Source organism: Leiobunum rupestre, chromosome 2, assembly GCF_980474605.1.
Source record: "Leiobunum rupestre chromosome 2, qqLeiRupe1.1.hap1, whole genome shotgun sequence".
NCBI classification, from domain to species: Eukaryota; Metazoa; Arthropoda; class Arachnida; order Opiliones; family Sclerosomatidae; genus Leiobunum; species Leiobunum rupestre.
In genome coordinates, this window is record NC_143385.1 from 75,838,477 (window position 1) to 75,960,372 (window position 121,896).

Here is a 121,896-nt window from a genome sequence, read left to right on the forward strand (position 1 = left end):
ATCAGACCACTGCTCTCTTATGCTGCAGTGGTCTGGTGGCCAAGAGTCCGAATTAAGACTGTGCAGAGCGATCTGCGCACCCTACAAAGGCTGGCTTGTGTCAGTATCATAGGAGCTATGAGAACAGCCCCAAGTGCTTCTCTAGAAATTCTCCTGAACATTCTTCCTCTTCATCTTTTTATAGAGGAAGCTGCTGTTATGGGAGCCTATAGGCTCAACCAGAATGGTTGGTGGAAGGCGAATACTTGGGATAATAGCCACACCAAGATCTTTCGGGAAATTTCATGTCAGTTACCTGTATATCTCATGGGTTCTGATTTGGTGACTACGAAGCTGCATTTTAGTAAGTCCTTCAATACTTATTTTCCAAGCCGTACAGACTGGGCCAATCATAGTACCCTCGGGGCCAGAGGAGAAATCGTCTGGTTTACCGATGGGTCTAAGACCCGCTCTGGCTCAGGTTCGGGGATGTATTGTCTTACTAGCAATCTCGGCTTCTTTGAAAGCCTTGGTGTCTATGCTAGTGTTTTCCAGGCGGAAATTGCCGCTATCTGCTTCTGTGTTGATTTTTGTCTTAAGAAGAAGCTTCATGGCAAGGTTATCCAAATTTATTCGGATAGTCAAGCAGCCCTCAAGGCTCTCAACCAGTTTCAGGTCTCTTCAAAACTGGTTTACAGCTGTTTGAACCTCCTCTCGGAGCTAGGCACCAATAATAAAGTTCAGCTCTATTGGGTTCCTGGCCATCGGGGGTACTATGGTAATGAGAGGGCTGATGTCTTAGCCAAGAAGGAGGCAGAGGCTGGGTTCTTTGGTCCTGAACCTGCCGTTCCTATCCCCTCTAGCATAGTTCGCGGCCTTATCTCTAACTCCATGACTGACCGTCAACTCAAGCTTTGGCTTGAGATGGATGGCCAAAGGCAGGCTAAAGAGTTTATCTCGGGCCCCTCTAGGCAGAGAGCTAAGGAGCTGCTCTCGCTTTCCAAATCTAATATCAGGTTGGTCATTGGCCTACTAACAGGTCACTGTCTCCTTAACAGACATCTTCACCTGATTGGAATCAGTGATGATCCAATCTGTAGGGCATGTCAGGCTGAGGAAGAAACCGCCTCTCATGTGCTTTGTAGGTGCGATTACTACGCGGCCCAAAGATTCGAGCATCTTGGTATGCATCAACTGGAAACTTCTGATTTCTATAATATGCCGGCCAAGAGGATTCTCCGTTTTGTGTCAGATATTGGACTTTTTAAGTCTTAAGGTTCGGGTTTTGCACAATGGACCTCTGGTCGACGTGCGCGAACGGGCATTTCCAAAGCCCTTCACCCCTTCATCAATAATAATAATAATAATAAAACCTCTTTAGGTTTACTTTTCATATCAGGAGGCATACTGATTAAGTTTCTGTCAAATATGGTTTCTATAAGTGTTTTTGGATAATCTGATTCAATTAACTGATTTTTAATTTTTAATTTATCCGCAATTGGGTTATCAGATATGGATTCAATATGGTGTTTTAAACCTTTTACGACTGATGTTTTTACAAGGTTGTAAAAACATCAGTAACCCAATTGCGGATAAATTAAAAATTAAAAATCAGTTAATTGAATCAGATTATCCAAAAACACTTATAGAAACCATATTTGACAGAAACTTAATCAGTATGCCTCCTGATATGAAAAGTAAACCTAAAGAGGAGGTTTTAGTTTTACCCTATATACCTAAAACCACAGAGAAACTTAAACGTATTTTGAAAATCTATAAAATAAACTTAGTATCAAAAAACAATAATATACTAAAAAATCAAATTTCTCATTTAAAACCTAAAATAGAGGATTCCGCCATTCGAGGCGTTATTTATGAAATCCCTTGCTCATGTGGAAAAACGTATATTGGTGAAACAAAACGTTCCATTTTAGACGGGTTTCGTGAACATAAATCCTGCGTGGCTAAGGGCGATATGAATAACGGAATTTCAAAACATATTTGGTCTACGTTAAACCACTCTATTAAATGGGATGATTACAAAATTTTAAAATGTGAAACCAATTGGTACAAAAGAAAATTCTATGAAGGATTGTATATTCGTAAACTAGGTAATTTAAATTTAGATAAAGGATGTCAGGAAATAACTAATTGGGGTAATATTGTGATTATTTTATATTTACACTGACTTACATATACTTTGGATTTATCGGTTACATTGATTTTATTACACACGTAAATTGTTAAAATCAGAAAAACTTTTGTTTATTTTTAACACATAGACCTTCTGCTCGCGTGATATTAGAACTTGAATATGGCGCGTGGTAAAATTTTAAATCAAATTAAAACTAACGAACGACTGAAGAAGAGCCTCGGCTCGAAACGTCTTGTATAAAATAAGATTTATCTTCTAATACCATGCCGTTTTCTCTTGAATTAAACATAATTTCTAGAAATATTTCATCTTACCAATTTAGTATGTGTAGTCTTTGCCATTTTTGATCAGTTTCTGCTTTTTATGGGTGTATAAAAAAAGCAACTTTAAATTTAGTTAAGTCTAAAAAGTAGATAGGAAAAGTTAACCGTAAACATTAAATTTTTTCAAGAAATAGGCAAGAAAAACGTCTGAATTGAAATCTGCGCTAAACATTTATTCTACTGGTTCAAATTGGGATGGGCTTATGCATAAAATAATACTTTCTCAATACTGTCATCTTCAAGAAATATCTTTAAATTTTTTGTGCTACGTTAAATGCCAAAGTAACTCTTAGAGATAACACCAGTTTATTGCTGTAAACTTTGTTTAACACTGCTCATTGAAATCATTGACTGGATGAGTTAATTTAATAATAATAATCAGCAAGGCTTATACCCAAGGCACCACCTTAGGCCTAAGTCATCCAGCGACTTTTAAAGCCATTAATTCAGGTGTCCGGGTTACAATGCGTACGAGGGTGGTGGCAAGCCCTACCCAGGTAGCAAAGCAACGTTGCAATTTGGTTAAATTTTGGTTATCTGGTTGAAATATCGTTATGAGTTATTTTTTCAACGTTCTACTAACGTTGAATTGTAGTTTATAAATTTAACTGTTTCGAACCAAATTTTACAATAAACTTCTTAACGTTAAAATAACGTTGTTTTTAATAAATTTCGTCTCAGTTTATTTTTAGACGAAAATATAACGTTTCTTTTTAGTTTTGTTAAAAACTATTTTTTCATTAAGGATAAATAACCGCTTTAGTCCCATTCGACCGAAGGCGGTTTTTGAGGTGTCCCATTCGACAGAATTCCGCCGAAACGTGCGGGTTTTATGAGTCCCATTCGACCGAACGCTGCTATATAAATTGGCTTTTTCTATGTTTTCAATTTAGTTACTGAAGTCGTTTGCAATGGAGGAGGGTATTTATACATCAATAATAATTATTTATTCCGTCTTAATAAAAAGAAACTGAAATAGTAAACTTAACCAACTCTAACCTAACCTAACCTAACCTAACCTAAACATGGATCTTCGTTAGTACATACCTTATAAATAAAATACCAAATCACCCCGCCAATTGAGCTACATTTTAAAATTCTTTCGGTCGAATGGGAATAAACGTAAATAACCATATAAACGTTCTTATAGAGTAATTCAACGATTAAGTTTCAAATTTAACTTAATACTTTAGTATATCGTTGTTAAAAATACTACAGCAAAACCTCTAAAACTTATTTTTATTCTTACAATTTGTCATTTACCATATTTTCACCCGAATTAAGTTGCCTATGCTCAAGCATAGCTCAAGTGATGTGTTATAATAATTAATTTTATTGTCGGGTATAGAAAGTGATTGAACACTTTTGTACCCCGAAACGGGATTCTAGATGCTACAATTGTAATGCGCGTAGGAGTGTGGTGCCAAGCCCTTCATGCCACGCGCACGTGGACTAACAACTCCCTATACATGCGACCAATCGAAGTCGGCTGTGGCTCTGCCCAGGTAGAGATTATCTAAAGTGAAAGTAAAAGCAGTACCTACGCATTTGTATTATAGGCAGTGCTGCAGTGGTAAAAGTATCGCGCCATTAGGCATGCCATTAGCACGGTCGGTTTTAAACAATCACTAGATAGTGCTGTAATTTGAATGAATATGGTAATTATAAGTATTAAATATATTATCAAGTTAATGATAAGCTTATAAAACATTAATAGATATTTACTAAATGTCATTTGACATGATCGCTTGGTATTTAATAATTGATTATCATGACCCAGCAGTTAAGCCTTTGTATCACTTTCCAAAGTCTCATTTGCATTAACAAACTTTTTTTAAAAACTATGATTTTATGAATTTATTCAAGCTATAAATCGGTTCACATTGTGTGCAATAAATTAAGTTAGGTTCAATTTGTTTCCAATAAGTTTAAAATTTAGAAATGATACTTTTTATTTGAATGTTGAGTATTGAAATTGAGAAAAACTACATTTTTCTAAATCTTAAAAATGAATTATTATTACCAGGGCTATATTTACTGCTAATCTTGAAAAATATAGGCCATCACAAATTCATATTATTAATTAAAAAGTTTAGCAATAGACAGTTGTGACAAAAAATTCAAATATTTAGCTCTGATTACATGATTCTTGGTATGAGCGGGTGAGCAAAATACCAGTGTATTTAATGTGAAAATTTTAAATTCTGGGAGAAAATATAATTCAATTCCCAAATTGATGTCTCTACATTAGTTCACAATGTTTGCATTAAGTGATTTTAGGAAAAAAAATTAGAAATAATGCTTTTTAATTCAATGTTGAGAGTTGAAATTTTTAAAAATTCTAAATTTTTCTTAACCTTAAAATATGGGATTATTTTCATTAGAGCTATATTTACTGCTTATCTTTAATACTATAGGTCACCAGAAATTCATATTATTAATTTAAAAGTTTAGCAGTAGAGAGTTGATAAAAAATTCAAATATTTAGCTCTGATTACATGATTCTTAGTATGCGATACAGCGGGTGAGCAAAATACCGCAGTCTGCATTTAAAGTAAAAATTTCAAAATCTGGGGGAAAATATAATTCCATTCTCAAATTGATGTCTCTAAATTAGTTCACCATGTTTGCATTCAGTTATTTTAGGTAAAAAAATTAGAAATAATGCTTTTTAATTCAATGTTGAGAGTTGAAATTTGGAAACATTCTACATTTTTCTTAACCCTAAAATATGGGATTATTTTCATTAGGGCTATATTTACTGCTAATCTTAAATACTATAGGCCATCACAAATTCACAATGAAAAAGTTTTGTAATAGTCAGCTGTGATAAATAAAAATCAATCTTCATCTGCAGTTTCTGTTTATATTGATAGACAAATTTATATTGCTTAGTTAGTACTAAATAATTTTGAGGAATGTCATTATTGTTATATTTAGAATTTTGTTTTCTGTTGTCATTGAGTTAAGGTGATTTGTGTACCTTCAATAATGAAATAGATTTTGTAGTACCATATGTTTATGCTTTTCAAAATAGGGATTAATTTGAAAAAGACTTAAATATTTAGGAAGTAACGACAAGTAAGAATAAACTTTTTTAAGATGTTTGACCAAACTGATGGAGATTTTAGATTAAGTATTGCAATAAATAGCGTGTATATTTTCCGCCAAAAGCAATTTGTGATATTTTAGAAACAAGTGAGATATTATATTCGCTGTATACATCGAAATTAATATTTAAAATTCGTTAATTAAATGTTTAGTTTCAAATATTCTCGATTATTGGAAATACGATTCAAGTATTTTTAAATAACGTATATTCAAGTTTTAAGTAGATCCAATTTTTTATTGTCCAAAAAAGTTATTTGTGTTGATCTAATTAACTGATATGTTTTAGTAGTTCATATTGTATTGTAAACCAAAAATTTTATAAAAAGGACAGTTCTTTCTTTTCTTAACTTAAATTTTTTCCAGTGTCTGTTTATATTTTTATGGCTATCAATAAATTTTTATGTGAGAGATACATTAAATAAAAATTGAGCTATTTCAGGGATCACGCCTGCTTTAATTAGTATGTAAAAGGCATACATTCTAATATAAGAACGACGTTATTTTAACGCCTAAAATATGTTGATTTACAGTTGGTTTCAATTAGAGCACTAACGTTAGAAAAACGTTTTATGGTAGTTTATTGAACGTTTAATAAACAGTTTTTTGTATAACGTTTTATTTACGTTGCACAAGTAACGTTTCTATTAGAAAAATTCTAACGTAAACTAAACGTATTTCTAACGGTTTTTTTATAGTATAAATCACCGGACATGATCTACGTTATTATAACGTTTGATTTCCTACTATTTATCAACGGTTTTAAAACGGTTTTTTAACCACATTTTGCTACCTGGGTACATACCACGCGAGCCAAATTTACACACATTTTGATCTATATTCAAGACTTAACATTTCTGAATTGTGAAATACAACGTTATAATGCGTTACTAAAGATGCCCCACCTTGACATAGTTAAATAAGATTTACCATTTTACAAATAGATGCAAATTTGGTTTCTAAGATATATTAGGGTACAGAATCCAGAGTTTTTCCCCACTATTTGTCAAAAATCCGGGTTTCCACTTTAACCATAAATTGAAATGTGTGGATGTAACATTTTTAGCACTGTAAAGTGAGGTTATAAAATGAAATGCTCAAATTGTTTGTCACCATCAGCAGGTTCATAAAATAGGTTTTATATTTCTAGTATTACCAAATGTTTGGCGTATTTGATTTTTCATCATTTGAGAGACACAATACTAATTTTTTAAAATTTACGAATCGTGTAATGAAAAATATTCTAACTTGAAAATTTAATTGACAAAGATTAACCCCCTTAATATATTTTTCTTTATACATGTTTTAATCAATTACAAATACATTTCTTTCAATTATCTACCTCTAGAACCAGTGCACACTAAGGATAAGATTTCAACTATTCTTTTTTGTACATCATAGCCACATACTGTTCAATCGAGATGTCTTGAAAGGAAACTAAATTTAAATTCTAGAACAAAATTATTAAATTGGAGGAACCGCACTGTAAACCAGTCATTGACTTAAAGGGATATCCCATTAAGTCGATGACTTTTTTACAATGCGGTTCATCTAGCCTAAATTATTGAAATTCAACTATCATCTAAGCTAGAGGTCCATTGTGCTAGCCCAGCCATTTAGACCTGAAAAAGCCCCGTCTCAGAAACGAAGAGCAAGATCTGCTTCGTCGAGATATTGGAAAGATCTCTCATTTCCAAATTATGCACATAGGATTCCCACTGATGCCTATTAAGCTGGCAATGACCTAAGAGAAGGCTTGTTACCAGTCTGATATTGCTCTTGGAGAGCTCTCCTTGGCCGGCCTCTAATAATAATAACATCATCTTTATTGAGGATATCATTTTTAGCTACATCTATTTTTCTCATGGTCCTCAGTCTAAATTTAAATTACATACAATAAAATAAATATAAATAAATTTGAATAAATCAAGCTTCTAATATGTTTCATTTTTTATCATATAAAAAACGCTTAGCTTAGCCTTAAACGTGTTAAAATCATTTGAGATACATATATCACTCGGCAAATTGTTCCATAGGTGAGCTCCTCGATAGGAGATTTGTTTCTTTGAAGTAATCGAAATCTGTGAATTAATAAAGCAGTTTGTAGTTACCCCTCTAGTATTATAAGAATGAATTTCGGACGGTTGTTGAAATAGTTCTTAGATATATAATGGAAGAAGTCGTTTTCGAGATTTAAATACCACTGAGGCTAAATGGATTTTCCTTTTAGACTCCAATGAAAGCCATGAGAGTTTTATGTGGACCACGTCTGTTGAGGTTCTACTATTTACGAATACAATTTAAACGGAGGAAACACATGGATTTTCAGAACAAAAGTTTATTTAAAAACAGTCGTGAGCTTTCGACCCGTGGGTCTTTGTCAAACTATTTACACCTAATATTATTTTGCCCATTGTATTTTGAAGTTGTTTTAAAAGGGAATTCGCTCCAGTTGAGTATAGTACATCCCCGTAATCAAATATCGGAGCTATAGCGGTTTTATACCATAGATTTAAAATAGGCATTGGTACATACGACCGAACATGGCGCAATATAAATATACAAGACTTTATTTTCCTTATGTTTTCAATATGTGGTTTCCAAGTCAATTTTTCATTCGATATTGGCAGCTCTGTTAGGTCAGTAACCTTCCGTAACTTCAGCTCTGGGCCAAATAGTATAAATTCAGATTTACTTGGATTTATTTTCATATCTATTCCCTGAAACCATTTTAGGCAATTTTCATATTCTTTGTCCAAATCTTGTATTACTTTCATGGTGTCTTCATCTGATGTCATCATTGCAGTATCGTCCGCAAATTGAGATGGCTCTGTATGTTCTAGGGCTTTCGGGAAGTCATTTACGCTGCCCTGTAGGAATCCAGTTTGATTACAGTTTTCGATAGATTTAACTCCTTCAAATTCAACATATTGTGAACGATTTGTTAGATAGGACTTGAACCAACTAGTTGCTGATTTTGCACACCCAATTTTTGTAGTATTTTGCAGTGATTTACTGTGTCAAATGCCTTTGACAAATCTATCAACAATACTCCTGTTACACGTCTAAGATTTGTATTTTCTAGTATTCGCTCAATAAGATTGATTGTGAGCAGAATAGTTGAATATGGCCTTTTCGGAGAGCCTGCTTGTTTCGAATGGATTATTTCATTTCCTTCTAGATAGTTTACAAGTTGATTATTAACTATGGTTTCAAGAGGCTTCGACATGGCAGTTAACACCGATATCTGCCTATAATTGTAAGGGTTTTTCTCATCACCTTTTATAACAAGGAAACAAAAATAAATTTTTGTAATATGAATCGTGTACCCGTGTATAGGTGCTGGTTTGCTCAGATTGTTTATTGTTAGTAGTTATTTTAGTTTAAAAAGTGTAATTTAATATTTGTAATAATATTTTTGGAAATACTACTGAAATTAAATACTATTATAAATAATTATAATAGGTGTTTCTATAAAATACGTTAGGTCACGTGTAAATGTTTTTACCACGTCAATAGCTAAAGTTATTGAAGATAGAGAACGCGCGCTTGAGTCGATAAATATTTTGGTATTTGAAGTCGACGTGCGAAACGCGCTTGCCAATAAAGCACGAAAAAGCTTAAGCTCGTGACGCGGGGAAAAACATTTCATACATTTAATTTTTTTATTGATTTATTTTATAGAAACACCTATTGAAAAATACAGCAATTCCAAAATTCTTAGTTTTTTTTTGTAACGAGATGGCGTTGGGAGCCCAAAATGAATTAAAATGACAAGTGAATGAATTCGAGGAATTTATGTAATATTATTCGAGGAATTTCAGTAATATAAATTATTTGATATAAAAAGCAGATAAAATGTTCAAACTGAAAGTAAAATTAAAATGAAAAAAATCTATTCAAAATAGATTAGCGGAAGCGGGGCTCTAACACACGCCCGTTCGCTTCATAGCGCGCATCCTTAACCATTGCACTTGCCTTTCCGTTGCAATTTATGTTTGAAAAGCAAAATACGTATATATACAAATGGATCCAAGTCTTAACGATGAATTGAGAACGAAATAGCCAGAAATAATTAAATTACAATTACATACAGGTCAAATCGCTAATTATTTTATTGCAAAAACTATATTTTGTATTATTTATGACTTATCTTTAAATTTGACTAGAAATTAAACCCATTTTGCCTGAATGCTCGTATTTTCTCAACGTCGTTCGGCCATATTTTTATATTTATTGTCTATGTTTCTAGCCAGGAAGCCGAAACGAATATATACTTCAACCAGTGTTGCCAGGTCAATTTTCCGTTGTATAGCGCTTTTGATTATCTACACAACGCAGACTAAGAGGAATTTTGCCAGCTTGGCTACGTTTTTTCACGTTCCCAGTCATACCCGATCACACACACACACACACATGGACGATACCAGCCTATAATGACTTGTTTACTAAAGTACATGATTCATAAAAATTGGTATAACTTTGGCGATTTTCCTTAGATCAGGAAAGGTTGATGTATTTATTGATATGTTTATTATAGGAGTTAAAGGCAGAGCAACCTCATCTTGTAATATTTTTAGAATGGATGTTGGAATTCCATCTTGTCCTACAGCCTTTGTGCCTCGAAGCACCTTAATAGATTGTTTTACATCTTTCATTCGTGGTTGTAGCATGATGGTGCGATGACCCCTGCAAAGGTATTTGTCCAGAAGCAAAGTGACCACTAAAACACTTTACTATATCTCCAGAATCTCTCAATAAATTCCCATCTTTCATTAGTATAATTTTATTTTGATTTTTCGGTTTTTTTTAAACATTTGTCTTTGAGCTTTCAGGTATCAGATATATTTTTTTGCTATAGAAAACTTTTCAGCAAAGAAGTTCTTTTTTTGTCTTTCATTTATAACCTGGTTTCTGTATGATTTAAATTGGGTTGCGTGGTAAGTTGAATTGTAACCAGTACGCTTCCTGGAATGGAGATTTCGAAGAGGTATAATATTCTTTATATTAGGTGTTAGTCATTGAGGTAGATTCGCATGTACTCTTCTGTACACTCAGCGCATGGTGATCAAGTTATGATTTTATTACGTCAGTTAACTGTTGACATGTAATGTTGACATCAGAATTCAGATGGCTTCTACACTCTGTTATCAGTCCAGAAGAGATTATGGCTCGAGCAACATGTGATTTTAAGTATTCACTATTAAAATTGTGATAGTTTCGCGTAAATACAAAATGGGTTGGATTAACTGGACATTTACGTTTATATAGACACAAAATTAGGTTATCAGAAAAGCCACAATTTTCATTTGTAATGTTTGTAGTAAATGGCGGATCAGAGGCATAGAGATGATGAATAAGACTACTTGTATTTATAGTAATCCGAGTTGGAGACTTAATTAACTGGTCCAGAGTTGTTACTATATTTTTTAACAGTTTGGTTTTCTTCGATAAAGGCTTAGCCAACAGATCACGATTGAAATCTCCCATGAGAATCATTTTATGTTGGCCTTCCAAAATTGGTTGTAAATCTCAAATTGTATCTACGCCACTATATGGACTTCTGTAATAACAGCTAACATAGAGCTTTGGAGAATTTTTATAAATGATTTCAATCCAAATAGAATTATTATCAGAGGTTTCATATATTGTAACTGGCAACACTTTGAGATAATATATCATAATTCCACCACCACATGTTTTATTTATATTTATATTTAATCAATCCTTACGATAAAAACTAAGCCTGAATCTCTAGCTAAGACTGAGTCGGGAATAGATTGATCAAGAAATATCTCAGTTATGCATAAAATATCAATATTTTGATTTCAGATAGTTAAAGGGAATATAACCTCAGGTATTTGGTGTGGAACACCAACGTTTGCAGATCTTCAATCCCTTATGAGTTTTAGCTGGCTGACCATCCATCTCAAGACAAAGCTTGACCTGACTCTCATCCAAGAAGCCATGCAAATGGCTGTGAAATGGGTCGTTTGGTATAAAAATGATACATTTACATAAACTTGTAAACTAACTTTTGTAGAACAATTCCAATATGCATTAAGTTTGAAATCCAACTTGTAGTGACAAAGGTTTAAGAGGATTTTGCAATTTTTGTACAGTGGCTCTGTCACCGAAGTAGTTTAATTATCATTAGGTTTTAACTGATGAAACAGTATATAATAATATTTTTCAATTAATAATAAACTTTTGGTGTTTAAAAAAGTAGTTATTTTAAAATGAAACAAAAAAACAGTATTTTGTCTGTCAAATGTGGAAAATTCAGAGAAGCATCTTTTTAGCAACCCCAATTTGTTAACTTTCTAATGATGGTTGTCAATTTATTTCATTTGGGCATTACCAATGTCACAGCCATTTGACAAAAACTAGTAAACACTTGAAATTTTTTTGGTTAGTAGTGAATTTAATTAAAAATAATAATAATGAGTATTAAATTTGGTTTTGGCAAAGCAATTTATCAGGTGGGTCCATATTGGAGGTGATAGTAGAACAGTGAAAACAACTGGTAGGTAGGTAATTCGTACAACACAATTATGTTTGCATGGTCCTGGGCCACCAACAGAACTGCACTTTTAATTTGTAATCTTACTTGATTGGTTTCATCATGGGAAGGTTGTAGATTCTGTTCTGGCCTAACAAAGTAATTATTAATTACTTGGTTTCACCACCCTTGTAAAATTAAGAATGTGAATCCCATATCTGGATTGAGCATGGGACTATGGAATTTTTAATTTTGGCTAATTAATATAATTCCCACATGTTTTTACAAGCAAAATAAGTGATTTTGTATTTCCCATGATAAAATAAATTTCTGAACTGTTGATTACCTATTTAACATAACTTTTATTAATAGCGCCATCCATTTTCATTCAACAAATATTACTTACAAAGTATTTATTTCTATGACTTGAATTATTTTAAGCAATAAATTTAATAAAACAAACCTTCGAATATCATTTGTGATTAACTATAATGGTTAGATAAAAAGTTATAAAACTTTATCAAGGTGGTATACTTCATACGTCACAATGTTCCTAGATTTTTTTTTTTTAAGAAATTGTAGTCGCTAGTGTTACTGAATACAGCCTTATTAATAGACCAAGTTGGATTGCATACTTTTTATATTGGTGGGAGTGGGTTTGGTTTATATCTTAAATTTTAGTCAAGTGTTGTTGCCTACTGGGTGAGATTTAAATTAAATTTAGTAAAGTCAACTGGTTAATAAAACCCTGGCCTGTACAACAGTGGTGAAGGTGTTTTGAACTTGGTTACCCTAAGTTCACAAGATTTATTTTGAACGCTGAAGAGTAGTAAATGGAGCATAAGTCGTGTGCTATTTTTGTTCAGTTGTTTTCATAACACTACAACAGATGGCAATCCATTTTGTACCTTGGAGGACTAGTGTTAGATGATAGACAAAATGGTGTAACACCATTATCACTTTTTGCTTGAATGATTTTAAGAGATTAAGATGTGAAAGCTGTAATTCGACAAGTTTTAAAAATACATCCTCAACTATGAAACTATGTTAAGAAATATTAACTTAATAAATTTGAAAAGCAGAAATAGTTTACTAGTTTTATAATGTTTTAAAACATAACACCATTTATTGATGAAAAAATACATTGCATATCTCTGTAATAAATAGAAATTAGAACTATACAAATTCGCTTAAATATATTTTACCCTTGACATTGGAAATAATAAAAATGGTAAGGAAATTATTTAGCTTTCACATCCCTTCACTCTGAAGATTTTAAGTTTTGAGAGGCCTAAGGCAACACCACGGCTTAGTTATACTCGTATACTAATTACCAAATTTAGGTGATACCAGCTTAAACTTTACTTGAGGAAGTAAGAAAAGAAAGATGAGGCCAAAATAGCGTTAATCAATATTAAGCATCATAATTTTTTTTCCTGTTTCACATTATACGCAAAAAATACACTAAAACTGTTTCATTCCTGATCCCCATACCAAAATGGTAAACTTATTTTAGTGTTTAATAACATTCAAATAAAGATCAAGTATTTTTAAGCATTATTGTGCAAAAATGATTGTTTACTAGCTATCATTGTTATAGTAGCATATAAGGACAACTTAGGTCAACAAATTTTCTATTAGTTTATTTCAAACTGAATACCATTATTAAACTGCCACTAAAAGTATTAAAAAAATTGTATTAAAAACATCACTTAAATTCTAAAATAATCTTTTACAAAACTGGACCCTTAAAAAATTAAGAAAAACACTTCTTTTGACTTAAATGTACATTTTATTTATACAAATTTGTTGTATGAAACATTTCTGGTTATGTATCTTTATTCTTAACTTAATTTTTACCTTAAGAGAAGCGCAAAAACTTAACAGCAAAAAAAAATTTACATTTCATTGAAACTCAAAGCATAGCAACAATTTTTGGGGTTAAATGTGAATGCTCCTTGAACAAAGCATTAACTACTTTTTTAGCCGATGCATTAGATACATCACCAGAGTCAACTAATTTGTGTGATAATTTCTTACAGACCAACTTAAATGAGTCTTTGTCAAGCCTTTTCTCTCTATACATGGGATCTAAATGTCGTCTTAAATAATCTGCGGCTGTCTTCAAATCACACGGTCCTCTATCGAAAGAAGCCTGTGATTTGTAAGTAACAGTATTAGAGTTTAATGGAGGCACAGATGATCGAATGCTTGAAGAATTTGAAGAAATAGATCTATTATCAAACTTCATTCGTTTAGTATCTTGAGGGATTGTGAGGGGAGAATTTTTGGAATGTACCAGTACTTTTCCAGTTTTACTCGTGGATCCCCCTTTCAAATTTTCATACACACACGTCTCTTCAGGAGGAATTGTATTGTGGCTAATACTTGACTGCGTTGATTCATCAGTACTAGTATTTTTCGTTTCTTCAGAAACAGATTCCAAGCTTTCAAAAAAGTACTGAATCATTGGTTTTGATTTTAAAAGAGCATCAACCTTAATGTCTTTTCCATCACTGGTGCTGCCATCTGGTGAATCGCAACTCATCCACGTTGTACTCCTGTCTTGTTGCCATTCTAGAGGTATAGCGGGGCATGAAAGTAAGTTTCTCTTTGCCGCTTCCCATTTCTCTGACATTGCATCATCTTCGGCTGTTGTTTCTATCTGTTGCTTGACGTAGGGATCAGATTCGAGGGGTGCTGCTATTTCATCATTCTTAGATTTATTAACAAAGTCTAATAGGGTGCAGAGTTTTTGTTTCGGTTGAACTTTTCTGCAATCCATACTTTCTTTAACCTCTAGAGGATCATATTTAGAAAATAAAGGATGAATTTCAAGGCGTCTAGTAGCATCTCTGAGAGATCTGAATAGATCTGCAAATTCTTTACGGTACATGTGAATGTTTCTCCGTATCTTATAAACCTCCAATTCTTTTTCTGATGCGTACATTTTAATGTCCCGATTTGTAAGGTTCTTTTTATGTTCACAAGAATTGTAATGATTGAGCATTTCTTGTTCTAGCATTTTAGTGTATTTATCCCTTAATGTTAGTGTTACTTCTGGAATAGAATTATTTTTTGGTTCTAAGACATTACTTTTGGAAGAGGAATTGTCTTTATGTTTATGGTTAGACTGACCACTAGTTTTCCTCTTCTGGAATTCTTTTTTAATAAGACTTTGTAATTCATTTGAGGCTTTTTTCTCAAACGACACTCCCTTATCACTATCATCATTATCACTATCCCTTGACCAGGCTCTCTTAGTTCCTAACCTACCACCTTCGTATAATTCACAATCAACTGCATTAGACTGATATTGAATAGTAGTACGTTTTATTTGGATAGTGCTCTGAAATTCCCTAACCCTTTGCTCAGCTAATTTGGGTTTAGCACAAACATCACAACACCTTTTGCAGTTTTTAAATTCGTCACCAAATTCCTTGGCAAAAATTGAGTGCCTACAGTTAGTTTGTTCACAGTACTTGATCATAGATTCAAATTTAGAAACGGCTTCTTTTGCTTTTAAAACTTCTCTTTCATTTTTTGCAGATTGACACTCTCTTTGTAAAATGAATGATATTGCGTCTCTATCACGCTTTGAATAGTATATTCTGCAATAAGCTCTTTTACCATCTCTTCCAGCCCTCCCTGACTCTTGGTAGTAACCAGATACGGACTGTGCAACTGACCAATGAGCCACAAATCTAACGGAGGCTTTATCAACACCCATTCCGAAACTTACAGTGGCTGCTATAACTGGAACATTACCCACCATCCAATCATTTTGTGTAGAAGTTCTAACATCAGGTTTTAACCCTGCGTGATATGGTTTGGTCAGTAAACCAAGTTTCGTTAACTGTACAGACACATCTTCACACGCCTCACGCGTTCGGCAGTAAACTATCCCACATCCCCTAGTTTTAACATCTTCATTATCCCATTCAAACCCCAGAGAATTTACAGCAAATGTACGCAAATTGTCAAAACTATTTTCTTCTGTATCTTTAAAAACAACATCATAAAATAAATTTGAACGAAAGCAACCTGTCTTGAAAATCGATATTGGTTGTTTCAAATGCAAGAGACTAAAAATATCCTCCATAACCTTACAAGAAGCAGTTGCTGTTAAAGCAATCCACTGAACGCTTGTATGGCGTTTTCTTAAATCTCCCAGTCTTAAAAAATCTGGCCGAAAATCATGACCCCACTGGGAAACACAATGAGCTTCATCAACAGCTACATAGCGAACATTCTGATGTTTCACCATTACATCATAAACATCCTTAAATGTTTTAGTGGCACCTTGCTCCGGTGTTACATAGAGCAATTTGACTTTAGGTTCTTTTGACTGTAAATCTTTCAACAAGTTGACCCGCTCCATTTTGGAGAGTGTTGAGTTAAGAGTTTTAGCTTGGACTCCCATCCCTTGTAAATAAGCAAGTTGGTTGGTAATCAGGGCAATCAATGGCGAAAACACTAGGGCAATGCCTTTCCCATTCTTTAATAACACTGGTAGCTGATAACACATTGATTTTCCAGCTCCAGTTGGAAATGAAATATACACATCCTTGTTTCCCTCAGCTACAGTTTCAGTTGCTCTTTCTTGCAAGGATGACTTGAAATTTTTATGTCCATAAACACTAAAGAGTACGCTATGAATTTCCTCCGATAGTTCTTTCTTGTTTTGCATGATGTTGTATCTGTTTAAAAATGGTTGATATTAGAACAAATAAAACAATAAATCTGTAAAACTAGTGTTTTAATGAAGTACCATATAATTTCAATATAATATCCTCATTAAAATTTTATGCAACATAAACAGTATCAATGCATAAATCCCCATACCATGTTTAAGAAACTTTTTAAGGACTAAACACTTATCAAACCTCCAAACCTACATGGTATTCTTCTTTAATGGCTTTCATAGTCAATAATCAAGGAAAATGATGCTCGGTTTAACCAGTTTGCAAATTTGAAAATACCAATATTTTCTTTTCCCCCTTTTTAACTACTTGATCAGAAAAAAAATTGTGCTAGTTGATTTGCTATACGAATTAAATTATTTAGTTCCGGATTTTTTTTTAAATAGGATTTCTATTGTTTTTTTTTGTTTCATTAACATTTTATGCCTCTTTTTATTAATTTGAGTTCAGCCATAACATAAATTGAAATTAATATTAATATTAGTTAAATAATTACTGATTTAAAAGTAAATTTCTTTAGTTTGCTCTAAATTGACATTGCAAGTAAACCTAATTTTGCACATTTAATAAATACATTGAAGTAGCTTATTTAAATCAGATAACCCTGCTTAGTGAAACGATAAGTGGGTACTACTGTCTAAATTTACCCCATCACAAGGTGGAAAAGAACAATTTTATCTGGAAGGGAAGTCTTATGGAACCAATATTGGGCCAATTTGGTTGACATTTCGGTCTATGAGCATATACTGACAGACCAAGAGGTGTATTGAGAGAAACACTAAAAATCATCTTACAATGATCATTCTAGAATTTATTTATACTTAGGGAGTTAACTATGTTGATTCATGAAATTTGTTGATGTTAATGTGAATAGAAGGTTATTCATACACATCAATCAACATGGAATGTACCTTAGTACAATGCTGTCATAGAGGCAGGACTTAGGTTATTAATTTTTAAGACGCTCTAAATGCCACCCTCCAATTGGCCCAAGAAATCGGTCTAGGTACGGCATCATCACTGCTCTATTCCCACAGCTTGACCCATTTCTAATTAGCTATTCTAAGGCTCCAGTGTTTAATTTATGTTCTGCAATAGTGACAAGGCCGTGGGGTGGAGTTTTAAGAAATGCTGATGTCGTGAAGGGTAGAGGTAGACTAATATAAATGAATTCATGGTACCTAAAATGTCTGTCCATACAATATAAAAAAATTTAAGTAAATTTTCCCATTTGGATGACAAACACTAATGATTTATAAAAACATTATCTAACTATTAGATAAATTATTTTTAGTAGTCCTGATTACATTAAGTTTGTTGAACTCATAGATCTTGATTAGTTACGAATTCTTCAGTCAATGGGTAGAAAAAGTAATAAAAAGGGGTACAAAATTTAAAGGGGTACATCTTTAAGATATACTAACATGTCCCACAAATCATATAATGAATGAATTTCATACCGAAAAATGCAGAAATGAAACACCATTTGATATTGTTTAACGACTGATAAATATTGTTTGACGTAGTTTTGTCTACATTATAAAGAATTGGTAACTTTTTAGGATGAAAATATGTATATTTTCGGAGTTTTGAATATTTCTTATATGTTTCCGCTCACTAATCCAAAAGTTTGCCTTTAGAAGTTCCCGCTGAGAAAAATAGAAATAAACGCGACCACATTCAGCAACACCACCTATCAATGTGTCGAACAACCAACCAAACAAGGGCGCCTAGTATGAAAACAGCTATTGGCATTCACTTGATCAGGGATCATTCAATAAGTATCGTCTAAAAGACGACGGACTTCTTCGGAAGGAGCGGACTAGTTAAACATATCAAGTGTTGCGAAAGTCGGGTCCGCCTCTGGAAGAAGGTGGTGTGCGAGAAAGTGAAGCTGAAAAGCACGCAGTAATAAGTGCGGTAATTGTGCGCAGAAACAGTCAAAGCGAACTTAAAGTATTTTTGGTAACTGTATGAAATCTCTGTTTTGTTATTTTTATTCAAGTGTATTAGTATGTTAAGACCACATAGTTTGATTATCTGCTAGTATTAACTTGTCCCCTAACTGCTATGCAACTTAAACTTACTCCTAGTTCTCTAAAACCTGTCACTAAATTGTACCCTTTTAGGCCACGAAATGGAAGCGTCGTTATAACATGCTCAAGCTAGCACTTAAAGCTTGCCACTTCACCCTTAAGCTTATACAATAATCCATTCATCCTTTCCAGTGCATTGTCTTAGCTATGTAGTGCATTTCATTTCAAATCTAGAGGAGTGGTATTCCTCAGCATTTCAGCTTCGTGTTAAATATTATTTATGCTTAGTAAACTAAAATGTTTTATAGATTATTTATGTTTATACTATTTGCTTTAGTTAAGTCAAGAGTCACAAATATACCCTGAATGAATCTCCAGAATGAAATAGAATACGCTATGGTGATTGTGTAATAGATTTAAGTGCAAGAATAAAATAAGTAGACGCTTCCATGAAATCTTCATCAAAGTTAAATAGAGTTTGCATTACTGCAACTGAATGTAACTGGTTTCTTTTTATAATGCAAAAAGTGAGATATTTAAGCTTATAGGCAGGCAAGAGAGAATTAAATTAAAATGTAATTTTTTTTTTGCTCCAGGGTATTGAAGAGCTAGGGCTATGTAGCTTTAACAGCTCTTGAGATTGGTTGTTAGACAATCAGTTAATATATCAATAGATAATCATAATAAATGGAAACTCACGTACATCATTTGAGTAATAAAAATAGATATCCCACACGGAAATTACGTTATTTAATAAATTATTTAGTCAATGTAGAAGACTGGGAGTCAAGAAGAGATTAGGAAAGGAACATAAATTTAAAGGCCTAGATATTTCTTTAACTAGCATTTAAACTGAGAAATGGACCAACGGGATACCATATTTTCAGGAAAAGCATTCCAATGTTAAATGACACTTCAGAAAAAGGACAAGCCCATCATATAATTATAATTACTTAGTTTTCCTTGCATAGAATCACAGAAAGATAACAAAAATACTCCATGGCAAGTCCTTTGACAGTGGGTGGAATGAAAAATCAAACCAAAATGTCTCAATGCTTCAATAAGGCTTTACCTATAACACTGTACTGTTTAACAATTTTTGTGGACAAAATGAGGCTTAGTTCTCACAATTAAAATAACACTTACTCTAAGCTCAAGTTTCTAAATCATTCCAAATAAAACTTGTGCAAAGATAAAAGAAAATGTATACAAATCATTGAAAAAAATAGGATAAAATTTGTCATATTAAACATTAAACCCGGTTTGGTATAGTATTTTTCAGCTACTTAAGCAGTTACAATATTTTATTAATTATTATTTCATAGGAAATAAAGCTGGTCATCCACAGATGGCAGCCATACTTTTTTTTTTGAGATACACAAACATCGGTGTCGACCAGAGGCCTTAGACACCAGCACACACACAATAACTGATTAATCAGGGTGAGATATGTGTAACGGCCACGCCAACGGGGGGATACGTGGGGACGGGTCGACCTCACAACGCCGAATTCTCCTTTCTCCGAATTCCCATATCACCGAATTCTCTTTTCTCCGAATTGATATAATTCCGGATTGCTTTTACTCCGAAAGTTCATATCTCCGAAGTTCCATTTCTCCGAAATGTATTTAGTGACCTCACATCTCCGAATTCTCGTTTCTCCGAATTCCCGTTTCTCCGAATTCCCATTTCTCCGAATTCCCATTCCTCCGAATTCCTATATCACCGAATTCCCATATCACCGAATTCCCATATCACCGAATTCCCTTTTCACCGAATTGACATATTCTTGCTTTTACTCCGAAAGCTCATATCACCGAAGTCCCATTTCTCCGAAATGTATTTAGTTACACTATGCAGAGTTAAACCTCCTACGTGTCACGCCCGCTTGTGGCTAAAGCAAGATTATTGAAATTAAATAATCTTGACTGAAGTTTTCCCTTTATTTTAATTTTTGGTCGTAATTAAATATGATGTTTTATTACAGTATAAGAAAATTGTTTGGTAGCATATTTTATTGTTACAATACAAATTCTATAATGTAGATGTCATTGTGTTTTACGTCCTCTGTCAGAAGGGGACAGAAGAATGAATTTTTAATATAAAAACGCATATTAAGCTTTCAATATCCATGTCAGCTACAGTACACAATTAAATAAAAGCAGGAGCCGCGGAATTGGGGGGCAGGTAGGGCCAAATGCACCCCCATTTTGCATGGTAATGTAGGGTTATTTATGCTTTAGTCGTAGGAGCCTAGGAGGAGCTAGTCATGGAGTACTTCCGCGGTTACTGAATAAAACAGCTTTCAAAAAAAAAATTCTTACAAAAAATGTCAACGTTTTGTAAGTAGAATATGTTACTTAAGACAATATAAATTGCGGTAGATAAATAATTTTAAATAAAAAACACCAATATCAAGACCCTAAAAACTACGACTTTTTAAAATCGCGCGGGCAGACTGCCGTGGCTTCTGACAATCGTACCTTTATAGTACAGGCAAACCGGAAGGTGGGAAACATGCATTGAAACAGGGTCAATCGATAAATTTCTTGAAATCCAAAATTCCACATACTATAATTAAATAATTTGTTAAAATTTCACTGTTTAAATAGTATGAAGTGCTCTTCTACGAATTATTGTCTATCACACGTTTAAAGAAAAGAAAAAAATCGCCATTTTTTTAAATGGCAACCTAAATTATGAAAAAGTCGAGCGAAAAAAGCTACATTTTAACATAACGAGTAATACTTTAGAACGTATAGTATAGTTATCTACCATATTATTATTGAGAATTATATTAGCCTTAAAAAAACGTAACATAATTTTAGTTTATAATTATAATTGCAATTTTATATTAATACATAATAACTATAAGTATGACACGTCCTATTCTCCCAATGCTACGTTAGTTAATGATAGTTTGTCTCGGCAATTACCATTCATCCTATGGACGAACAGATTTTTGCAAATTAAATCGGGACAAATTTTAAACATTACCCTGGTGTTTGAAGGAAGTGCTTTGGCTGGTACATAATACGTAGGTGTCATTTTTTCGACGAGTTTGCAGTTTCTAATCCACCGATTACGCAATCACCCCGCGACAGATCATCATTAATATCATTAACCGACGTAGTTCAGTGATACTTATGATTATTATGTTAATTATGATATTATATTAAATCATATATTTTTTTCAGTTGAGTGGTAATCAGCTTATTTTAATAACAAGTTTTTAACAATAAAAATATTTTGGTACAAGCTAGAGCAGTACAATTAGAATAATTACGTGGCGAATTGAACTAGCGACGAAATAGAACTTAATCGGCGATGATTAGGTTCCATGTCGCCACTAGTTCATTCCCCACCTAAGTAATTATCCCAATATAAGAGGCTCTAATAAGGGTACAAACTGGGCACTTACAAGGAGAGTCCCCGATGTGTTAATTGCCGATTTTGTTCAAAGTCGGGCGTATATAATCAAAGATAATTTAAACTCGTACCCTAGATTCGAAATCACTCTCTCGCGCGTGTACGATAGCGTTTACCCACTTCCCGCTGGAACTCAGAAAAAATTCGCTCCATGGTTTGCGCCTTACCGCAACCGATGGAGCCCGATTTTTCTGAAGTCACATGCCGGAAAAGGGTAGACGCTTCGTAACAAAACCGTCAATGGGAAAGCTCTTAGTATTCGAATCTAGGGTACGAGTGAAGAATTTCGGTTTATTTCTTCTCGTAACAATTTTAATTTTAGGAGAGCGTTTGATTTTAGCAATCGGACTGAAACAATCCACTAAACTATCGTTTGATCGAATTGGTGAAATAACTAGTGAAACAAAGTATATTTAAAACCGAGAAAAATAGCTTTATTTTTGAGGACTTTTATTTTTTACAAGGTGAACGCTTTGGCGTCCGAAAAGCCAAAGATACCGTTTAAACCCCGCCCGTCTGCTTTCCGCTCCCCCCAAGAGATGACACTTAACACGTGTCTTGGGCCTTCTAGAAAAGGAGCATCCGCGAACAATGCGGGGGTCCCGGGTCTCATCTGGCAGCCATTACAAGGGCTTGTCGAACTTGAAAACGTGTACGAATACATCATTAACGACAGAAAGACAAGTTTAAAAATACAAAATACTTTTTAAGAAAACCTTTAATTTTTATCTTTTTGACATTTAGTTTTGAAACTTTTAATTCTTAATTTTAACATTCCACATAGTTTTAAACAGTTTCTTAACAACGAGTTTAAATTATCTTTGATATAATGTAGACCTATCTGAGATATGAAATTTCCCAAAAGGAGACGTTGCACTTCCCTTTCGATTTGCCATGGAAGCTGAAAATGTTTTGACCACTTTAAACAAAAAATCTCAATTTTAAAAAGCATGGAATGTTTTCGGTTTTACCTACGAAAATTAAAAAAAAAATTAAAATCACGAAATAGGTAATTTCGACCACGTTTAGGTAAATTGGAACATTTTTGGGTAAATTGGAACATTTTTGGGTAAATTTTAACATTTTTGGGTTAAAGTTGTAAATATTTTTGGGTAAAATAAGGAAAAAATCTTATTTTGGTTGTAAGTGGTCAAAAACATTTTCGGTTGCCATGGCAAATCGAATGGGTAGTGCAACGTCTCCTTTTGGGAAATTTCATATCTCATATAGGTCTACATTACGGCCGAATTTGAACTAAATCGGCAATAAACACCTCGGGTACTCTCCTTGTAAGGGCTGAATCGAATGAGACCAACAGCAGCGCCTTGGAATGAATAGATAAAGAGTGATGACGGAATTTACATTAGATAATTGACATTTAATCCTCAAACAGGTTCTGAAAATGTTTTTTTCTTTTTTTAATTTATTTATAATTTATTTTTAAACATCATTGTATTCGATTAATGTTTACTACCAAAAGCATATGTGACGTTGCAAGACGTCATATTGATATTCTTTAGTCGCGCCATCTTCGTTTTAAACGTTTCTACTTGAATTTTTTACTGCCCCAAAAAATGCCATAGAAATTTCAGATATATTATTTATTATTATTATTATTCATTCATTCTATTTAGTTGTATTGCCTGATGCAAATGTCAACTAAGTAAAAATGTGTTCGATTGTACCTGTTTTTAAACATATCTTCATCATTTCTTGTAGCATTAAGTGGTCAAAAACATTTTCGGTTGCCATGGCAAAACCAATGGATAGTGCACCGTTTCATTTTGGTAAATTTCAATTTTCATATTGGTCTACATTAAGCCCGACTTTGAACCAAATCAGAAAAAACACTCGGGTACTCTCCTTGTTAGTATCCGTACCATGGTTTATGAAAATTAAATCTGGGGATCTAAATGGCGGAACTAACTTTCGTAAGTTATTATATTGTTTTCAAGAAATTGCAGTCCATTTTCACTTGAAAGGGGGCGTTAGTAGTTTAGATTATTTATTACTGTGTTAAAGTATTTCAAGCAGAAATACAGAAAATGGGAAATAGAGTAGTATCAGTGTGACGTCTCCCATACTTTTCACACGTTCCTAAAATTCTATAACATTCTGAGATTATGTACGTTAGGTTAGGTAGAATCCGACTCCTTGAAAATAAGAGCTGGCCTGTAGTCGTTTATTCACTTCATTGCATCGAGTCTTAATTTTTTTAAACATTTCTGCTCATTTTGTTCTTTGAAATCGAATTTGGAATTTTTTGGATACAATTTAGCTTTACCGAAGCACGTCAACAAAAAATAAAAGCAGACGAGGAATCGGAACTTTTTGCAGGTAAGCTAGACGGCGAAATGAAATGCGCCCAACGGGGCCAAACCCGAGGCCAAACCGAAGGGCAGTTCACTCCTTCTTAGAGTGCAGAAGTAATCAAGGTTAAAAATTTAATTGGATTTAATTTAATACAGCCAAAGCTACAGACATAAAATTTAATCGGATTAAATTCAATACAGCCAAAGCTACAGACATCAAATTTAATCAGATTTAATCAACCAAGAGTGCAGATTTAATCATGGGAGTGAACTGCCCCTCGGGCCAAACCTAAAAACTACGAATTTTCAACGGAGCCTTTTTTCTAAATTATGACAAATTTTGGGGCTTTCCTAATCGAAGAGCGATGCTATTCATTTTACAGAAAGAGAACAATTGTAAAATACGCTAAAATCCCCTGATACTACATAAACACTCTTTGCTTTAAGGGCGTACCAAAATATTTAACATAATAACCATTATTATGAAACTGAAAGACGTCGGTTAATGATATTAATGATGGTCTGTCGTGGGAGGATTCCTAACCGGAAATTCCTCTAAAGATTATTTTTACGGCTGTATATACGAGCCAAAGCACGTTTGGGCAAGGTTTGGGTCTCAAATTCGAACAAAACTACCTTCAGAAACAAAAATAAAGTTTAAAATATGTTCCGATTTAACTCGCGTAGATTAGGATGTAAGTGACCTTCTTGGTTTCTTACACGAGACTCTTCCACCGCACGATGTTTTCATCTTAATGGGAGATTTTAACCTACATGTTGACTGGTCGAATCCGTCCCTTTGTACAGCCCAGGAGCAAATTTTTTGCGATACTGTGTTTGGCCTTGGACTTCAACAGACAGTATAACAAATCCCACACGCGGAAATAACTTCCTTGACTTGGTTTTCATAAATGACGAACGTTTCCTCACTGAGATTCACACTAGAGACAGCCTACCAGGTTGTGATCACTTTGCGGTTGCTGGAAGCCTGAACTTACCTCGGTATTTTGTTCAGAGAATTCATCGAACTATTCTCAATTACAAAGATCGGTCTAAAAATGATCTTGCAGGCACTTTGTACTACGCTCCTTGGGACATTGTTTTTTCTTCAAGTGATATTGATGTGACTTGGGAACTTTGGCTTGATCTCTTTTGAGCATGAGTTAGGGACAATGTTCCGAGTATAACCATTCATGGAAAGAAGCGTCCGCCTTGGATTACGGCTGGTCTTGTTCACGCGAGCCACGTGAAGAATTCTCTTTTTAGGAAGGCCAAATGGTTGGGAAGAGATTTTGATTGGAAGAAGTATCGGGATTTTAACAACACTTTGAGAACTAAGACTAGAGGTGCACATGATATATTTGTGTCAAATTTGCATGATACCATTGCTACTTATCCTACGCGGTTTTGGAGTTTCGTCCGCTCAAAGTCCCAACTCCCTCCACCGTCTTCGTTTAAAGTAAAGAATGGGCAAATATCATGTCCTTTGGCCATAGCTAAGGCCTTTGGTGAATTCTTCTACCGAAGCTTTAGCATGTCAGACACTACCTTAACTCTACCATCCGTTTCGACACCAGAAAAAACGCCTTGAAACGTTTGAAGAATGGATCGGCCTGTGGGCCGGATGGTATTACATCCTAAGCTTCTTAAATTGATGTCTCCTGCCATAATTGACCCGATGGTGAAAATGTTTAAGTTATCACTATCGATGTCTTCTCTGCCTTCTGGTTGGAAGCTTGCTAATGTTATGCCGGTGTTCAAAGGGTCGGGCAAGCGCAACGATCTTTCAAATTATCGACCTATATCACTCACGTCTGTCGTTGGAAAATTACTGGAATCGATTGATTACGAGAAGCTGAATAAGTTCTTGGAAGACAGTTCCTTAATACCTACCTCGCAGTATGGATTTCGAAGGGTCGCTCTTGCACGCACCAGCTTCTGAAGTCTTTCCACGAGTGGTCTTCCTTTCTCGATGAGCGTAACCCAACTGACATTCACGTGGTGTCGTTTGACTGGTCAAAAGCTTTGGCTCCGTTTGCCACAAGCGGCTTATTTTTAAACTTCCAAGAATCGGGATCACTGGTGAGGTATTGCTTTGGCTTCGGGATTTTTTATCCAATCGCTTTCAACGAGTGACCTATCGTGGTGAATTCAGCACGTACCTTCCAGTGCGTTCTGGAGTGCCTCAAGGCTCGATTTTGGGACCATTACTTTTCAACGTCTTTGTGTCTGATCTGCCATCTGTGTTGACTTCAAAATGTTATCTATATCAGTATGCGGATGACAGCTATATATCTCTCGCAATTAGATCTTCCACGGATCTTTTGAACTTGCAAGATAACATCACTAGTATTTTCAATTGGGGTGTGGCCAACAACATTTCCCTCAATATTAAAAAATGCAACGTCATGGTAATTACAAGGAGGAAGTCCCATGATGATGTCACCTATAATATTAATGGCGTTCCACTTAACCGTGTGTACTCTATGAAGATTCTCGGTGTCGTCGTTTCAAGAGATCTAAAGTGGACCTCCCACATTAATTACGCTAGCAATCGAGCCACTCTCCGTTCGTAGAAGTGTTTCGGATGTGGTCACACTCTTGAAAATTGTCAAGTCACCGACCTTTAATACAGATGAAAAAATGACATTATGCACCCGGAAGACCTGCCCTACGTATAATCTAAAGTTTGCTAGATGCTTGGCTTTAGAAAATTCCTTCTTCTTCAGAAGTGCACGGACTTGGAATCTTTTGCCAACTGACATCCGGTAGAATGCCACTTCTCTTTCAATTCAACATTTTCGGTCTTTGGTCTCGGAGTTCTTCTTTTTGGATTGGCTTCTGCAAAATTCTTAATTTATTTATAATTTCATTTATATCTGGTATAATTTATGTTGTGTATTTGTTTTTAAATTATTTATTTTAATTGTTTGTACTGTTTTGGTAACCACCCTGTATAGGCTTTGCCTCTGTGGTTGCCTGCAAACTTTGTGTTGCGAAATAAATATTACTATTATTATTATTATTAATGATTTATATGGTCATTGCCGAGACAGACTATCATTAAGAAATTTATCATTAGGATAATAGGAAGTGTCATACTTACAGTATTATGTTACTTATGGTATTACTTAGTATGTGAATATGTAGCTTTTTTATAACTTTGGTCGTCATTTTCCAAAATGGTGAATTTTTTACTCTTCTTTAAACGCATGATAGAAGAGCGCTTCGTACTATTAGTAATAGATTTATTCACTTTAAGCACTTAAACAAAGTTACATAGAATGTTTATGGTGAACCAAAATAAAATAAAAGAAATTAGCACAAGGTTGCCAGGTAATCGGCGAGCGAAGCACCAGGGGGGAACGAGTTAAGAACTGATGCTGCGTTCCCTCTTTGAACCGCAATAGCAATTCTTTGCGTGAGAAATTCCACCGAATTCGACGCCCGATTTAAACATCGCAATTTTACAATATGTAATATGTGGAAACAATATCGATTTACCCGGTTTCAATGCATGTTTGACAGCTTCCGGTTTGCTGTATTACGCAAAGGGGCGGACTTAGAGTTCCTGGATCAGGGGGCCCCGAAAGATCCCACGTCAATACGCTAGTTCGAAAAAACATTAAGCTTATTTAAATTGAATAACAGTTTTACCCCATGCTTTTTCAAAATGAAAACAACCAATAATTTTGAAACTATATTGATTCTATTTTTCATATTTATAGTATAAACGAAATATGAAATACTCTTTCGACAAACACTAAAAAACGAATTCGAGTAAGTCGAAATACGGTACCGCGTAGCCTCTATTTCGTTTTACGGTGATCTATTGAGGTAAAACCGTACCAAACCTTGTAACCTTACATAACCAATCTCTTATCCACTCTGTGACTACGTGTCAGGCGCTCAGCAGAGTGGTAGTAGCCCCACCCTTTTCCCAGCATTAAACAAATTTGAATAGTCGAACTATAATTTGGATAATCATGGTCCAGTTGTTTCTTCCTTTAAGTGGGTGCTATGGCATTTCTTTTTTTGGTTTTAGTTACGTTGTGACTTGTCACGTATGGAAATCAGGAACGTATGTAATTAAGTGCTTCGTCTTAGACGAGGGGTAAGACACTCTGCGAACTCGGTGTACACTGCCGTACCTTTGACAGTGCTAAATGGAACTCGCGAACTCTTGAAAATATGTACCTTTAACAGTGCTAAATGCACGAACTCAGTGTACCGATTATATGAGACTGTCTTACCCCTCGGTCTTAGAGGGGTAGGGTGAAAAGTTAGGTTTTTGCCTAGTCAAATAGAAAAAGGTTCGTTTTTGGGTTCAAACAGAGTTCAAATAGAGAGGAGCATGCAGTGGTATAGCCAGATGGGTGGGCCAAGGGGCAAGTCCACCTCCCCCGAAACGTATGGCTTTTTTTGATTCCCATTGTGTGCTCCCTCCGAAATCAAATCCTGGTTACGGTGCTGGGCTGGAATCAGGGAGAATGTCACTCAGAATTCAATTCCGCTATTTCGTTCTTGCGTATCGGAATTCTTTTTTGGCATTTGGTTTCCGCAAAATTATTAATTTCTTATGTTAAATTTAATTTTTTTTAATTTGGTTTTATCTATTTAAACCTTTCTTGTAGAGCTTTCAAATCTTTAATCTAATTTTTAATGGAATCTAACCACCACGTATAGGCCTCTGTGGTTGCCCGCAGAGTTTTATTTTGCGAAATATTATTATTATTAAATCAACAAACCTTTCTAGCTTGAATATTTTTTAGATATAGACGCGTCATCAGTCATGATATTTTAAAACTACTGTGCAATAACACATTAATTGGTATAAACTAGATAGTAACAAATTTGCAAATAGCATTTTTTTGAATGAAGGTCTATTAATTAATTAAGCAAAAACATATTAAATGGTTTTTACCTCTCCGAGGGTACTTTGTACCCTGGAGTTGTATTACAATCACCGTGTCTGTCTGTGGGTCTGTCTGTATGTCTGTGGGTCTGTCCGGGCTTATTTATTTAATAATAATAATAATAATAATAATAATCAGCTAGGCTAATACCCAAGACACCACCTTAGTGGGCATCAAGCAACTTTTATAGTCATTAAATAGCATTTAACAATTGGATATTCGTTATTAAAAGCTTCAAAACCCGTTATGTTTTCGTGAAATGAAATTTAAGCAGATGAATTTTATATATAAGCAAGATTACTCCCTCTAGACCTCCTTTCGAGGAGGAGTAAAAAGTGTAACGTTTGAGCTCTGGAACAAGCGAACAAAATTCGGAACAGGGTAAATCTTACCCCGAGAACAGGCGAATAAAACATTTTAGGGTAAAAAGTTTACACTTTTTGTCCTGGGACAGGCGAAAAAAAACCACCTATTAAGTAAACCGCAGTTAGTTATTTCTGAACAGCCTCTATCTAAATTTAAAGTACACTTTTTTCGAATAAATATGCCTTCTGAGAATTTTCCCAAATATGCTTCGCAATACCATTTGTCAAATCACAGTTCTTTCTACAAATTTTATGTTCTTTAATTCTATCGGTAATTGAACGTTTGGGTTCTCCAATGTATACATTAGAACACGAGCAGGGAATTTCATAAATTACACCTCGTAAATTTTCTTCGGAAATTTTTGGTTTTAATTTTGAAAGTTGTTTTCCTAATGTGATAGTGGTTTTCGAAACTAGATTAATAAAAAAAGGTTTTACAATACGTTTTAATTTTTCCGTCGTGTTCTTCATGTATGGGAGAACCAATGTTTTTAATTTTTCAGAATCAACTGGTTTTAAATTTTGAACTATATTTTGGTTCAGAATAGAAGTCACCAAACTTTTAAGATAGTCCGAGCTTGCTCATTGATTAGTTATAATTTGTTTATCTAAAATGGGATTATCAGATATTTTCTCAATGTGGCTTTTTAGACCCTTTATCACTGATGTTTTCACCTGGTGAGGATGATTGGAATTGAAATTTAGAAACGTTTTTGGATGAGTTGGTTTTTGGTACATCGTGAAACATAAGCCATTTTGTTTTTTCTAAATATTAATATCTAAAAACGATAATCAACCAGAGTTTTCTAATTCTAAAGTAAATTTAATTTTCTAATTAATATTATTAATAGATTGGTGAAAAGCGTCGAAATTTTGTCTATTGCCTGACCACACAAAGAAAATATCGTCCATAAAACGTCTTCCAAATTCTCAACAAATAAATTGGCAATGATCGGGGTTGATTATCGGGGTGATTATTAGATTGAGTTGATATGGGACACAGGGCCGTGCAGACAAGGGGAAAGTGGGGGGGGGGGGGGGGCAAAATCCGCATTGTCCCGTTGAAAAGGGCCCATGAGGGACTGTTAGGGGGCCCGCAAGCTGAAGGTGCCCACGGGAAAAGTTCAAGGGAGGGGGGGGAGTGCAAATCGAAGCCCCACGAAAGCTCGGCACGGCCCTGATGTGACAAGATTTAATCTTAAATTACAAATAATCATTAATTATAATTTTCAAGTATAGGTAATTTATCAGTTGAACTCGGGTGATGTTATTTCACCAGTACATATTTACATAAGTTTATAATATTTTACATAAGTCTGTCACTTCCTTTTACATGCAAAACTTTTACTGAGAGCTAGATACGAGAGACTTTATAATGGACTTCGGTGACGTTTTGCGTCTGCTCCTTATCGTGTCTAGCCGGGCGATTTTCGTACCATGATGACGTCACTCTGTGATTAGCTCTTACGAGACGTTAGTAAAATATTTTCCAAAGTGATATACTTATTGAATAATATTATAGATGTATGATATTTATAATACCTGAGTTTCAAATATATAACTAGATATAGCCATAGGTGCCATAACTACAATAAGTAGGACACTTTCTATTGCTTTAATTCTAATTTCCTTACAGAACCTTTTTGCGACAAAGATACTCTCTTGAAGTTACCGTCCTTGGTGAATAATTTTCTTTAAGAATATAATAAAAAAAAAACGGAGAGCCCGTTCTGGAGTCGTGAGGAACTTTGCCTTTGTTTTGAAGCCCGCGTGCGAATCACGCGTGCCAAAAAACATATTTCATTTGGGCTCGTGCCGCCGAATTTTATTTTTTATTTTATCAATTAAGTGTAATATTCCGCCGATCTATCGGAAACCAGATATTTTGGCTTAGGCGGAAGTCTCGCGTGTTTTAGACACTAGGGGGCTCTGTGCTGATAAAACATCTGGATTGCGCAATAGCTATGAAGATCAGTTCCGTTGTAAATCTCGTTAATTGTCATACTTACTGTTATTATGTTACTTATGATATGGCCTATTGAATCTTTCCATTATTTCCGTTAATTATAGTCCTTTTTTCATCATTTATTTGAAATCAACACGCTTTCTCCTATTCACTTCCGCAAGAGAGCTTTACAACGAAAACAAACTTCACCATTGAGTTGAGAATAATAATTAGCATTTCCGTACCCAAAAAACTACTATTCGAAGTTATGGGATTTCGAAGTTATGGGAATTCGAAGTTATGGGAATTCGAAGTTATGGGAATTCGAAGTTATGGGAATTCGAAGTTATGGGAATTCGAAGTTATGGGAATTCGAAGTTATGGGAATTCGAAGTTATGGGAATTCAAAGTTATGGGAATTCGAAGTTATGGGAATTCGAAGTTATGGGAATGCGAAGTTATGGGAATGCGAAGTTATGGGAATTTTGTATTCGGGGTTTTGGTTCGAAGATATGAGAATTCTACGTAATGGGAATTCGGAGTTATGGGAATTCGGAGAAATGGGAATTCGGAGAAATGGGAATTCGGCGATATGGGAATTTTGTATTTGGAGTTGTGATTTCCGAAATTATGAGTCGTTCCCGTGGGGACAGGGGTGGGGGGATACGTGGGGACAGGGGTGGGGACACCCGTGGCGGAAGTATCCCGACCACCCGTTGGGAGATTGGTAGTCGTCCTCAGACGGCCTTCCACAAACTCTGCCTCCCGGACGCCTGGGATTACAGGAGTGAGCCACTACTCCCGGCAAACCGAGCCAGTTTATAAATTTCAATAAAGCTACATTGTTCTGACTAAAATTCCGACGCAAAAAATTCCTTCTCAATTTAGAGGTTTTCTATTGGCTTAAATAAATATGCTAGTAGCCAATAGTGTGACTCCCAAAATTACTAGGATGAATAAAAAGGTTAAAAACTAATGTAGTCCACCTTTTTACTGGTTCGTGGTGAAACAAACCGTTAGTGAAGATTTTTGAATTGAATAAAGGTACAGTGGCATACTTATGAGTAATCATATGGTATAATTATCATTTGTCTCCTCCTTTTTTCTGTTATACTCTAGTCCCTATCGGGCATTGTCTGTAAATAATTTTTTTTATATATTCTTTCCTTTTTCTCACTCATATGATCTCAATGTGGTGCATTATATTCTGGATACACATTACTTTTGTATCTAATTCTCAGTCTGTATATAAGTCGGCAACGGCTTCACAGATGTTTACTGTTCAATAAATAAATAAATGAGTCAACACTTTGACGTATCGACCAACATGCTTAATGCTTTTGTTCGTGTATATTTTTGGTGTATAAAGGCTCAAGCTAACACCATTTTGTCCTCTTGAATCAAGAAAATAATTCTTGATAGGCCCTCTGTTAGGCCTTGTTTGCTATCAGGGCTAACTATTGAATTAAAGTTTTTACGGTAGCTTTGTAGTTATTATGCCTTTAGTTATTTAATGTAGTTTCACTACTGTATCTTTCATAGATACTAATAATTTATTTTGGTATCAAAGTGCGTTTATTTGGATAGCAAATGTAAATTAATGGCTTAGATGGGTATGAGATGGTCGTCAAGCCTTTCAGATGGTCGGAAAGGTCTTTCTACTTTTAAACCCTTCAACATTAGTTTTCTTATACGAAGTTCTAATTGGATATAGGACAATAATTTTAAATCACGCGTAGGCCGTACTAACGGGCTGAACTCTGTCAACATGATAGGCCAAGTCACTTTCAAAAACATGGGTTTTGATTCTAGGCCTTGCCTTATATGCAACTGTCAAATTTCAAGTTTAGGCCTGGGTTAATTAGTTTATTATATATCTTCTACTAAGGAATGTTGTTTGATTTGTTTTAACGCTTTTGAAGAATAAAATGAATGATGTCAGCCAATGGTTAAGAATGTTCAGTGCTGTGGCTTTTTCGTGTAATATCTGTGTTTATTATATCAATACGGATATGTTGAGAGCTATCTCGGAATAAATATACTGAAATTTGATATCAACAGTCTACTATACCAATAACTTGTGTCATTCGCCATGTTCTGAAGTATTCTCAGACTTCTGCTGTTAGAACAAGTACTTCAAATTACAATGGCTGATTTAGAAGCTGTGTTAGCCGACGTAAGCTACTTGATGGCTATGGAGAAGAGCAAATCTACTCCAGCAGCAAGGGCCAGCAAGAAAATAATTTTACCAGATCCTAGGTAAAGTAGCACTTCACTTGACCTTTTTTTTTAGTTAGCCTATGTGAAATGTAGCTAAAACCACTTATGTTATACATTTTGTTGAAGTTTTGTTTTTTCACAATTAACAAAGGTGTTTCACCCAATCACAATGTATTGGTTTTTATTTATTATTGTTTTTTTTTGTTCTGTGTATTGTTTTGTTAACATTGAATCCAGAATTATACCAAGTAATGGAATTTTTTAAGTAAAACCTGAAAAATCCCCAACTAAGGCTCTTTTTGTTAAATTATATATTGCATATTTGGCCAAACAATATCTGGTTATTGAAATTATATATCACTGTGACCATTGTGCTATAGATTAGGCCAAGAAATTTGGAAAATTATGGCTTTTCTGTGTGTACAATATATCCAACCGTAATAACAGGTTGGGTTAGACTAGTTTTCGAATGGGCATCAGATCCATGAACAACAGGGATCCTATACTTTTGTAGCTAATTATGACCTCAGTACTTAAGATAAAAATAGTTTGGATGTAATCGGGATTGGAAATTTGGTGTTAGTTTTTTTTGGTTGATTGAAGTTTAATGACTTTTTATAAGTAACTCATTGCATATAAATCGCATAAAGTGTTTCAGGGGAGGTTTATAAAGTCCATTTTAATGCAGAGCAAATCTGGGTGAATTAAATTATTATATAGTTATTAAATTAGGTTTAATTATAAAACTGATAAAAGCTAACTACTTATCAATAAGACTGGAAAATATAAATTAATTGTTTATATGTTAATCAATTTAATACATTAATAACCCAATTTAAATAAAAGAAAAGATAAGTTTAAAAAAAAACCTTAAAATGCCAACCCTTTTTATCAATTGCTTGGACACAACTTAATTTGCATCAAATAGTGAAAGCAAGGCACTTATAAATTGGAACTGAGACTGCGAACCTAATAGGCTTATAGAAAATTAATGTTCGAGGTCATGAAATTGAATTATCCAATTTCTTACACAAGGAAAGTGCCCTGAAAATTTCAACTTCATAGCTCAACTAGTTTTTGACTTTTTATCTCTTCATAATCCCTTCTTGGACATGGTTCTTTTTATGTTGTTGATTAAACATTTCACGTGTTGGCTTTTTACTGCTAAAATTTGGTTGGGTGTATAATGTCAAAGTAAACATTTTTTAAGTTAAACCAAATCGTTAAACCTATCGGTTCGTGAGATAATTATGGACCTTGAGGACCTGGTTCCTAGTCATGAATTTTCATCATCCAAAGACCTCCTACATGAAATTTGCGATTTGAATGATTAACCATGCATAGCTTTTAATACTCTTAAAAAAATGGGTAGGACCCCAACAATTTGCGGTAGAAATGTAAATTTTAAATATAGGTTGTTATAGGCTAAAAACATTTTGCTAGAAGTTATTGCCTCTAGGATTACATTTTAAAATATGGCCACTGTTTTGTGGAAATTTGTTAACAGTTAAATTTTTTCAACTGTAGTCCCTGAAATAAATATTTCAATGGTAATTTCATCCTATTAATGAAATCTGAAATATATATTTTCTTATGCTTAAGCAATTGCTTCGATGCCATTTTCCAATATGGGGATTTTTCTTGAATTTGTTTTTAAATTACATCTTTTCAATTATTAATGAATTTACAAGAAAAATTATTGGTGTCATTGCCATTTTTCAAAATAATCTAAATATTCTCATAATTAATTTTGCCACTGTTTAATAATAATAATAATAGTAATTTCTCAGTATTTGGTTTTTTCAACTCTATTTACGTCTACCAAGCCTAATTTAATAATAATCCCAAATAAATTTTTTTAATGAAGGTTATAAAAATAACATAAATGTATTCTTTTTTTGCATTCAGACTCCTCTCTTTGAGGTCTGTAGTAATTGTTAAGGTATCGACTAGGTTATTTATTTTCTTGTCTGATCCAAGAAGTGAGTTTTCTGAAGATTTTAGACATAGTAAGGGCCCCAATTTGCGCCTCTTTGGGACACCTGAAACAATGTCACATACTTAAAACACAGCGCCATTTACATTGACATTAAACTCCCAGATAAGAGCTTTATACAGGTGTTACGCAATCTAGAAACACTATACCAACAAAGAAGAATAATCATTTAGAATTATTTTTTATCCAAATTAGAATTCATATAATGGAATTAGATACCTTATAATAATATTGCGAATCAAAATGACAAATTAATCTTCCGTGTTATTTTTTAATTTTGATTAAAAATATTCCTAAATCATTAAAGCGAGGGGTGGCAAGGAGTTAGTTTAGTTAGGGGGTATAACCTTTTTCCTTAACCTTATCAAACTAACTCCTTGCCGCCCCTCGCTAGGAAGGCTTGTGGAAGCTACTCGGTATAGTCTAAGCCCACCCTACCAAACAAGAGGGGTTAAACTCCCTTTAAGCTTGCAGAAGTTTTAAAGCCATAGCTAGTGTAGGGACTGTATCAATGTTTAAAGTGCCTCAGGCCTGTTGCAATGCAGTTAATAAATATAGCTTATTATTATTGTTACTCAATTAGTATTTATTTATTGGTCAAATCTAGAAATATCATAAAAATTAGAACTTAATTTGTAAAAAATTGATCCACTTCTAAACAAAAAAAACTTACTTTAAAATTTTTCCTGGATGAAAGTTTTTTTTTTAAGTTTCATATTTTTCTCCATATGATTGTTTTGTCCCTCTCATGGTATTTTAAAGTGCTCTTGGAAATATTTTTCAACAAGAACATTTAAGAGAGTTGTGGTATCTTCGTATCCTGATTTATTTTTCGCCATAATTATTATTTTTTTTGATAGCTATAAAGCAGTTGATCAGAATGACAAAGAAGTTTCATAAATTTGTGTGAAATGGTGAACATCTTGGAAATATCAACAACCCAATGGTCTATTTAAATTTGGGATCTTTTAGTTTATATTTTGTTATGTTAAACCCCTTCTACGTTCCAAATTTTACTTTATATCTCAACACTAAAGTTTATTATATTATATTACCTGATATTATTATTCCTTGCTTCACATTTCATAATTCCGGAGTTTTTTTATTTCTTATAGTGTCCGAAGTGTGATGCACAAGCATTTAGAGAAACTTGGAGAGGTTGCATTTGACAAAATTTTCAATCAGAAATTAGGCTATCTACTATTCAAAGAATTTTGCGAAACTCTTAGTGATGAACCTGTGCCACAGCTCAAGTTTTATGAAGAAGTTTGTATTGTTTGTATTTTATTTGCGTGTTAGTTGTATTTTACTAAGTCAATATTTGAAATGTATGTATTTTTTTGAGGTGTACCTGTGTAATTTTTTCTACTGGTGTATTCAGAAATTGTTTAAAGGCATCACTTATCCAAAAGATACTGGAAATTTATGGAACAGGGGAAAATTCAACCAATCCTGTTTTACCTTCCTAGCTAGCGTCCAGTTTTGAATTAGTAGTGACTGATGGAAATAGACTATAATTCCACGAAAATTTACTCCACGTGTATTATAATTGTACTACATTTTGTTTTGGTAGTAGGTCCATAATGTAAGTGGGCTGGTTACCATTATGAATTTTAAACAATCTGTAAGTGTGTGAGTAGAGTTTGTCTAAGCACAACCAAATCAGGGTGTCAAGGACCTTATTGGATGACTTTTTTTTTTCAATTAAACTGAAGATACAGGATGCTAGTTGCTTTTGAGCACTTTTCGTTGTTAAATTTTCCCAGGTTAAAATTGAGCCATTTACAAACAGCACAGCCATTGAAATATAGATAATTTCCAATATGGTCTATTTCACTAATACAACCTCTTTATTAATTATTAAACTGTTGTTAAAATTACGAAATAACTAACTTTAATTTTATAGATAAAATCATATGAAAAGCTAGAAACTGTGGAAGAAAGGAGGCAATCTGCCCGAGAAATTTATGATAATTTTATCATGAAAGAGCTTCTATCACACACTCATGTGAGTTGAGGATTTTACAATTTAATACGGCTTTTCTCTATAAAGGAATTAATGAATGCTAGAGAGGTTAAGCAGAGCGCTCTAGAATTTTGAATGACAATGCCGAGAGTCGTGTGATCATTCTCCACGATTTTCTTTTCACGTTTATACTTCAGAGTCTGGAACCTTTTACAACTTGAAGATCACGTCATGTTTATGTGTAGCTTATGTGATATGTGGTATAATATCTATAGCGTTTAAATAAAAATACTTAATATTACATTTTCCTGCTAAAAACAGGGTTGACAAGTTTCAAACAAAATGTTTAAAACACATGTTTTAAACCAACCTTTTAAACAATTAACTTTTAAACATAATTATTTTCAAAGATTTTAAATACTTTTAGAAATTTTTTTAGGTAATGAGGTAAATTAGAGAAAAAAATTGTTCGATTGATGCATTGCTATTGCGACAAGTAAGGATCTGATAATAAAGAGTTTGATTCAAAGGTGTTCTATGAAATTAGCTCTCGTTTAAAGCCTATATTTATTGTTTTATTGATCCTGGTTTTTGTTAAGAGTAAAATTCATGAAGTCTTTCGTAGCCTTGTGAAGTAATATATTTTTCTGAACGCCACATGTCTTTGCATTTCAATAGTCACATTGTGTATAATATTAATGACAAAAATGGCCTCCTCGTGCCAAACAACTGTCTTCGTAGTACTTAAATATACCTACAAACCTTACCGATTTTCTTAATAATTTGATTGGCGGTTAAAAGTTAATGCATTTGGATAGCCCAAGCCATTATTTACGCTGTTAGTTCCGGCCAGGTAAACACGCCAAAGCATATTCTACTTCCATGGGTCATGAAAACTTTAACAGGAAATGTTGAGTTGCTAAAAATTATCAATCTCCTTGGCCATTCTTGTTCCTATTCAAGGCTAGAAGAAATAGATACATCATTATGTATCGAAAAGCTAGATAATGTTGAAAGAGAATTAGTAACGCTTTCCTACAAAAAATACCCAAATGTTTCTACAGTATTAGCATTTGATAACATTGATCGTCAGGAAGAAGTTTTGAGCGGAGCCGGTACTTCCCACCAAGTAAATGGGATAATTGTTCAACGTCAATCTCTAACGTGCAATCCTCCGTTGCCAATAACCAATGTAAGTAAGAAAGACAAGAAACTTACTATTTCATTCTACGAGAAGCCTCTTGAAGCTTACGTAGTTTCTAAAAGGAAAGGCCCTCCTCCTATAGTCCCGAACGATCATTCTGAGCGCACGATTGTCGCATCTAATCAAGCTTACTATCGAGATTTAATTTGGGTTATCTCGAGAAATTCCTATTTGCCAGATCAAAAGCTAAGCTCTTGGACTGGATTTAATATTTTAGTTAAAAAATCAATGTCAGTGACGGCTGTTTCAGTAGGCTACTTGCCCACCATCAACGCCCCCGCAACAGATATGTCGACAGTTAGAGAAATCTTGCGCTACTGTCTTCTTATTTAATCTACTTTGAATCTGAAGAGCATAGCCATGGTCTGCGACCAAGGGCTGTATGTGAAAGTGGCGGAAATAGTTTGGATAAACGAAGAAATGTTTAAAGATGTAACTTTGATGATGGGGAAACTTTCATTCAATATGTCTGTGATTGGCAAAATGTACGGTGACGCCAGACTACGTGATCTGGCCGTGGAATCTGGAGTTATAGCTAAAGGCTCCATTACTAAGGTACTGGAAGGCAAACATTACAACAGCGTTAATGAGACTAGCTTGGAAAGCTTTCGTTGTGTGGTTTGAAAATGAATGTCAGCAACCTGATAAAATGAAAGAAGCCACGAATGTACTCCAAGAACTTCAGATGGACCCATCTCCAAATACCCACGAGTCTATAGTAGTAAACGAGTCCTGCGAATTAATTATTAATAAATTCATTGAATTTATTAGTATCTTGCGAAACGAGAGAGGCACTTTAGCAAAATTCTGGATGACCTACGTAGATATGGTTGCAATTTTACTACCACTCCTTTGGGCTGACAGAGAAGGTAATTGGCGTCTGCATCTATCCGCAATCTGATAAATCATTCCATGGATATTTGCCATGGATAAACCTAACTATTCTAGATATTTACATGTCTATTACTGCTAAATGACTCAGCTCACTAAAATCTTTCCAGAATTGTTTGAACGTTTTTACCACACTGGATTTTCAGTTCAGCTTAGGCCAAACAACCCGTTTGCTGGAATCGTTAGTGACCAGGCTACCGAAGAGACAGTAAATAAAGATACTCAAACTGCTGGTGGAACTCGAGGTTTCACTCTCAAACCAGGAACCGTTTCCCGTTATTACCTCACTGCCGAATTCAGAGCAGATGCGTTGAGACAGTTGAGAGAACAAATCTCTACAAGAACCAGGAAAATCTCACCCAGATTTGGAAAAAAGTCGATTAAAAAGGGATGAAGACGATTCTTCTATCGTCGAGTTACTAGTAAGTAACTGGACCAATCCTTTTGGCAGCGTTGCATCTGATATCGTAAGTCTTTCTACTGGTGCGGCAGCAACGAGTGAGTTTTCTAAAGACCTTTCCGCTGTGAGAAAAGGCGAAGAAGCTTACCAATTATTTTGGGAAAATCGATTGAAAACCAGAACCGGTTTTCACGACCCCATCAAAAAGCTAAATTTAAAAACATTCAGCTCGATGAAAAATAACATTTTTAAGGGGAAAAATAAAGACATGGTTCTGAAATCTGACCATAGACTTTTCGCAAATATGGTTTTAATAGATGGTAACCAAAAACTTAATGTGCAAGAAGTTTTTAGTCATCTAGCAAATCCGTATGGCACTCTCAAAAAGACCAACGAAGCTGCTCTGGGGAAGTATCTAGAAGACAAAAGTAGCTCCAGCTGAAGTAATACCTTCAATGAATGCTTCAATAATTCATGCAATGGCCCTTATCCAGTAACTTAAAGGGGAGAACCATACGTTCGAAGAGCTATCCAACCACATTTTCAAACAGATTCTCCACGTTGCTAAAAACAGCAAACCGATAGACGTAGTATTCGACGTGTATAGAGAGCGTTCTATTAAGAACGCGGAGAGAGTAAATAGAGGATCTGGGGAGAGTTTGTCCTTTAGCCAAATTCGACCTAGTTACAAAATTAAAACTGGAGGCACCTTTTGTTATGTACCGAAACCAAAAACAATTTAATAAAATTTTTAACGGAAAGCTGGACAGATAAAAATCAAAGAGAATTGCTCAGAGACGTAGTTATGTACGTCACATGCTTAGACAAATGCCTTAAAATAACAAAACACAATATAAAAGAGATCGGTAAACTGGGATGTAGTCACGAGGAAACTGATACACGCCTACTTTTACACGCTCAACACTTCCAAAAATTCTTCAACTTTAATATGCATTTCCGATGATACCGACGTTCTGGTTTTATTTCTCACTTTCACCTCTGAGATAAAATCAAATGTTTTTATCAGAAGAGGAACTCAGGCTCACGTGAGAATGGTGGATATTGAAATGAACTTTGTGAAGCTCTACTAATTGGTTTAAATTGCTTTTACTGGATGTGATACCGTAAGTTCAATGGCTGGTCAGGGGAAATTATTTCCAAAAATGAGAAGCTAAGGTCCGTCGTTACTGGTCTTGGAGACAACTGGAACATTTCTGAAGAAACAATAGCGGGAATAGAAGAGTCAAGTGTATTGTAGTAACACAAAATAAAAAAAGTCAATACACTTCGATATCAAATCTTCAAAGCTAAAAAGGGTAACTTGGAATCGGGACAGCTGCCACCTTGTCTGGATACGTTACAGTAACACACTCGTTGAGCAAATTATCAAGCTGGTAGTTGAAAACGAAGCCTTGAAAATTATCCTGATATTCCTAACCCGACAAATATGTGACGAAGAAGGAAATCTAGAAATAAATTGGATGACAGGTTTACCAGCCCCAGAGACGTTTAAGTCTTATGGCTTGCAAATGCTCTAGATTATGTAAACCAACGGAATGTACATGCATTTTAAACTAACTCAAGTGTACATCAGCGTGTAAATTGGCAAACTGCCCGAACGTGCTGGATGATGTTGAAGTCATTTTGATAGTTCATGAAGACAGTGACTCATGCAACAGCGATGAGGACTAATTAGATTGTATTTAAATTATTTTATACTGTATATTCATAAATTTTAAATATATAATATATTTAAAATTTCGTTCCTAAAATGGGTGTATTTTTTATTTTTCACGTTTCAATAGAGCGACATTCTGCCATCCCCCTTTGACTTTTCTTATCTTAGCACCACTAATAAGTACTCTAGCGACTAGTGAAACACCTTAAAATAACGATAATTAGATAAAGAATACATTGCGTTTGTTAATAAAAATGTAGGTGGCGCTGTTTAGTACTGGGGAAGCCAAACGTAGATGTATTACGGAGTAAAAATGTGGTTTTTTGAATTTAACAGACAAACTAATCTATTAACAATAAATATGTACAAAACATAAATTGAAGAACAGATTAATGTCTTTAATTTAAGGTACTGCACATTGAGCTTCGATATTAGGCGACGTAGATACGACCATTTGAAGATATGTTTACGACGCCATCTTTAATGGGGCGCCATTTTTAACAGCTCTAGCCGGCAAACGGTTCCTGACTCCTGATACACTACTGTATACAGTAATTATATTTTCGTTTGGTCAGAAAATTTATTGTCAAATTTTCACCTGGCCCACGGACTAATGGCGATGTTAGGGGCTTTCAAATCTATTACTAGTCTAGCTGCCCTAAAATACTACTATATCTAAAAATGTATCATTCTGTTGTATTAAACAACGTTTATTAAAGGTTTTTTAGTTGAAATTAAAAGCAGTTTAAAACATCGAATTTTGTTTTAAACAATAAAAAAGTCTTTGTGCTTTTTGAAAAAAAAAAAAAGATTTGACCAACCCTGCTAAAAAATTAAGAGATAATTATGGTAGGTTGTTCCTTTTCTAGCAAATGGAGCTTAGCAACTAAATACTGGTTTAAATTAAAATGCGCTGAGCCTTATAAAACTTAATCGGAGACACATTTATAGTAAACCAGGGTACAGGAAAACAAAGGTTTGCATTGGTTATGCATACTTTTCATTTTCGTCATGAGCCAGGCTTAAGCAAATATTTCAATGTGTTAGCAGTCCAAGTGAAAGCCAGCTTCACCAATTTTAAAGTATTTAATTTCGCCAGTGTCTAGATGTTCTTGACATTTTCGTTCAACTACTAGAGCTTCCTGCTTAACCTCTCTAATGACTGAGATTGTATTTATTTGGAAGAAGTACATTAAAATAGCCTAATTGAATATTGTGGGACGCTGCACAATTTTACTAGCAGGGAATTCAGGGAATATAACAATAGGTATAAAAAGGCTAGGAAAGGTCAAGGAATTTTAAGAATTTGTAAAAACGTCAGGAAATTCAAACCTTTTGGAAGACAATTTTACTATAGTTAAAAGTTTCTTAATAGTTAGGTTCATGTTTTAAGTGTTGAAATAAAAAGTTATTTTTGTTAAATCTACCTTTATGCTAAAAAATAAGTGGAAGTAAATTTATGAAAATGAAATATAAAGTAAAATGTTTTCGCATTGGAGCTAAAAAGATCATGGAAAATCTCTAAATTAACTGTCAAGGAAAGCGGGGAATTTCAATCTTAAAAATGTGTATCTTAAATCTAAAATTAAGAAAAATACAATCTTTGAGTACCCTTAAATATCAACTAAACATTCAGGGTGAAGTGTACTACAGCGGCCTCATCGAATTTGATATTTGATTTTGGTTGCGCCTGATAGACCTAATCACGTAGATGTCGAGGGTATTTTTTATTTTAGCCGCAAATGATTAATTGTTTAACTTAATTTTTTTAATTTTAAAAATTATCATTTTCATTGAATTTTATATTAATTTTGGTTGCGCCTGATAGACCTTGTCACGTAGATGCCGAGGGCATTTTTTAATTTGGCCGCAAATGAGTATTTAATTGTTTAATTTAATTTTTTTAATTTAAAAAATTTCTCATTTTCATTGAATTTTATATTAATTTTGGTTGCGCCTGATAGACCTTGTCACGTAGATGCCGAGGGTAATTTTTATTTTGGCCGCAAATGATTATTTAAATTTTTAATGTAATTTTAAATTTCTAATTTTTGGGCATTTTCACGTGTTTCGTTGTACTTATTTCCGTCGTGTGTTCGCCGACACCACAGTTTCGGTGTCCTAATGAATTCCACGTGATATTCCCTTTTTGTATAAAATCAATTACAGTTGTTGTTCTTTTCTCGGTGTTTTGTATTTTTGGGCCACAAAGTGATATTCCCGTACTTTAATCAAATCTTTTACAGTTTTTGATCATTTTCTAGGTGTTTTCTATTTTTGGGCCACTTTGTTTCTGGTTGAGATTAAAAGTATATACTTGATGCCTCAGGCTTGGTACTGTCCTCTAGGACGCGTTATAGACTTATTTCCGTCGTGTGTTCGCCGACACCACAGTTTCGGTGTCCTAATGAATTCCACGTGATATTCCCTTTTTGTATAAAATCAATTACAGTTTTTGTTCATTTTCTCGGTGTTTTGTATTTTTGGGCCACTTTGTTTCCAGTAGCGGCGCTAAGGTTTTTTCACAGGTGGGCTAATTATTTTGTGGCGCCTAAGAATTTTGTGGCCCTTAGCGGGAACCTTGGATTGACCATATTTCGCAAAAGTGGTGAAATCGAAAAATCCCAAAATTTTCTAGGAAGCGAGAAGAGCAAGGTCGTTTTATTGTTGAGGGTCTCGTCGCGAATTTTTGGACCCCCTACTGACCTTGTATCTGACCTGGAGGGGACACGTGCATGCCTGGGATATTTCCGTAAATTCCCATAAGTCCCTTTCTTTTCAACTTTCTCTCAATTTCCGCTACCTTCCTCCCGAATCTATATGTTTATGGTTTACTACCTTTTTGAGTAAACAAATTGATTTTGAAAGATTTTTTTCCAGAAAAACGTTTCTTCGCAATAAAACAAATTTCTAGAGATAATGAAAATTCATAAATTAAGATATGTGGCCTCTTAATTATGAATATATGGCCCTTTTAATATCAATATGTGGCCCCTCTCAGAAATGCAGGGGGGCTAAAGCCCACTTCAGCCCACCCTTAGCGCCGCTACTGTTTATTTCTGGTTGAGATTAAAAGTATATACTTGATGCGTAAGGCTTGGTACTGTCCTCTAGGTCACGTTATAGATGGCCCATCGCTTTTTTTAGTATGGGGTTGGGGAGTCGCTGCGCGTCCCCAGCGCTTGAGCGAAGTGAGTGCGCGGCGCCGTCAAGCGCCAATACGGGGAATCTCAAAGTGCGTCAGGCGCCAATACGGGGAGTTTAGTAACGTCTTTTACGTGTTTTGGAAGTAATCACACGGAAATTCCCTAAAATTTCTAAATTTTAAAAATTAAGTTAATTAATTAAATTATCATTTGCGGCCGAAAAATAATAAATACGTAATCTACGCGTCAAGTGCTACATTCTCCACCACAAAAAAATACAAAAACACGGTAATTCCCTAAAATTACTAAATTTTTAAGTTAATTAATTTAATTATCATTTGCGGCCCAAAAAAATAGTTTCGTAATCTACGCGTCAAGTGCTACATTCTCCGCCACAAAAAAAATACAAAAACACGGTAATTCCCTAAAATTACTAAATTTTTAAAATTAAGTTAATTAATTTAATTATCATTTGCGGCCCAAAAAAAAGTTTCGTAATCTACGCGTCAAGTGCTACATTCTCCACCAAAAAAAACACGAAATTACATGAGGCCGCTGTAGTGCAATTTTGCCAATGTTCATTGGCATTTAATTTTCTTTGAGTACCCTTAAATATCAAATAATGTTTAGAATACAATTGTTTAATTAAATCAGAATTAAGTGGTTTAACCTGTATATAGTAGGAGCCTACTCTACTCAATTAAGTAAAACTTTTTTTTTCCTGTAAAGCACTATTCCAAGGAAGCTGTTAGTCATGTTCAAAAATTTCTCATGAGAAACGAAGTACCTGTCACTCTTTTTCAGGTAAATTGATATTGCTACGTGTATATTGCTTGTTTTACTAATATATTCCACATAAATACACAATTTCCTGAATGGAAGATTTTAATTAATATTAAAAATTATCTCTTAGCCTTACATTGAAGAAATCTATAGCCATCTTCGAGGAGACATTTTCACGAAATTCATTGAAAGGTTGCTATTTCTTTAAAGATATTATATTTCTTCAATATGCCTCATATTTATTTTATCACAAATTCAAACAAACAAATAGTAATACTGAATCAGCTTATAACTTATCAATCCTTTTCTAGGCTGATTTTGCAGTATTTAATAATGAAACTTTAATAGATTAAAGCAATAATTTATGAATATGAATGGAAAATTTGAATGCGCCTCTCAAATTTCCGCAGCTAAAGATTGAAGACACACCGCTCCCCTAGTAGCCGCAGGCTCTACCCTTACCAAAAAATAAGTTGTCTAGGAACTACTTAAAGGTTGTTTTAAGTTTGTATTTGAGACAAATACCAACTAAATATTAACTAAAAACCTACTTAAAAACAACTTTACACCAACTAGACTAGACTTAAAACAAACTCAAAAAATAATATGTAATGACCACTAAAAACCAACTAATTACCAACTTAATAACAACTTATTACCCTTTAACTTGTTTATTGAAATATGCTGGCAACTTGAGCCTACTTAAGAACAACTTAATATCAACTAAGGGCCTGGTGCACAGACGTTTTGCGATTCCTGTTAATTTTAACAGGATCGCAATTTTACGATTCAGATTTAGCGAGCTGTTTATTTTGCGATCCTCGCAATCGAAACCCAGGTGCAGAGACGTTTTAGCGATTCCTGTTAATCGGCAACGCTGTTATTTCTCCGGATTTTTTTACCTAAGTCACGGACCAATAGGAGAGCTCGATTTTTGACGCAAAAAGCTATCACGTGGTTATGGTTGGCTTGCATTTTGACGATGAAATCATGGCTCTTCTAATTAATAATTTTCTTACGCTAATTATATTAGGTTTTATAATTTTATAGTTAAAACCGTTATTTTAATAAAATACAGGGTGTCCACTAAAAAATGAACCAAGGCGAATATCTCAAAATCTGTTTTAGGTACGAATTTGAAATTTGCATGTCGCATAGAGTGTGCAGGGGGAACCCTACTTCGAAAATGTCGATGACCTTGAACCATGTCTTCAAGGTCATCCAAAAACTAACTCGAGAACCGTAAGTGTTACAAAGTTGGTTCCAATTAGAAAGGTGTACCACGTGACGTGTTATGTACAAATAGCTTTGAGTTGATCGGATTTGACCAATAGGAAGCCGAGAAATGCTAGATGAAAAACAAGAAGGTCGTTAAGTTGATAACATGTGGAAAGCGAGGTTCGGGAGCTGATAACTCTAAAGATACTCGTGTTAGAGTACTGAAATTTGCTACACATCCTCATCAGGATTGAGGGTCTTTAGTTTAAAAATTTCAATGACTTTGAACCATGTCTTCAAGGTCATCCAAAAAACAAACGCGAGAACTGTAAGTGTTGTGACGGTTACTCATCCCTGTTTAAAGGATTTTTCGGGAAAAAAATGTAAACAAAGAAATTTATCGGTTAATATTTCAGAAATGATTAAAAAACATGTATTATTCGTAAAATTTCAGCTTTTTATCGAAAAAAACGTCGTTTTTAAGATTAGTCTTACAAATTTATCAAAAAATTAATCGGATAATACAGAAATATAAATTACTTGATCAAAACATTTTACGAATAATTTTGAGAGCTTTACCTATTGAATAAAAGTTAACCATCCCCGACCTCTAGAAAGTTGGTTCCAATTAGAAAAGTGTTCCACGTCTTTAAGGTCATTCAATTTTACAAACTTGAAAAACTCCCACCATAATAATTTTGTCTAGCAAATTTCGATGTAACACGAATTGGTTTCGAGTTATGTGCGTTTTCTTTCAATTTTCTTTTTAACGACCTTTGTGATTTTGAAAAACAGTTCCTCGACTTCCTATTGGTTAAATTCGATCGAATCAAAGCTAATTAGACGTGCAATGTGACGTGAAACACTTTTCTAATTGGAACCAACTTTCTAACACTTACGGTTCTCGCGTTAGTTTTTGGATGATCTTGAAGACATGGTTCAAGGTCATGGAAATTTTTAAACTTAAGACCCTTAATCCTGATGAGGATGTGTAACAAATTTCAGTACTCTAACACGAGTATCTTTAGAGTTATCAGCTCCCGAACCTCGCTTTCGATACGTTATCAACTTAACGACCTTCTTGTTTTTCATCTAGCATTTCTCGGCTTCCTATTGGTCAAATCCGATCAAGTCAAAGCTATTTGTACTTAAAAAGTCACGTGGAACACCTTTTTAATTTTAACCAACTTTATAACACTTACGGTTCTCGAGTTAGTTTTTGGATGACCTTGAAGACATGGTCCAAGGTCATCGACATTTTCGCAGTAGGTTTCCCCCTACATCTTGTAAACGACTTGAAAATATCAAAATCGTACCTAAAACAGATTTTGAGATATTCGCCCTGGTTCATTTTTTAGTGGACACCCTGTATATTTATATAATATAGCCACGAAGGGAAACCAAATCAGTTTCTGAAGAATGAGAGGTTATCCAAATTTTTTTTAAAGCTATAAAATAGTGCATGAAAATTGGTTCCTTCTAATTATATAATTTTCTTACTCTTATTATTTATTAGATTGGTTGCATTTACTACACAGTTTAATGGTTTTGGCATTTTAAAAATATATTTTATAATGTGGTTGGTACACCAATAAAATAACGAATGAAAAATGAGATTAATTACTATTATAAGCCAAATGATTCTGTTAGAAAATGAGCCGTATCATTTGGTTTTTACGAAAATATTTATTTCAAAATTTAGCTGATAGCAATTAAAATAAATCTTGTTATAACATACATCAATAAATAAAATAAAACAATTTCACGAGTGTACAAAAATTGGTAATTGTCTAAAGCAATTTCTAGCGAAATATCCTATATTGATCACACGTAAAACAATGGTCCTGCTTTTAGATAAAGGTGTTGTTCTATTTAATTACCTGGCATTTACATAGCCTAGTCCAGGTATAAATTGTAACAAATGATATAAGCGTGTAGAATTAACTGACAAACACTTTTAAGGTAATACCGAGGGGTCTGCCATTTACCAAAATTCCGTAGTTTGTCTACAATCGCAAAATCTTTTAACTCTCTCTATGGTAAATTAACATTGAAATCCCAAAATCACTTCAAAATTTAATGATAAAATCGCCAAAATCTCTACAAAATTACTGTACAAAATAGAGAGCTGCAGAGTAGCGAAAATACCACACCGTTTCCACTCCGTTTTGTTTCCCGTTATGGTACATATATCCGTTTCCGGTCCGCTTTGTTTCTCGTCCGTTGTTTCCGTCCGTTTCCGGTCCGTTTAGTTTCTCGCCTATTATTTCCGTCCGTTTCCGGTCCGCTTTGTTTATCGTCCGTTATTTCCGTCCGTTTCCGCTCCGGTTTATTTCTAGCCCAATATCTCCGTCCGTTTCCGCTACGGTTTATTTCAAGCTTATTTTTTCCGTCCGTTTCCGCACCGTTTTGTTTGTCGCCTATCATTTCGGTCCGTTTCCGCTCCGTTTCATTTATCGTCAATATTTTCCGTCCGTTTCCGCTCCGTTTGTTTCTCCGATATTATTTCCGTTCGTGTTCCGCTCCGTTTCATTAATCGTCTATAAAGACCCATTTTCATGCTCGCTGGTAGCGGGTAAAAATCGACAAAATCCGTTTCAGCTATACACTTTATCACTTTCCGCGTCGATCTGTTTCAAACAGATATTTTAGCTTTATTTTCACGCTTGCGAGTGGCGGAAGCAAATTTTGACGAGTTTTATCCACTACCAGCGAGCATGAAAATGGGGCTTATTACTTAATGCTCAGTTTCCGCTCCCGTTTAATATTTTGCTTTCCCTCAGTATACACTCTTTTTAGAAACGTATACTGGGCGCCGCCATTATCGTACAGACAACCAACGAGCCAACCCTCTACTGCAGAAATTTCATCCCCCAAAACCGGTTTTCTCATCACCCTCCCCGTAGACTGTAAGGTAATGGCGGTCGATTGGGAAGGCGCGTTTAAGAGTCTATAGTCTTGAAAAATGAGGAAAAATTATTTTATTTACCTGAATACAGAAATTTACAGAAACAATTATTATTTATATAGAATTGAATGTAAAACTAAAACTTTACGGCAAGCTGGGTCACCCCGCCAATTTATTCCCCCTTTTCGCTAAACGGCCTTTGTACCTTTTGCGATTCTTCGCATTGATGTACGCAACGTTGTCGTAGAGAAAAAGGCTTCAGTTGCAGTTATGTTTCCCACGAGCCGTTGAAGAAGGAGGATTATGATCTCACTGTCTGGAAAAGTGGGAGACCCAATCAGCGGCCAAGAGAGAAATGAAAACAGTGTCCATGCTTCATTATCTGACGTTTTTTTTTGGAATTTTGCTCCGATCCCGTTCTATTACAAAGGTTTTGGAAAATTTTACTCCGATCCCGTTCCGCTAAAATGATTTTTCGGAAATTTGCTCCGATCCCGTTCCGTTACAAAGATTTTTCGGAAATTTGCTCCGATCCTGTTCCGTTACAATGATTTTTCTTAATTTTGCTCCGATTCCGTTCCGATAAAACAAATTTTCGGAAATTTGCTCCGATTCCATTCCGTTCCTCTACTTTCTTATAAATTAGCTCCGATTCCGTTCCAGCGCCGCGGAACGGAACCGAGTTCGCGAAACGGAATAATTTCCGCTCCGTTGCAGCTCTCTAGTACAAAATAATGGCAAGTGTCCGACCCAGGGCCATCTTTAGCTTTCAGGCGCCCCTGGGCTAATTATATTAGGCGCCCTTTTATATATTTTTTATAGTATTTTTAAAAATTAAGGGCCAGACGGCTTAGCCCTACCTAGCCCAATGGTAGAGAGGGGCCTGGTCCGACCCCTCGGGTAGTACATCAAATTGGCTAGGTAAGCTCTTGATGCATGCCAATTTAATTTGAATATTCCAATACATCTTTTATCGCAACTCCTAGTCTACCTGAGGAGAGGTTTCTTCTCGGTAGATGAATTGGTATAAACGCTGGTTGATAGCTGAATATCTTTGATACACTGAACAAATTCACCATGTCATTACTGACTCATTAGTTAAAACCCACTGCATACACTACCAGCAAATACGGATCTATAAATAAACCAAGGCTTAGAATACACCCAAAGTAGTAATGTATTAAATTCCCTATTATAATTTATTCTTACCTGTAAAATTGCTAAGAGTGGCTCGCTTATTTTTGTTTCGTAAATCATGATTGTGGTTAGGCCTTGGCTCTGACAATAATTTGACAAAAACCTTTTTCGGAAAGCGATAATGAGCTAGAAACTCAAATTTTGTTGAAAATAGTAATTTCTTAATTGATTAATCATTCCTTTGCTATGACCTCAATCATTAACCCTAGGGTGGCGCCATCTAGTGGCGACATTCACATTAAAGATGACTAATGTTTATTATTACTAATGAGTTAGTTGTCAAGGAGAACTTGAGCTGACAGGGTGTGATGAATTAGCTTCCCCAAATACATTAACTAGAACATAGGCCTTTGTGGTCTTGTAAATATGTATAGTAATTTTAACTTTAACCTTAACGAAATACAATAATAAATCAGTTTATGTAAATCAGGTGTGATTTATTCACCTACTTTCCAACATGGTAGCAGAGCGTGGTTTAAAAGGCAAAGAAGATTAAAGGAAAGTAGATGGAATATTTTTGTTTTTGGAATTTTGCCACTAAGGCCAAGGCTTAAAAAAATAGACGAAAAATCCAATATGGCGGAGGGCAGACATGAGTCATCTTTGGCAACTAGTTTCACTTTTGACAAGCTTAATGATGAGAATTATAGTCAATGGAAGGCTGATATGAAGATGGTGTTATGTGAATATAGTCTATGGGGAATTATAGATGGATCAGACATTGAACCAACTGGTGAAGGTGTTAAACCAGAAGAGAAGGCAAGATACATAGATAGGAAACAGAGAGCCCTTTCTAGAATTTATTTAGCTGTTGATAATCAACATAAGAAAATTATTGGCAATTGTGATACTGCCAAAGAAGCTTGGGATATCTTATCTGATACCCACGAACCCAAGTCAAGGGCACGCATTGCGGCGTTGCGGTCAGAATTTCTTAGTTTGAAATATAGCCCTCCAGAATCAATGTTTGCCTACATAGCCAGAGTCATTAGTACTGCCGACCAACTGGAAAAGGCTGGAAAGAAATTAGGCAATGATGAAATTGCATATCAACTAATTCACAGGTTACCACCCCAGTACGAAAATACTGTAGTATGAGCATATGCATTGGACGATAAAGAATTCACACCAAAGAATGTTAAGATACTATTAATCTCAGAATATGAGAGACAGAAACAGGTCGCTTTGGAAGAGTCTGTTGAGTTACATAATCATTCTAGTTTCACATCAAGAGCAAGATCTAATAGAAGAAATTTTAAAAGAGGTCCATCCCAACAGAGGGGACCTGAATGTTTTACTTGTCATAGAATGGGTCATGTTTCTCGTGAATGCCCAGTTAACCGTGAGGGAATAACTTGCTCAAATTGTAACGGACGGGGACATAAGGCACAAGATTGCCGATTTTATCAAAGAAGTAATGCTAACCGTAGAGTTTATACCCAACAGACACGAGGTCGTGATACCCGGAATAGAAGAAGCGTAGCCCAATCTTTTTATGCATCTGCAACATGTATGGTGGCAATCAGCGAGAGAGACACCTTTGCATATGATTCCGCAGCAACGCACCATTTCTGCAACAGGAAAGAATGGTTCTATAACTATACGGAAATGGATTCACCAATTGACATTGCGCAGGGAACTGCAAAGGCTGTCGGAACGGGAGATATTGCAATAATGGTGAAATGTCCCGGCACTGAGAATTTAGTTTACCTGAGGAATGTTATATATGTACCAAAGTATACCAGAAATCTACTGTCTGCAAGGAAAGTAGATGAGTTGGGTTTTTCAGCAGTCATTGAGAAAAAGCGTATAACCGTATATGATAAACAAGATAAAGAATATATGACAGCACACTTATCAGATAGTAACCTGTATATCCTGGATGGCTACGTGGTAACTGACCTGGAAGAAATCCCACCACTGGAAGAAAAGCGAAGTTTTATAAGTAATGCAGGTGAGACAGAGTTGTGGCATCAGCGCCTTGGACATCCGAACATCCAAAGAATCAAAGAATTAGAACATCATCATATGGTAGAAGGACTTCCTACTATCAATAAGGACATGGAGCAATGCATACCATGCAGATTATCAAAAGCTACCAAAGCAACATCAAAAGAAGTAGCTGAGATAACAACTAGCCAAACCTTACATTATTATCTTGGCCAGAAATTTAACCACAATGGAGGAAATAATACAGATGTTAAGTACCAATTTTGAAATAAACCGATTTAGGAGAACTAAGGTATTTCCTTGGTATCGAATTTGACTGGCTTAAGGATGGAAAAATGAAAATACACCAAGGAGCATACATTAAGAAAATTGCCAAAGAATACAACATAGAATCAGATCTGAATATGAAAATTCCATTATCACCAGGTGTATCATTGACAAAAAGAGACTGTACACCAGGCGGTAATCTTGAAACTCCTTATCGAAAGATTATTAGCATATTGTCGTACATATCTCAACGTACACGACCAGATATTGCATTCATTGTTGGAACTTTAGCCAGGTTTTCATCAGCACCTGGACAGAAGCACTATAGCTACGCCATGCGCGTATTGCAGTATGTCTGCTCCACCATGGATTATGGACTTAATTATCACGCCGTAAATAACGATTGCTGTCAACTTGAAGCTCACTCTGATGCTTCATTCGCATCTGATGAAGATGACCGGAAATCCACCAGCGGCCTACTAATTCATATACTGGGTAATCCAGTGTGCTGGAGGTCAGCGAAACAAGAGACTGTTGCGTTGGCCAGCATGGAATCTGAATATATTGCACTTGCGGAAACCGCAAAGGAACTTATATGGTTACAGAACATTTTATGTGAGATTAACCCACTGTTTAATCATACTAAAGATTTTCAGAACCCATTGTTAAAGTGCGATAATCAATCTGCGATATGTTTCTCTGAAAATCGCATTGAAAATAATAGAACTAAACACATTGATATTAAACACCATTTTGTAAGAGATAGTTTAGAAAAGAATTTATTTAATTTAGAGTTTGTACCCACTAACGATAACCTTGCCGATATGTTTACGAAATTATTACCCCGAAGAAAGGTCATTGATATTTGTATGAAAATTAGATTAATTTAAACCTGTATTGAATTAACAAATTACGGGGGAGTGTTGAAAATAGTAATTTCTTAATTGATTAATCATTCCTTTGCTATGACCTCACAATCATTAACCCTAGGGTGGCGCCATCTAGTGGCGACATTATCACATTAAAGATGACTAATGTTTATTATTACTAATGAGTTAGTTGTCAAGGAGAACTTGAGCTGACAGGGTGTGATGAATTAGCTTCCCCAAATACATTAACTAGAACATAGGCCTTTGTGGTCTTGTAAATATGTATAGTAATTTTAACTTTAACCTTAACGAAATACAATAATAAATCAGTTTATGTAAATCAGGTGTGATTTATTCACCTACTTTCCAACAAATTTTAATAATTTAAAGATTCTGACCTACCATGTTGTATTATTTATCTTATATATTTCCCGAGCTCTTTGCGTACCACAATCCGCCATTGTTTTAGCGAGCTTTTCGGCGGCTAGCGACTGCCGTATTCAGAACGTATTCCTGTTTATTTTGCGATTGCGATGTCTCTGCACACCAATTTGGCGTAAAGCTCGCGATTTTCCGAAACCACGCCTCCTTTCTGTTAATTTGGCGAGGAATCGCTATTTTGCGATTCTTAAAAACGTCTCTGCACCGCGCCCTAAAATGTGTATACCAACTAAATGCAAACTAAAATCCAACTTATTTTTAGGTAAGGGTAGCACTCTCCATGTAGGCTAAAACTAACATCGTCAGATCACGAAAGCAGAGGCCATAGTTACGAGTATTCTCAGTTAATTTGAATTCCTTCTTATTTGAATGTGTGATATATCATATAAAACATGGAAAAATAAAAATGGCTAAAACGGGAAACTACTACTCATCAGTTTCCCACAAAAACATTTAGTTATAAATTTTTACTTTGTGTTCTATATATACATTCTATATATATACATTCTATATATATATATATATATATATATTTTTTTTTTTACTTTGTGTTCTATATATACATTATATATATATATATATATATATATATATATATATATATATATATGTCTATTATCCCTTACCAAAAAATAAGGTGGATTTTAGTTGGTATTTAGTTGGTATACACATTTTCGTTGTTGTTAAGTTGGTTTTAAATAGGCTCAAGTGGTCAGAATATTTCAATAAACTAGTTAAAGGGGTAATAAGTTGTTATTAAGTTGATGGAAAAATACTTTTTTCTTTAAGTTGGTAATTAGTTGGTTTTTAGTGGTCAGAAAATTACATATTATTTGTAATTTGGTTTTAAGTAGGTTTTAAGTTGGCATTTAGTTATTTTTAAGTTGGTATTTGGAACAAATACCAACTTAAAGTATTTCCTAGACCACTTATTTTTTGGTAAGGGAAGTTTTAACTAATATTTAATCCACCCCTATCTTTTTGTGTGTGCATGCTTTTGGAAACGTGTTACTCATTGAATATTCTTCTATTTCTTTTAGTGAAAAATACACCAGATTTTGTCAATGGAAAAACCTAGAGCTAAATATACAGGTATTAGTTATTAGTCTTTGTAATTGCACTAACAAGGACACATCCCTAGGTGTTTCTCCCTAATTTTTTTCAAACTCGGGGGTTGAGTAGACCTTCATGTACCTTGAAAGCTCCTAAAGGGAAAAATTTCAATGGCCATTTGTTTTGCCATGGCAACCAAAAGTGTTTTTCACAACTCAAATATAAAATAGCATGGGGCCCCCAAACGTTTATGATTGAAATCAGTGCTAATTAAAAGGGCTCTGAGTCGTTTCTCGAGTGGGGGGGGGGGGGGGGGGGCAAGGAGTTCCTAGTTACGCTGCAAATTACCAAGGAAAAAAGAATATATCTTGTCCCAACCCAATATAAAAATAACTATATTTGGTGTACCCTACTATAACCCAAACGGAAAATGGGGTTAGAAAACGCGAGTTTTTAAAAATGGGGAACCTGAATATAAAGTAAAAGGAAAAACACACTGTTATTATAAAAGTTATCTAACCTAATAGAAATCAGCACTCATGGTTTTTGAATGTAGTTGACTGGGTTTGACATGAGTATGAATTGCAGTTGAGGCCGGTTAACTGTAATAGCTAGTGTAGGGAGCTGTTGACTCACATGGAATGAAGGGCTTGCTCCCACCCTCCTACGCATTGTAACGCAACCACCTGAATTAATGGCTTTATAAGTCTCTTGATGACTTAGGCCTAAGGTGGTGCCTTGGGTTTTAGCCTAGCTGATTATTATTATTATCTTTGGCTAGACGGACAAACCTTATAACATTATCTACAATGATCCTGTTTTTTTTGAGGCGGGTTAAGAGATCAAGAGTTTTATTAAAGAGGGTATTATGTACACAGTTATAAACCCGTGTGCTGATTACGCCTCTTATGTAAAGTGCATTTCTCCAGGATATAACTTGCACATTTTTTGCCCATGAAAGATTAATGTTTGTGCATAAGTTGTAACTGTCAAAAGTAGTTTCCTCACCTGAAGGGTCTATTGACCTTAACTAAAGATATGTTTTAATTAAGCATAATTTTTCTTGACAAATTGATTAATAATGTGAGTTGAGCGGTATCGTAAGATAAATTTTTAAAATTAATGAATTAAATTTTATTACTAATTAAAACTTTGAATTGAGAGCCTACTTTTGTAATTTTTTATGAATTCATTGATTTAAATAAGACAACCCTGTAATGACATAATAGTAAGAATTTGCTGTACAGGAAATACAAACTTTATGCATTGATTAAACAGATTGTCATGTGCAATAATCAAATATAATTAAAAACAAAGTTAAGAATTGCATGGAAATTCTTTAAATAAACTCCTTAACAAATATGAGAAAATTTAGATAAACAATCAAATTTCAGTAATGTCATTCAAATATCAACATGTGAGAAACTTATAGCAATTTAATGTAAATTTTAAAAACCACCGTATTCAATAGTTCTTATATGTGTACGGATGAGCTTTAAAGCTACTGATTGCTGAATTAGCTGTAATATTAGAGGTTAAAAAGCTCCACTCATTAACAATTCTATTTGTGAAAAACTGTTGTCAAGGTCAGTGATGTAGAGAATACCTGATTAGATCGTTAATAATATCATTTGTACCAATTAAAATTAGTCCCTATGTTGTTGATACACAATATACAGGGTGTTTCAAAAGGTTATTCAAAACTTTTAAGGAGTTGTAGGGGGTGAGTTGAGAAGTATGCCCGTTTTTTACCCATTTTCCTACGATGAGTTAAAAGAGCGCCAGAGAGCTTCAAAGTGTGGCCTACTACCCCTGGAAGTAGACTGCAACAAGCGCAAAACCAAGCAGCAGTGAAATGCGAACATTAAGGTTTGGGTTTGTGTGATAGTTACGCAGCGTAAAAAAGTAAACTTAAACAGTATTTAAAGGCATGATGGATTGCGATCTCTCATCACATTCCAACTGCAAAAATGGAGTTCACTTCGGGAGAACTGTCGGATATTCATTTCTGGTATGACTGCTTAACATCTTGTACAAAATCCACATTTTCCTACTTTGTTCTTCTGTGTTTAATTAAACTCATTGCACATTTCTTATATACTCATTTGTTTTTTGTTATTTATCTCAATTCCCATGCATCCACAAGTTGTTCGTACCCCTGAAATCGCATTTCCCTGCTGCATGGTTTTATATGCATGTTGCAGCCTACTTCCAGGGGCTAGTAGGCCACACTTTGAAGGTCTCTGGAGCTCTTTTATCGCATCGTAGGAAAATGGGGAAAAAACAGGCATACTTCTCAACTCACCCCCTACAACTCATAAAAATTTTTGCATAACCTTTTGAAACACCCTGTATACCCAAATATGTACGGTAGAAACGAATTACTTCTAACAAAAAAAACTTACAAAAGTTTCATCAAAGCCGGTAAAATTACATAAAATTAAATTTTAGATGTGGATTTTGTATTTTCTAAAAACTAATATTTCCATACACTTCTTTTTCAGTTAACTATGAATGACTTTAGTGTTCATAGGATCATTGGCAGAGGAGGTTTTGGAGAAGTCTATGGATGTCGCAAAGCAGACACTGGAAAAATGTATGCAATTTTATCAATTTTACACAAAATAATATTTAAAATACATATCTTTCAAAAATTCGATAGTTTTTGTCGCAATCTGAAGCTTAATAGAATGAAAGCCATTTTATTTTCAAAGTAACCTCCAGTGAAAGGACAGATAAAACAAGGGTACATAGAACCATGCAATGTTTAATTCTCCTTACTTCTTAACTGCAACTTAGTTTATTCAGTCTAACTATAACCAGCTAATTGAAATACTTTTAGATTTCAATCTCGTTATTGTTGAGATATATAGAAGGTCTCTTCAGCTATGCTCCTCCCAGCAAGTTGTCGGTGTTCCTTACATTTTGAAACCGTTTAGTTAATTCAGTTTATTTTCCAATTTCTTAATAATTTTTTGGTTATGTTTACTACCTTTTTTTTCTGTAATTTATTCCTAACCAGTGGTTGTCTTCTTTATAGTTGATTTGTAAGTAGCTTGAATGGGTGAAATTAGAGATAATTCTACTTAAATTTAAGATAGTCTTAACGCTTTTCTCGCTCAGGGAGAATTTGTCATTAACAAAGTCTATTTCGTTTTGTCTAGTTTTTGAGAGTACTATTTTAAAATATACTGTAGTATAATTTCGAGCAGTTTTATATTTAACTGCACGGAGGAACATCAGCAGGTGTATCTTATATCTGGCTTGTAGTGGTTTCATTTCGCATTTATCTCTAGCTTCTGTTGCTGATGAGCATTTGCTGGTTTTGGTCGCAAATTTTGCACCTGGATTCTGGCATTTCTGTAGGGAGTCTAGAAGTTTTTTCTTGCCATTACTGTAGAAAATGTCGCCTTAGTCAAATAATGGGGAAATTATAGCATAATATAATTTGACTAATGTCTTTGTGTTTAGAAATGGTTGTAGTGGTTTTAATAGTCATAAGCGTTGTTTGGTTTTTGATATTATAGATTTTATATGTGTAGACTACTGTAGTGAGTCCTCATCCATATCCCTAGGTATTTATACACTGTTCCTTGAGGGACACCATTTGAATGTTAGAGTATATGCCATCATTACAGACTAGTTGCGATCTATCAGTAAAATATGATTTAAACCATTTTAGTGCAGTTTCTCTTATTCCCATATCTTCCAGGTCATGTAATAGTATTTGGTTGTTGACATTATTGAATGCTGTGCTTACTTCAATAAATGTCACGCAAACGTAATATCCTTCCTCTAATCTGTTTAAAATTGTTTTATATAGATTGAAGATTAATGTTGTTGTAGAATGTGAAAGTCTAAATCCTGATTTCAGTTGGTATAATAATTTATGTTCATTTACAAAGCTATATATTTGTTTGTTAACAACTTTTTCGGCAATGTTGGATAAGAATACAGATAAGGATAGGGGTCGGTAATTTTGCCGATTTTCGGCATCACCATTTTTATACACAGGGATGACTTTTGCTATTTTCCAGCGATCTGGGAAAATGCCCTTAGTTAATGAGAGGTTTATTAATTGTCATGGTTAACAATGGTGCTATTATGCCAGCCAAGTTCTTCATTGCTTGATTACCATTGGCAATAAACTCTACTTATATTTTATTATTATCTTATGTATAAACCAAAAGATTAAAAATATGATGAATATCAGGAACATTTATAAATGAAGATCAAACCTCAGCCAGAATTATCAACACTAAGAAGAACTATGTATGGGACAGCGAATTCTAGTGAACAGAGAAATTCTAAATTCTTTATAGTAAATTGATGGAGGCTAAAAAAATAAATAATAAAGCAGAAGTATTGTGGACAACTATTAAACCATGTACTAAGACAAAATAATAAAACTAGCTGCGTAAGAAATGGAAACAATAATTACACCAAGCCAATTGAAATTGCTGAAGTGTTTAACACTCATTTCATCAACTTAGCAGAAACACTAATTGACGAGGAGAATTTAAATAATCAGCATAATAACAACGCCGAGAATGATGACATTAGCGCCCAAGACGAAGAAACACAGGGGAAAGGGATAGATGAACACGAAAAGTTCTCCAAATTTGAGGATGTTACTGATGATGAAATAATGAAATTATTGAAGAAAACAAGAATCAGCAGAAGGAGATGTTGAAATACCAGAGGGTAATCATAAGAAACTTAGCAGAATGACAAACTTTTATTTATAATTGGAAAATTGCGAGAGTCGTTCCAGAATTTAAAGAAGGTGATAATAAGGATCCAAACAAATACAGTATACGGACAATCCTGAGCAGCGCATGCGAGAAAGTAGCTAATAATCGAACACACAACTTCTTAAACTGCACTAATAAATGATATAAATATCATTAAGGTTTTTGACCTGGATATTTGACCAACGACATTTATCAATGTCTACGAAGATATAATGAAAAGAACGGAACTAGGATAAATAGTAATAGTTGTGTTCATAGATCTCTCAAAGGCATTTGACACAGTTAGACATGATAAATTGATAGGTGAACTAGAAGCTTGTAGAATACAAGATATGGCGCTAAACTAGTACAAGTCTTAGCCGCTCGCAGTATGTAATCTACAATCAAAATGAATCCAGTTGTAAAATTATAAATTATGGAGTACCTCGAGGAGAGTGTACTAGGTCGCCTTCTCTTATACAAGAAATAAGCTAACAATTATGCGGATGATGGAGCCACAATAAACTCAAATCAAGCCCTACCAAAAGTAATAGAAGAAACAAATGAGGATTTCACCATATTAGAGGAAAACCTGCCAAAAAAGGGTCTAATAGTCAATAAAAATAAAACCAAATTTATGATCTTCACTCCGTCCAGAGAAAAGAAACAGAAATATCTAGATATCCAAAATGCTAAAAATTGATAGTTATAAATTTTAAGCATCTGGGCATCTGGCTAGATGAAGACCTGAGATGGACTAAATCAGAAATCCATACCTCTACTTGGAATGCTTATCGTGGCAGATTTTCGTCTTGATGTGACTGATGGTTTTTTTGACCTCACTATGTTAACTTAACAAACAACTACGTGAGAGGGGAGCACGCGCAGAGGGGATTTTTTCTCGCGTATGCAGGGTGATCTTATCATACGAGGTATGGCAGGATAAGCATTCCAAGTAGAGGTATATGGATTACGGACTAAACATACACCTACATAGTAAAATAAGACAAAGGGTTTGGTTATTGCAACCCCCTCCGAAGTTCACTAAATTATGAAAATCAAAAGATCCAAGTCCATGGTCTAATTAATCCCTAATTTGACTCGTCCATGGTCTAATTAATCCCTAATTTGACTATGGTAATATTTTTATAACCATGCAAATGTGAGACATAAAACAAATTATAGATACTGCAGAACTATGTAGCCAAACTTATCACAAAAGCCACAAAGAGATAATCTGCAAGACAAGCAGGGATGAATACACTAGAAGAAATATTTAAGCAAACCCTAACCATCTTTATGCATAAAGTCAAAATCAATAATGCACCACAATATATCATAGACTGGTTCCACCAAGATACTTGGGAAACCCTTCATAAAACCAGAGGTTGCGAAGTAGACTTTAAGCTCCATAAAAGTGAAGGTATCTACACGAAGAGAAGTGATCTTCATAGTGGTTTAAGAATTTGGGACTGCGTACCATTTGAAATTTAATCACAAGAGAACGCTGAGACTTTTAAAAATAATATTTTAAAACATTCTTTTAGAGTATAAAATTTTAAATATTTTTATCTTTAAAATATCATACGCCCTATTGAGTAAATCGAATTTAATTTAATGCCACTAATGGACCTAACTGAAAATCAGTCCTTTTCTGTACTGAGCAACTGAAAATCAGTCATTTTCTGTACTGAGCTGGTGCCTCCAATAAAAGCTATTTATTATTATTTACTTTTTTAATTTCAACCCTAATTTTATCAATCTTATTCTCAAAGTTTGAATTTCATCGTTTGATTTCAGGTATGCGATGAAATGTTTGGACAAAAAGAGAATAAAAATGAAACAAGGGGAAACGTTAGCTCTCAATGAACGTATCATGCTGTCACTAGTCAGTACTGGGGTAAGTTGATAAATTTGCCATAACTAATGAAACCATAAATATAGAATTGGTGTTAATTTATTAATAAAGTAGTGCCAAAAAATAAGTTGGTTTTTAGTTGATATTAAGTTGGCACATTTTAGTTGATATTAAGTTGGCACATTTTAGTTGATATTAAGTTGGCACATTTTAGTTGATATTAAGTTGGTTTCAAGTTGCCTCTAAGTTGTCTTTAAATTGCCTCCATTAAGCAAAATCAGAGTTGGTTTTAAGTTGGCTTTAAGTTAGTATTTAGTTGGTATTAGTCTCAAATACCAACTTAAACCAAGTTTAAGTAGTTTTTAGACAACTTATTTTGTGGTAAGGGATTACTAGTTAAAACAAAATTTCTATAATGTTATTATTTTGTATTATTTTCTAGGAGGATTGCCCATTTATTGTTTGTATGACGTATGCTTTTCAAACTCCCGATAAACTTTGTTTTATACTGGACCTTATGAATGGTAAGTTTAATGACGTTATAATGGTTTAGTCGTTTTAGCTATAGCTCAGAATTATCAAAAAAGGTTTATCGTTAATATTGAACCTTTTTTTGTTTTTCGATTTTATTTTCTATTCATGAACCTCACAACCTACAATAAAAGAAAACAGCTCTTTCCTTTCTATGAATCTTTGACACTCCCAATCCCTTATGGGGCCTATATCAGATCTGAATGCACCCAACTTCATTTAGGCCTTATTGCTTATATTTAACAAAACATAGGTCATAACTATACGTAACATAATAAAACTAACAAGGAGACGACCCCTAGGTGATTTTTCACTGATTATGTTTAAATTTGGGAATTAAGTAGACCTCTATCTAACTTGAAATTTCTCAAAAGGAACAGTTTCAATGGGCTTTAGTTTTGCCATGGCAACCAAAAATGTTTTTGATTTTCTCCATGTTAATTTCCATAGTGAAAAGTAGGTTTTTTAACCTACTTTTCCCTATGGAAATTAACACGGAGAAATGGCAGATTTTAATGGTCTCCCCTTTGAAAAATTTATAATATTAAAAAAATAGTGTTTATCAAATTGTACATTAGGTAAATTCAGGTTAATCTGGGTAAATGAGTGTAAATTTGGGAAAAATAAGCAAATTGGTAAATGGGTCTAAACGCCACCCCCTCCAATTTTAGTGAAACTCTCACCAAATTTAATTCCTACCTGTTTAGTAAGAAATCCAAAATTTCAGCTCTGTATTCAATATAGCTCTAGAGATACTGGTTTTGAAATTTACCCCTGGACCCGCTCGAAATTTCAAACCTTAAAAAAATCACGTTTTTAACGAATTATATTTCAGGAACGGCTTCACTCTCCAGAATGATTTTTTTTGTTTTGATTAATCAGTTGCTAGAGTCCATAAATAAGGAGTCATAATTAAAAATAAATGAGTATTTTATTTTATTAATTTTTTCAAAGATGCGTGATAAATCGCGGTTTTTGTTCGACATATTTATTTAAACAATTTCCCAATTCCGAACAGTAGATATTATTTTGTTAGTTATGACTTGTAGTAGGTAAAAATAGGGTCGAGAAACACGAAAATATTACCAAAATTGATTAATGACATCACGGTGTGGAGATAAAACACTTTAATTATTGCCTTTTTTTGAAAATTGCAAAATCGAAGCCATCTTTGGTTACGATTTCGGGTTGGTGAGAAACTAAAATTGCTAAAAACTGTAATACCACTGCAAAGATAAGGGTTCCATATACAACATATCAAAAATTCATTTTGTGTTTACAACTCCTTGATACTTTAAATAACTTCTCAAATAGCGGTAAAAATCTATATTTATGTGATAAGTGTCAGCCCTAGAATCGCTTTGGAAACAAGCCACTCAATTCACAACTAAAATCAGGCGCCCTATTGATTAGCTTTTGGTGAATGTGGCGGTAACGTAAATTACGGTTACCTTTAATCAGTATGTGCATAAGTTACATAATAAACACAAGTATGACACTGAATGATATCGGTTAATGACAGTCTCTCACAAAGTGGTTGCGTAAGCAGTGTAATCTGAGGATTTGTAAAACGAAATTCGACACTGCCTATTCAAAATGAATGCATATAATACGTTCCGATTAAGCTATTGAAAAGTTCAGTCCTTAGCCTGTAATGATGTATATGGTCATTGACGAAACAGATTAATCATTGTAGGGGTATGTGGGACCAAGGTTTGGTCACTGAGTCTCTTGTTAGTCCAACCGAATTAAAACCACAATACCAAATAATTATCTTTAAAAAACTATTTATTCAACCAGCCGATTAATTAATACATAGACTCATCGAATTCTAGAGGTAGGTCGATAGTTGATCGGTCCCCAGATTCGTAATGACCCGCGGCCTCACCAGCATGTTCTTTAAATAGCATCTGAAAGAGCCCGCCGCCGCTGACCGTTGAACCCCGGTGGCGCCACCTCTCCACTCAAGGATGTACTGCATATGTAAACAAACCCACCGAGGCTTCAGGATACAGCTCCCCGTTACATCTTCCCCCTCCCCAAAAAAGGGAAGCCTCGGGAAAAACATACCAGAGGGGAAAAACCACACAAACAAAGAAACAACGGGAAAAACCAATTTTATTTGAAAAAAAAACCTCCACCCTTCGCCATAGTTCGCGACTAATGGACCCCTGCAACCAAGGCCCAAAAAAAACCCTGAATCTTCATAGCATTCCACCCAGGATTCCAGAACGGTAAAAAGCAAGACAAAGAGAAACAAAGTCATACATCGTCGGGGAATCGAGATCGAGACACAATACCAGTAAGTGAACTACCAGCGGGATAAATAACCTCAGCCCTGCTCCTTGGACTCCCTGATTGCTTCGAAGGCCTTCAGCCCGATGTTCCCCCGGCATCAGCTAAACCCCCAGTTTGAGGTTGCCCACTAAGATGTCACGCCGCTGTCCGAACCGCTTCGACCAATCAGTTCCGTCCCCAAGATCGGCGGGTACCCATTCCAAGTGCCCAAGATTTCCCATTCCAGACGACAACAACCCCGCAAACTCCGTTCCACTAAGCCACCGCCAAAGACCCCTCCATGCAAAGCCATAAAGAAGTTTCGGACCTCGCTTCGTCCTGCCAACCAGGCCGCCACGGGAAACCACCCTCTGCACTCGAACCCGAGCCCTCTTAGAGCGACGGCCCCGAACTATCCCGATCTCTTCTCGCAAACCCAAAGGAAACCATTCCCTTCCAAAGCCTGAACAGAGACCCGGATTTCCAGCTAAACCCGGTTCAGCCCAGGAGCCATTCCAATAAAAAATAAAAATGTCCAAAAAAACGCCTCCCCTATCTGCTCTCGTAGAAATAGGCCAAAAAACCCCACCCATTAAATCACATTATGAAATGATTAAAAACCCCGATAAGAACGAAGAACCAAAGGAAATAACCTACATAAAAAAACCCCATATCGATAAAGATTCAAAATTAAACTGGCCCATTTACCAAAGGAAAGAGACATGGCGATAAAAAAAACTCGGGAAAACTCCATGACTCACGATTTTCAGTATCTCGGCGGTGCCTCCAAAAATTTAGGGGTATGTGGGACTAAGGTTTGGTCACTGAGTCTCTTGTTAGTCCAACCGAATTAAAACCACAATTCCAAATAATTATACACTAAATATCGGATAAAAAAATGTATACCGCGTGTTTCCATGCTCCCGGCTTTTCGCCCATAACTTTAGTTTTATTTGTTTTCGGGCCCGTCATTTTGGTAATTTCGGTTGTGGGAAGTCCTCAGCTTTCTTTGTACGTATAGTATGTTTTTGTCGGTTCATTATTTTTTAATTATGTGTTCGAAACAGTCTTAGTTAGGCCTTGGCCTTTCTTTGCTTTATTTCAAACTTTTTGGTGCATCCTTACTTGCGTCGCGGTGTTTTTGTTCTTGCGTTGTTTTTGTTCTTGCGTTGTTTTAGACTTAACTACTTGCCCCTTTTTCTCATCTTGAACAATGTCGCAAGCCGTTCTCCTATCTTGCTCCAAGTGTGGAAGGTCGTTCAAAAATTTAAAGTTACATCTTAAAAAATCGGAGTATGGCCCACCTTACGTAGCTCTTCAATATGATCCGCCTTCTTCGTCCATGCCCATGGTTGAACTCGCCGGCCTCCTTGCCAATTTCAAGTCAACTCTAACTCCTATCTTGCTCCAAGTGTGGAAGGTCGTTCAAAAATTTAAAGTTACATCTTAAAAAATCGGAGTATGGCCCACCTTACGTAGCTCTTCAATATGATCCGCCTTCTTCGTCCATGCCCATGGTTGAACTCGCCGGCCTCCTTGCCAATTTCAAGTCAACTCTAACTCCTATCTTGCTCCAAGTGTGGAAGGTCGTTCAAAAATTTAAAGTTACATCTTAAAAAATCGGAGTATGGCCCACCTTACGTAGCTCTTCAATATGATCCGCCTTCTTCGTCCATGCCCATTGTTGAACTCGCCGGCCTCCTTGCCAATTTCAAGTCAACTCTTCGCGTCATTCGCCGCATCCCAAAAGGTGCAAGGAACATGGCGTCAACGGCTCTGTCTAATACTATTAACAAGGTGGTTCGCGAGAACGCCGTGGAGACTTGGCATTTATTATTCTGCTTTGCCACCGCTTGCTTTCAAGTCCCCTTCGTCTCAGAGGGAAAGCCGGTTTCCCTTGCAACCTCCGTGAAGGCTAACATCCAACGCTTTGAGGAAGGGCTGGTTCTCCCTACCGTATCTCGCAAGTCAAACACACCACCCAAGAGGAAGTTAAAACGTCAGGGTATCGGCCGAATCGTCGAAGCTAAACTCGCCGAGGGAGATATTACCGGCGCGGTGCGTGTCGTCTGCTCGGATGACTCATTCGCACCTAACGACGCCGCTACTTTAGAAATCCTTAAAAGCAAACACCCCTCCGGAGAGGAGCATCAAGACTTTTCTTTTGAACCTGACGACTTGTCTTTCCTTACGAGTCTTACCGTTGCGGAAGCTGATGTCCGTAGGGCCTTAATTTCTTTTCCATCCGGTTCAGCCGGAGGGTTGAATTCCTTGAGTTCTCAACATTTGAAAGATTTGATTGGTCCCGGGGCTGGGGCGGCGAGTGATTCTCTTCTCAAATCCCTAACACACCTCTGCAACCTGATGCTCGCGGGCCATGTTCTTGCGGATATCTGCCCCATCCTATATGGTGCCTCTTTATGCGCCTTTAAAAAGAAAGACGGTGGCGTTCGTCCAATAGCGGTTGGCAATACCATACGTCGGCTGGTCGCCAAGTTGGCCTGCTCCCATATTATGCCAACTCTTGGCCCTTTGCTTCGTCCAGTGCAGTTGGGGGTTGGTACTCGCTGAGGGGCTGAAGCCGCAGCCCACGCGGCCCGCATTTATGTCAACTACCCTCACCAGGAGACCAAGGTCTTGCTGAAAGTTGATTTCTGCAATGCTTTCAACATGATTCGTAGGGATCGTTTCCTCCACAGCGTGTATGAGGAGCTTCCCGATCTCTTTCCGTTTTTACGTCAATGCTACAAGGGGTCCTCTCATCTCACCTATGGCAAATCGCACATTCCCTCTGACAGAGGTATACAGCAAGGGGATCCATTGGGCCCAGCCTTATTTTGTCTCATCGTGCAGCGTGTAGCTTCCTGCATAAAGTCAGAGCTGAATATCTGGTATTTAGACGATTCTTCGCTCGGCGACAGCCCCGAAGGGGTCCTGGAAGACTTGTACCTCCTGCAAGAACTTTCATCGGACAGCGGTCAGGCACTAAACCCTTCGAAGTGCGAGCTTCTAATCCTGAATCCGGGTTTATTTGATCAAGCTTAATTTCAGTCCCTTTTCGAATCGGCAGCCCCTGGTATCTCAACAGTCGCTCGCTCCGATTACGTCCTTCTCGGTGCGCCCCTTTCGGACGAAGCGATTTCCTCTTGCATCACGAGTAAGATCGCGGCGCTAAAAACAATGGACGGGAACCTCAAAGACATATCGGCTCATCACGGCTTCTTCCTCTTAAAGAACTCGTTGGCTATTCCTAAGCTCTCGTATCTCCTACGTAGCTCCCCTGTCTGGCGATTCGAGGACGGGCTTCAGTCGTTCGACGATACCCTACGTGTTGCGCTGCAAGATGTCACAAATACTCTGATGGACGACGCTCCTTGGATACAATCCTCGCTTCCGGTGGCAGCGGGCGGTCTTGGAATTCGACACGCGGCTACTTTATCCCTGCCAGCATTCCTGGCTTCGCCCTCCAGCGTAGGCGGCCTGGTGCGCGATATTCTACCCGCGTCAATTTCCGTCTCTTCAGACCCCGTGTTTCATGGTGCCTTAACACAGTGGAAGCTCAGGACAGACGCAAATTTACCGCCCTCTGACCACTGGCCCCATCAAAAAGTGTGGGAGAGCCCATTCGTCGAAAAGTCGTCCGCTCTCCTGTGGGACTGCGCTGCCACTGATAGGGACAAGGCAAGACTGCACTCTGTAAAATCTAAGGAGTCAGGATGCTGGTTGAATGCGCTCCCCTCGCCGTCTCTTGGCACCCTCTTAAACGACGATTCATTTTGAATCGCCGTCGGCCTTCGCCTGAGCGCCCGCATCTGTGTGCCGCATTCGTGTAGTTGTGGAAGTGCTGCTGACTCTTTCGGCACCCATGGTCTTAGCTGTAAGCGTAGCGCGGGTCGGCTTTCACGTCACGGTGCTGTGAACGACATTTTAAAACGCGCCCTGGTCTCCGCTGGAGTTCCGTGCATCCTAGAGCCGCCGGTCTTTCGCGTGATGACGGAAAACGCCCAGATGGATTAACCCTGGTCCCTTGGTCGGGCGGGAAATCCCTCGTCTGGGACTTCACCTGTACCGACCCTCTAGCGTCCTCTTATTTGGCCTCTTCTTCTTCAGCCCCCCTCTGGGCGGCTACCCAGGCTGAACAAAAAAAGAAAGTCAAATACGAGCGCCTCGAGAGTCGATACATGTTTAAGGCCGTCGCCATCGAAACCCTCGGCTCCTTCGGTCGGGACGGTTTGGCGTTGATACATGCCATCGGGCGTCGAATTCGTGAGGTTACCGTCGAGCCGCGATCGGTGGAATTTCTCACGTAAAGAATTGCTATTGCGGTTCAAAGAGGGAACGCAGCATCAGTTAGTAACTCGTTCCCCCCTGGTGCTTCGCTTGCCGATTACCTGGCAACCTTGTGCTATTTTATTTTATTTTATTTTATTTTGGTTCACCATAACATTCTATGTAACTTTGTTTAAATGCTTAAAGTGAATAAATATTATATTACTAGCTAAAATAATTATCTTTAAAAAACTCTTTATTCAACCAGCCGATTAATTAATGCATAGACTCATCGAATTCTAGAGGTAAGTCGCTCGTTGATCAGTCCCCAGGTTCGTAATGACCCGCGGCCTCACCAGCATGTTCTTTAAATGGCATCTGAAAGAACTCGCCGCCGCTGACCGTTGAACCACCTCTCCACTCCAGGATGTACTGCAAATGTAAACAAACCCACCGAGGCTTCCCGATACAGCTCCTCGTACATCATTAAATAATTAAGAGTTGGGAGAATAGGTAGTTTCGTACTGGTGTATATGATGTTACTTATGGCATTTGTATATGTTAAGTATAGCTTAGGTTAAAGTTGATTTAGAATAGTGCCATTCTATTCTACAACACATTTCTGGCCCATTTTTATATTTGTGCATTCAGTTCCTTTAGTACTCTTTTCCAACAAAAGATGGTTGTTAGTTCGCTTTTCGTTTCAAGTCGCTGGAAGGTGTTACCCAAAAGAGCCTTTTGATGGGTTTTTTTTGATAGAGCCGGTACTCGCTTTAACATTGCTAATGCTTATGTTACGAACTCTTATTCAATCTGAACTATCCTACTAGCATCTGCAATTAGCACCAGTAGATAATATTTAAACTATAGCGCGTAGCCCATTTTTATTCTGTGTGTTCAGTTCCTTTAATTAATTTCTTGTATCTTTTGGTAATTTATTTATACCCTTGAAAGTAATATTATTTTGTCATCTTCTTTCAATGAATAATATTATTGAATAAATCTTGTCGTTTTACTTAACAACCCCGGCGGTGATATCAATACTACGTGCTATAGCTTAAAGCAAGTGGCGGCTTGACGTGAAGTAGCTCTTTTTTTCAATAGATGTCGCTGGCGTCGAAATTAAAAAGGCAGTACTGATAAGTACCCCTCGCGTTGATTGGATGGTTTGTAAATTGGTCAATAACGTAAATTACAGATGTTATAAACAAATTGTTACATGGGATATATAATTTAGATTAAAGTTCACCAAATAGAGTAAAAGTTTTCAAACTATAATACTCTTCAATGGCTTTCTGACAATGGTATCATTTGGATATTTCGAAATTTAGCTTCGTTTGCCATAAATAGATGGCACCACGATCTCCAGTAAAGTCACGTTTTTCAAAGAATCGGCTAGATTCCTGGCCATCTCTAATACAGCGACTTGAAACGAAAAGCGAACTAACAACCATCTATTGTTGGAAATGTGTACTAAAGGAACTGAATGCACAAATATAAAAATGGGCCAGAAATGTGTTGTAGAATAGAATGGCTCTATTCTAAATCAACTTTAACCTAAATTATACTTAATATATACAAATACCATAAGTTACATCATATACACCAGTACGAAACTACCTATTCTCCCAATTCTTAATTATTTAATGATTAATCTGTTTAGTCAATGACCATATACATCATTACAGGCTAAGGACTGAACTTTTCAATAGCTTAATCGGAACGTATTATAACTGATGGAGATTCCCTTCCCTGTGATACCACAACGTAATATACAGAGACAGTGAACTTCCACCAGCTATATTCGAGATTAGCCCTCGGTTAATCAATGTGCGTGACTGAACACTAATATAGGCCTTTGTTAGTGTAGGTGGAAGAATCAATTTTACCAATAAATATATTAAATAATTTATTTCTTATTTAATAAATTCTTAAATAAACAAAATCAAATAAAGTATTATAATAATTAATTTCAATTAAGTCCTTTTTCTCACCAAATACTCCATGTCTCCGCGCCTCTGTCAAAAATCTTTCGCTCTCAATTTCCACGCTTCTCTTTTGCGTTTAAAACTCAGTCCCTTTTATATTAGAGAAATCCAATATAAAAAATAAACTAATAAAAAACTATGTTCTTTGGCGGCGGCGCCGGCGACAAATGGTAGGAGCGGTTTCTTAACTTCGATGGCAACGGATGGCGGGAGTTTTAAGCTCCATCCGTTGTAGTATTATATGCATTCATTTTGAATAGGCAGTGTCAAATTTCGTTTTACAAATCCTCAGATTACGCTGCTTACGCAACCACTTTGTGAGAGACTGTCATTAACCGATATCATTCAGTGTGATACTTGTGTTTATTATGTAACGCATGCACATACTGATTAAAAGTAACTGTAATTTACATTACCGCCACATTCACCAAAAGCTAATCAATAGGGCGCCTGATTTTAGTTGTGAATTGAGTGGCTTGTTTCCAAAGCGATTCTAGGGCTGACACTTATCACATAAATATAGAGATTTTTACCGCTATTTGAGAAGTTATTTAAAGTATCAAGGAGTTGTAAACACAAAATGAATTTTTGATATGTTGTATATGGAACCCTTATCTTTGCAGTGGTATTACAGTTTTTAGCAATTTTAGTTTCTCACCAACCCGAAATCGCAACCAAAGATGGCTTCAATTTTGCAATTTTCAAAAAAAGTCAATAATTAAAGTGCCGTATCTCCACACCATGACGTCATTAATATATTTTAGGGAAATTGTTTAAATAAATCTGTGGAACAAAAACCGCGATTAAAATTTCTAGTTAGACCTAGTCACACTGTAGACTACATAACCTTCTAGTTGAAAAAATACTAGCAACATTATATTTAGTCTATAGTCTGGCGTGATTTTCTCTCTTCGATTGACTTGCCCGTCGACAAATGTTCTAAAACGCCTCACTTGGCGACGATGGAGGAATTCAATTTTGATGATGTATTTTCCACCCCCCCCCCCCCTACGTTTCCCTTTTTTACTTTGAGACAAACTCTCATTAACTACTATACCGTTCTGACACACTTTTCGGTCTTATGATACTTTTGGTGGTATTACAGTTTTTAACAATTTTAATTTCTCACCAGCCCGAAATCGCAACCAAAGATGGCTTCAATTTTGCAATTTTCAAAAAAAGCCAAAAATTTAAGTGTCGTATCTCCACACCATGACGTCATTAATATATTTTAGGGAAATTGTTTAAATAAATATGTGAAACAAAAACCGCGATTTATCAACCATCTTTGAAAAATTTTATAAAATAAAATACCCATTTATTTTTAATTATGACTCCTATTTGTGGACTCTAGCAACTGATTTATCAAAATATAAAAATTATTCTGGAGAGCGAAGCCGTTCCTGAAATATGATTCGTTAAAAACGGGATTTTTTTAAGTTTTGAAATTTCGAGCGCGTTTAGGGGTAAATTTCAAAACCAGTATCTCTAGAGCTATATTGAATACAGAGCTGAAATTTTGGATTTCTTACTAAACAGGTAGGAATTAAATTTGGTGAGAGTTTCACTAAAATTGGAGGGGGTGGCGTTTAGACCTTGGGTGATTTGACATGGATTGACCCAAATACAAGTAAATTTGGGATATATAATATAAAATGGGTATATGCATGTACATTTTGGTAAGTATTAATATAATATGTAAATTAGGTAAATTAATTTGTCAAAATTTTGGTTATGGAAGGGCAATAATTTAAATTTATAAATTTAGGTAAATTCAAGTAAGGTCGCAAAGTTTAGGGAAATGCCATTAATTTGGCTAGATTTGGGTAAACTTTTCAATTTGTTTTAATTTAATTTATTTTTTGAATATTTTTAAATTTTTCTGCGATTTCTCCATGTTAATTTCCATATGGAAAAGTAGATTTTAAGTAATCAAAAACATTTTTGGTTGCCATGGCAAAACTAAAACCCGTCTAAACTTTTCCTTTTCGGAAACTTTAAGTTACTGCTTATCAACGGAATTTAAACAAAATTGGTGAAAATCACCTCGGGTCATCTCCTTCTCCTTGTAAGTATGAAAATTAGCCAAAATTTTCAATTTACTAATTTTCATAGTTATTATGCAATCAGGAATAATTCAGCACAGAGCCCCTATAGTGTCTAAACATACCCAAGCTGAAATATACTAGCATCAAAGACTATAGTATCTACTCAGTTCAGCTGCTAGTTTAAGTTGGAGTTGGGTGAGAGTGTCTTTGTCGAAAAAAGGTTCAGTAAGAAATTTAGCATCAAAACATTTGGAAGTGTTACTGTAATTATGTTAGTTATGATCATACTTTATTTTTAAATGTTAAAATTGATATAAATAATTGTTTTTATCTATGAAGGGGGAGACCTTCACTACCATTTAAGTCAACATGGTGTGTTTACTGAGCAGGAGATGAGGTTTTATGCTGCTGAAGTGATCCTTGGCCTTGAACATATGCACAAACGATTTGTTGTCTATAGGGATTTAAAGGTATTACTTTTATGATTAAAAATATCATTTGAAATTTTGCAATTTCTCATCACAAAATGTTATGAATTTTGTTTATACTTAAGTCCAAAGGTAATTCTTGTGTTTTATACTCATTTATACCAAAAGTCTTTTATTTGAATGTTTGTGGTAAAAAAATTATGTTACATTTTAAGTATTATATAAGAGTTCAATGTATGAATTCTCTTAAATAACAATCATGACAACTTCACATAGTTTCGTAATCTACGCTTCAAGTGCTACATTCTCCACCCAAAAAAAAACACGAAATTACATGAGGCCGCTGTAGTGCAATTTTGCCAATTTCTCTGTGAAGTTGTCATGATTGTTATTTAAGAGAATTCATACATTGAACGGCAAAATTTCGTGTTTTTTTGGGTGGAGAATGTAGCACTTTAAGCGTAGATTACGAAACTATTTTTTTTGGGCCGCAAATGATAATTAAATTAATTAACTTAATTTTAAAAATTTAGCTATTTTAGGGAATTTCCGTGTGATTACTTCCAAAACACGTAAAAGACGTTACTAAACTCCCCGTATTGGCGCCTGACGCACTTTGAGATTCCCCATATTGGCGCCGCGCACTCACTTCGCTCAAGGGCTGGGGGCGCGCAGCGCCTCCCCAACCCCATACTAAAAAAAGCGATGGGCCATCTATAACGCGACCTAGAGGACAGTACCAAGCCTTACGCATCAAGTATATACTTTTAATCTCAACCAGAAACAAAGTAGCCCAAAAATAGAAAACACCTAGAAAATGAACAAAAACTGTAAAAGATTTGATAAAGTACGGGAATATCACTTTGTGGCCCCAAAAATACAAAACACCGAGAAAATGAACAACAACTGTAATTGATTTTATACAAAAAGGGAATATCACGTGGAATTCATTAGGACACCGAAACTGTGGTGTCGGCGAACACACGACGGAAATAAGTACAACAAAACACGTAAAAATGCCCAAAAATTAGAAATTTAAAATTACATTAAAAAACTAAATAATCATTTGCGGCCAAAATATCAGGCGCAACCAAAATTAATATAAAATGCAATGAAAATGAGAAATTTTTAAAATTAAAAAAATTAAGTTAAACAATTAAATAATCATTTGCGGCCAAAATAAAAAATTCCCTTGACATCTACGTGACAAGGTCTATCAGGCGCAACCAAAATTAATATCAAATTCAATGAGGCCGCTGTAGTACACTTCACCCAAGAAATTTTTTTTTATTCTTATCAAAATATTTTATGACTATTTAACTTTTGTGAATATTTATCTCTATCCATTAAGACTTTTGTGTCACGATTTATTAAACATTTCTACTTTTTATTGCAATTTTACCACATGTTTGTATTTTTGCCAGGCAAGCACAGTATTTAATTTTGTGATGCAAACTAAAAAAAATAACATTTCTAGCTTTGAAATGCATAGTTTTAATGTGGCTTTCGACCAGGCTATTCCACGATGACAAGTATATTCTACTTGTTGGAATCCATAGTGGACAGATTGAGTAATGGTCACTATGTAAGTGTCCTGTTTGCTGACCTGAGTAAGGCCTTTGATACTGTGGATCACGACATTCTTTTAACTATACTTAAGAACAAGAATTTATCTACGGAGGCACTGAAATGGTTCAAATCCTACTTTACTAATAGAAAACAGGCTGTGGTAGTCAGTGGGGAAATCTCAGATTACCAGAATGTCCAGCAAGGTGTTCCCCAGGGAAGCATTCTCGGACCGACATTATTTAATATATATACCAGTGATATAAATCAATCTCTGGCTACAAGTCTCTCTAAGGAGTACGCGGACGATAATGCTCTTATAAATTCGGCAGCAACAATTGATGAGTTAATGAGGGAATTGGAGAAAGAAACACAAAATTTTAAATCCATTTTGAAATCTAGGCGCTTAGTACTAAACGAGGGGAAAACTGAATTTATGATTTTTTGCCCCAATGGAAAATCATTACAACCAGATGATCATAACACGATCGTAGGTACTGAAATCAAGAGGGTATCGTCCTACAAATATCTTGGGGTCATAATTGACGATACACTAACATGGAAACATTACATCGATTACGTCATTAAAAAGACTAACAGTCGGTTAGGTATACTAAGACCGCTACAAGCATCTCTTGACACAGACACCCTAAATATATTATACAAAGCCCTTATACAGCCAATTTTCACCAATGGTGATATTTTTTATAACTCGGCCAGTCAATCCAATTTAAAGAAAATACAAATTGCTCATAATAACGGTGCACGTTTTGTGGCCAGAAAGAAGAAAGGAACCTCAGCTACATATACACGAGACCAATTAAACTGGCTCACACTGAAACAGCTTTATGTTAAAAATACCTTGATACTTATGTATAAAGTGTCAAAAAATCGCTGTCCAGAATATCTTTTTGACTTTTTTAGAAAACCTGCTGAAGTTCATAAACACCAAACCCGCGTTTCTAAACTAGACTTTTATTCTGACCATCTAAAAACATCCTTACGTAATAAGAGTTCTAAACATCGTGGAATAAGTTTGTGGAACAATATGAAAAGCGAATTAAAACAAATAGACCATTTTAAACAATTCAGGGAAGATGTGACAAAATATATTATTAGCATGGACATATAATTGTATTGAGACTATATTTCAGAGTTTAAACTCCTTATTTTATTTTTATTTTATTTTTTAAATTAATACTCGGGACCTCTTTATAAATCAGATTTTTTTTTCTGAAAGAGACTTCCAATAAAGCCTATTATTATTATTATTATTATTATTAATAATGTAAAAACAAATTGAATCTAATTGAGTTTTGAAGAAAAGAACTATAAAATGTTGCTTATATTGGGATATTTCCTTGGTGGGAAGTTTATAAGTAGAATTTTCAACAAATACCTCACTTATTTATATTGGAGTCTCATAAGTGGGAATTATTATTTGTAAACAAATTCATCGATCGTTACAAGAGCTATCATTAAGTAGACAAGTAATAAATCCATTATTCTTTAACAGCCAGCCAACATTTTACTAGATGAAAATGGACACGTCCGGATATCTGATCTTGGTTTAGCCTGTGATTTCTCAAAGAAGAAGCCTCATGCTAGTGTGTAAGTAATGTTTTTTTTGTATTTGTAATCTTAAGGAAGGGTTTTACTGTGTAACATTATCTCGCAGAGGAACTCATGGTTACATGGCTCCTGAAGTACTTTCAAAGGGGACTGCTTATGACTCAAGTGCTGATTGGTTTTCTTTAGGGTGTATGCTTTATAAACTACTAAAAGGGTAAGTTTAATTTTGAGCTATATAATTACTATCTTTAATTAAAAAACTGTATAATACATACATAATTGCCCTAAGAATTAAAATTTCTACCTTCTATAAAAAATGGTATTGTATAATCATACATATAAAAGATATGTGCCTTACTTTTAAAATGTTTGTAAAAGAACTTGTAAGAAATAACTTGCATTTTTTCTAGTCACAGTCCATTCAGGCAGCACAAAACGAAAGACAAACATGAAATTGACAGAATGACCTTAACTATGGTAAGACTTTCTTATTTTTCATTTCTTTTGGTATATCATACACACGGAAAATAGTTTGTTGATCCATTATATCATGAAATTATACAGGGGGTTAACTAAAATCGATACAGGGCCAATAACTCAATGTGTTTTAGCTTGAAATTTGAAATTTTCAGGACAAACAGAGCATGCAGGGGTCACTTGACAATGGATTTTAGAGAAATGGTTCTAATTTGAAAAGTGTGTGAATTGAAATTTTAAGTCTAAATGTCTTTAACCCGATGCAAAACACTATGATGAAAACCTTCAAATTGCAACCATTTCTATTAAATCCATTGGTTTTTGAGGTTAACTTTGAATGACCTTGAACCATGAGTTAGAGGTCATCAGAGTTTAAAAATTCTAAAGATCCCCTACCAGATGAGTATGTCTAGCAAATTTTGATACTCTAGCATGAGTACTTTTCGAGTTATTAGCCCTTCAACCTAGTCTCTGGTACATTATTTACATCACGACATACCAGTTTTCGATTAAACTACCTCGACTTGTTATTGGTCAAATAAGGTGGGCTCAAAGCTATTTAGTCCGAAAATGTGACAGGGAACACCTTTCTAATTGAAACCATCGTTGTGTCTCTAATGGTTCTTGAGATAAGTTTACTTATAGGGCTTTCTTTTGCCAAGTCAAATTACTGAATGTGGTTTTAATAAAATCTGATCATGATAATTGAAGTCATTAATAATGTTTGTCGTAGAATAAGTATTTCTTTAGTCACTCCTTTAATTGCTGCTACATTCCATAAGAATTTTTCAAAGCCGGTTTATAGTCTAATTTTCAAAACCTTTGATAGTTAGATGTACCCCTTTTTATGAATAAGTCCCGCGCTCTACATGTGTGTGTATGTGTGTCCGTGGCCACCCGTCAGTCTGCGTGCCCCAATTAACTGGTGTATACAGCAGGGGAAGGAAACGGTGGAGAGATGGAGATAATCTTTTTTTACGCTGACGGTAGCGCCATCTAAACGCTGGAGCAAAGTTCAGAACTGTCAAAGTTTCTCTCATCTCCTCGCTTAATCGAAACATTAGTATGCGTGTGGTTTGCATTAAATGGCCCATTTTGCTTGGTGCACGATGCTACGCTATTCATACCTAGAAAATTCCTTTTCGTCTTTGTTTATTCCCAATGCAACCCTTACCAAAAAATTAGTGGTCTAAGAACTATTTAAGTTGGTTTTAAGTTTGTATTTGAGACAAATACCAACTAAAAACCTACTTAAAAACAACTTAACACCAACTTAAAGCCAACTTAAAAAATAATATGTAATTTTCTGACCACTAAAAACCAACTAAATACCAACTTAACCGAAAGGCATTTTCCCACCAACTTAAAACCAACTTAATATCAACTTAAATGTGAATACCAACTAATAACCAACTTATTTTTTGATAAGGGAAGCCACTTACCAAAAAATAAGTTGTCTAAAAACTACTTAAACTTGGCTTTGTTGGTATTTAGTTGGTATTTGAGACAAATATCAAGTACATACTAACTTAAAACTAACTTAAAAACAACTTAATACCAACTAGAAGTAGACTTAAACCAGACTCTGATTTTGCTTAATGGAGGAAACTTCAAGCCAACTTAAAACCAACTCAAAACCAACTCTGATTTTGCTTAATGGAGGCAACTTCTAGCCAACTTAAAAACAAACTTAAAAATGTAATTTTCTGACTACTAAAAACCAACTAATGGTCGCTTCAATAAAAGATACTCCGTTTTTACTCCCCTCTCCAAATTCATCTGGGAAGGAACTATTTCCGGTCGATTGGTTAAACGGTTAGAATGGCTAGCCAAAAAGTTATATTTAAGCCAAAAGGAGACGCGTTTTTGCCCTTGAGCATAAGAATTTTGCATCAGATAAGAAAATAATGCGTCAGCTCACGTGTATAAGGAACATACTAATGTTAATTTTTGATAATATATTTTAAGGTAAAATATATAATTTTACTAAAACTAAGTATAAGAGGATAATATTATTATTATTATTATTATTATCATCCTCTTATGGTATAAATAATTAAAATTATACGGAATATTTTTATATTACTGGGCAATTTTAAGGCTTCTCATGGAGGCAGAGTTAATTCATTTCGTATAAAATTATCTTTCGGAAAAAGATGAAAACTAATTCCTTTAGAACTAAACTTAGTACTTTGGCAGTACGGTAAGCAACAAGTGTTTCCTTTTAACCAGGTAACTTTTTTGGCATGTTAAGGCTTAGCAAAAAACCGATGTTATGTTCGAGAATAGTTTCCAGCTTTCTAATATTTCAACAAGCACTTATGAGTCCTGGCTGTCGGAAATATTACTTCTTGGCAATTTCTGGGAAGATGTTTTATTTAAGCGCCTATTACCAACTTAAAAAATTAGTATTTTCCAGCCAACTTAAAACCAACTTATTACCTCTTTAACTAGTTTCTTGAAATATGCTGGCAACTTGAGCCAACTTAATATCAACTAAAATGTGTTAACAAACTTAATATCAACTAAAAACCAACTTATTTGGATAATGAGGTAGACACTATTAAAAATGGATATTAAAAATTTTGCAACATTTCACCTCAAACCATTAATTTACTCCACAAAAATGGTCATGGAAAATTTCGCAAATTGGTCAGGGAAAGTCTGGAAAATTCATTCCGGAAATTTAGTTTGTTAGTTTGAACACTGTTTCTATATGATGTATGAATCTAGATAGTCAACCTCAAAATATCTAGGGCACAGTACTATGTACCATATGCAAGGCCTACTTATGCCATTATTAAATAACATATCCACGTATTATTTGATGTTGAAGTCAGAGGTAAAGAGGTTCAATCTAATTATATTTATCTCTATTTCAGAACGTAGAGCTTCCAGATGCATTTACGACCGAGCTTAAAGAACTTTTAGATGGCTTGCTTCAGAGAGATGTTGACAAGCGATTAGGTTGCAAAGGAAGAGGGTAGGATTTACTTTTAATTTCCATTGTTAAGCGATAATTTTTCTGGTTGTTTTTAAGTGTTGGTGTATAATTAGGGTAGTTGTATTGCACTTATTCTGTGTTTTACTTATTTTTTTAATTTTGAACATAGGTAAGTCACCAATGCCCCAATTTATTTAAATTTGGTGTCAATAAATGCTTTTTTGGTTTAATTTTGATGTAAAACCCATTACAAAACTCCATTTGAGCAGCACATAATTTTATTCTTTGGGTTTTAAAGTAGGCTTGATTTATAACAATATTATGCCAATGTGTTCTATGTACAATAGTTATAGTAAATATAGTTCATTATTAAAAAAATATAATCTGATTATTTTAAGTTTACCTTAAATACCATATGAAAAATTTAAAAGGATATACTCAGAGGAAGAATTTCAATAAAACTAGTCATATTTTCCTCAATTCTCCTAGTGGTCCTTTGGTAACACTTTGCTTCCTTTTAAGTAACCTCGAAAAGCGAACTATAATTTTAAAACATTGTTGTGGTTAATGCGTTTGTTTTATCATTTTCATTAATTTACATTCCCAAGCTTATTTTCCCATACCTCTTTTTTTCATTTCTAGAGCTGATGAGGTGAAGGACCATGGCTTCTTCAAGGGTATTGACTGGCAGCTAGTTTACCTCCAGAAATATCCACCTCCCCTTACACCTCCAAGGGGAGAAGTCAATGCTGCAGATGCATTTGATATTGGGTCTTTCGATGAGGAAGATACCAAAGGAATTAAGGTGCAATACAAATTTATTTCATCATGTTTTTTGGTATTTATGTAAATCTGGCATTGCTTTTTAAAATACATTTTTCTTAATAATAATTCTTTAGTTTTTTATAAAATGAATCTTAGTTAACAGATAGATGCCTATTATATCTGGGTTATAAACAAGCATTTTTATGAACACTCCATTCTGCTATATTGCTGTTACCTTCCTATTGCCACTCTTCTTCTCTTTTCTCCAGTGCACGCAATGCATTTTTCTGAACACTTTCCTTCCCATTATAGACAATGTATTTTTATAAACATCCCCTGTTGCTATATATTGCTTTTCCTTTACACTTGTACACAATGCAATTTTAATGTATACCACTACCTCCGGCGTTGCTTTTCCCTGCTTACTACCACTAATCTCCTCGCTTCTCTTGTGTTACACACTGCATTTATATGAACACCCCCTTCTGCGATATTGCTCTTCCCTTACACTTGTAAACAATGCATATTCTGTTACTTAGAAATTGCATCCCAATAATTTTTTCATTCTTTATTGTTTTTCGCATTTGTTAATTAACATAATTTCATTTTACATTGACATTAGCTCTTAATGATATATTTTTTATATAGCTTACAGAGACAGATCAGGAGCTGTACAAGAATTTTCCAGTTGTGATATCAGAAAGGTGGCAGCAGGAAATATCTGAAACAGTTTTTGAGACCGTCAATTCAGAAACTGACAAATCAGAGCAGAAAAGAAAAGCAAAAATGAAAATGAAGTTTGAAGATGAAAAGGGTAAAATATATATGAATATTTAATATTTTACTTTAGTCTCATGATTTTTTTAAGTGAAAAAAACAAAAAATATTATTATTCAGTTTTATGAATACCTGCCAGCTTTACCCAATCAGCTCCAATCAAAAAAATATTTGCTTCGGTGCTATTATAGGTGCATTCTTTTCGCCTGTTCTCTGACTAAAAGGGTACTCTTTTTTACCCCAAAATGTTTTATTCGCTTGTTCCCGAGCATTAGGGCTACTCTTTTTACTCCTTCTGGAAAGGAGTTGTAAAGTAGTAAATTGGATTTTGTCATCTGCTAGCCAGAATTTATCTGCTAAAAAGGCCACAGGCACCCATTTAGAAAAATATTTTATTATTATTTTTATTATTATTAGTGAAGGGCTAAGGACATGCCTGTTCGCGCACTTCGACCAGAGGGCCATTGTGCAACCTCGAACCTTACGACTTAAAAAGCCCGTTATCCGACACAAAACGGAGAATCCTCTTGGCCGACATATTATAGAAATCAGAAGTTTCCAGCTGATGCATACCAAGATGCTCGAATCTTTGGGCCGCGTAATAATCGCACCTACAAAGCACATGAGAGGCGGTTTCCTCCTCAGCCTGACATGCCCAACAGATAGGATCATCACTGATTCCAATCAGGTAAAGATGTCTGTTAAGGAGACAGTGACGTGTTAGTAGGCCAACGACCAACCTGATATTCGATTTGGAAAGCGAGAGCAATTCCTTAGCTCTGCCTAGAGGGGCCCGACATAAACTCTTTAGCCTGCCTTTGACCATCCATCTCAAGCCATGGAGTTAGAGATAAGGCCGCGTACTATACTAGAGGGGATAGGAACGGCAGGTTCAGAACCAAAGAACCCAGTCTCTGCCCCCTTCTTGGCTAAGACATCGGCTTTCTCATTACCATAGTACCCCCGATAGCCAGGAACCCAATAGAGCTGAACTTTATTGTTGGTTCCTAGCTCCGAGAGGAGATTCAAACAGCTATAAACCAGTTTTGAAGAGACCTGAAACTGGTTGAGAGTCTTGAGGGCTGCTTGACTATCCGAATAAATTTGGATAACCTTGCCATGAAGCTTCTTCTTAAGACAAAAATCAACACAGAAGCAGATAGCGGCAATTTCCGCCTGGAAAACACTAGCATAAACACCAAGGCTTTCAAAGAAGCCAAGATTGCTAGTAAGACAATACATCCCCGAACCAGAGCCAGAGTGGGTCTTAGACCCATCGGTAAACCAGACGATTTCTCCTCTGGCCCCGAGGGTACTATGATTGGCCCACTCCGCACGGCTCGGAAAATAAGTATTGAAAGGCTTACTAAATTGGAATTTCGTAGCCATCATATCAGAACCCATTAGGTAGACAGGTAGCTGACTTGAAATTTCCCGGTAGATCTTGGTGTGGCTATTATCCCAAATATTCGCCTTCCACCAACCATTCTGGTTGAGCCTATAGGCTCCCATAGCAGCAGCTTCCTCCATGAAAAGATGAAGAGGACGAAAGTTACGGAGAATTTCTAGAGAAGCACTGTAACGGTTTCCGGAAAAACCGTGACGCTATGTGTTAAATACACGTTCGTAACTTAAATCCTGGGGCCCACGACCTTATCCCATTGAAATGGGAACCGAGTCCGTAAGTAGATAGAGAAGACACCCAGTATATGATATTAAATAAATCTTTTATTCATACCTTCTTTAAATAATAACGTTTGTCAACAACGTGTTGCCGAGCTCGCTCTCCAACCGAAACTGACCGCCCCGAGTCCTCCGTCCGACCCCTTTATCAGACGGCACGCGGCTAAACAAAATCCGGGGAGCGATACGACGACGGGGAGGCCGCTGCCCGGCTTCGCCCCCTCGCGGGGAGCGGACAAAAACAAAGGTCGAAAAGCGACACAATTCCCGGCTCTCCCCGAGGCCGGCTACGGGCCGCGTACTCCGCTCCGTCGCATCCTCCCCCCTTAAAAACAGGACTCGGGGTGGGAAAATACAAAAACAAAGTAAAAATTTACACAATACAACTTAATATGATATATGGAAATGTTTTTTTTCTCTAACGGGTTCCGGCAAACGGTCCGCGTCCCCTCCAAAATGCCCGTCCCCTGGGCGCTCCCCGAGCGGGGATCCACTCTGGCGGCGGTGGTGGTTGATATTGGGCCTCCTGGTCTTTCGGGGCCTCCTTGTCTTTCGGGGCCTCCTTGTCTTTCGGGGCCTCCTTCGTGGCCAATCGTCTGTTCTTCTTGTTTTTCTTGCATGTCTTGACGGTGTGATCGGTGGGACGGCGGCAGAGGATGCAGTATTCCCTCCGGGAGGCGGTTGCTGCTTTTGGTGCGGGAGGCTGGGCCGCTGCCGGGTACCAGGGCTTCCGTTGCTGCACTGCTTGGCCCATCTGGTTTATGAAACAAAAATCCATGGTGCCCCGGCCCCGGCCAACTCGTAGGTTGACGTGGCCGTAGGCCGCGGGTCCCGTCCCGTGAGGCCGGATTCGCCTGTGTAAACAGGGAGGAAGTGGTACTGGGCGGATCCGGACTCTCTTCCTCCAACTCTTGTGCGTCCTCCTGGAGGATTAAGACATCCCTTTCGTGATGGCTCATCTGTAAAGGAAATGGAATGGTAGTGGGTCTATGCTTTTCGTCTGGCCCGCCGGACATATTCGTACGGGGGCCCCGCTATTTCCTTTTTTGCATAGCAGAAATTATCCCGGGTTAGGTGGGAGATCCCCTTATTCCGTAAATATACCTCCACCTCGGGCAGGGAACGTAGTCTTTGAGGCGTTCCCCCATTGACGGGGGGCACCAGGTAATAAATATCTTTATCCGGACCCCCAGGTTGGACAATGTTTCTAAGGCATATCTCTCGCTTCCAACCCTGTTCAAATGGCAGCTTATACTCTGATTCGATGCCGTCCCTTAAGGTTACCGGAGGGGTTCCCTCCTCGTCGGAGGTAGATGTTCCGTCCCTTTCGGGGGTGGACCACCGGAATACCGTCGGATCTAAGTTAGCACGGATGGGTGGCGGAGGCATATCTGAGAATAACCCAAACCCAGGTTCCTCCTCGCTTTCTTCTCTCGTCACTAAATCACTTGGACTAATATCTAATGGGGGACTCGTATCAGACCCGCGTTCTACCCTCGGGGCGTCCTCTGGTAACGAGGACTGGGGTAAACTTATTCTCTCACTTTCCCTTTCCACCGGGGAACTATTCGAGGACGTCACAGTACGTGACTGGGAAAGGTTAATTCTGTCTGATTCGTCCCCCCCCCCCTATATTCTCATTGGTCCAATATAGTTTTAAATGTTCAATGTTATGAGTACCCATTTTCCTAGAGGTTCCGACTTCCTCTAACTCATAAACTAGAGGGCTTAACTTCCTTATCACCCTAAAAGGGCCTTCCCACTTGGGGCTTAGCTTCGCTGATATATGTTCGTGTGCCCGGGAGATTGGATGGGTGGTTTTCCACACTAGGGAGCCTAGCTCTAACTCTAAATTCTCCCGGTGCACATCATAATAGCGCTTCTGATGTTCCTGCGCCCTTTTAGCTAATTTCTTCGACAAGGCTAGTTGCTCTTCTAATACTCCAAATGCGTTAGTCCGATCCGTGAAAGCCCCAGGTTCGGACTCGATATCAATATCCCAGGGTAATCGAGGTTCCCGACCCATGTTCAAGTAGAACGGGGACCTCCCTGTTGTGGAATGCGGGGCACTATTTAACGCAAAACGTAAAGCATCTAAATTCTCGTCCCACTTCCTATGATCCTCCCCTAGATACATACTTATAATCTCACCTAGAGTTCTATTGCATCGCTCGGTGAGATTCGTTTGGGGTCTGTAGGGAGTGGTAAATTTAGGCTTTATTCGGAAGAGTTTACACGTTTCCTTCCATAACGACGCTATGAAATTTGGCCCCTGATCGCTTAATATTGATTTTGGGGACCCCCAACGCATGATTAGGTCTTTTAATGCCCTAGCGCAAATATCGGTGGTGGCGTTTTTTATTGGAATTAACTCTACATATTTGGTTGCATAATCGACGAAAACTAACAAATACTTATGTCCCCTCCTACTCGTCGGCAGGGGACCCATTAAATCCGTTCCGATCATATCGAACGGCGCCTGTAATTCCGTCGATTGCATAAGCCCAGGGGCTTTCCTAGTGCGATGCTTGAATTGCTGGCATAATAAGCATCCCCTGACATATTCTAACACATCCCTTCTCAGGGACGGCCACCAAAACCGATACTGTACCCGCTCTAGGGTCTTATCTCTCCCTCTATGACCAGCACTGGGATGGTCATGATATAACTGGAGAGTAGCACGGCGGAATCGTGATGGCAGAAAGATCTTCCTCCCCCGGGGTCCCACCGATTTGCGATATACTACCTCATTTACCAGTTCGAACATTTTATCGGGAGTTCTATTACAAGGGCGATTATACACTATACTAACAGTAGGGTCTATTCGCTGAGCGGTAATAATATCCCCTCTGCTGAAAGTATGTATTAAGGAGTGAGCGGACGGAACTTGAGACCCAGCTGAGCTGTCTGTAGATGTTCGGGACTCACTGCTAATGCTAGACTCTAAGTTTGAATGCGTCGTACTCCCCATATACGACATTGCTAATAATGTCGAGGTTTGAACCGGCGCTCTTGATAATGCGTCCGCGACAACGTTTTCTACGCCTTTCCTATGTATAATCGTAAAGTCATAAGTTTGTAAACACATTGCCCACCGTACTAATCTTGAGTTCGGCTCTTTCAACTTAAAGAGCCATTGGAGGGCTTTGTGGTCAGTAATTACAGTGAACGGGCGATGCTCTAGGTAGGGACGGTACTTCTTAATCGCCCACAGAATCGCCAAGCATTCTTTTTCTGTGGTCGTGTACCTGACTTCAGCCCCATGGAGGGCCCGACTCCCGTACGCTACTGGAACCTCTTTCCCGTCCTGTTTTTGCGATAACATGGCACCCAACCCTGCGTCCGAGGCGTCCGTTGTCAAAATACAGGGACAGTCGGACCTATAGGCAGCCAGGGGTGGTGCTCGGCAAATCATGGTTTTTAAGGTTTCAAATGCACTTTCCTGGTCAGGACCCCATTTGAAGGGAACGCCCTTCTTCTTCAGATTATTCAGGGGGGCAGCTATATGGGAGAACCGTGGAATGAACTTATGGTGCCACCCAGCCATCCCCAAGAATCTCTGAATTTCCTTAACATTTCTCGGGCGAGGAAATTTACTGAGAGCCTCTATTTTCCTTGGGTCAATCGCAATCCCTTTTTCACTGATTATGTGTCCCAAAACTACTGTTTCGCTTAGCGCAAATTTACATTTTTTTAACTGCAGAGTCATCCCTGCGTCGTTTAACTTCGAGAATGCGTATTCGATGGCATCCAGATGCTCTTGCCAAGTTCTGGACGCTATTAAAATATCATCTAGGTATACGCATATTGAGAAGTGCTCCCCATCCCGGAAAACCTCATCAACTAAACGCTGGAAAGTACTAGGCGCTCCCGATAATCCAAAAGGGAGGACATTGAACTCGTACTTCCCATCTTGGGTGATGAAAGCAGTTTTGGCTTTAGAATTTGGGTGCATTTCCACCTGCCAATACCCTGCCTTCAAGTCCAATGCCGTAATATACCGCGGGGCGCCTAGTTTCCCTAATAGCTCGTCTATTTCCGGAATGGGATACGGGTCTTGTTGGCTGACCGCATTCAACTTTCTATAATCGACGCAGAATCTGACCTTATCGTTTTTTTCCTCCACTAATACCACTGGACTGGACCAAGGGGACGTCGAGGGTCGGATTACTCCTTCCCTTAACATTTCAACTATCTTCTGCTCCATTATCTTACGTTTCTCCCCCCCCTACACGGTAAGGGCCACTACTAATCGGGGCAGAAGCTCCAGTATGGATTTCATGAAATACTAGATTGGTCCGTCCAGTTTCTCCTGAAAACAAGTGGGGGAATCTAATGCAAAGCTTCTTCAGGTCATCTCTTTTTTCAGTAGTCAATTTAGTATTGTTCATCGCGTCCTGAATATTTTGTATTATCTCGGGGGTTGGACCCTTAGAGGCCGTATTTTCCTCCCCAAAAGGTACTGTCATATTTCCCACGGAAATCTCCCTTGTAGCATAATTAATTTTACCCTTAAATTTACTTAAAAAATCTTGTCCAAGGATTACGTCACACAAAAGTGACGGTACAATTAAAAATTCGTGGTAAAACGAGTCTTTTACCCCTTCTCGGGTAGGATGATTTATATCAAAAGCTACCATGACAGACCCCTTGGTGAAAGTATACCTCCCATCTCCCAAAATAAGACATTCTTCGGACTCCTGCAACGGAATGTCCATAGGCACGCTTAAGTGTTTACATAGCTGGCGATACTGGTCCATGGAAATTAAAGAAAGGTCGGACCCAGTATCTATGCGCGTTAAAAGGGGCCCATGAATAAAATCTACTAAAATGCCTAAGGGCGTAGACCTCCCTTTTCGCTGTACGGCGCCACAACTATGTCTTGTTTTCATTTTATTTCGGGAGGCGAAGCCATTTTTTCTCCCCCTCCCTCTCTCCCGTTTCCTGACTGCCTGTCGTTCTTTTTATCGCAGTCCGCCGCGAAATGTCCTTCCCCCTGACAAATATAGCAGGTCAACGGTCGTTTCCCCCAGAAATTCTGTCTATTTCTTCGGTATGGAGGCCTACTCTCTACCTTCCGCCGGGGTGTTTCCGGCATTTCCTCTATTATCACCGATTGTTTGGGTGAAGGGACAAATGGATTTGGCACCCCGTACCCAGTATAGGGATTCTGGAAAAAAGGAAACCCCATAGCCGAAGGTGGCACGTTGGCAGCGGCACCTGTAGGTGTTATTGGTGGCGTATACATATTTACCGGCTGGGGAAAATTATACCCCCAGTGTGTAGCAACTGGATGAACCTGGACAGAACTAGAGGGAACACTCGTTGTAGTTGACACTGGGGTAGGTGTTGCTACCACATTCGTAGATGGGATTGGTAAAGCGGGCAAATTTCTTTGCCGTACGGCCCTTGGAACTACCGTTGGACTGATAGGGACGGCCGTACCGCTTGTTGTAGCGGGCGGACTAACTCTACTAGGCAGCAATGTTGGGGTAGGAACTGGTGGTTCTTCCCCGTTTATCATTGATTCCACTGACATACACTCGTCAGTGAAACTCGATATAGTCATACCCGGGAGGATCTTAACGTGGATTTTAATGTCATTCCTCAGGTTCATTCTCAGATATCGCAGTAAATCGGCTTCTGAAAATGGGTCCCCCATACACTGGTTCATTTGGCAAACATCATAAATATAATCGACTACCTTTTCTGCCGCATTATTACGCCTTTGCATTATCTTCATTTTTAAAATTTCTTCAGCTTCGGCAGATAAAAAATCAGACTTGAGGCGGTCTTTCACAATCGGCCACGGTAAAACAGTTACCGCCGTTATTTGTCTGTACCAGACTTTGGCCCTACCATTCAAAGTGCGCGGTAATATTTTTATGATGTCGTCATCTGAGATACCGTGCAAGTGTATATACTCCTCTAAATTCCGTAAGAATTCATAGACGCTCTCCCCAGGGGTTCCACTAAAAACTAAATCGGACGGGGATCTCTAATACGTCTACTTCCCCCTGGTCCCCCCTGGAGAACTTGAGTCAATAATCCGACTAAGTCGGCTATCGTTACGGGAGTTTGAGGGTCCATCGCGAGGTTGATACAGTAATGTGTCAGCCGCGCGGTCAAAAAACAAAACCCAAGGCCTAACGCTCAACAAAGGGAAAAACCCGCTTCCGAGGGACGTCAGGGACTACCCGCCTAATCTAAACTGGATAAATCCAGCGTCCCTGACGACGTAGGCCTATACGCATTTCAAACCAACAAAAATAAAATGTCTTCTCTAGGAACTCGGCGTCGTGCCCCAGCTCGGGTGCCAGAAAATGTAACGGTTTCCGGAAAAACCGTGACGCTATGTGTTAAATACACGTTCGTAACTTAAATCCTGGGGCCCACGACCTTATCCCATTGAAATGGGAACCGAGTCCGTAAGTAGATAGAGAAGACACCCAGTATATGATATTAAATAAATCTTTTATTCATACCTTCTTTAAATAATAACGTTTGTCAACAACGTGTTGCCGAGCTCGCTCTCCAACCGAAACTGACCGCCCCGAGTCCTCCGTCCGACCCCTTTATCAGACGGCACGCGGCTAAACAAAATCCGGGGAGCGATACGACGACGGGGAGGCCGCTGCCCGGCTTCGCCCCCTCGCGGGGAGCGGACAAAAACAAAGGTCGAAAAGCGACACAATTCCCGGCTCTCCCCGAGGCCGGCTACGGGCCGCGTACTCCGCTCCGTCGCAGCACTTGGGGTTGATCTCATAGCTCCTGTGATGCTGTCACAAGCCAGCCTTTGCACAGTGCGGAGATCGCTCTGCACATTCATAGCTCGGACTCTAGGCCACCAGACCACTGCAGCGTAAGAGAACAATGGTCTGATGATCATGGTGTACTGCCAGAAGACCACTGGTTCTCCAGATAAACATCTTGGCCTTCTTAACTATAGTCAAGGTGAGGCTTTCACGTTCAGTAGCGGCGCCAGGATTTTTGAGGAGGTAGGCCAACCATTTGGAGGCCCCACCAAAATTATGGAGGCCCCCCCACCACCACAATTTTTTCATATCCGTCCACGTGGATTATTTAATTTTTTTAAAGCAAGTGGTGAAATTTTTGGGTAAAAAGGGGACGCGACGAAAAAATTAGAGTTAATTATGAATTTAAACATTACTAAACATTGAGTGTATGTTGATCCTCTTTTGTGTACCGATAACACTTAACAAATCAGTGGTTATTTACTAATTTCTACGACTGAATTCCAGTATATCAATTTACATTCATTCCTTCGGTACTTCCCATGTACATCCCTTACATCAGAACTTACAACTTTACAAAAAGGAATGTACGTAGGTACACTAAGTAAAATAAGTTTAAGAACTATTAATTTGTGAAGATAAAATTAAAGATACAATTTCAATATAGTAGCGCTCGCGAAAAATTAAAACTAAAAAATAAACTACTCCCTTACCGAAAAATAAGCTGGTTTTTAAAAAAAATATCTTGCTTAATACCATGTATCCCCCATCTTATAAACCTAGTTAAAACATTGTATTTGTCTCATACGACGGGTTTATACTATGTACATACCACTTTACAATTCCATGCTGATACCACTTTGAATAAGTCAATATAAACTTTAACAAACCAGGTCACTCCCAAGTCAGTACCTTTGGAAACCAGGTCACCTCCTGTTTAACACTCGACCTCTCCTCTTTGGAAACCAGGTCATAACCCATTTAATACCAGGCAAGCACTTAGAAAAACCGGGTTAGTACCCAATTAATACTAGGCCGATCCCTTTTGAAATAAGGTCATTACTAACTTAATACCAGGCCGGTCTTCTTTAGAAACCAGGTCACTACTTATTTTATACCAGGCAAGCACTTAAAAAAAAACCAGGTTGGTACCCATTTAATACTAGGCCTGTTCCAATAGAAATTAGGTCATTACTACCTTAATACCAGGCCTGTACTCTTAGTAAACTAGCTTAATACCCATGTAAAACGAGGCTTATACTCTTTCGATACTAGGTCATTGGAAATTCAGTGATCTAGTTATAGTAGTTAAAAAAGAAACTGTTTTAAATGAAATTTAATTTTAGTAAATGACATTTCACAATTTGCTAGTTTAGTTTGCTTTTTCTTTGTTTTTGTAACGACGAACGCTGGCACATTTTTCGTTTATAACTGTTACATTTTCAGTTGGTTTACTTTCTTCTGGGCATTTGTTCTTAACATACACTAGCATGATATCGTCTAAATATATGCTTAATTCCATGGAGATGAATAAAAATTACCTGTAATGGCATGAAGTAATTCATTGGGAATGCCGCATTTACTCCTTTACCTTGAGCAGTCAGATGTAAACAGTGTAATTAAAATCATGCGGATAATTTTCCCAGGATCATTTTCAGTTAGGTCAAAAATTAATTTTTCCTTGTCCGAGACCATTACTCCCATTCCTTTAACCAGTTCAACCTATAACAGTAAATTAATTTCAGTTAAAAATAATTACAGGCATAGTTTTTACAATTTTTGGTTGACTTTGAGTAGTATGGAACATATTTGGTGACTCATAAGTTAATTGTTTTTTGCGCTAGCCTGTAAATTTGGTTAATATAATTTAATTATTATAATATTTAATATTAAATTCTTAACCTCTTCGGTGTAAACTAACCATAAGTGAATTCATTTCTTGGGATCCATTTTCTGGCTCTTTCAAACTTGTCAGAAATAATTCCAGAAATTCAATTTTACTGGGTTTTAGCTAATATTGAAAAGAAATAAATATTAATAAAATAAAAAATAAAACTTCGGATTTTTCATACCTAATTTTTTCAGTCTGTTAAACGTATTACAGCTAAAGATATAAAGGAAAAAGTAAAATTAAATAATTCTAAACAAGAATTAGTGAACATAATACTTGTTAGGGCTTCCTTCTTCGGAATGTATTTCTTTATTACTGTTTGTCAGGTGCTAAAAACAAAATAGTACTTATAATTGTCGGTCAATATTTAACTATAATTACACAGTATTGAATAGTTGTTTAAAGACGTGTATGTAGCTTTAGTTGAATCATCTGCAATTAAGAAAATGTCCCGTCAATTAAATCAGTGCTCAAAAATAAATTAATTGTTTTACATACCTTTCTCCATCATCTCGGAATCTTGTTCTACTAAATGTAAATTGGCATTTGTTTCCTGTAGTAATTGAAGTACTTTAAATTAAACACTAAATGTTATCATATAAAATTAAATAATTACATGAAAATCTGCGCCTCGATCTAACAGTAACTGCGTTTGTCGTATTAAACTACCAAAATTTTTTTGGGATGGTTCACTCGACCCAGCATGTTCCTGTAAAGCTGGCTGTAATGAATATCGACGTGTTGGTGATTGTTCTGATGAGCATGACATTGCGGGTTCTGTGGGTAATCGAATAACAGTTGAAATAGTAGGAGCTGATGAGTAGGCATTTGCTGGTTCCGCTGAGTATGATATTGCTGGTTGCGCTGAATATGAATCCGCAGTTGAGACAGCAAGTGCTTTCGAGGGAAATGAAGTAGAAGCGGGAACAACTGCTTCTCTTGAGTAAGGCACAGTTACACTTCCTGAGGTTGCATTTCCTGTTTCTGATATATTTTCCCATGGATTTTGAAGTGTACTAATAGCCTGACCATTTTTGGTGATTATTTTGGCTTTAGCTGCTTTGATCACTTTCGATGCCTTTTTAGCTTTCTTAACGATATCTTTTTTCTCAAAAAGATTTTTCCTGTTGGTTTTATTGGTACTTACACAAATACGTGATTACCAACCAAATTTAGACCAATTTTTTTATTGTAATTTATTTGAAGGTTATCTAACGAAGCATGCTCTAAAATTTTGTAGAATTACAAGAACAATTCAATTGAAATCTCAAGCCACAAACAAGGGAAAAATCATAATTCAAAAATATAGCTTACCAAGTCCAATTTTAATTACTGTGGCCTTGTACCAATTGTTGTTTTTCCACTTTACATCGCAAATGTTCCCATCTTTTCTATCCTTTTCTTTTAAATGTGTTAAAGGCACAATACTAGTTTTTGGTCTTTGTGCCGAAAAACTAATGCAAAACCTTAGCATTTCTATTTCTTAAAGATGATGGAACACTTCTATTTAACAAAGCTTTTATCTCTTCATCTGAAGGTTCAGATGTTATTGATATTTCATCTGAAGGTTCAGACATTATTGATATATAATTAAAACATGATCACTAAAATATCTAAAATTGCTACGAGTAGTATACGCGCCACGCGGCGCGAAAATCGACATAAAGAATGTGTTTTGCACCTTTGGCTGTATTAGGGTCTAATGAGAAGAAACATGGGAATGACCTGGTACTTTTGGTTTGAAAATCTCCAGGAATAAACTACTTTAACTAGTTCAAACCCACATTATTACCATGTTAAAATAAACAAGAAAAACATGGGGGTGACCTGGTACTTTTGGTTTGAAAATCTCCAGGTGTAAACTACTTAAGCCAGTTTATAACCACATTATTACCAGGTTAAAACCAGGTAGATTTTGACCATAAATCATAAGCCAGCTTTATACCAGGCTAGTACCAAATTATAAAAAGTGAAAAATAATAGGCTAGGTTGTACCAGGTTTATACTATTAAAAAACACCTTATTTTAAGAAAACCGCTGTCAAAGAAAAGTTACTCGTACCTTTGAAAGGAATAAAAACAGCAAATCACTCGAATTGAATATTGGAAAATTACTAAATAAATAAATTATTTCGCAAATAAATTATGACACTTCTTTAAATTAAATCATTTGGAGGCCCATATATTAAAATTTGGAGGCCCCTACCAAAATTTCAAGTAGGCCCCGGCCTATTGCTGGCGCCGCTACTGTCCACGTTAGTTTGTTGTCAAGAATAACACCAAGGTACTTCACCTCCGTGCTCTTACTCAAGATAGTCCCAAATAAGGAGATATCGTTAAAAGAGTTTTGCAACCTTTTACACCATTTTTCCACTGTTGCAAGATCCCTTCTTACTAAATCGCTAATAGTTTTGGGGAACTTCCCTGTAAAGATGATGGCGATATAGTCGGCATAGCCGAAGCAGCGGTACTCATCCCTGTTTAGTTTTACCAAAAGTTCATCCACAACCGGGCACCACAGCAGAGGTGATAGAACACCACCTTACGGGCGACCACGGCTGGTGGTGACTATAAGGGATTCACCAAGCAGGGAGGATACCACTACATGATTCGTCAGCATAGCCTTGATCCAAAGACACAGTGTCATTAATGCCAAAGCGCTTTGCAGCCTTCATGATGACTGCGCTTTACACGTTATCAAAATCGCCCGCTATATCAAGGAAAACTGCTAACGCTATTTCCTTAAAGTTAATAGCCCTTTCAATGCAGTTATTTATGCCGTGAAGGGCGTCTCAGTAGATATGCCTTTTTGGTAGGCATACTGAGCCGTCGAGAGAGGTATTTGAGAAATAACCTCCCCCCTTATATATTTGTCTACCAATTTCTCCAAAATCTTTAGAAAAAAGGAAGTCAAACTGATTGGCCTAAAGGCCTTAGCCTCGAGATAGTTAGATTTCCCTGGCTTCGGAATAAAGATCACCCTAGAAAGTTTGCAGGTGCAAGGAATATATCCAAGGGCAATACAAGACCTATAGATTCTACTTAACATTGGGCAGATAATATCAATGCCCTCCTGCAACAGATTGGGAATTATACCATCCGGCCCTGGAGACTTATAGGGCTTAAAAGACTTTCTTGCCAAAATAAGTCTAGAGTGCGTGACAATTTTATTTGCCACCGCCCAATCTTCCCTTTTGGTATGTGCAATCCTAATGTTCATAATTCTGGAGGCAGACCCTAGCAACACCGGCTCGGTTTCTTCCAGGACGGACCCACGACCTGAACTTGTTGAAGGGAGGGTAGTATCCTGAGATACACCCGTCCCCTGGCTAAAGCTGGGTGCTGTCAAAGACAGACCCTTGCCCGATAGTTTTTTGTTGTTTGTGTTTTTGGAATTCATAAAGATCCCACGAGTAAAGAGGAAAGTAAAAGGTCACCGCCCTTAATCCCCTGTCTTTGGGGTGTCGCCTGGTGCCCCGAGGGAATCGTTCACGATATGGTATTTTCGCTTCCCCGGTACCCCCCAGCACGATACTTTACACCTTGGCTTAAGGAAGAAGCAGAGCCTTAGTTGGCCAGGCATGGAGGGTTGCCCCTCCACCTGTTACTCCATTCCACTACTAAGAGGTACGAGGTTGCAGTTTATGGAAGGAAAAAACGTTTTTACTCAGACTCAAACTACGTCGCCACAGAATCGCAGTAAAATGATGTCATAGCCTTACACTTCTTACCCTACAACGAAATCCCAGAACAAGCGAAAAGAAACCACCTAATTCAATAAAGCAAGTCGAGCTGACTAATTTCTTAAATTTTTAATAGTAATTTTACCCTATTTTTAGTATTATCCATTGTAAAACTATTGCATTTATAGATCTCCAAAAGCATATTTTTATCGAAATGGGATTTTTCATACTTGCTGGATTTTTGTACAAGGCTTGGGTTAAGATAACGGTTTAGTAAAATCCTTTCCTTATCATTTGCATTTTTCTATATTGAAAAATTCCACTTTCATCTTTTCAAAATTTTTAGTACTTTGTTTTTCCCTAGTGTTAATTTGGTTTTCTTACCAATTTTATTGCAACTTTAATGTTTTATTTATTTTTTCATTTTAGAATCTGATTGTATAATTCATGGGTACATTAAAAAATTGGGAGGACCTTTCACATCAGCTTGGCAAACAAGATATGGTAAACTCTACCCCAATCGACTAGAACTTCACACAGACTCAAGTAGTGCCAAACCAGAGGTAAATATATTTTTATTGCAAATTTATAACATCACAAAAGTGTAAGAGCGATAGGTCTTTGATAGTTTTGGTTGATATATTTCGATTTTTAACAGATGGAAAATCCTAGCCTTTTACATAAGATTAGTAATTAAGGGAAAGTTAATTGAAAGATAATATTGATTGTAGTTAAAATGTATTTAATTGTGTGTAAATATATAGCAATAGCGATATTAATTTTAAAATAATATTTTGATTTGAGGTTTAGTTTGTATCGTGTTTGAAATTTAGACTTGTCACTAATATTTAGTGTTGTTTTATTGTAGCTTTATTTAGATATTTACAGATTTAGATATTGTTACATGTTGTCTATGCGAAAAAGGTTTCAAATTCTGTGTTCTTCAAAATTAATATTTAGGCTCTTTTTAATATTTTTGCTTTATAGTTAATATTTATGGACCAGATAGATGATGTTTGCTCAGATTATCAACAAGTTAAAGGGGAACACTGTATTGTACTAAAAATGAAAGGAGACAGAGAAAGAGATGCAAGAATTATCCTCACCAATCCTGTAAGAAATATCATCAGTATAGTATTGTTCCCTAAGAATGACACTTCCTATTCTTAGGCTAAATTTTTACTCGAGCATAAATTTTTATAATTGCACCTTTCTGCCATGCGTCCGTCCTAGCTTTAGTGGAAGGTGATTCACACACACAATATTCTTCAAAACAACTGGCTGCACAAACTTAGGGAACAATGCTTTCATATATTATGTAGTTGTGCAGGTCTTTGTGTTAATAAAACAATTTAAACTCCGTATTTCAGTTTTCACATAGCAATTAAATTATTAAAACTTATATTAAGAGCAATACTTAAGAAGCTATTTTATAACCTGCATTGCGACAGGCCTTTTCACAACATGATAGGGAATTTAAAGTGTGTGATAGGGTTGTGATTTTGCTTTAGACTAAAATTTTATCTTTGTTCAACAGGACGAGATTGGGCTGAAAGAGTGGCTCTTGTCTCTAAAATCAACACATAAAGATTCTCTAGAACTTCTAGCAAGCATGGCTAGGAAAGCTGGAAAAATTTATGGCACAGATGCTAACAACAAAAACAGCATCGTTAATCGGAATGGGAATGAGCGATAAAATTTTCAAATTTTGTTATTTGGAAGAAACAAGAGGAAAGGTAAGGTAGGCCTAATACACCTTAATGTATGTGGACTTGAGTGCTCAATTAGAACTTTGCACACTAGAGATGTAGAGAGGCACCCCTGATCTTTTTTTTTTTCAGAATTGTTCCTTCATTATTTTGTAACCTTCTTTCTAAGTTAATTTTTTGACCTTATTAACTGCTTTCGTCCTGTGTAACATTTCATTAAGTAACAAACACTAGGGACCTGAATCCCATTCTGTTTTCGAGTACTGTCTTAAAATGAGTTTTTAGCTTGATCAATTATTAAGATAATTTAAGAACTACAGTATCAATAGATAATACAGAATACTAAAATTTTCTTTTATCATCAAATTCGGTTTTGACCTCTTTTATGGGTTTAACTTTTAAATAAACAAATGTTTAGAAATGATTGAAAAAACATTTTTTACATGCCCTTGGTTATAATAATAAAAACCCGCTAGGCTAATACCCAAGGCACCACTTTAGGCCTAAGTCACTCATATGTATAATTGATGTTTGGTAAAAAAAAATGGCAGAGTAGCTTTAATGATTTTTTATCAATGAGGAAGATTTTTACCCCGACTATGCTGAAGAAGCCGCTGCACAACACTAAGGGCTTTCTCAATTCTTTTAAGTAACGGTGAGCGACACATGCACAGTGTCACGTGTTAATTTGAACCTGCATCGTGCGCCATTATTAAAGATGAAACCAGAAAGCCCCCTAATGTTGTGTAACTCCATATTCAGCATAGTCGGACTAAACATTTTTCTCATGAAATCATCCTACAAATGGTTTAAGATTGGAAAGTGTAGTGTAGTTACGTTCTAAAAAAATTTATTCTTTCAGAAATTTGTATTTATGAAGTATTTTCTGAGGTGATTCTAAAGCCAAAACATTTCATTCCCCATCCAATAAGTTAACTGTCAATAAATATGCGGTAGCCACATATTGAATTATAAACATATGTATGTTAAATATAAACCATCCAAGACTGCTTCTTTCTCAAAAGAAGAAATGGTTAGGCCAAATAGAAACGTGAAAGATTCCACGTCACAAGAAATCAAATTATTGTCAATGGTGAAATAAGAGTGAGAATCAGAAGTTACTTAATAATGCAACACTATCCTCATCATTTTGTTGGTGTTTCTTTATATTTTTGTTTTCATTGGGATTTTCAGAACGCATAACCATTCAATATACTAACTGAAAATATATAAACTGAATTTAAGTGTTATTTATTAAATACCGGTACAATGCTTTCTTCTTGTCTTCCTCCTTCACCTGTGCTCCCTGGCTCTGTTACTAAACGCTCATTTTCTGTTAAAAGTTAAAGATTGTTTATTAATCTTAAAAAGCAAGAAGTTCCCATTTTTAAATATATTCTGAAACTGCTTTACAGCTGTATTAGCAACAGCTATTTACACACCAAAACTATCAACTATTAACACAATCATCGTGGTTAAGATTAAAGTAATGGGAAACTAATCATAACATAATGAACTTGAAACAATGTATTTTTTAAACCATTTACGGTTTTATTGAATTTATTTTCAGCGGGTCTGAAAAAAATGGTAACTCGTAACTTTCTTAAAAATTTTCTTTCTTCCTGTTCCTTTAAGGAAATTTTGTGAAAAAACATTGAAAAATAGTTCAAGTTTAATTTATTAAAACAAATCGGTTTATTTTGTGATTTGTGCCATGAAATACATGTTTTTGTGTATTTAAACGTTGTTATAAGTTCCCTTACAATTGTGTAAAAGTCTTGCCTCTACTCCTGTATAGTTAGTGCCTCGTATGATGTAAAAACAAATCCACTTGATTTCCTCTAGTAATTGGTTTTAGAGAACAAAACGCTGACACTTTTTAGGAATTAGTACAAAGTCTTTGACTTGCAGGAACTAGGCTTAAAGATATTTTCCAATACCATTTTGGGAAAGTAATTAGTATTTATATAGTATAGTATTAAATTTTGTACAGCTTTTTTTTGGCTAATAATTTATTGACACAATGTTAAAATGAATAGGCATGCTTTTTATAATGAAATGAATTTGTTAAATGTTTCTAAATTGTTGGGTTCTTTTAAATTACAACAGATAATGCTAGGACTACAAAATGCTTATGATGCTCAATTGCTTTACACTGTTTGAAATATAAATTGCTATTTATTTACTCTTATGCGGAGAAAATGATTGAATAGATAAATTTTTCCTTAATACAAAGAATCTTTTAACCCAGGTAATAATATTCCTATTAAATTTAAAAACGGTTTTATTTATTATGATTTTTTTTAGCTCTACTAACTAACATCGCTTTAAGTTACATAAACAATTTTTTTTTAATTTACAATTAATAGATATTGAACACATGGTTTTAAAGATATTAAAAAAAATTATTATATAGTTCGTATGACATTTAAAAAAGCAGAATATTATGTTTTCTAAGAACACAAGTTTATGAGATTTTGGAAGATGTTGAACTGAATATAATAGCTAAAAACTAACTAACTAGCTTGTATAAATGAGTTTGATTATTTTCACCAGTCTTAAATATTTGAAACAATCAGTTGATTGCCTAACAACCTATTGGCGTCAGTTTTAGAAAATTGGCATCAAGCTTGATTGTGGGGCAAACATTGTGGCTTAGGAATATTGAACTATAGTTGCAAGTTTCAGTACTTGTTATTTATACTAGATGGAAGAAGACCCGCTTTTTTAAGTATTTACCCAACCTTACTGTTTCAGAGTAAAAATACCATAGTACCATGATTGTAGATCAGTGATGAGTTGGAAAATTTCATGGTATCTAAAAACAAAAATATATTAAGTGAAGTGTCATAAGTGACCTGATAAAACCTACTATAATTGAATCCTTTGGACTGGCTTAAAGCTCTTTATTGCAGTATTGTAAAATTGTTAAAAGCCTCTAGTAAACTTCTACCATGAGTCACCAATGATCAATAAAGATTTTTAGTAAATGATAATGTGTTTTGTTTTCAGTTTCAGGCTGTAGCAACAAGTTATGAGATCTGGTGTTTCTATTACATAAAAATTAAGACCCTGCTTACTGTAAAACACCTGAGAGCCCTGATAAAAGAAATAACCATAAGTATGATATTATAACTACACTTGTGTAATATCTTCTCGTTTGACAAGATTCCAAAGTGAAAAAAATTTTGTGTTAAATAATTGAAAATATTGGCAGGAACGGATACATTTGATCAATTTTGTTTTACAAAAAAGTGTTGCAACATTAGTCAAAGAAGTCTTAGTATTAGCAGAAGTTTATAATAAACCCCTTCGGGGAAAGTATTCAACTTCCCGGCGAAATTGAACTACAGCGGCCTCCTGTATTTTTTGGTTTTTTTTTCATGGCAGAGAATGTAGCACTTGACGCGTAGATTACGAAGTGATTTTTTTTGGGCCGCAAATGATAATTTTTTTAATTAACTTAATTTTAAAAAAGTAGTAATTTTAGGGGATTAGCGTTTTTTTTGGCGGAGAATGTAGCACTTGACGTGTAGATCACGACAATTGCAAAGTTCCTGCCATAATTTGCGATGGAGCATCTTCAAACCTTGGCTTAATGAAACTCACCCAAAATAACCAAGTTGCATACTTAGTTAAAATTCTAGAAAATGGTTCAATTGATGTAGAGGTTAATCCTTTTTTTAAAAACCCATTCATTATTGACGAATTAATCTATTGGATCAGCTGTCCTTCTCATGATGTATGTTTAAAAAGAAGTTCATAATAAAGGGGCTTACTTCCTTTATTTATTAACTTCTGGTATATTTTTTTTTAAGTTGAAAGGCTATATCAATTAATGCACTGTTTTCATAAAAAGAAAATGGGTCTCGTCAGTTTGTGAATGAGGGTATCAAATTTTGGTGGAAATCCATAATTGATATGAAGACAAGAGAAGATAATAGATGAGATGAGCATGTACCACGCTTGGTTCCGAAGTTGCTTCAAAGCTACGTGACAAGGGATGCATGGACCAAATTAAACGTTCAACCAGCCAAGATAATGCAGGTAATGGTTAACTATTTAACATAATGTATAAACTATTCAGGGCTGTACGGAGATTTTCTGGGGTCCAGGCAAATGCCATTTTTTATTTTCCCACCCCCTTGATGGGCCACTACAATTAATTGTGGCTTCCAATCAGTCCCTCATTGGCCTTTTCCTATCGACCCTTTAAGTGGCGTAGCAAGGAGGGGAGGTAAAGGGGCATTATACCCCGGGTGCCACTCATTTGGGGTGCCAAAATCTGTTTGATGACCTTTTTGTCATCGAACCGCCGGTCATTAGAGGGCGCACCCCCACTCATTAGGTGGCACCTTTTTAGGTAGATTTAAAGCAAAATAAAGCGCCATACAAGAGATTTGCCCTGGGTGCAACAAACCCTCTATACGCCTCTGGATCCCTTGGATTTTGAATACATCTGCACGGCCCTGGTTGATCATCAATCACTTAACCAATAGGTCTGGGCAGAGACTAGATTTTGAAAATTCCAAAGGTTTGCTTCTACAGATATCTTCCTTCTTGGGACCTGCTTCTGAGGGGGCTCTTGTCCCGTGGTGTAATAACTGGAGGAGAAGGGTGAAGGGCAACGCTCCTCCTAAATATTTTACTGGGAGAGATAACTAATGTACTTGCCCCCTCCAACTACTTGATCAGTTAAAAACTTTAAATTGAGAAGTTAGATGTAATGAAGTCAAATCATTTTCAATCAGCGCTACGTCTTTAGTTTTGAATAAAATTATCGTAGAAATTTATTAAAACCCTATTTTGGAAACAAGGGTAATCAAATTTATTTTAAAAATTTTCTCTTAAAAGTATTTTCTCCCCCCCCCCCACCTAGTTTTTTTGGCGCCTCCAACATTCCTGCCCTGCCCCCATGTTGTTGGGACCTTTTTTAGCATTACCCAGTTAATTTTTCTATCTCCCCTCCCTGATTAGCCCTGTTAATTTTTGAAAATATTTTATACAGCAAAATGATGTCCTTGCTGAACTGTATGAATATGCTAACCCCAAGAAAGGGCCCAAACCACCAGACAGTGATGAGACCATGGCCACGTACAAATATTTAAAGGCAGGTAAAAGGTTTTTACAACGGAGGATGAGCCCATGAAAAATATGGCAACGGGTCTAAATTATCTTAAAGAATAGCTACAATATTTAAAAAGTATGTTGTCATTAAAGTAATTTTTCCATTAATCAATTTTCGTTAAACATTAGGTACAAACAAGAAATATAATTGTATGTACCCAGAGAAGTATTTCATTTCTTGGCAGGTAGAAAAAATATTTTTTTTTTATTAAATATCTGTAAAAGTGACATAAATAGTTACCAAAAATGTGACACTATTTCTTAGTGAATGATACGAGTGAAATTAAAGTTGGGAGGGAAGAAGGGAAAGTATGCCTTGGGGAGGAAAGGAAGTTATAAAGAATAAATACACCTCATAGCTAGTGCATTTTTTATTTTTAGTCGATATGTGGAGACTTTATCGCCATCTACCTACGATGTAATACCAGACTAAAAAAAGAGCCAGAAAGGGTGACAAAACAGGGCTCCCAGAGTTCCTATAATTTCAATATCCTATAATTTCCTATTTTTTCCAAAATTATCCTATAATTTCCTATTATTTCAACATTTTCTAGTTTTCTATAGCTTAAACCAAAATTTTCTATAGAGTAAAGGCAGAGGGGAAATATGAAACGTCATAGGGGAACTAAAATAACGGGGGGGGGATAAAAATAGCGATCGTATCGCCATCTATGAAAGAGCTGGATAACTATTATCTATTTTTTCTCTCGTTTGTCAGCCATATTGGGCGCGTTTTCGTGATAGGAATTTTGGATCACCAATTTAGGTTTGATCTTTTTAATGGGTAAAAAACGTAAGCGTTGTTGTATTGAGGGTTGTTCAGGGGAAAGATTGTCATCGGAGGAGGTCAGTTTTTACCGGATTCCAAACGTTATACAAAACCAGGGGGATAAAACAAAACAATTATCATCTGATAGGCAGCGCCTATGGGTCAATAAACTAAGGCTTAAGGGGTACGATGAAAAACTTCGCATTTGTTCAAGGCATTTCGCTTCAGGTATTCTAATTTTTTAACTCAAAAGAGCTTAAAACACAAAACTATACACTATTTTGTTTAAGGAAAACCATCAACGCTCTACGATGCAACACATCCTGACTGGCTTCCAAGTCGTTACCTAAAAACAGATCAATCTAGTGTTATTCAAGACGGAACTAGTGGAATTGAAGACAATGATCACAAGCTAGAGCGCTATGAAAGAAGACTTAAAAGAGCTAAGCTGCACTACTTTGATACCTACAGAACTACGAAGTGTAGAAATAGTTTAAATCCAAATCTGCCAGGTGCTACATCTACGCCAAAAATTAATACCCTGCTTACTGCTGCAGAAGTCAACACTGTGTCGCTTGATGATAATTCCTCCATTATTAATGAAAATAATTTGATGTCTTTTGGTGAAAACGTTTCTTTACTAGAAATGGATCATACATTTGAAGAACATATATATCCAACATATGCAAATTTATCTACACAGACTACCCAACCATGCTTAACAGACGAATACATCCAAACAGAACCCAACTTTGTGGAACATTCAACTCAAACAGAAACCACCTTCAATGAGCACTCAACTCAAACAGAAACCACCTTCAATGAGCACTCAACTCAAACAGAAACCACCTTCGATGAGCACGCAACGCAAACGGATAGCTGTTTCACAGATGGTTTTTCCCAAACATTTTTAAGAGTCTGTCCTCAGTTTGAACTAGAAGCAGCCCAGTTTGAATTAAAAGAATTGAAATCTTCAATTGAAAACCTAACTTTACAGTTAGACCAAGTAAAGGAAATGCTAAGCCTTTGTAGAAATCAATTATCAATAGCAACGTTGGAAATTGAATCTAAAGCTGAGGATATTGAAAAATATCGATTCAGTACATCATTTTTTGCTGGGGATAATGAAAAAGTTCTTTTCTTCACGGGGCTTGAACGCTTGGAGCTTTTAGATATTTTAGTTGAAGAAATTTCACCGTTCTTATTCAAGAACTCCAAGCTAACACCATTCCAACAATTTATACTGACAGTTATGAAACTACGATTGGCTTCATCAAATAGGGAATTAGCGTACAGGTTTTTTATCTCCGAAAGAACTGTTAGCAGAATTTTCTACAATTGTTTAAATGCATTGTACAATCGCCTTTTCCGATTCATTAAGTGGCCTGAAAGAGACGAACTACAGGCAACAATGCCAATGTGTTTTAGAGAGCAATTTGGATCAAAATGTGCAGTGATCATAGATTGTTTTGAGGTGTTCACAGACAAACCATCCAGTGTTATAACACGAGCAAATACGTGGTCCAGCTATAAACACAATAACACTGTAAAATTTCTAATTGGTATTACACCTCAAGGATCCATAAGTTATATTTCAAAAGGTTGGGGTGTTCGTGTTTCGGATAAACATTTAACAGAACATTGTGGGTTTTTAGAAAAACTAATTCCTGGAGATTTAGTTCTCGCTGATAGGGGGTTTGATATTGACGATTCAGTCGGATTTTATTGTGCATCCATAAAATACCCAGCATTTACCCGTGGAAAAAAACAACTATCCCCTAATGATGTAGAAACTACACGTAAATTAGCTAATGTCAGAATTCATGTTGAAAGAGTTATCGGGCAACTACGACAAAAGTATAAAATACTTCATACTAAAGTTCCCGTGGAATTGCTACATCGGGCCCCGGATGAAAATATTGCTACAATTGACAAAATTGCTACCGTGTGCTGTGCGTTAACAAATCTTACCCCATCAGTAGTTTCTATTGAATAAATTAATCAATTTTTATAACTGAGACCTTAAATTTATTTTTTCATTTTTCAAAATAATGTAATTTCTGAATTTATATAGGAACAATGACCAGTAAATAGAAAATCACATTTGGAGCCTCCTTTTCTTTGATCTGTTCTCCCTATTAACTTTTGAACATTCAGCACAAAACCATTTTCCTTTCGGAATCCGTTTTATTTTCAGGCATTCAATATGGAACCATTCAATAGCACAATTTTGGTTATCACAGCATATCATATCACCAGACTCGGGTAGTTTGCAATAGCACCAGACTTCACATTGACTAGAGTTATTTGGTTCTGAAGGGGACTGAACAAGTTCTTTAGTTGCTGATCCTATATTCTGAGAAGCACTGGGTGTGGATGGCGTAATCTGATTTTTTGTGGATGGTGAAGTGAAATTTATAGGAACTTTGGATTGGGTATTCAAATCTTTTGATGGGGATGACATTCTGTTTGAATTATTCCTCTTATTTGGAGATAAAATATTGAGCTCAGTGGATGACTTAACCGCTTTCTTTCCACTTTTTTTCTTTCTGGGGTTTTCTTTAATGGACGTATCCTTCCTAAAAAAATGTCCTACTAGTTCTGGCAAAATAGCATTATAAAAAAACTCTTTTGATTTACTAAGTGCAATTGCCCAGAAATCCTCATCCGGATATATTCTTTCAATATGGAAGTCCACCTTGGTCCACACACAAAAGTCCGCATACACTCTTTGAGTTACAAATAGCTGCGTCTGAACTTGATAATTATAGGCATGATTTTGCTTCAGTTTCAATTCACTCTCGCTCATTTGAAGATAGAATTTGTTATCTCCATCCTTCAGAGCGTTATCTTTCATGGTAAAAGGGCATTTCAGCTCTATAACCCCTTTACCACAACAGTCGCAACTAACAAATCCATCCGGTGAGGCTCCGAGATGGGGATGATTGACATTCAAGCAAAGTCCAGAACTTTCAATTTTAAAATTTTTGTGAGTCTTCAGCATTGCATTGCGGTAAACTTTTCGTGCTGTTTCTTCATTATGAGTACCCCATTTGGTTGCCTCATTTTCAAACTTTCTTTCACTTGGATAACAAATTGTAGCGATTAATGAAGCTGAAGGCATTGCTGGATTACTGTGGCAGGCTGCTTTAAAGTTTGACGCTGTTATACGACCAGCGCGGAAACAATGCCATAGTTTGCTATTTGATTGATTTTTTGTTTCAGCTTCTACTTTTTCGGCTTGCTGGCATGTAAAACCTACTTTAATTCCTTCACAATGTTTAAGTAGTTCGTGGAATGGTAAATCAACACATTTGTCATCGTACAGCTCAGTTAGCACCATTGGGAATGAATCGTTAATATATTTTGGTCTATATTTTTCTTGATATTTTCTATCAATGCTAAAATACGAATTTTTGCAGCCAAGACTAAAAATTTTATCAGCAAGGTGGTAGTGTTCTTCAGTCGTGATTCTTGGAGTAAATTTCTGAACCAATACACTGTCTTTGCATTTAGTTTTAGCGTTTTCTTCTACTTCTAATACTGAATCCAATTCCTTTCTTCGGGATTTTATTGAAGAAACATCCATTTCACTTATTGGGGCATAGCTTGCTCCTTTGGTTATAGGAACCAACCAATAAGCCTTGACACCTGTAAGCTCTAAACTATCGTAATATTCAGAAGAATTAAAATTAGAATTTAAATCAACATTAAAACAATCCATATTCGCCATGTTTGCAATCGCGCCCAAAATGGCCGACTCAAGCAACCTGGAAAATATTTTCCCAAAGACTAAATATTACCCGTCCAACTAGCTGTAGAGTCGTTGCTTTTAGCAGACGAACTTTCGTTTCCCCCCCCCCCCAACTGCCTGTACTCTATATCCTAACACGAGTTATCAGAGCAGCCGGCCCTAGTTAGTTGATTACCGGTTTGCCAGGCATTGCAGGTCTGCCGGGCATTACTACCGAAATAGCAAAGACTAAATTTCATAAATATATTTAACAAAATCTTTAGCATACGAAAGTATAGGGAGTGTCACACTTTTGGAAATTATGTCACTTTTGATATCTGTTAATGGTTTTTAATTTTTTAGACATGGGATCTATTGCGTATTATGGTTTTTGGTATGGCGGGTCTTGTGAAGTCATTTTCAACTAAATACTCAAGATATTATTTAATACCTATTTGTCTTAATGGTAGTGCAGTTGAGAGCTTATTTGCTCAATACAAATTTAACGCTAATGGAAAGCTTACTGCCACAAATTTCGCTACATCTCGCAAGTTACTTCTTACACAGAAAGAATGCATAGGGAATCATCATGCAGGCAGAGGCTATAGAAATAAGAGACTATATGTGCATGCCCATTTTGATAAATATGTAAAAAAAAATACATTAAAAAAATAGAAAATTTTGTAATATATAAGCAACAAAATTTATTTAATCTCCAATTGTATTTAATAAATTAAATGATTATTTTATCTGAAATTGTATTTAATGAAATGGTTTCTAAACATACTTTCAAAAATAAATTAACATTAACTGAGAATATAAAAGCAGTATCCTGTTCACCCTCGGTCTTGTTTGAAATAAAAACACCAACTCTTGTCTTTTCGCAGCTAGCGAGTGCTGTGTGGATGACACTGCTCACTAGCAGTGGTAGTCATGCAAGTGGAGAATATCTGCCAAATGGGAAGAGGATTTGGTCTATATTTTCAGTTAGTGCTGCATTATATTTGGTATATGTTATAACAAAGCAAAGTTTTCAATCATTTACTCATAAACAATGGTAGTCAGTAAGATAGTATGGTTTGGAAAGCTTACGTTTAGACCTTACTCCAACTTTTTTATCACAATCATTTTTAATTGGATGGGAACTTGCATCTGAGACTAGATCCAAGTCACAAGACTTTTTATTTCGCACAGCTAATTCACAAAAGCTTTTGTTTGGCACTACCTCTGTATTGCATGAACTTATTTGAATTGCGTCCGTATCACAGGTGCTTAATTGAGTTAGTTTTGTATCGCAGGTGCTTATTTGAGTTAGGTTAGTATCACAGGTACTTATGTGAAGTGGGTTCAAAACATAGGCACTTAGTTGAAATGGGTCTATATCACAGACACTCGTAACAGCCACTGGAGTTTTGCATCTCGCTTTATTAGTTTTACCTAGGCTTGATTAGTTGTTGGATGTGTGTCTTTTTTAGTTCGAGTAAATTTCCTTTTAACAATGATTGTAGTAGTATTTGTTTTCTTTTTGTGGCCTTTTGTTTTGGTTTTATTGACACTTTTAAACTTCTATTTTGTACCTTAGTTTGTACATACAACTCGTCTCTTAAAGAAGAGTATCCCTTGGAAAGGATTTTCTTTTCCTCAGCCGCTTTAGCGTCCCTTGCAGTTATTATTATTATTAGTGAAAGGAGTGAAGGGCTAAGGACATGCCCGTTCGCGCACTTCGACCAGAGGTCCATTGTGCAACCCCGAACCTTAAGACTTAAAAAGGCCGATATCCGACACAAAACGGAGAATCCTCTTGGCCGGCATATTATAGAAATAAGAAGTTTCCAGCTGATGCTTACCAAGATGCTCGAATCTTTGGGCCGCGTAGTAATCGCACCTACAAAGCACATGAGAGGCGGTTACCTCCTCAGCCTGACATGCCCTACAGATTCGATCATCACTGATTCCAATCAGGTAATGATGTCTGTTAAGGAGACAGTGACCTGTTAGTAGGCCAACGACCAGTGTGTCAGAATTTATAGCCCGGTGTACCTAGTAACAGAGACCATACCACCGGAGGCCTATCATCATAGTGCCCTACGCCAGCGTCCACCTAGCCCGGACAGGTGACAAATCCAGCATGGGTAGTAGTACCCTACTACTGATGGTCGCACCTTTGACGCAAGCCACTCAACCCAGCAGAAGGTGCAGCAATGGGTGGACCAACCGCTCACTTCGCACACAGCAACTCCAGCCAACACACTACCCACGTATGTAGAGAACCATACCCTACAGAAAGAGCTACAAAGGGGAACGGCAGGTACACAGAGGGCCACGTTACCCGGCACAGTTGGCACCGGACACCCGTTGTAGCCCCAAATGGCCGGGAAACAGGACCTCTGCGCCTCATACGGAGACCCACCGCCCCACAGCAGGCTACCCAATCCTTCAAGGCGGCCAGTTTGCCTGAACCCTCTCCGGTAGCCTGAGCCGACGCCCAGTTACCAGCCCCTTCCTGACCGAAGTCGGAGGATGAGGATGCGGCGTGAAGTGATCACCACCACCGCGAACATCATCTTAGAAAATAACAGCCTCTTAAAAAGTCGAGAAAAGAGAGGAAGAAATATTTAATGTGACACTGAAGAAATCAGCATCATCAGATTGTTGTATTTATATACCCCGTGCACCGCCAAAGCATTACAGGGGTTACTCATCATCTGTCCCGGTCGAGCCGTCGACCTGTATACAAAGATAGGAAATGCTTCCTAAATCACATACACCCGTATACCTGAAACTCCTACTCACGACTCACTCGTGAGTTCGTCAAAATTCACAACGATATAACGCATTACGCGTTCAAGATCGTTGATCGTTTCGTTATCCAGATTGTGGAGACCATTCTCGCGGATTGGTCTCCTTAACAAATTTTTCGTTCTAGGACAATTACGAACATAGTGCTCTGAGTCTGCTTCCAGAGCACCGCATATGCATTTGGGCGATGCAATATGACCCAAGTTGAACAGGTAAAGTGGGAATTTACCGTGTCCACTTAGGATTTGCGTCAAATAGTAATTCGTGTTGAAGCTACCATTGACCTTAGGAAAGTACTTCTTAGTTACCTTTCCCTTTTCACTCTCATCCCACGACTCCTGCCACCTTTGAGTCGTCACCTCATTTAGCCACCTTTTAATCACCAACTTAGTTGGCTTCATCTCCTTCTCCTCGGGAAGATCGGTTGCTGACTTTGCAAGAAAGTCAGCCCTTTCATTCCCTGCACACCCAGTGTGCGACTTTATCCAAGTAAAGTTGACTTGAGTCTCAATCCGTTTTAACACCTTACGGATATCATGGCATAAACCATGATTGTTTTTATGATTGCTTATTGCGTTAATAGCAAAAAGACAATCTGTAAAAACCGTTGCACCATCACCAGGACGTTGACCATGCGTCCTTAACCAGCAAATACCCTCATGTATTGCTAATAGCTCAAGAGAAAACGCATCCACCTTACCATTAATGCGAGTAACCTCGTTGTACACTTCCACACCATCTCTGTACACAGCAAATGCCACTCCGGCACCCCGACCGGACAACGAACCGTCAGAAAACACCTCTATCCCATTGCCATTGGGTAGTTGCTCTGTGATGTTTATACTGCTTCTGACCGCTGGGTGGTAAGGCCCCACTCAACCTTTGCAAAACAAGCAATGCTTTGCACCAGCTTCATCACCCGGACACTTACTTCCTCGAGATGAGGAAGAAAGGAAAGCTTGCTGTCGATGGTGACACCGACAACTTTCAACTTGTCAACATTTGCAATGTTGACGGCTCCCATCTTATAGAATGGGAGCCTTTTCATTATGGATTTTGCGGCGAAGGTGATAGCCGCCGACTTTTTAATGGAAAAACTCAGCTTATAGACTTGGCTCCACTTAGTCAATTTATCCACGATCACCTTACCCGTGGTTTCGAGAGCACGCCTGGACGTGCCCCAAAATAATGACTGCAAGTCATCCGCGAAGGCTTGGATTAGAGAATCCTCTGGATACTCAATCCTCAGTGCGCTATCCATAACCACATTGAATAGCAGAGGTCCACTGCATGAACCCTGAGGGCAGCCGCGGGTCAGTACTCTCCGTACACAGGTACTACCTGCCCTCACCACTGCAACTCTATCCTTCAGATAGTTAACATATGTCTCATATATGTTCTTCGGACACTTAAAGTTCCTTAAACCGTGTAGGATTCCTGAAATCCACACATTGTCAAAAGCACCCTCGATATCTAAAGACATCAGACTGGTGTGACAATTATTTGCTTTGTTATCCCTGATTTGGTTCACCATATTGGTTAGATAGTGAGTCGTGGATCGACTATGTCTAAACCCAAATTGCTTATCGCTAAGCAATTTGTTGCTGTTAAGAAAGTAATACAACCTTCTTGACAACAGCTTATCAAGCACCTTCCCTACCACCGGAAGAAGCGAGATTGGCCTGTAGGCCTTTGCGTCCTGCCTGTCTCTGCCTTCTTTATAAAGAAAAACTAACTTAGCAACCTTCCAAAGCTTTGGGAAGTATCCCATACTGAGGCAAGTGTTGAAAAGCCTGACAAACAACGCTGGGCAAGCTAAGAAAAATATCTTGAAAAGCTCGATGGTGATACCATCCTCACCAGGAGCCTTGCCCTTCTTAAAAGAGTTGATAGTCTCCAAGACCTCATCACTCGTAAATGGCTCATCATTCTGACTCATGAAGTCTTCGTGCAATGACTCCCTTATTGTCGTATGAACCTCCTCATCATCATCCAAGGAGTCCTCTTTAAAAAGAGTATCCATCAGAGTAGACCACGTCTCCTCAATACCTGAGGTCAAAGAACCATTCGGTTTCTTGATGCAATTTAATGCATTCTTACACTTGACCTTCTTTGTGGCCAACTTATACGGTAGGGAGAAGGGATCCTCCCTTGAAACCCTTGTGCAAAAATCCTGCCAGGACTTAAGCTTTGAGTCTGCTATAAGTGCTTTATAGCTTTTTGACTCACGACGGTACTCGACCTTTAGCGCCTCCCGGGCTGCATGGTCCCTGGTTCTTTGGAACCTCCTCCTGAGCGTTCGTAACTCCTTCCTCTTCTCACTGAGTTCGCTCGTCCACCAGGGAGTGGACTTGTGCCCCTTATTCTTACGCAACTTTGAGCATTCTTTCGAACGCTCAATAATGAGATTATTAATCTCCACCACGCATGCCTCGACCTCAACCTCATTGTTGAGTGGAGACTCCATCAGCCTCTCCAAGTCAGGCACGATAATATCTTGTAACCTTTCAAGATCAATATCCTTGACACGAATTGCATTCGAATCATTCTCCAGGACAAGATCACCAATTTCAAAGAAAATGTACTTGTGATCACTGCATGTTTCCTCGTTGCTGACACGCCATTCAATTACTCTACTCGCGATTGCCATACTGGATACCGTAAGGTCCACCCAACTCTTACCATTAACGGTCCAGAACGTTGGGCCACTACCCGGATCGTTCTCGACATTCAAATCAAACGAGTTGAATAAGTCGATTAACAACCTACCCCTCTCATCGTGATGCTTTGATCCCCAAAGCGCGTGATGGGCGTTAAAGTCACCACACAAGATAACCTTTTTTCCACTCTGTACTTCCAATTGATTCGCAATCTTATCGATATGGAATTCAATGTCATCGTTTGGTGGTATGTAAATGGAGAACAGGCATAAGCTTAGATTTCCCAAAATCACGATCACTTGTGCCTGAGGGTTAAAGACAGCTACAGCTGCCTTTGGATTGTCTTGGGAACAGACGATCCTTGTTCCCATGGGTAGACCTATTACCCGACCGTTAATTGCATATGGTTCCTGTAGTAAGGCAATGTCTATAGAGCCTTCCTGGCAACACGGTCTAAGCGCAGAGGTTGCAGTTTTGCCCTTGCCTAAGTTGACCTGCAGACAACTTAGCTTCCTACTCGCCTCCATAGTTGGTTCTACTCTTTAGAAACTCCAACTCCTTCTTATACACAGGACACTGGCCATCCAGCGCTGAATGCGCAGTGTTGTGTTTGGTATTCTTGTCCCTATTACTCAGGGCACAGTTTCTGCAAGTTTTAAGATCGCTCTTACAATCCTTGTAGCTGTGATCCTCTGAGCATAGGGAACAATACCTTCTATTTTCAATGCACCCACCTTCTATGTGTCCAATCTTCATGCACTTAAAGCATCTTGGAAGATACACATAACTTCTGACTCCAACCACAGAGTAGCCCAAATTGAGCTTCTTTTTCGCCTTCCACGAATTAAGCAGGGCTGGAGGCCCCTCCAGCACCCAGTTAACACCACCCTTTCTGTTACTCAGCGAGAACTTAGGGACAATATCCGTCTCCTTGCAGGAGAGCTTATTGTTGCTTATAAGCTTAGCAACAATTTCTTCCTTTACGATGTCCTCATCAACACCGTAAAGGATAACCCTAGGGTTATTGAGCTTTGGAGCTCTAACACTAACTTTGTCTGCCAAGGCAGCACAATCGCTGATTCCCCTCTTCAGCTTCTCCATATCCTCAGCGGTTTTAACCTGTACCACCAGACCCTCGTTCCTACAGGACCGGACACTCTGAACACTTATTTGCAGTTTGGAGGGATCAACCTCCTTCTCTAGTCTCTTCTTGAGAGAACTAGAAGTCTCACCTTGCTCTGTGGGATAGAGCAGTACCACATTTTTACCCCTTGGCGGGACCTTCGGTCCCTCTTTCTTAACGGTGGACTTTTTCCTGCCCTTGGTAATTTCAGGAACCTTTGAACTTACATTACTGGCTGCAACAGTAGCGAAGCTCATTTGCTGCTTTCTGAGATCTTTCACAGTCTCATTTAGTTGTTCAAAAGCACCCTGCACCTTAGCAAGTTCCAGGTGACTGGCGTATACCATGGTCTCCACCGCTTTGAAGACCGTCCTGATCTTCTGTGCAACTGCCATTTGCACTTTATTGTCCTTGTTGCAAAGGACTCTATCTAGGGCGAGGAATTCCCTAGCGAGTGTAGCTTCGACACTCTCTTTAACCGCCTCTTCTACCTCTGGAAAGTCATTTCGAGGTCGCTTGGACCTCTGAAGAAATCAGCAAGTGAAATTATGATTACGATTCGACCAACTTGTTTATATGAAGAACGACGCCTTAAAAATTCAGTTAGTGGCGACTTCTAGCAACGCCAAAAGGAATCTTTTCCACGCTATTCAGTTTCCATGCTATTCAGACTCCACGCTTTTCAGTTTCCACATTATTCAGGTTTTACTAACTTTTCCACGTAAATCAGGATGCACATTATTCAGTTTCCACGTTATTCAGTCGGTTCGGGGTTTTTTGGAATTTTTATTTTTAAGCGTTTTCTAACTACAAAAGTGACAAACTCATTCAAAAGTAGCACATCTTTATTTATTTTGTAAAATATCTAAGACGTTATCATTTCCAAAATAATCACAACAACCTGTCAGATCTGGAATGGGACACTAAAACGGTCTTTCTACAATGTATACATTTTGCAGTTTTGTTTGGTCGTTAGGTAGAGTCTGGTTTTCAAAATGAAAAGAAAAGTCGCTTAACTGACTTTGACAGCGAAATTGAAGCAACAGCCTATAACCGTAACCGCAAACGGGCGGTGTCGCGGACGCCGGGACGAGAGTAGTCACTTCAACGGCCGACTATTTAAAAGTAAAAGTAAAACCCAAAACGACGCGAACTTTGTAATTTCGAACTAGAGAAGTCGCTGAGGGAACAAGCTGGCTTGCCCCCTCCTTCCCCGTTTTGAGTGAAGCTAAACATTATTCGAACTACTTGATCCGTTTCACATAGGGGGTGAGTTCACCCTGCCCAGTGAGACGGATTTCCGTTCACATTCTTTGTTTTATTCCCGTCCGTTGCTCAAGTAAGAGGTACAACCACCGTTCGCATAAGGTTATTTCCCTCAGTTCAAATTCTATCTAATTTTGTTACTAAAACACAAATGTTATTTAATCAAATAATTAAAATTTAAATTTTATATAATTTTGTTAAGAAAACACAAATGTTATTTAATCACATAATTCCAATTAAAAATCATTTATTGGAACAAAAGCGACTCGCTACATTACATATGGAAACGAAAATCCCCTCTTCGTTCATTGTCTGCACCGGAAAAGTTGAAGACGCAAGTGAACCCGCTCAGAGAAACGGACGTCCTAGAAGCTCGTTTCCTCTCTCCGTCTCAGTTTGTCGTGAACAGCGAAATAAAAGACGCGAACTTTTCCGACATAAAAACCGGTAAACCTTTTTCCTCTTATTTCAAAACAGAACTGGCCGTTAATTTATTTTTACACGCGCAAAATAACACCTTTTTTAACAGCAACCAAAAACTCACTTTCACGCGCGCGTGCGCTATATAAACATTTGAAAACGAATATAGGTACATGTACTATACAAAATTACGATGTGTACAACCGAACATTCCGCCCGCCTTGAAATAACGAATTTCAAATGAGATAGTAAAAGTCCGAAAAGTTACATTTGCATACATAAATAACCCTTAGTAAACAGTTTGAATACAATTAAAATCAGTCTAGTGGTAACTGGCATAATTTAACTACGGGTCTTTTCAGTGATTTGTCAGAGGTTCTGACAGTTACGACGCGAACTTGATTGTCTTGTCCTGGATGAAGTTCAGTGATTCTTGCCATTCTCCACTTGGTTGGAGGTAAATCTTCATCTTTGAGCAAGACCAAGTCGCCGACTCGTAGATTCGGTTTTGGTGTAGTCCACTTTGGACGTTGTTGAAGGCGAGAGAGGAATTCATTTCGCCAACGGTTCCAAAAGTGCTGCAGTACTTGTTGGCCCAATTGCCAACGTGACAGGCGGTTGACGTTTTCAGAAGTGAGATCGGGTTCGGGTATTGCGGTGAGCGCATCTCCGATTAGGAAATGTCCAGGTGTCAACGCATTGAAGTCGTTTGGATCCGAGCTTAACGCCGTTAAAGGACGTGAATTTAAGCAAGCTTCGATTTGGCAAAGAAGCGTTTGCATTTCTTCAAAGTTTAGAACCATGGTGCCAAGAACTCGTTTCAGATGATACTTGACGGACTTCACCCCGGCTTCCCAGAGGCCTCCAAAATGTGGCGCTGCAGGCGGGTTGAAGTGCCAATTAATTCCTTCGTCTGCGAGCCATCGTGATACTTGATCGTTGTTGTTTGTAGAGACTATGAATTTGATGAATGTTTTCATCTCTCGATCGGCTCCTGTAAAGTTGGTTCCACAGTCGCTGTAAATATCGGCGCATTTTCCTCGTCGAGCAACAAAGCGTTTCAATGCTGCCAGAAATGCTTCGGTGGTCATGTCACTGACAAGTTCAAGATGAATTGATCTTGTGGTAAAGCAAGCGAAGACGGCAATGTATCCCTTAAACCTGAGGTGACTTCGTCCCTTCATTAGTTTAAGGGTAAATGGTCCTGCGTAGTCGACTCCACACTTCAAAAATGGCCGAGCAGGATTTACTCTCGCTGGTGGTAAATCGCCCATAAGTTGCTTTACAGTGACTGCCTGCTGTCGTACACATGAAACACATCTTCTGATATGGAAACGTATGGCATCACGAAGACCGACGATCCAATAACGTTTCTGTAAGACAGAAGTTAGTAGTTGAGCACCTCCGTGAAAATGTTTCTCGTGCTCGTGTTGTATTAGAAGTTCTGTTAATTTGCTCTGTCTCGGTAACAGTGCCGGATGCCTTTGTTCGTATGGTAAGTTGGAGTGGCAAAGTCTGCCACCAACTCTAAGAATCCCATCTTGATCGATGTACGGACGCATCGAAAGGATTTTACTTTTCCGTGGTAATTCTTTGTTTTGTTTAAGGCAAGCTATCTCTTCGTTAAAACTGTTGCTTTGGACGACCCGAATCCAATGGGATAGCGCCTTTTCGTTCTCTTCCTTCGATAAAGGTCCAGTAATCCTCAATTCTGTCGCATTTCGCGAATTGAAGACAAAACGTAGAATGTAGGCGGTGATATGAATGAGTTTTTTAAGCGCTGAAAATTTGGAAAGGAGCGTGAAATCCATTTGATGATGTGTTACTAAAGAAATAATTCGTCTTTCCTCGGATAAACATTCATTTGGCTCTGAGAGTTCATGTAGTTCTTGCGTTGTTGCGGCGAAAATAAGGCACTGCGGTCCATGCCACCAGATACCATGATTTCCCAGTTCGCTAGCGGATATTCCTCGAGAAGCGCAATCTGCAGGGTTGCTGTCTCCTGAAATGTGATGCCATTGCGCTCTCGGTAGTTTCTCGTGGATTTCTGACACTCGATTGGCTACGAACGTTTTCCAACGTTGCGGTGGAGCTTTCAACCAAGCTAGGACGATTGTTGAGTCCGACCAGCAATGAACATCAGCTATATCCAATCTCAATGACTCCCTGATCAGTTGAATTAGAGAAGCCAAAAGTAATGCACCAGATAATTCCAGTCTCGGAAGTGTGATTTGTTTGAGCGGAGCGACTCTTGTTTTCGCAGCGATCAGTTGTATTTTGATTTGTCCGTTGTGATTCACCGTCTTCAGGTATACGGCAGCTGCGTACGCTTTCTCCGATGCGTCACAAAATCCATGCAGGCTAATGTCTGTAGCATTAGCTTGCGAAATGTGCCGTTGAACCGTAATGTTTTCAATTTCTGGTAAATCGGTTCGAAACGACCTCCATTTAGCTTCAAGTGGTTGGGGAAGTTGCTCATCCCAATTCAATTTTAGCTGCCACATTTCCTGTAACATCAGTTTCGCTCGAACGGTTATTGGTGCCAACAGTCCCAGAGGATCGAATATCCTTGCTGTATCCGAAAGAATCGTACGTTTAGTGATTGAACTTCTTGACGCTGGAGAAGTAACCATAAACGAGAAATTATCAGCCGAAGGAGTCCAATATAGGCCGAGAGTCTTGACTGATTCGTCGTTCTCGATGCATAGTGGCTTTTGTAAATCCTTCATGTTGGCTGGTAGTGTATCCAATAATGCAGCTTCATTCGACGCCCATTTCCTTATTTCAAATCCTGCTTGAGATGTAGCTTGAATGATTTCTGACTGAAGTCTTAAAACGTTCTCAATCGTTTCGTCGCCTGTCATTAGATCGTCCATGTAGAAGTCATTTTGTAAAGCCGAAGATGCCAACGGAAGTGTCTCTTTCACGTCATGGCCGAGTTGCTTCAAGACTTTAGTTGCTAGGTATGGCGCTGATGCGGTTCCATATGTAACCGTTAGCAAACGGTATTCGAGCAAGGGTTCGTGTGAGTTGTTTCGCCAAACAATTCTTTGAAGATCGGAGTCGTCTGGATGTACTCTAATTTGACGAAACATTTTGGCAAGGTCTGCTTTCATTACAATGGCATGTTGACGAAAGCGAATAAGGAGATTGACCAAATCATCTTGAAGTTTTGGCCCCACTAGCAGATGATCGTTTAGGGAAACTCCAGTTGTAGATTTGGCAGAGGCGTCGAACACCACACGAACTCTCGTGGTGGTACTGTCTTCTTTGAATACCGCATGATGAGGCACGTAGTAAGATGGATTGGTTTCGATTTTTATTTAATTCGAGGGAATGAGTTCCATATGTCCAAGGGCAATGTATTCCCCCATGAACTTGCGGTACTCCTCATAGAGATTCGGGTTAACACGTAGACGTCGTTCTAAGTGAGAGAATCGACGGATTGCCATTTGTTTAGAATCTCCAAGTTTTGGTGCATCGTTTATCTTTGGTAATCGTACAGTGAATCTTCCTGTAGAGTCACGTGTATGTGATTCTTCAAAGTTCTTTTCACATTGAATTTCTGTTGGAGATAGTATTCTTCGAGGCTGGATGTCTTCTAGCTCCCAAAGATGTTTCAAATCTGCTTCCAATGTACAATGGTGGACCTTTATTTTCGAACTTCTTCCGGACATCAGCAATGGACCGGAAACTGCCCATCCGAAAAGAGTATTAAAGGCACCTGGAAGACCTTCTTTCCCCTTGCAAATGCCATCTTGTAAGAGCTCTAGATACACGTCAGCACCTAGTAAAATATCCACTTGTCCAGGGCTATGAAAAGTTGGATCAGCAAGTGTTAAGCCTTTCAAGTGTAGACAATTTCCAGGATCGAACGGACTGTTAGGTAAATAATCCGTGACCTTTTTCAGGACGATTGCCTCGACGATGACCTCCGACGTGTTAATGATATTTGACTGAATATTCACCATGACACTGCCTTGAGAGGTGTTCATTCCGGTTGCTCCAATTCCGTCAACTGAGACGTTGAAACGTGTTCGCTTCAATCTTAGTTTCCTCGTGAATTGTTCCGTGATGAAACTGGCTTGAGAACCCGAGTCCAGAAGCGCTCGGGCTGGATAAAGTTGCTCGTCAAGTCCCTTGACTTGGACCATTGCGGTTGCCAAGATAACTTGGGTTGATCCAATTATTTCACGAGATGGGCATGAAACTACACCGGAGGTTGCCTTCGTCTTCGTTAATTCCTTCTCTTGATGTAGAAGTGTGTTATGTCGTGCGTTGCATTTCCTACAATGACCAGATTTGCAGTCATTGCTTTGATGACCGGTTCGTAAGCAATTGAAACACATGGCACTCCTCTTGACCATGTTCCAACGCTCGTCCGAAGATGCATTCAGAAAATTGGTACATTTGTATACAGAGTGTGTTTCGTTGCAAAAGTGACACGTCTCGCTCAGAGCACCATGATGAGCCTTTGTACTCGGTCTCTGATGTAATGGAGGCTTCGACTTGATTGCAGTAGTTGTAGGCGGAGCTGCTGCTAAGGCTCTGGCCCGTTGTTCAAGAAATGTAACGAGATCCTCGAAAGTTGGTCTTTCGGTCCCCCTCAGGGAAAGTTCCCATTGTCGGCGAGATTCTGAATCCAGTTTTTCCTTTACAAGATGAAGTAGTATGGAGTCCCAATGTTGTACTGGTTCTTTGAGAACCTTGAGCGCCCTTATGCATTCGGCGGTGGTATCGATGAGCGTTCGTAAAGCGGATGAAGATTCTTGGATGACGTTAGTTTGACTGAAGAGACGTTTTACGTGTGCATCGATGATTTCCCGGGTATTGTTGAACCGATTGTTTAAGATATCCCAAGCCTCCAGATAGTTAGCGTCAGTTACCGGAATAGATTGAACGAGGAGCGCTGCTTCGTTTCGTAATGATGACTTCAAATACTGAAACTTCTGAGCTCCGGTGAGCGATTCGTTGTTGTGTACGGTGCCCGTGAAGAGATCGTGAAATGGAAGCCAATCGACGTAACCACCGCTGAATGATGGAAGTTCCAGCTTAGGTAAACGTACATCACTAGCTGGTCTGACTTGTCTCACTGGAATGTTTGCTGCTCTTTAATTCGATTCAGTGACGAGTAGGATTGTCAGATCTTCGAGTCGAGCGATTAGGGGGTTGTATTCATCTTCGTGATCCGCGAAATCGTCGTCGTCGGGATCGATATTTGCAACTACGGCATCGTGAACCTCATCCAAGTCTTTCGATAGTTTTTCCACCTTGTCTACATACAGCTTCAAGGCGACGTCAGATAGATTCGTTGCTGTTTGACCCACCGCATTTTCAATCCTGGTGATCTGTCCCTTGATAGCTGCTCTTCTTCTCACCAGAACATCCATGATGACTTATGTTGATTCGTTTACGATCGGGATATGATCGATGGTTTAAACGGTTTCCAACGGAGAATCCACGCTAATTTTCACTGTCTCTCACGGAAAGATAGCCGATTCGATGATTAGTTGAGGAACATAATCAAGTTGACGAATGTATCCGGCTCGACGGACCAAAAAATGTCGTGAACAGCGAAATAAAAGACGCGAACTTTTCCGACATAAAAACCGGTAAACCTTTTTCCTCTTATTTCAAAACAGAACTGGCCGTTAATTTATTTTTACACGCGCAAAATAACACCTTTTTTAACAGCAACCAAAAACTAACTTTCACGCGCGCGTGCGCTATATAAACATTTGAAAACGAATATAGGTACATGTACTATACAAAATTACGATGTGTAGAACCGAACACAGTTACTCCAACTATCGTTCTCCTAGGCTAGTTCGGAGCTCATTTGCCGGGATGAATTCACGCCCCCCCCCCCCCCCCCACGTGAAACGGACCTAGTAGTGGGAATTTGGCGTGTATTCTATTTTTTTTTTGGGATTTGGAAAACCCGACTAAAGAAACCCTGAGTCGGGTTGGGGTTGGAGACCCGGGGATAACCGGCTTACTGGGGGGAAACTCAGATCGCGTAAGCCGAAAAACTAAAGGTAACGTACCGAAAGAATCAACGCCGGGTACGTCAACGGAAAGATGCC

The 121,896-nt window shown here is 36.9% G+C and overlaps 2 protein-coding genes and 1 long non-coding RNA gene across 11 annotated transcripts; 2 read left to right on the forward strand and 1 right to left on the reverse strand.

Annotated features, from left to right (window-relative positions):
• Nucleotides 1-13,769: 13,769 nt before the first annotated feature.
• Nucleotides 13,770-20,166, reverse strand: LOC149959034 (uncharacterized). 3 transcript variants are annotated; one of them, XM_090166382.1, is made up of 3 exons: nt 19,953-20,081; nt 19,760-19,878; nt 13,770-16,767 (listed from the first exon to the last, which is right to left on the reverse strand). In XM_090166382.1, exon 3 carries the CDS (start codon nt 16,755-16,757, stop codon nt 13,983-13,985), a length of 2,775 nt encoding a protein of 924 aa, XP_090022508.1. In that variant the 5' UTR covers nt 16,758-16,767; nt 19,760-19,878; nt 19,953-20,081; the 3' UTR covers nt 13,770-13,982. The 3 variants fall into 3 exon arrangements, with proteins under 3 accessions (XP_090022508.1, XP_090022506.1, XP_090022507.1); XM_090166380.1 differs by lacking the exons at nt 19,760-19,878; nt 19,953-20,081 and adding an exon at nt 20,105-20,166; XM_090166381.1 differs by lacking the exon at nt 19,760-19,878 and having other exon boundaries at nt 19,953-20,082.
• A 13,056-nt stretch (nt 20,167-33,222) lies between these two features.
• On the forward strand, nt 33,223-100,896 carry Gprk1 (G protein-coupled receptor kinase 1). Of its 7 annotated transcripts, none has more exons than XM_090166385.1 (21): nt 33,223-33,252; nt 33,696-34,032; nt 37,105-37,255; nt 37,896-37,997; nt 46,004-46,078; nt 46,188-46,249; nt 55,948-55,999; nt 58,465-58,556; nt 62,494-62,593; nt 62,994-63,075; nt 74,004-74,134; nt 77,175-77,269; nt 77,337-77,444; nt 77,641-77,707; nt 80,590-80,690; nt 81,294-81,456; nt 82,065-82,230; nt 96,634-96,767; nt 97,192-97,317; nt 97,742-97,940; nt 98,776-100,895. In XM_090166385.1, the coding sequence occupies exons 2-20, from the start codon at nt 33,920-33,922 to the stop codon at nt 97,898-97,900; spliced, it is 2,079 nt and encodes a 692-aa protein (XP_090022511.1). In that variant the 5' UTR covers nt 33,223-33,252; nt 33,696-33,919; the 3' UTR covers nt 97,901-97,940; nt 98,776-100,895. The 7 variants fall into 7 exon arrangements, with proteins under 7 accessions (XP_090022511.1, XP_090022515.1, XP_090022510.1 ...); XM_090166388.1 differs by lacking the exon at nt 33,223-33,252 and having other exon boundaries at nt 33,738-33,753; nt 33,835-34,032; XM_090166389.1 differs by having other exon boundaries at nt 33,239-34,032; nt 77,647-77,707; nt 98,776-100,896.
• Nucleotides 100,897-101,737: 841 nt separating this feature from the next.
• LOC149959036 (uncharacterized) lies at nt 101,738-108,229 on the forward strand. Its single transcript, XR_016478368.1, has 4 exons — nt 101,738-101,960; nt 102,922-103,116; nt 103,170-103,225; nt 107,906-108,229. It is a non-coding gene; the product is annotated as an uncharacterized LOC149959036 (long non-coding RNA).
• The last annotated feature ends 13,667 nt before the right edge of the window (nt 108,230-121,896 follow it).

Coding starts and splice junctions, on each gene's coding strand:
- Gprk1 (XM_090166385.1), top strand. CDS start 33,920: ATGGCTGATTTAGAAGCTGTGTTAGCCGACGTAAGCTACTTGATGGCT. Junction 82,231..96,633: donor GAAGTTTGAAGATGAAAAGG/GTAAAATATATA, acceptor TTTTCATTTTAG/AATCTGATTGTATAATTCAT. Junction 97,318..97,741: donor GAATTATCCTCACCAATCCT/GTAAGAAATATC, acceptor TTTGTTCAACAG/GACGAGATTGGGCTGAAAGA.
- LOC149959034 (XM_090166380.1), bottom strand. CDS start 20,148: ATGACCAGCTTTATTTCCTATGAAATAATAATTAATAAAATATT. Junction 16,768..20,104: donor ATAATAATTAATAAAATATT/GTAACTGCTTAA, acceptor ATTTTTAAACAG/ATACAACATCATGCAAAACA.